The sequence below is a fragment of the Solanum lycopersicum genome, chromosome 12, assembly GCF_036512215.1.
Source record: "Solanum lycopersicum chromosome 12, SLM_r2.1".
Lineage (NCBI taxonomy): Eukaryota > Viridiplantae > Streptophyta > Magnoliopsida > Solanales > Solanaceae > Solanum > Solanum lycopersicum.
In genome coordinates, this window is record NC_090811.1 from 5888519 (window position 1) to 6032697 (window position 144179).

Sequence of the window (144179 nt, forward strand, 5' to 3'; positions counted from 1 at the left end):
ACCAGCAGTACAGTTGTCCACAAGTAGAGAAGATAATAGAGATGAAATGGTATAAGTTGGAGGGTCTTCAACCAAACACGCTTCCTCTTTCAGCAGCCAAACAACAACCACCACCACTGTTCAGACTCCAAGACACCACCATCCTCTCTTCTCCTCATCTCCATTTCTGACGAGCCACTACCCATCAACAACTAATAAAAAAAACAATCTGAAACAACCAGAACCCACTTTTTCTTCTTCTTCTAGATCCACATTGCGAACTGTGTCCACCCAACTCAGCGATATTCCAACTCCGAAAGATCGAAGGAAATCAGCAACGACAAATTAAAGCTCCAAGCTACAGTAATTTCGACAATTTTTAAGATCTGACTGGAAAATAATGCTCTGATTACTTATATTTAGTCATTGTTGTGTTCTTGGGGTTTTAGATTGTAGTCATTATTACATTTTTATATTGTTGGGTTCTATTGGATGATTTTGTTATTTTTGAAAATGATTAGGTGTTTAAAGATGAAGATGAACAAAAATGGATTTGTATATTCGGTTCGCGTGGTGGATAATTTAAATAAAATTGTAATTTTAATTAATTTGGGGCTTTCCACCAATTGAGGGGCATAAATGGTGAATTTAGTGACGATAGGGGGTAAATATAACTCAATTTTAACAGTAAGGGCATAGTCAAACAATAAAACAAAGTTGAGGTTATTTCTAACCCTTTTCTCTATTATTATTTGTTACATGTCATTTTATTATTGGATAAATTATATCATAATTTTTTTCCTACATACCCATTATAGTGAACATGATCCAAACCAATTAGAAGACCCAGTAAAAATTAAATTGATTGAATCTATCTCTCTAAGCCCAAACATCCAGTCTCCTAAATGAGGAGATCAAAAGGACAAAACCACAACATTTAGATAGGTAAATCACCCAAATGAGGAGATCATTAGTTCTTGCCACCTGAATCGACACCGTCTTTTTAACTATCACCTGTGTAACTTGATGATCCGACGAAGTTGAAAATTCTGATTTGTCCTCTTTGGAAGTACAATTGGCTTCAAAGATGGCGACATTAAGGTTACATGGGCTGATGGTACTATCTCATAAAGTACTTGGACTCATATTTGCAACTGAAATTGTGTGCTTTGATTGAATTTTATCATGAAAATTTTGAATAAGAAAAAAGGGAAGAAAGAGGTTTGAGGTTAAGGGAGAAAAACTAAATCAATTTAATTTTTAATGGATCTTCTAATTGGGTTTGAGTCATGTTCACTACAATGGATTGGTAGGAAAAAATTAAATGGGTTGAGGTTTAATTTATCCAATAAGAAATAACATGTAACAAATACTAATAATAATAACGGAAAAGGGCCTAAAATACCCTTGAAACATTTAAAATGGTACAAAATTACCATTCATCCACCTATTGACTCCAAAATATCCTTTTCATCCACCTGTTGACTCCAAATTACCCTTGTCATCCACCTTTGGGTTCAAAATTGACCACTTCTTTAATTGTTTTAAAATTAAACTCTTTAAATATTTTTTAAAATACTTGGCGTTCAACTATTGGTTATAATTTAATTTATTAATATAACTTATAAATCAACCCACAACCCACTCATTACTAACTAAACTCATCCAATTAATAATCCAATTATAATATCAAAGTCGTCATAAACACTACTAAAACACGATGAAATTATATATTCCTGAAAATGACATCCAAAATTATTCGAGTCCGAATAGAAGCCCCAATTAAACTTACGTTGAGAGCTCATTTAGGAGGATACTTTCAGTAGGATTCTCTTTCAAGATTGAAATAAAAATTTATGATTAAAGGTAAAGAAGCAATACATCCCGAATTAATTCATGCACTTTTTTAAAATATAATTTTATAAATATTTATGATTTGTTTTAAAACCTTTAGTATATTATTTTGAAAAAAATTACCTATGAAATAACATTACATAATTGAGACATAAGAATAATTATATAAGATGAACATAGTCAGACTTTTAAGTTTATCGGTTATTTTTATTTAGACACTTGGATGTATGATAATTTACTTCTATAGATATTTTCGCCTAAAAACACTCAATTGACAATTGCTTTTATGTAGTTGCATTAATAATGTGACGGATTTATTAATTTGGAGGGTTTTAATTAGTAATGGGTGGTAGTGAATTGATTTATAAATTATACTAATAAGTTAAATTATAATAAATAGTTGAGCGCCACATATTTAAAAAAATATTTAAATAGTTTAAATATAAAATCGTTAAATAAGTGGTCAATTTTGAACCAAAAGGTGGATGACAAGGGTATTTTGGACCCAATAGGTGGGTGAGAAGGGTATTTTGGAGCTAATAGGTGGATGGAAGGTAATCTTGTACCATTTCCAACACTTAGAGGGTATTTTAGGCCCTTTTCCGTGATAATAATATTTCTAAAAGTGGATGTTAGTTTTAAGGGTAGGGATGGACAAAAAAAAGTGGATAGAGGGGTATTTTTAGCCCAATAGATGGATGAGAGATATTTTTAGACCTTTTCAAATAGTCCAAGGTTATTTTTGGCCCTTTTCCGTTAATTGTAAGGGTAAATTAGGAACTAAACGTAAAATTATTAGTTGATTTCTTAAAGTAGACAACTATAGTTAGAAATCTCAAAATAGTATAATGGATAACTATTATTGAATAGAAGAAATATTAAGAAACATATTTTTACTAAAGATGACATGTAAATAGGAACAGAGGGATTGAATGACTATTAGAATATTCTTTTTTTTCAAAAAGAGTCAAAGGCTCGAGTTTTATAGCTCCTCAAATATGTATATAAACAAACTAAAAGGCTGATGGGCTAAGGCCCAAAAGCCCACCACATCAGCCTAAAAAAACAAAAAGACAACAAAGATTGAGCTGGTAATGCCAAAACACAACTTCTCGATCAACCACGCCGGAGTAAGACAAGTTCGCCGGTTTTGAAAATCGTGAAGGTAACTCTTCTTGAACTTCTCTTCGTTACAAGTCTAAAACTTCAATAGTTAGCTAGATCTAACTTGAATCTTAAATGCAAGATTGAGATGATTGTCTAGATCGATTCCAAGTTTAGCGGTCTCATAGCTCTTACCAGACGCTATGAAATCAAAATTCAAGATGAAGTTGAATTTAATCAGCTTTTCTATACAAAGTAAAAGATGACTCAAAAGGTATTTCTAACTTTTTCTCCTTAGAGCTGAAGACAGAAATCAACGGAATTTAATTAGCTTTTGTTCAAACAAAAATTTATAATAAAATGAGCCTAACACAATATTAATACTACCATTAGTAAATTTTTTATTTGTACACTGGTCTAATCAATCAAAAGGATAGCTCCATGTAGTTTGAAATTTTATTGTATTGAATCTTTGCTTCTGAATTTGTGTGACGCATTTGTCCGCCCGTTTGACAATTTGAATAATTAACATCAATCTAGCTCCCTATTTCTGAATGTGTTGAACTTTAGTTGTGGGATTTGTTGTTTGTTAATGTTGAGTAACCTTCTAGCTTGAAATGGTAACTCTTGGAAAAAATTATTTTAGATCTTCTATCCCTGCTAAAGAAAAAAACTTCATTACCTGAAAAATTGCCTAGTGCATTGCTTTGCCTTCCCTAAGGGTGAGGGTAAAATGCACTATCCCTTTACTCTTTCAATATTTAATTTCATCTTCATTCTAATCTTTCATGGAGTCTCCTATCTATCATCAATCATATTTTTCATAGGTAGTAAATCTAAGTCTATTAGTACTGGACTCCTTTGTTGTTCAATACAGAATCTAACACTTTCTTGAATAGTTGTAGTTTCTGCACATAAGTTGTTAGTTACCCCTAATCTTCTTGATTCAACATATATCAAATCCACATTAGCATCTCTCAAACAAAAAGTTGCAGAGCTCTCTCCTGGGTTACCTCTACTTGCCTTATCAGTGTTACATTTAAACCATCCAGCGTTAAATTTCACCCATCTCACCATACCTCTACTTGCCTCATCAGTGTTACATTTAAACCATCCAGCGTTAAATTTCACCCATCTCACCAAATGTGATCTAATAAAAGTTCTATATTGCTCAAGATAATGAATCAGTTGAGACAAATGATTTGGTGTTCTTTCATCCAAAGATATTTCAACTTCACTAGCTTCACCAGATTACTATTGATCTCTTGAATGACCCTTCCCCTTGTCATATTTCCTTCATGATGAATAACATTTCTTCTTTTCCACATCTTCCAGAAAACAAAGGCAAGGATTGCCTGTACAATAGGATAGAGCTTAGCACAACTTATTAGGTTTCACCATTTTTTAATGGACTGCTGAATCTGAATGAAAGGCCCAAGTAATCCCACTGCTCTAGCATAACAATTTCAAATTGAAGCAGCAAATTCTCCAGTAATAAATAAGTAAACAACAGTTTCCTCTTGAGCATTTTCACATCTACACTCGGAAACTAAATTGATCTTGTTTCATTTTAGCATCTCATCAACTAGATCTTATATTTCCGTACCCTCCATGATAAGAAAGCAATTTTATATGAAACTACTTTAGTGCAAATATAATCATTGTCTTCCGTTTGCTGTCATTTTTGTCTGATTTCCACTTAAGCATGCACTACTAATCGTAAATTTTCCAGAATTGGTTTTCATCCACCAAAGATTATCTGGAAGATATGATTTAGCATTATAGTTCATCATTCTAATAACATGCTCTACTATTGCTTCTGGTAGATATTCCTGAAGCTTGTCTCTATTCCAACCAGTAGGTTGCATGAAAAAACTCAAGTCTTCTGCAATGTTAGCTCTTACAACATTTGTATTAGTAACTTTAATAGCACCTAATCTTGGACAGTTATCTTCCCAAGAGTGCATCACCTCTCATTGCTTCCCATAGATGTATTCATCCAATTGATCTCTAACCTCTAACATTTTTTACAAATTTGAGTGCCATTTTTTCATATTACTTCAGTAGGCTTTAGCTTTTTGTAGTATTTATTTCATATGAAATTCGATCAAAGAGAAGCTACTGTTCTGAATCTCCACCATAATTTAGCAAAAAGAGTTTTAGATATGTCACCTAAAGCCCATCCCACCTTCTATTTTTAGTACAACAACTTTGATCAGGAAAAACAATTTCTACTTCTTCCTTCCTCCTTTGTGCTCCAAAAAAAATATAGCAAACATCTTGTGTATGTCATTGATAGTGTACTTAATTGGGAGCACTGCAGACAACAAGTATATAGGTATAATTTGAGGTACATTTTCAATAAACACAACTTTACCTCCCTCTATTTCATATTAAGTGCACATTTGAGCTTTTTTCATTATTTAAAATGATCGAATTGTTCAAAGTTCAAAATAAATATGTTTTTTCATATTTACCTTTCTTTTAATGAAATTTACATTTTTAGGCTATAAATTGCACTATTTTTTAGAATAACTTGAAAATAAATAAATGAAAAAAGGCCAAAGATACCCCTATATTGTAGAAAAAAGTAAAAAAAAATGCCGCCCATTTTGAGATAAAAATAAGGTAGGGCGGGGCAATATCATACCCGCATAAATCCAGAAAGACCTTAATTCGCCCCTTCCTGCCCCATATACACTAATTACTATTTTCAAACTGGCCCTCATAGAACTATCCCACTTAAGCTCTGTTATATTTTGTTTTGTTTCTACAAATCTCAAAATTTAGTTAAGCATGTTTTCAAATCATGTTATGATGCATAATTACCTAAATATACACATATAAAGACCAATAGAGATTGGATTATTATATACAATAATACTATGATTCATCATTACCTTGGTATTGTAAGTCTTAGAAATTTTAAATATACAAGCAATCAAAGGAGGCTCGTTTGTTGTATCCCTCTATAAAACATTCAATATTAAATTTGAATTATAACATGGTTTATCTAAAATTGGAGAAATGATCTGATAGATATTTATAATTGTATTAGTTTGTATTTTAAATCCTTTTACTCTATACATTATCAATCAGACCCTCAAACTAATTAAAACACAATATTTGATATCTCTTTGACCATTGACAAATCTATGTAACATAAATATTGTTGAGTTGAAAAAATGTGGATATATATACATGCTTCCAAGCGAATAAATACACTATATTTTATTTTGAAATATTATTTTTTATCAAAAGAAAAACTTAATTTTTCATCCACCCTCTCCCACCCCACCCCACTCACCCATGCACCTCCACTTTCTCTTCTCCAACACTTTTTTCATCTCTAACCCTGAACTTTCTTCTCTTCTTCTTCAATAAAATCACGCACCACACTTATTCTTTCGTTTTCCTTTGAAACCACCCGCCATACACTCTCTTTTTTTCTTCAATCCACTCTCTTATATGCAACAAATCAAAACCTTACCCCTCTAACATTTGACCGAACTTATGTGATATTTTTTTGCGACTCAGTATAAAGCGTGATATCCACATTCTAAAAGAGAATGAAGCAATAAATTTGCTTTAGAAAACTAACTAAATAATAAAGATATAAAGAAAAAAAATTGAACTTCTTTCCCCTCCTTCCGCCATTGTCATCGTACCCAACCCTTTCTTTTGTCATCGTCATCGTCCCAAACCCTCCTTCTGTCATCGTTACCATCCCTAACTATTCCCTTCACCATCGTCCCCAACCCCTCTTTCTTTTATCGTTATCGTTCCCAACCTTCCTTTTCGTCATTGTCATTGTCCCCAACCCTGCCTTCTGTCATCGTTATCGTCCCCAACCCCTCCTTTCATCATAGTCATCGTCCCTAACCCCCCCTTACGTCATCGTTCCCAAAACTCTAGCCATTGTCACAATCTTAAGCCCTAGTCCATCTTGGATCCGTGATGAAAGTTGAAGCTGATGTTGCGATTGATAGCCATGGAAGAGAATGATTAAGAAGTTCGGCTATAGAGGAGTAGATTTGGATTGATAAGTGTTATTTGTAGTTTTGATGATTTGACAAACTTAGGGACCTCATAAAGGTACCGGGTTTTCTACTTGAGTATTGCAGGTGTCTTGTTTGAAGTATTACAGATGAAACAGACTCAGGGACCTAGTAGAGGTACCAGGATCTCATGATGATGAGCCAGTCGACTGCCAGCTGGAGATGGTACAGAAAGTAGGTGCACACTTTCCGATGGCGTTAGAAAAGTGTGACCTTTCCAGCCAATGGCAAAGATGTTTAGGAAAGTGACTTGCCCATATAAAAGGAACTTTCCTAAACATTTGTGAGTAGTTTTTGACACTTGATAAAAAATTTTCAAGAACTCTTGCAAAGGCTACACAAAGCAAAGACAGAATTATTCCAAGGACAACAACAACATCTTGAGCTTTTCATCTAGTTGTTTAGAAATTTTTCTCTTGTTCTTAAATTGTAAACCACTCCTAAATCTATAAAGGAATTGGTGTGTTGTGTTAGAAGTCTAGGTTGTCCAGGTGGGATAGCTTAGTGGGTAGATTGTTTTTCTACTTAGGCTTGTTGTGCAATAGAGGACTATTACTTAACGGTAAGATTGATAACTCTTTCTTAGATTTGGTGTAATCGTGTTTCGCTTTTGCTTTTGAAGATTAGTGAAAACGATTGAAAATCCTGTGAGACAGGTTGTGGTTTTACTCCCTTAAGCAAGGAGGTTTCCACGTAAAATCATTGTGTTGATTTTACTACATTTAACTTTCTGGTATTTTTCTGAAGTGAAGTAAGGGACCTGGTCCATTACTTATTAAGTGAAGGCATACATTCTATCAAGTGGTATCAGAGCGGGCACTACCTATTTGGTTAACACCAAGGAAGTGATTTTGTTCTAGAATGGCAGCTCCACTTAACCTCGAAGAAGGTCAGTCATCACACAGACCTCCTCGTTTCAATGGACATTTCTAGAGTTGGTGGAAAGTTAGAATGCACGATTACCTCATGGCTGAAGATAGCGAGTTATGGGATATTATATTAGATGGACCCTTTGTTCCAATGATGGAATAAAAGGATGGAAAAAAGACCATTACTGTTCCAAAGCCCAGGCAGAAATATGATGATGCTGACAGGAAAAAGATTGAAAAGGGTTTCAAAGCTAAAACTCTTCTGGTCTGTGGGATAGGACCTGATGAGTACAACAGAGTGTCAGCCTGTGAGTCTGCTAAAGAAATTTGGGATTGCTTGTTGACTGCACATGAAGGAACTGAACAAGTCAAAGAATCTAAGATTGACATGCTCACCTCATGATATGAGAACTTCAAAATGAAGGAAGGAGAAACAATACATGACATGTTCACCAAGTTGTCTTCCATTACAAATGAGCTGCGAAGTCTGGGTGAACCTATAAGCATGACCAAACAAGTCAGGAAAGTGCTTCGAATTCTTCCAAAGACTTGGGAGAGCAAAGTTGATGCCATTACAGAAGTCAAGGACTTGAAGGTGCTGACCATGGATGCCTTGATTGGTAATCTTAAAACACATGAGATGAATCAAAACTATGATTTGTCAAAAAAGGAAGCCAAGAAGGACAAGTCATTGATGTTGAAGTATAAATCAGATGAAGATTCAAGTGATGATGATGATATGGCATATCTCATCAGTAGATTTCAAAAGGTTGTGAGAAAAAACAAAATTTATAAAAGAGGAACAAATGGGACTCGAAATGCTGCTCAAGGTGATACTTGCTACAAGTGTGGAAAATCTGGGCACTTCATCAGAGAGTGTCCTTTGCTCAAGAATGAAAACAAGGAACATAAAAAACACATGGGTGACAAAGAAAACAGAAGGGACCTGGTACCTGGTAACAGAGATCGTAAAGCTGCAGTTGATATGGTTGTCAAAAATGCTCTTACTGCATGGGGGGATTCCTCAAGTGATTCAGAAGATCCTGGTGATTTAGAAGATCCTGGTGAGCCAAAAGATGTGTCTATGGTTGCTGTGCATGAGGAGGAAACTGTCTTCAATGAAATGTTTGCTCTCATGGCACACACAGAAAATGAAGAAGAGGACAATCAGGTAACTGTTCTTGACATGAAAAATGACTTGGATAAATATTCTCTTAAAAAATTGAGAACCTTGGCAAAAGTCATGCTAGATTCTGTGATAGAGTTAACATCTGAAAGAGATACCATAAATGCTGAACTTGAAATTTTAACTGAAAACAAAGGTCAATTTGAGACACAATGTCAAGAATGGTGTCTCTAGAGTTAAATAACTCTGAACTTAAGAACCAGTTGTGTCAGATTACTGAAGAAGCTGAAAAGCTGAATGGAAAGTCAAATAGTCTGCAAGTTGAAATTCAAGAAAAATTGAAAAACTCTGAGAAAAATCTTAGTCTGTCACTTGAAAAGAGTAACAAATTAGAACAGGATATTGTGAAACTTAAGGAAGAGCTTGAAAATTCTCTTAAGTGGACCAAATCCTCAAAGTTGCTGTCAAATGTGACAAATCAGAGTAATTTCAATAAGAAAGGACTAGGAAGTCTGAACATAAGTCCTCCTTATAATCCTCACAGTAAGTATGTGTTTGTGTCTGACAATCTGTTGTGTCTTCATTGTGGTAAGAACGGACATTTGAAGAATGAGTGTGTTAGCTGGAGAAACTCGTGTGAAAGATACTCTAATTATGCTGAAAGACAAAATGTACCAAAAGAGAGACCTGGTCCTACAGAGCCTGTCTCAACTCACAGATTTTCAAAGAAAAAATCTGTTCCTGCTCCTATGTCTTTTGTTAGAAAGCTTCAAAGTCTACCATATTGGACCAAGTACAATCTGATCACTCCTTTGTCTGCCTACTAAGAACTCAAGCTGAAATGGGTTCCCAAGCTTAACAAGTGATTTTTGGTGCAGGTGAGTTAGAAGAGCAACAGTCAATGTTGGTATATGGATAGTGGCTGCTCTAAACATATGACTGGTGATGTACAGAACTTCCTCTCACTCAAGACCCTCCAAGGAGGAGGTGTCTCATTTGGTGATGGCAAGAAGGGGTACATTCTGGGAGTTGGCAAAGTAGGAAGATCTCTTGAAGATTCAATTGACAATGTTTACCATGTGGATGGGTTGAAGTACAACTTGCTAAGTGTGTCACAAATCTGTGACAAAGGAAATGAGGTCAAGTTTACTTCTGAGAAATGCACTGTGGTGAGTTTAACTACAAACAAGGTAATTCTCACTGCGCACAGAAGTAAAAATATGTATGTGGCAAACTTTGAAATCTCTCATGGAGATGACTTAACATGTCTCAGTGCTCAAAATGAAAATGCTGATCTCTGGCATCGTAGGCTGGGACATGTGAGTTCATCTTTATTGAATAAGTTAATTTCAAAGGACCTGGTTCGAGGGTTGCCCAAAATGAAGTTTGCTGAAAATAAAATATGTGAAGCTTGTGTTAAAGGAAAGCAAATCAAATCATTATTCAAGCCCAAAAATCGGGTAACATCATCAAAAACCTTAGAGCTGCTTCATATGGACCTTTGTGGACCCTTGAAGGTTCAAAGCAGAAATGGCAAGAAGTATATTTTGGTGATTGTTGATGACTATTCAAGATACACCTCGACGAGATTCTTGAGATCAAAGGCAGATACAGCTGATGAGCTGGTGGTATTCTTCAAAATGATTCAAACGAAATTGAATCAAGTGGTTTGCAGCATTAGATCTGATCATGGTACAGAGTTTGAAAACTCAACACTGGATAGATTCTGTATGGAAAATGGTACAAGCCACAACTTCTCTGCTCCAAGAACTCCTCAACAAAATGGAGTAGTTGAGAGAAAGAACAGAACCTTGGTGAACATTGCCAGAACTATGATTATTGAATCAAATCTTCCTCAAAGTTTCTGGGCTGAAGCTGTTAACACAGATTGTCATGTTACCAACAGGTGTCTAATAAGATCTGTGTTGAATAAGACTCTATACGAACTGCTCAACAACAGGAAGCCAATGCTGAACTATCTTAGAGCTTTTGGATGCAGATGTTTTGTGCTGAATAATGGGAAGGATGATCTGGGAAAATTTGATCCCAGAAGTGATGAAGGAGTATTTGTTGGATATTCTTCATCCAGCCAAGCCTACAGAATATTCAACAAAAGAACACAATGCATTGAAGAAATAATTCATGTTGTTTTTGATGAAAACGGAAGCTTAAAGAATGATGGATCAAATGATGATGATGATGTGCTCAAAATGCTAAAATCCAATGAGATTGAAGGTGCTGAAACTGATGCAGATCAACAACTGAAAAATGATTGTGATGATCAGAATCACAGTCTACCTGAAGAGGATGCTGAGGTTGAACAGGATGATAGGGTACCTGGTACTACTCAAAACTCCAGCCAGAGTACATCAGACTCCCCAGAAGATGATGCCACTCCTGATGAAAAGGATCATGATGATCTGCCAAATCAGTCTACTGCAAGGTCAGGATGAAAGCATAGTTCATCACATCCTCTTGATGATCTCATTTCTCCCTTGAATTCTGGAATTCAAACTAGATCAAAAACAAGAAATCTAGTTGCATTCTCAGCATTCATATCATCCATTGAGCCTAAGAATGTTAAAGAAGCATTAGGTGATGCAGACTGGATCAATTCTATGCAAGAAGAACTTCATCAGTTTGAAAGAAGTAAGGTATTGTACCTAGTTCCTCGACTTGAAGGCAGAACAATAATAGGAACCAGGTGGGTATTCCGAAACAAACTTGATGAAAATGGAGTTATTACTAGAAATAAATCCAGGTTGGTGGTGCAAGGATACAATCAAGAAGAAGGAATTGACAATGATGAGACTTTTGCACCTGTTGCTAGAATGGAAGCTATTAGAATTTTAATAGCTTTTGCTGCTTTTATGGGATTCAAGCTGTATCAAATGGATGTGAATAGTGCATTTCTGAATGGAGATCTCAAAGAGGAGGTGTATGTCAAGCAACCTCCTGGTTTTAAAGATACATTATGTTCCTGCTTTACGAATATGATTTTTTTTGGGAATTTCTAATAATATCCATCCTTGTTCCTATTTTGGCATTTTTCATTTCCGGAGTGTTAAGCAACCTCCTGGTTTTGAAGATACAGAGCTACCAAATCATGTGTTTAGATTGAATAAGGCACTATATGGTCTGAAACAAGCTCCAAGAGCATGGTATGAAAGGTTGTCAAAGTTTTTGCTGAAGAATGGTTTCAAAAGAGGCAAGATAGACAATACTTTGTTCTTGCTAAAAAGAGAACAAGAATTGCTTATCATTCAAGTTTATGTGGATGACATAATTTTTGGAGCTACTTCAGAACATCTCTGTGAAGAATTCTCATCACTGATGGGAAGGGAGTTTGAAATGAGTATGATGGGTGAGTTGACATTCTTCCTGGGGCTGCAAATCAAGCAATCATCAAATGGAATTTCAATATGCCAGGAGAAGTACATCAAAGAGCTGCTGAAGAAATTCAATATGTTTGCTTCCAAACCTATTGACACTCCTATGGGAACTAATTCCAAGATGATAGTAGAAGAATCTGATCCCCTTGTGAATCAGACAATGTACAGAGGAATCATTGGCTCCTTGCTATATCTGACTGCTAGCATACCTGATATTGTGTATAGAGTTGGAATGTGTGCCAGGTTTCAAGCATGTCCTCGTGGTTCACACCTGAAGGCTGCAAAACATATTTTTAGGTACTTGAAGAAAACAGGGGACCTGGTTCTCTTTTATCCTGCAGGTGATACTTTTGATCTGGTTGGTTTTGCAGATGCTAATTTTGCAGGTTATCAAGTTGTCAGGAAGAGCATCTCTGGAATGGATCATTTCCTTGGATCATCACTTATCTCTTGGGGCACCAAGAAGCAGAACTCTGTGGCTCTTTCAACTACTGAAGCTGAATATGTAGCTACTGCAGCCTGTTTTTCTCAATTGCTGTAGATCAGGCAACACTTCGAAGATTTTGGAATCCACATCAAAGCAATTCCTCTCATGTGTGACAACACTAGTACTGTGAGTATGGGAAAGAACCCAGTTCATCATAAGAGAACAAAGCACATTGATGTCAGACATCATTGTTTGAGAGATCATGTTGAGAAGGGTAATATTGTGCTCACATACTGTCCAACGGAGGAACAGATTGCAGACATCTTCACCAAGGCTCTCAGCAAGGATCAATTTGAGAGAAATCGATTAAAGTTGGGGATGTTGATCTCCAAGTGATGCTTTTAGCCTCCAACAGTAGAACTCCCTTGATGGTTAGAATTGCAGTGCAGGTATCCTTTGTGTGAATCTTAAATATTTGAACAAGATCACTTTTTGTATCTTTCGTAGGTATACTCTCAATAGGGACCTGCTCAGCAAAAGAAGAGACTAGAACAATTAAGGAATGAAGTTAAACTCTATCATGGTACCTGGTACCTGTCCAGGTTAGCATTTTTACATTAAATTTAAACTAAAAATTTTGACCGTTGAAAATGCCACGTGTCAGTCATCGGTTACTCTGACCGATCAGTCCAATCGTTTCTCCCTCAAACGATGCATCTAATCAAGGACCTGGCACCCTTTCACTTCTTTTAAAAAGGGGTCATTTCTTCTTGAAACTCTCATCCATCTCTTAACTTTATCTCTCTCATCTATCACAAGACTTCTCACATTCAAAGGCAAATCTGTCTTCCTCTTCTTTTTGTTCTTCAATGAACCCTTCTAGTATCACAAACATGTCTTCCTCTTCATCTTCTTCTAAGCAAATGTTGGATGCACTTAGTGAAATTGCGCCCCTTGCATTCTATTCTCCAACACCTGCTCAAGCCAGCCTTCCTCCCCCACCCATTCCTCAACATACTCCGGATAACCCTTTCTTCTCCATCGATCTAAACACTTCTACAGTACCTGGTCCATGTGAAGAAATGTTGCCTGACAACATGTTTGAGGGATATCTACCAAAACACAGGGCTTTCGAGTCTAATATCCTGGCAGCGAGTGAGGAACTCGTGATTGAGAGCCTGGCAATGATGAGAGAGGAGGCCAGAGCAGAACATACTGACGCCCTAGAAAGAGAAGAGGTAAGGCCTTCTCAACCCATTTTCGATAAAACCCTCGATTTAGGGCGGTACTCTTCTTCCTCTTCATCTGAATCTGCAAGTGAGGAAGAACCATTAAAATGGAAGGTGGAGAGTCGAAAAGGGAAGGAAAAGGTCGTGGAGGAGGCTCCTAAGAGACGACCTAATACAAGGTCTGTTGCACAAAAATTGATGGTAGATGCCTTGAAGGCAAGCGCACGCTCTGCTGCTGCAGTCAAAAGTGCACGAACCTTCAAGGTATCAAATTTTAGGATACCTAAAGAAAAATTGGTTGAGTTGTCGGGAGAAGATGTTGAAAAGAAAAATAACAAGAAGAAGTCAGAAAAGAAAAGGGAAAGGGTTACAAGGAAGGTTGAAAAGTCACAGTCAAAAGGAAAGAGATCTGAGAAAAAGAGAAAGCGGACACAGGGACCTGGTCCTCAAGCCAGGAAAGTTGAGAATGTCAACTTGCAGGAAGTAGTTGACAGTCTAAGGAAACAAGCAGTTCTCGCTGGAAAAGTGTTTGATATGGGGATTATTACTCTTCCGGGCATGGATTCTCTACATGACATGGTGGAGATCCAATCTTGGTTGCACCTATTAAACAAGAAATCCCCCATCCTCCATGAAGAAGAGGTTCATGAATTCTATTACAATATTCAATTCATGGAAGATGGGAGTCTCCTCACATGTGTGAACAATATTGCTATTTCTTTGAATGAGGTGGTGTTGGGCAGAATCCTCAGAGTGCCTACAGAGGGTACCCGGTCCGTGCTGAACAATACTTGCTCTTCAAAATTTGCCTCCATGATTTCTAAGACTCCCACAACTAAGGTTGCTGGGATCTATAAGAAAATTATGAAGAGTGATTATCAGCTGGTCTTCGAGTTCATCAACAAAGTGGTTCTTCCTCGCACAGAAAAGAGAACACTTGCTACTGCTGCTGACTTGTACGTAATGGAGATGCTGTGCAGCTTTGAGGCTCTAAGCCTTCCTAGTCTCATGATTGAACACATTCACAAAACAGTTATTGAGAGGAAAGGAGTACATGGAATGGGGTATGAATACTTTCTCACTGAAGTATTCAAGCACTTTCAGATTCCTCTTAGTGTTGGAAAGGTGGGGACAGTTAAACAAACTATCTCTGAGCATACCTTGTTTGAATGTGAATGTATTGAAGGCAGAGGCTTACCAAAAAGCAAGATGGCTCAACTTCTTGAGGACCTGGATCAGCTTAAACATGAGATTGAAGAACTCACTGTGCGGTTGAGTAGTAAAGAGGCTGAAATTGCTGTACTCAAAGCAAAGCTGCTTACTGCACAGAGTGAGGGACCTGGTTCTTCAGTTGTACAAGCTCTGGAGAAAGAGAACAATGAGTTGAAGGCGAAGATAACTGCCCTGCAAGAAAAAGCCATCAAGGATAATGATGTTGCCAATGCACGACTCACTCTTGTTATCCAGTCCCTATCTCAAACTCCCTCCTCTTCCTAAATTGTCAATCAATCCTTTCCTGTGTCATTTTTTTGTGTGGTTGATCATCGTGTTGATGGATTTTTAGTTTGTCTTTAATGTATTTATTTTATAATGGCATGTTGGTTACTTTATTCCTTTGCTGTTCTTTCTATGTTCTTTTGCGATTGCTCTTCCTCTACTGTTTGATTGCTTATTCGCTCTGATCTTGCTCAGTATTTATGTTGACTCAATGGTTTACTGCATATCTTTTTTATGATGCCAAAAGGGGGAAGTAAACTGTTAGTAGCTAAATAAGGGGGAAGTAATCTGTTAGTACCTAAATAAGGGGGAATATACAGTAAGGGAGAATACACTGTCAGGGGGAACAATTCCGGTGAAGATCTCAGATCATATCATTGTTTATCATCATCAAAAAGGGGGAGAATGTTATTTGTAGTTTTGATGATTTGACAAACTTAGGGACCTCATAAAGGTACCGGGTTTTCTACTTGAGTATTGCAGGTGTCTTGTTTGAAGTATTGCAGATGAAACAAACTCAGGGACCTAGTAGAGGTACCAGGCTCTCATGATGATGAGCTAGTCGACTGCCAGCTGGAGACGGTACAGAAAGTAGGTGCACACTTCCCGATGGCATCAGAAAAGTGTGACCTTTCCAGCCAATGGCAAAGATGTTTAGAAAAGTGACTTGCCCATATAAAAGGAACTTTCCTAAACATTTGTGAGTAGTTTTTGCAACTTGATATAAACTTTTCAAGAAATCTTGCAAAGGCTACACAAAGCAAAGGCAGAATTATTCCAAGGACAATAGCAACATCTTGAGCTTTTCGTCTAGTTGTTTAGGAATTTATTCTCTTGTTCTTAAATTGTAAACCACTCCTAACTCTATAAAGGAATTGGTGTGTTGTGTTAGAAGTCTAGGTTGTCCAGGTGGGATAGCTTAGTGGGTATATTGTTTTTCTACTTAGGCTTGTTGAGCAATAGAGGACTATTGCTTAACGGTAAGATTGATAACTCTTTCTTACGTTTGGTGTAATCGTGTTTCGCTTTTGCTTTTGAAGATTAGTTAAAACGATTGAAAATCCTGTGAGACAGGTCGTGGTTTTACTCCCTTAAGCAAGGAGGTTTCCACGTAAAATCATTGTGTTGATTTTACTGCATTTAACTTTCTGGTATTTTTCTGAAGTGAAGTAAGGGACCTGGTCCATTACTTATTAAGTGAAGGCATACATTCTATCAATAAGCGAATCCATGGCGAAAGTGGATACTTAAGTTGAATTGATTTTAGATTATTAATTTGTTGATATCAATTATCTTATTAGATTTTTATCACCCCATTTATTTATTATTTTGGCTTATATATGCATAGGTTAAACATAATAAGAATAGTATCACCAATTTGGTCGTTCTTTTCTTTCATGTTCTTTCTTTTTTCTTGTTCTATGGATACCCATCTTTTTCTTCTATAGATTAAGGATCTCCAATATCCATTTATGATTTTACTATAAGAATTATTATTATTATTATTAATTATTTCTTAGTTATAGCCCATGTTTACTTGTAACCCAAGTAATACCATAAATAATATTTAATAAGGAATAGATCTCGTCCATACACTGTTTACTTGATGAACGTACCTGATTAAATCATAACCTCTATAAATTGGTCCTCCCTCCACCCATTAGGGTTATCACAACAATAATTTCATCGCTGACGGTTGTGATAACATAAAGTAAGGGCAAAGAGGTAAAAGCTAATTTACAACTAACGCTTCCACTTTTCATTGTGATGATGTATTTGTAATCAGGTATATACTCTTAACGATCTCTATGTAAGATTATCGTGTTCAAGATCCTGATATTATGTTTTGAAGTATTTAATCTTACATTTACTGTCAAGTTATACACTTCTTGAGTTACTGCAAAAAATAGAGGTTCAATTCTCCCTTTTCTTTTAGAATGATATGGATTTCGGTGTCCCTTGCGACGTCATTTTCGTCTACATCTTCGCCTATTTTGTCTACTGAACCTCCGTTAGAGTGAGTTTTAGCGATGTCAATAAAAGTTTAGATGTTGAACAAAAAGATAGTCAAAGACGATTTTACTCTGGTCTGTGATAGATTTCCATAGTAATAAAGAATGGACGATGAAGAGAAGTGGAGAGGAGAGCAAGTAGATTTTTTTACGTTGCTCTATGGTTTTGATTTTGTATGTTCCTCTTCTTCGAGCCTCAAAAACCTGTCATAAGATCCAATGTTAAGAAAAAGTTGTTAATTCAAGTTAATTGGTTAAATGCTACCAATCAAGAAAACTTCATTGTCATTTTTTGAAGAACGAAAGGAATTAGAGAAATGAAGACGGTGATGAGATTTCTAATGGTGGTTGTGGAGGTGAAGGAAAGTCTTGAAGAACGAAAGGAATTAGAGAAATGAAGACGGTGATGAGATTTCTAATGGTGGTTGTGGAGGTGAAGGAAAGTTGAGAAATATATTTATTTTATATTTTAAATAGAAAATTTATTAGTTAACAATTTGGTCGATATTATCTGATGTGACATTATGACATGACGTTAATTTATATGGTGTGGATATGCTATGTCATTTTGTTAGAGAGAGTGACTTACACACATAATTGGAGGGGTCTGAAAGTCTTATTTTATTTGAATTTAAGAGTTCACTTGACAAAATATGAAGTAAGAGGGTTCATGATACAAACTTATATAACTATAAGGATCCATCAGACTATTTTGCTAAAATTTAATAAAATAAAACTTTTATTTCATCCAACGTAATAAATAAATTTTAAAAGGAAAATAAAAATAAAATTGTTATTTTCAAAGTTATAAGTAGCCAAATACTTTTTAGTAAAATAGATAAATAAATGTAATATTTAGACATTTTATATAGTTCTTTGGTTCTTTTCCATTAATAAAAGAAGAGAAAAGATATAAAATCACCATCGAAGTTGTCTCGAATTTTTAAAAAAACATCTTAGCTTTGCGGGTCTCCTATTACCCCATTGAATAATTTCACAATAGTATATATACCCCATTTTTCAGTCAATACCACTTGTGTACAAAGATTTGTAAGTCACACACTAATAGTCACTTAACACGTATTAAAAGTAATTTTTAATTATTTTTATTTAATTTCTTTGCTTTTCTTTTTCTTTTTCCTTTTTTTATCTGGTTCTCGTTCTTCTTCTTTGCCTCACTTCTGTATCTTTGTCAGTCCTTCTTCCAGAAGAACAATCGCGATACCCACTGTTGTGGGACGAAATTTTTCGGCAGCATTATTAATTATTTGTCAAACTATCACCTATTAAATTATTTATGAAAATAAATATTGTCAAATAATTAAAATTTAAATATTCAAAATATTACCAAGTCAAAATCTGATATTTAGATCACCTCCTTCTCCAACTTCTTACTCCCAAATTGAGTTTTCCATTGTTTCACTATTTCTTAATTTCAAACTTGATTTGTAGGAGGAATAAAATCACTACTACTTTGTATTTCAAAATAAAAAAGAATAAGAATGAACACAATAATATTAGTTTAGAAAAAAATAAAAAAAGACATAGATGCCCAAGAAACATGGGCAAGCTAATGATGGTAGAGAATATGAAAAAAAAATTAAAAATTAAAAACTATTCTTAATAAAGCTTTTAAAAAAATTAATACATGGGGTTTTGTATTTTTTTCTTAAAATAAGTCAAATTGGGAGTGCCACGTGACAATTTTACGTTTGTCTGAAGCAGTATGAACAATTCTTCACGCGCTCAAATTTCGTGACGATACGAGTGGTGTTAAAATTAATCAAAAAAGTATATTTATTGTGAATTTAAATAGTTTTATGAGGTAATAAGACATCCGCAAAATTAAGATATCTTTTTGAAAATTTGAAGCAACTTTAATAATGATTTTATGCCTTTTTCATAAAAGAATAATAATTTAACTTATGTCTTTAAATATTTTTTTAATGAATGTACACAACTTTACAAATTTACTTTATATGAATTTAGACAAAATTGGAAGAACAATAAATATGGTCAAAGATTTTTTTTCCAAATTTTAGTTATCAGATTTAAACTGTGTCCTATAAATTGAGACGAAAAAATACCCCAAAGTTACAATTCAATCAAACATTGGTCTTTCCCCCTAAAATCCTAAAAACCCTCTCCTTTTTACAATGCAGTTCATTCAAAGTACTGACAAATCACTTTTTCTGCACAATCATCATCAAAACAGAGTACCGCTGACCCACCGGATTATGATGGAGTCACCGGAATCTTGCGTCATTCTGACAAATCCAATCAATAAGAGCATCGCATTAATTCCCGACGATGACTATATCATCACAGATATGGCGGCATCCATAAGGGCAGTTGAGGAGATTTTAGACTACAATTTTAAGAATAAGAAACTTCTCGAACAAGCTCTTACGCACTCTTCCTGCACCGATTCTCCGTCGTATCAACGCCTTGAGTTCGTCGGCGATGCTGCTCTTGGCTTAGCTATATCGAATTTTGTTTATTTGACTTACCCTGAACTTGACCCTGGGCAACTCTCTCTCCTCCGCTCTGCTAATGTTAGCACTGAAAAGCTTGCGAGAGTCGCCGTTAAGCACTCTCTTTATAAATTTGTTCGCCACAACACTACTACCCTCGATGAAAAGGTACATTTTATATCTATGAATATTAAATTTAGAATTGATATGCCGGGATAGTTCTTTTTATTTTTTTTATGGTTAGGATTTGATTGTAGCAAGTATTTTTGTGTGAAATTATTAGTTTGGGTTGAATTGATTGTTTTAGGAATAATGAAATTGAGAGAGTTAAAAATTTGGATTTGGATATTAGGTGAAGGAATTCGTGATAGCAGTAGAACAGGAGGAGGAGGCGGAGGTACACGGAGGAGTAATGAAGGCCCCGAAGGTACTGGCTGATATTGTGGAGTCAGTGGTGGCAGCTGTATATGTGGATATGCACTTTGATCTGAAGCTTCTCTGGAAGGTTAGTTGTGTCTCCTTTGTCTGGATATATTTTCGAATTATTGTTGCATAATTTGCTGAATTATATATATATATATTTAGGTTTCCTTTCGTAGAATGTCATTTTAGATGTGTTTACAATGAAATATGTTCATGTCACCTAACTAATAAAGGTTTATTAAGTTATGTGTATGAGAGAGATATGTGTTTCAAATTTACTAATTGGGATTTGAAATTGTTATGTATCGAAAAAGAAAACGGTAAGTTCACATGAAAGGAATGTTTTTCCGTCTTTTCAGCTTTCATTATTAGAAAAAACCAATCCAGTTTTGTTTTTTTTCGACCTAGAAATTCGGGTATCTTGTCTTGCAGATTATCCCGTTGTTCTGATTAGTTTAGTTTCATTTTGTGTTAGAAAATTAATCGCCTCCTCGAGCCGATTATCACACTGGACTTGCTTGCACAACAACCACAGCCTGTAACTATGCTGTATGAGCTTTGCCAGAAGGACGGGAAACATGTTGATATAAAGCATTGGAGAAAAGAAGAGAAAGACATAGCTAGTGTTTATGTTGATGGTCAATTTGTTGTTTCCGCTACTTCTGAGAACAAGGAAAATGCTAAACTTCACGCTGCAAAGTCTGCAATCACAAAGTTGGCCTGTAATCATACTAGTAAGCTGGATCTTGAAGTCGAACCAAACACTGAGTTTGGAGGAGCAAAGCAGAAGCTGAATGAGCTATGTGGAAGAAAGAAATGGCCCGCTCCAACTTACAGGTTAAATTTTTTTTCTCCAACTGAGATGAAGTCGTTACTCTATACATTGCAAACTGAATCATTAGGTGCAAAACTGTACGCCCTCCTACCAGTTTATGTTGCAACATTTTCGTCGTATTCCATTCTAGAAAGAATGGTAACTTCTTAATTTGAAATAACTACTTTGATAGTTATAGTAAAAGTAGTCTTCATGATATGATTGTGTAGAATAGGTTGGTAGTAATCTGGATACAAGAGTATAAAGGATCAAGTATGATATAAATGGATGTTAGATGTACGTTAACGAGCCTCTAGGAGTTTTGTTTAACAGTGAAGGTAGTACAGCTGGGGATGTGTAATAGGCACATGTCACGAGTTTGAATTCTAGCTAATGAACCAACTCTTGTGTTTAAGTTTAGTAGGGAGACGGATGGGCTATTATCCATCAAGTGTTTGGCTATTAAGCTACAGACACCACTTAACTGAATACTTGGTAAACATGTTTGAACTGTGATTGAGTTTCCTCATTGTTTGCTTTACGATGTTTGCAGAATTGAGAAACAGGTAGGCCCTTCTCATGATAGGAGGTTTATTTGTTCAGTGCAAGTTGCAGTAGCTAAAGGCGTGGTTTTTGTGATGGGAGATGAGAAGACGCGTGTAAAAGATGCAGAGAATTCTGCTGCATCAGCCATGATTTGGGGTCTGCAAGGTTCCAATCTCAGTTAGACGCATATTATGGATTGTACTTATTTAATAATTGCGTATTTGAGCTAGGGAATGGTGTATAATATGTCTTGTTAGTGGTTTGTATGATTTGAAATTCATGACAGTGATGAAATATTATTGTAGTTCTCATCATATCAGGAAAGACAGATTGTCATAGCTGTAGTGATAAATTGATGCATAAGGGATGACACCTTTAAATTATGTAAAAGATGTTTGGATGGATCATTCAGTATAATTATATGATATTTTGGCCAATAATGTGAAGAAGATTTATATAGTTCTTGTGTGTTTTTTTCCATAGTAAAATAAAACCAATGGAGGAAGCAAAGCTTCTACTTCTTTTAATCTATTTTTCTCTGTTTGTCTGTATTCTGTATCCTTGAAAAATTAAGCTAGTTAGGAGTTTGGTCTCTAGTCATAGTCATGGTCAGGGTCAGGTTCAAGGTCGGGTCCCTATTGAAGTGCAAGAGGGTGGGGTGGGTGAATTGTCTATGGAGTGACATTCTTTAAATATATTTAGACTTAGCTTATCTGACACGTTCAAGAGATTTCATCTTTGAACAAAGAGATAAATTGATCCTTTTTCAAGAATAAGATTGAGATTATTAAGGTCCTTGATGTAGTCACTTCATTTGGTTAAATCTTTTTTTTTTATTTCTTACTAGGTGTTCATAACTCTCGTATTAGAGCTCTACAGAACTCTCTTGAATATAGTGCTCCCAACAATTTTTTTATCTAAATCAGAAATTCGAATATGAGACATTTGATTAAGAATGAAGCAATCCTACTACTACACTTTGTCTGTCTTTCCTATCTTTACTATTTTCTTTTCCTACATTTACAATGTCTAATTAATGAGGATTTCAAATTAAATATTGTCCAATTATTATTCCATTATTGAGGAATGAACAGATTCTTGGTACCTGTCCTTTAATTAAAAGATCTTGGTGTGTTTTAAAGAGAGCTGCTATATGACCACAATTATATATGACCACAAATATCAAAACGATTACATTAACCTTTTTCTTTCATAATAATAAAGTTAATCTTTTTAGTATTTTCTAAACTCTAAAAAGTGGAACCATTTTTTTCTTTTTGCTAAACGAATCAGAGCTTTTATTAGTGCTGTGAAGACATTATTTTCACTGACTTTATAATATGGGCCTGGGACCCATCACATCATTCACTTAGCTTTATATCTTTGTGCGATATGAAATGTCTAAAATAAATAAAATCAAGTTGATATGTCTAAGTGAAAGATGACGTTATTGAATATTTTGTAATATAAAGATATTTAATGAAGAAATACATTTGTTCGTGAAAGAACATAACTGCTACGAAAAGTCATTTGTTCATGAAAAAACATAACCTTTATGAATAGTAATTTGTTCATTCATGAAATAACATGATTCTTCTGAAAAGTCATATGTTCATGAAAGAACATGACTCATAAGAGTTTTCTTTTAGGTTCTATAAATAGAAAAACTCTCTAGAAGTAGCCTAAGAAAATCTGCATATCTGTGCAAGGGATTTTGTTGTACCCTTGAAGAGAATTGTTTGTATTTATCCTAAAAAGTGATTACAAACTTCAAAGCCCATCTTCTTTTTCAATTATATTTCCTACTATCTTTTCTAATAATTTCTCCCACGGCTTGAAATACTTAAGTTGGATTTCCTTCTTTTTCATTTCTCGAATGAAATAAACTGTGTCTTGAGAATTGTTAGATCACTATCCCTCCAAGAGATATTGTATGTAGGGTATACATGACCGGGTTGGTTCGCATTTTTCAAATATCAAATCAAATTATTTGTGTCGGATTGTTAGATTTATAAATCAAACCAAACCAATAAAACTCAAGTTTTTCAACTTCAGGTTTTTCAGTTTTTGTGATAAAGTTTTTATACAAATATATAATTTACTTGTACTTCAAACATTTTTTTAGTCCGACCAAAATTCAACTATCCAAGTTATTTCTCAAGAAAATAACAAAAAATATATGATATGATTAATGCACTAAAATATCCAACAAAAAATAATAAAATCGCATTAAAAAAATATTACAAATTAATAAGTCATAATGAAATTGATCATTATTTAAAGTACTAATCATGCTTAAATAAATTTAGTAAATATTAGTTACATGACTAAATATTAAAAGAAAGTAAAATTAGATCATGTATTTTAATTGTCTAAATCTATGTAAAACTAAAAAATAAATATTCAATATTATTGTCATTCTTAGTGTTGAATTGATTTTCTTTTTGCATTAGTATTAATTTGATTTTTATTTAAACTTTATTAGTTAACAACATCTATGGACTATAATTTTTATTAGATCATTAAGAATTCTAACTTCCAAACATGAAATAAATATATTAAAAGATAAAAACTAAGAAAAAGTATAAGAGATATTTAAAAGTTATATCAAAATAAGTATTTTTATATATAAAAAAATTTCAAAATTATATATATAATATTGGGTTGGTTTGGTCTCCGGTTGATTCTTTTTATTTGAAACGAAATAAACTCAAATATAGTCGGATTTTTTTTCCTAACACCAAACCAAGTCAAACCAAACCACTAGTCAGGTTTTTTTTCGGTTTGACTATTTGAGGTTTGGTTCGATTTATGGTTCGATTTTGTACACCCCTAATTGTATGTATATACTTTAAGGGACGACAAACAATTTACTATCCTGAACCGACAAAACTATTGATGCTCCCTTTCTGATCAAACAAAACTTTTGTTGCTCCCTTTCTGAACATACAAAACTTTTTGTCGTTCGCTTTCGTTGTAATGATAGCTTCCGCCCACAAGGTTTTTTCATAAACCTGAACTTATAAGTAAGGCATTCAACATTTCCTTCAAAGTTTGGTTTTCTCTTTCAACAATTTTATTAGATTGAGGTGAGTATAGGTAGTAGTTTGATGGATGATACTATTTTCTAAATATATTTATGCAAAATAAGATTCTTTTTTTTGTCACTCCCCAAGCCTACATCCTGGACGTAACTTATACTCGAAAACCATTGTTGGTTTCCAAACTAACCCTTGACCTGAATAATTACTCAGTGGAAGACTTACTCAACAATATATTTAAACTAATGATGCAAAACTAACTTTAAAAGATTTAATTTAAACTCAACTCCAATAATCATCTGAAAGTAATTTAACAAGTACTAGTTAAATGGCTCATAGATTCAAAACATTACAACAATAAAGGAAATAATGATAGACTATTGTCACGACCCAAAGCGGGCCGCGAGTGGCACCCGCACTTATCCTACTATATGAGCGAACCAACCAATCTAAGCCCCGACATTTCAACCATAAATAACATAATAATGCGGAAGACTTAAACTCATTAATGAAAATCGATTAAATAACTTCTAAAAACTCAATACTTAATATTCCCAAAATCTGGAAGTCATCATCACAAGAACATCTATCCTCAAATTACTAATTCTAAGAGTATCTAGAAAGCTAGAATAAATAAAAAGCTAGTCCATGCTGGAACTTCAAGGCATCAAGACATAAAAAAAGAAGATCCAGTCCAAGCTAGAAGCGTTAGCTCACCCTGAAATCCGGTGTAATGAAGACTGGCTAGAGTTGCGGTTGAGTTGAAGACGACGGTACGTTTGCTGTACTCCACAAATAACAAAGAAAGAAACATACAAGTAGGGGTCAGTACAAACACACGTACTGAGTAGATATCATCGGCCAACTCAAAATAGAAAACAGTATATATCAAATAATATCATAAAATCAACTACAATACTCAACATGCGGCATTTACAATTACCATAACCCTTGGTCACAACACCAAGCACATCAATGAGGACTCACGCCTCCCCATCATACTCATTTGGGAAAATAGGTTCATTAAATCTGAGTATATTACCATAATTCAAGATTCACTCTCTTTATTCCTCTTGTGTCGGAACGTGACACTCCGATCTCCTAATACTACGTGTTGGTTCATGACACCCGATCCCCCTAATACTACGCATCGGTTCGTGACACCCGATCCCCCTAATACTACGTGTCGGTTCGTGACACTCGATCCCCCTAATACTACGTGTCGGTTCGTGACACCCGCTCCCCCTATTACTACGTGTCGGTTCGTGACACCCGATCCCCTAACCTCATTCTTTTAGTTCATCAAGCCTTCTTTTATACCAAGGCATCATCATTAACAATAGGTTTTCAAGATTTAGGATTCAATAGCTTCATCCTGCTTATTTCATCACAATTATACCATAACATCATGCAAACACACAATTAAGCATATAGAAGGGTTTACAATACTACCCAATACATATCACTCGTTATTAAGAGTTTACTACGAATAGCATAAAAACCATAACCTACCTCCACCGAAGAATTGTGATCAAGCAAGCTAATCCTCAAAATCTTTGCTTTCTTCTTCGTTTCTCTCTCTCTCGATCGTTTCTCCCTCTTCTCTCTATTCTTTCTATCTTTCTTATTCAAACCCTTTTTCTTTTACCCTAATTAGCATATAATTAAGTATAAAAGATGACAAAAGTAACCCACTAATTAGTTTAAGGTTATCTCCTTTAACCCTCAAGAAATTGGATTATTAATATTCAACCACTAACTTTATAATTATAAGCAGGAATAGTCCAAAACGCCCCTTAAAATATTAAACAGACATCCGACCCAGCTTGGGATTACGCAGTCTGTGACGGCCTGTCGTGCCTGCGACGGTCCGTCCTGCTGCTTCTGTCACAAAGTTCAGAGACTAAATTTCACTAAAGGATCTGTGACGGCCCGTCACGCCTGTGACGGTCCGTCCTGCCATTCCGTCACGAAGTTCAGAGAGTAAATTTCACTAAAGGATCTGTGATGGCCCGTCACGCCTGCGACGGTCCGTCCTGCCATTCCGTCACGAAGTTCAGAGAGTCGATTTCAGTACCCAAATTTCAGAATTCTAAGTGTTTTGGAACGAGACCCCCTCGACGGTCCGTCGTACCCATGACGGTCCGTTGTGGGATCCGTCGTCTCAGCCAGTTTTTCCAAAAATAAAATCTGCTGCTCAAAACGACTAAACAGGTCATTACAATAAATACCAATTTACCCATCGTTCGTCCTCGAACGATCACAAGAAGAAAAACAAGGGCGAAAAGGAGTACCTGAATCTGTAAACAGGTGTGGGTATCTTTCTTGCATATCCGCCTCCTTCTCCCAAGTGGGCTGTTCAATTGGTCGATTCTTCCATTGAACCTTGATGGATGCAATCTCCCTTGATCTCAACTTGCGGACTTCTCTATCCAAAATGGTAACAGGCTCCTCCTCATAAGACAAATTCTCATCAAGAAGGACTGAATTCCAATGAATGATGTAGTTTTCATCCCTATGGTATCTTTTCAACATAGACACATGAAATACCGGATGCACTCCTGACAGTCCTGGGGGCAAGGCTAATTCATAAGCCACCTCCCCTACTCGCTTAAGTACTTCAAATGATCCAAAATACCTTGGGCTTAGCTTACCTTGCTTACCAGACCGCATCACCCCTTTCATGGGTGAAACCTTCAGCAAAACTTGCTCGCCCTCCATAAACTCCATGTCTCTAACCTTTCGATCTGCATATTCCTTCTGCCTACTTTGAGCAGCTAAAAGCTTTTCTTGAATGCATTTCACTTTATCTAACGATTCCCTCAGAAGATCTGTACCCCAAGGTCTAACCTCAAATGCATCAAACCACCCAATGGGAGACCTACATCTCCTCCCATACAATGCTTCGAAAGGAGCCATATCAATACTTGAGTGGTAGCTATTAATGTATGAAAACTCTGCTAAGGGTAAGAAGTTATCCCAATGACCCCCAAATTCTATCACACATGCACGAAGCATATCTTCCAACACCTGAATTGTTCACTCAGACTGACCATCGGTCTGAGGGTGAAATGTAGTACTAAGGTCCAACCTAGTACCTAATTCAGCATGCAATGTTCTCCAAAACTTAGAAGTAAACTGCGTACCTCTATCTGATATGATGGAAAGTGGAACTCCATGCAATCGAACAATTTCTGAGATGTAGAGTCTGGCTAACTTCTCTGCATGTAGGTCATCTTGACCGGGATAAAGTGAGCAGACTTAGTTAATCTGTCCACAATTACCCAAATAGAGTCAAACTTCTCCAATGTCTTTGGAAGACCAACCACGAAGTCCATTGCAATTCTCTCCCACTTCCATTCAGGAATGGGCATTCTCTGAAGTGTCCCTCCGGGCCTCTGGTGTTCATACTTTACTTGCTGACAATTTGGACATTTGGCAACAAAATCAACAATGTCACGCTTCATTCTACTCCACCAAAAGTGTTGCTTTAGGTCATTGTACATCTTGGTTGCACCAGGATGTATAGAATATCCGGAACTATGAGCCTCTGTAAGAATAGTGTGGATCAAATTATCAACACGGGGCACACATACCCTTCCCTTAATTCTCAAAACACCTTCCTCATCCATTATTGCTTATTTAGCCTCTCCTCGCAACACCATATCCCGAATTTGGCTTAGTTTCTCATCATCAAACTGTTTTCCCTTGATCTTGTCAAGAAAAGAAGATCTCGCCTCCATACTGGCCAAAAATCCTCCCTTCTCATTTACTTCTAACCTCATAAAGTCGTTAGCCAGAGTCTGAACCTCTCTAGCCAATGGGCGTCTAGAAACTTGTAAGTGGGCTAAACTACCCATGCTTCCTGCTTTTCTACTTAAGGCGTCTGCCACAACATTAGCCTTTCCTGGGTGATACAAGATGGTAACATCATAATCCTTCAGTAGTTCCATCCATCTCCTCTGTCTCAAGTTCAAATCTTTCTGAGTAAAGACATACTATAAATTACGATGATCTGTATAGACTTCACACTTCACCCCATATAGGTAATGTCTCCATTGCTTTAATGCAAACACTACCGCAGCCAACTCCAAATCATGGGTAGGATAATTACGTTCATGCACCTTTAATTGCCTCGAATCATAAGCAATTACACTTTTCTCTTGCATTAGCACTGCACCCAAACCAGAATAGGATGCATCACAATAAACAACGAAGTTCTTTCCTTCCACTGGCAAGGTGAGAATTGGTGCAGTAGTCAACAAAGTCTTGAGTTTCTGAAAACTTTCTTCACATTCGTCAGACCATACAAATGAAACATTCTGCTTAGTAAAGTTCGTCAATTGGAAAGCAACAGAAGAAAATCCCTTGACAAATCGACGGTAGTAGCTAGTTAAACCAACAAAGCTCCTTAGCTCCATAACATTAGTAGGCCTTACCCAATTCTTCACTGCTTCAATCTTGGAAGGATCTACCATCACTCCGTCCTTAGAAACTATGTGCCCCAAGAAGGACACTGAATCTAGCCAAAACTCACACTTAGAGAATTTGGCATAAAGCTTTTTCTCCCTCAACATTTCCAATACCATTCTCAAGTGCTCCTCATGTTCTTTCTTGCTCTTCGAGTATACCAGTATGTCATCAATGAATACAATGACGAAGAGATCCAAATATGGCTTAAAAATCTCGTTCATCAAGCTCATGAAAGCAGCAGGGGCATTCGTAAGCCCAAAAGACAATACTAAGAATTCATAATGCCCATATCTGGTCCGAAAAGTAGTCTTGGGCACATCCGTTGCCCGTATTCTCAATTGATGATAACCAGATCTCAAATCGATTTTTGAGAAGGTACAAGCACCTTGTAACTGATCGAACAAATCATCGATGCGAGGAAGAGGATACTTGTTATTAACAGTTACCTTATTCAGTTGTATGTAGTCAATGCACATCCAAAAACTTCCATGCTTCTTCTTCACAAACAAAACGGGAGCACCCCAAGGGGATGCACTTGGTCTAATAAAGCCCTTGCTTAACAACTCTTGAAGTTGGGCCTTTAACTCTCTTAACTCAGCGGGAGCCATCCTATAAGGGGGTATGGAAATGGGACGAGTATCCGGCTCCAGATCAATGCAAAAGACGATATCCCTATCCGGTGGCATACCAGAAAGGTCTGCAGGAAACACATCCAGAAACTCACGGACTATTGAAACCGACTCAATCGAAGGTATTTGGGTAGTATCATCCCTGAGGTGTGCCAAGAAAGCTAAACAACCTTTTCTAACCATTCTCTTAGCACGAAGGAAGGAGATGATATGAACTGGAGTGGAAGTGTAGTCACCCTCCCACACTAACGGATTTGTCCCAGGCTTGGCCAATGTCACAGTTTTGGCATTACAATCTAAGATTGCAAAGTTTGGAGAAAGCCAAGTCATACCCAAAATTACATCGAAATCAACCATTTCTAAGATAACCAAGTCTACATGAGTATTGCTCTCCATAAAAGTCACAGGACAAGACCTATACACCTTTTCAACTATCAGAGACTCACCCACCGGAGTAGAAACACGAATAGGCATGTCAAGCAATTCACAATGTAAATTAAGACTAGTAGCAAATGAGGAAGATACATATGAAAATGTGGATCCAGGGTCAAATAATACAAAAGCCATGCAATCACAAACCAAAAGATTACCTGTGATGACAACATCTGATGTCTCTGCTTCCGATCGCCTAGGGAAAGCATAACAATAGGCCTTATCACCGGTCTGTCCGTTGCCCCTACCATGTTGCGCTGTAGTATTTCCAGTTTGCCCGTCACCCCGCCGTTTTGGTGACCACCATTACCTCGGACACCACGTCCTCCAGAGTAGCAGCCTCTTCCATGACCACCTCTACCTCTGATTATTGGGGGTCTGTAACACGGTTTTGGACAATTCCTCCTAATATGTCCAATCTCTCCACATCCATAACATTCTCTGGATTCAAGCATAGGCCTCTATGAGAATGACGAAGTCTGGGGATAACCTCTAAACTCAGAGAAATGTTGACCGGTCTGCGGCGGATCCCCAACTACAGTCTGCAGTGAGGACTGAATAGGTCGGGCTGGATAACCTCCTGAACCCTGCCCTCTGGGGTAAGAACCATTAAACTCACCTCCCTTACGAAACCTTTTAAATGCCGATGCCATGGTGAAGTCATCTGGCTTCACTCCCTCTACCTCTATCACGAAGTCTACCACTTCCTGAAAGGATTTCGCTGTAGCCGCTACCTGTAAGGCTGAAATCCGCAAATCTGACCTCAACCCCTTCACAAAATGGCGAATCCGCTCTTGTGGACTGAAGCAAAGCTAGGTGGCACACTGGGATAATGCACGAAACTTAGACTTGTACGCAGTAACCGACATCCTACCTTGCTCTAGGCTCAAGAACTCATCTCTCCTCCTATCCCTCAAGGTCCGAGGGATATATTTCTCCATAAATAAGATAGAGAACGACGTCCAAGTCATAGGTGGTGCCTGTGCGGGTTGACACTCAACATGTGACCGCCACCACATTTTGGCATTTCCCTGAAACTGATAGGTTACAAACTCAACGCTAAATCGTTCTACTATGCCCATTTTATGTAGTAACTCATGACAATCAACCAGAAAATCATAGGCATCCTCAGATTCAGAACCCTTGAAGACTGGAGGTTTCAATTTCACGAACTTACTGAAGAGTTCATGCTGATCACTTGTCATTATAGTCCCTGTAGTCAAACGAGGAAACGTGCCTATTTCCAATGAGGCATCCATGCGGGGAGCCACAGCAGCTGCATGTTGTACTCCCTGAACCTGAGGCGCTGGAGTAGAAAACACTGGAGGTGTCTGACCCTGATCAGATAACCCACTAAGGTAAGCAAGAACCTGATTAATCATCTCTGGGGTAGGTTGGGGGTGGTAATTCCTCATTCTGCACTTGCTTAATTTCCCCTTCCTCACCCTCTCTTACTACTTCCTCAGTCGATGGAGGAGTCACCGCCCTAGTACTAGATGGGCCAAGTGTTTGTCCTCTTCCTCTAGAGGATGTCCTCCTACGACATCTACCACGGCCTCTTGCCACTGTTCCTCTTCGAGCTACAGTCTCAGTGGCTGGCTCAGACGCCTCTTGTCTTGCCGGTGCTGGTGTTGGCACGGTTGTTGCTCTAGTTCTAACCATCTGCGAAATAGAGTGAAGATGGTCAGATACCAATTTGTATCACCTAGATACCAATTGGATCCAAGTAATAGCACGAAAGAAAGAAAGAATGGAATTTTCCTAAAGTCTTATAGCCTCTCAAAGAAAAGTAAAGGCGTCCACCTACCGTTCCTTAAGACTCTACTAGACTCGTTCTTGTGTGATGAGACCAACGAACCTAATGCTCTGATACCAAGTTTGTCATGACCCAAAGCGGGCCGCGAGTGGCACCCACACTTATCGTACTATGTGAGCGAACCAACCAATCTAAACCCCGACATTTCAACCATAAATAACATAGTATAATGCGGAAGACTTAAAATCATTAATGAAAATCGATTAAATAACTTCTAAAAACTCAATACTTATTATTCCCAAAATCTGGAAGTCATCATCACAAGAACATCTATCCTCAAATTACTAATTCTAAGAGTATCAAGAAAGCTAGAATAAATAAAAAGCTAGTCCATGCCGGAACTTTAAAACATCAAGACATAAAGAAGAAGATCCAGTCCAAGCTAGAAGCGTTAACTCACCCTGAAATCCGGTGTAATGAAGACTGGCTAGAGCTGCGGTTGAGTTGAAGACGACGGTACGTTTGCTGTACTCCAAAATAACAAAGAAAGAAACATACAAGTAGGGGTCAGTACAAACACACGTACTGAGTAGATATCATCGGCCAACTCAAAATAGAACACAGTATATATCAGATAATATCATAAAATCAACTACAATACTCAACATGCAGCATTTACAATTACCATAACCCTTGGTCACAACACCAAGCACATCAATGAGGACGCACGCCTCCCCATCATACTCATTTGGGAAAATAGGTTCATTAAATCTGAGTATATTACCATAATTCAAGATTCACTCTCTTTATTCTTCTTGTGTCGGAACGTGACACTCCGATCCCCTAATACTACGTGTCGGTTCGTGACACCCGATCCCTCTAATACTACGTGTCGGTTCGTGACACCCGATCCCCCTAATACTACGTGTCGGTTCGTGACACCCGATCCCCCTATTACTACGTGTCGGTTCGTGACACCCGATCCCCTAACCTCATTCTTTTAGTTCATCAAGCCTTCTTTTATACCAAGGCATCATCATTAACAAGAGGTTTCAAAATTAAGGATTCAATAGCTTCATCATGCTTATTTCATCACAATTATATCATCACATCATGCAAACGCACAATTAAGCATATAGAAGGGTTTACAATACTACCCAATACATATCATTCGCTATTAAGAGTTTACTACGAATAGCATAAAAACCATAACCTACCTCCACCGAAGAATTGTGATCAAGAAAGCTAATCCTCAAAATCTTTGCTTTCTTCTTCGTTCTTCTCTCTCTCGATCGTTTCTCCCTCTTCTCTCTATTCTTTCTATCTTTCTTATTCAAACCCTTTTTCTTTTACCCTAATTAGCATATAATTAAGTATAAAAGATTACAAAAGTAACCCACTAATTAATTTAAGGTTATCTCCTTTAGCCCTCAAGAAATTGGATTATTAATATTCAACCACTAACTTTATAATTATAAGCAGGAATAGTCCAAAACGCCCTTTAAAATATTAAACAGATATCTGACCCAGCCTGGGATTATGCAGTCTGTGACGGCCCGTCGTGCCTGCGACGGTCCGTCCTGCTGCTTCCGTCACAAAGTTCAGAGACTAAATTTCACTAAAGGATCTGTGACGGCCCGTCACGCCTGTGACGGTCCGTCCTGCCATTCCGTCACGAAGTTCAGAGAGTAAATTTCACTAAAGGATCTGTGACGGCCCGTCACGCCTGTGACAGTCCGTCCTGCCATTCCGTCACGAAGTTCAGAGAGTCGTTTTCAGTACCCAAATTTCAGAATTCTAAGTGTTTTGGAACGAGACCCCCTCGACGGTCCGTCGTACCCATGACGGTCCGTCGTGGGATCCGTCGTCTCAGCCAGTTTTTCCAGAAATAAAATCTGCTGCTCAAAGCGACTAAACAGGTCGTTACAACTATTCGCCCTGTAAACTACCTATGAAGCTTCTACTATTACAAAAGGATTATCGGGACAAGACCCACGACATTCGAACAAGATAAAAGTAAAAGTGGAACCTCCGAAAGCAAGGAGGCTAGTGGTATCAACGGAGCATCTATTGATGACCATGAATACTTGTATCTACATTATAAAAAGATGCATGTCAAATGTAGTCAGTACATTAAATGTACGAGCATGTAAGGAGAATTCTAAAGCATAAAATAAGCTTGAACTGATAGAAAGGAAACATACTTGCCTCTTCTCAAACTCAATTCAACTCAATTTCCACTCAAAATAATTATTCAAAAGATCCTCTTAAAAAAGGTAATACTCTAAAACTCTTCTGAATTTGTAAACTCATTTAGAAATTGGTGCTTCTCTCTTTTATATGTTAAAGTAGTATATACTTGACAAAAGGTAATACTGTTAATATATATTCCTCCCTCACCACACAATTAATCTCCAACACTTTGCCCTAAATTTCCAGAAAACTCACTGCCCTCTTTTATCAAGCATACAATAATATATATACCTTAATTTTCCAACAAATATTTCTAATTGTTATCCATACATTAATTGTTGTTCAAACATAGTCACAAATTCCCCAGGGACCCACGCAACACAAATCATCATAGCCAAACTTTATTTTATTTTATTTTAAAAAGAAAACATTCATGAAAAGTTTTGTCTTTTTCTCCTTTCTATTATTCTAACAATACATATAAAATTAATACTAAGCAATCATCCAACCAATAATTACTTTGCATAAAAGAAAATTATAGAAAGAACTTTGAAAGGATTCATAATACCTGCAACTTTCGTATAGTCTTGCGGCGTCCTCTTTCCCTTATTTTATTTTCCTTAAATTGATAAATCAATTATGATCTAAAAGTTATAAAAAATTTCTAACTTATTTGATATATATATATATATATATATATATATATATATGGGTTAAGTGGTCTAAGATCTTAAATAAATTTAACATTTTAGCTCATTAACTATCGGTTAAGTCAATTGTCTACAATTACCCATTAATTAATTAACTCTAGTTAAATGAATATTTAAAATTTCTAAAATGACCTTCTGGATCATTACTATATATATATATATATATATATATATATATATATATACATACATACATACATACATATATATATATATATATATATATATATATATATATATATATATATGAAAGTTAAGTAATACTTGATTCTTCTTATTTTTTTCTATTGTTTTTGTGTCATTTGTAGGAGATTTTAAGCTTTGCAGATGGAGTCGAGCATGAAGCACAAGAGAACTATTATTGAAAAAGAAAAAAGGTTTGCTCCTTATAACAATTCGAGATAAAATGTTATTTCGCGTTTGATGGCAAGTATCAAGCCTTTCTTCGCACCTTTATTGTAGTAATGTTATCAGATTGTTATCCTGATTTTCTTATTATATTTGAGTTTTTCTTATCCTGAGTCCTGAAGACGGAGCCTAACATATGGGAAGGGTCAACTAATAGGGACACCTGACACCACAAACCACACTTCAAGTGCACCTATAATATAGAAAAATTAACATCACACACACATTTAAGAGGATAAATATCAAGTTGTAATCATACTCTTTAAAATTAAATTACTTATAGCATATTATTATCGTCTTATATCACATCAATTAATAATTTATTAATTAAGAAAATATTTAAAAATAAACTATTTATAGCATATTATTATCAAGTTATAGCATATTAACTAATAATATATTAATTAAAAAAATTATTTTATTATTTAACTAATAATTATTATGTTTAAATAATCAGTTTCATTTATTTACTTACCTTTTATCAACAAAACCTTTTAAATTATTACTGATTAATCAATTACCTTTTAAAGTTTTTAATATAAATAATAAATTATTAAATATTAATCAATTACCTTTTAATGTTTTAAATATAAATAATAAATTATTATTTATTAAATATTAATTAAACTTCATATTATATAGTTACCTTTTAAAAAACAAAATCTAAAAATTAGGAATTTGATTTTAATTAATTTCATATTATATGGTTACCCAATAACTATCCACCGCCATATCAACCAATACTCTTTTATCTTCCCTCAATACACTCAACCTTTCCCCTATTTACATGCTTCTCTTTTTACCATATTAATTTTGCACGCCTTTTTTCACGTTTCTCTCTCTATTAATCAATTAAAGGCACCACATGTTTCTCTCTCTATCAATTAATTAAAGATAGAAACCATTTCAAGCTTTAAACTTATTTCCCAAAATCAGATTAAGTTTAAAATCCTTATTCAACTACATCTCTATCAATCTTCCACAAAATTAGATTTTTTATTTTTCGACCATCAAATTCGCAATATTGCATGATTTTCGGAAAAAATCATGTTGTATAGATCATCAAACAGGTTTATTTCTTAAAGTTTTTATTTTTTCTCTAATTCTTTCCTAAAATTATTTAATTTTTATATGTTGTTGCTTGATTATAGGAGAAATTTACATTGTATAGATAATGCAGATTTCTTCAAGTTTTATATTTATTTATGTCAAATTCTTTAATATTTATTTGTCTATAAATTTTTAGGATCTGGGTTGTTGAATACAATGTATAAACCAAATACCCTAAGGAGATTCACAAGAGGTACAAGCTATATCGGTAACTTCATGGTTGAAATTCCATCTTTTGATCTATGTATAACTCAAATTCAATCGCAAATCTCAGGCTATACAGCTGCGATGGAATTAGAGAAGAAGTCGAATGATGAATTAGTAAGGTCTAGTCCTTCTAAAAATAAAGTAGTGTCAACGGTGAAAAAATCGAAAAAAAATATTACAAGAGGAGGAAAGTAAAAAATTCTGTCCCGGACATGATTGAAGAACCGGTTGTTAATGAAGAACAAGACAAAGTGAGTGAAGAATCACATAGTTCATCAATTTCTTCTTCTTCTTCTCTTCTTGGTGTGTGAAACCAAGAGATGATTTTGACTTGTCATAAAAATTCAGCAGTAGAGATCTTGTAACACTCATGTCTGCATGTTGTCTAAAATATATTAAACTATATATACCATAATATATTAACTGTTGTATTTAATGGTAGTATGCTTAAATGAATGTTTGCACTTTATTAAATGTGTATGATTTTTGTATAAATTTCGATTGCAATATGCAAAAATATATGAACATTGTATGAAAAATGTATAAATATTGTATAAATTATGAATGTCATATTGAACTTTGATATATGTAACAGAAACAAATGGTATATATATGAACAATGTATGAATACTATATGAACATTTTATGAATGACAGTAAAGTTCAATGTATATATAATGTATAAACATTGTATGAATTATGAATCTCATATTGAACTTGGATATATGTAACAGATTCAAATGGTACATATATGAACATTGTATGAATACTATATGAACATTTTATGAATCGCAGTATAGTTCAATGTATATATATAATGTATAAACATTGTATGAATTATGAATGTCATAATGAACTTTGAATATGTAACAGAAAAAAATGGTATATATATATATATATATATATATATATATATATATATATATATGACAATTTTTTAAGAAATCAAATTTTATGAATGTCAATGATAACAATTGCACTCAATAAAACAAAACGTGTTTCTAACATTCAAAACAACACAATAACAAATGTAACGTTACGAAATTATTGTTTTTGCACAGTATCATTTGAACATGTCTTTCTATTGTGTCCAACTTGATGGCATCTACGACAAGTCACTTTTGTCTTTTTAAATTTCACGTCAGCAAATCTCTTCCATCTTTTAAGTTTTGGTATACCCGCTGTACAAAATTAATACAAAACATATATTTTAATTTCATTAGAAACATATACTGTAATTTTGAAAAAAAAAATAAATGGACTTTCATACACAAATGATACATATTTCGTATAATCTTCATACACTATTAAAAAAAATTCAGACTTCAACGCTACACAAATTTTCATTCTAAACTAACTATATCATTCACTGTCATATACAATACTCAAATTAACAAACACAATACATTTTCAATACAAAATTAATATAAAAACATATATTATAATTTAAATAGAAACATATATTGTACGCCAAAATTTATCAGGTTACTAAAAAAAAGAAGTAGAATATAAAGAGGACTTATACGTTAAAAATATTCTTGAATTTTAAGAAAAAATGACTTATACGTTGAAAGCAATCTGAAAATAATCGTGAAATTTTAGAAAGAAGACTACTTGTAACGTTGATCCAAATATGTTTGAAAATGACAATCTGAAAGTATTCTAAAAATTTGAAAATATTTGTTATTATCTTGTTGAGTTTTTTAAGGAATTAATTCAAAAAAAATAATATTATTTTAACTAACTAGAGATATTTAAGGCAATGATGATAATTTAAAAATATTTAATATCCCTATAAATGTGCTAATCATATATTTAATTTTAATTAAACTCATTCATATTAAAAACGTGTTACCTGCATTAAATGTAGCAATTAATAAAGAAACAAAAGTAATGCTAATAATTTATCTACCTTTAATTTAACTAAATAAAATGTTAAACTCTTCAAATTCTCAGGTGTGCGACATTGAATAAATGCTGTAATTATGACTGACAAAAGCCACTTAATTTATATTGTCATAATTTCTTAATCATTAAAATTAATTACTCATTATCACTTTATCTACTTAATTTTTAATTAATTTTTAATAACAACTTTTTTTAATAAATTATAGTTAACAATATAATTACTAATAAAATGTTATAGAGTGAGATATTAAATGCTACAAAATGAAATTGAAACTCTGCCATAACTTGATAATAATACTACATATAATGCTATATACAAAATTTACTCTATAAATATATGTATCGACTGAATCATTCTTTTTGTCTAGTCGGTGAAACTAGTGAACACTGCTACAGTAAAAAAAATATTTTTTAGCAACAAAAAATATTGACATTAATACAGAGTGTTAAAATTTTTATCAGCGTTAGTTAAGTGTCATTAAAAGAAATGTCGCTAAAGGTTTTAGGGACAAACAAAAATATTAATAACAGCTAAAAAAATATATATTTAACAGCAATTATGAATTAATTACCGCTAATAATTATTTTTATTGCAGTGCATGCGAGCTGGTTAGATGTGTCGGTGTATAGACTATATCCCTTTTGATTGATCTACTAAAACAGAAAGGCTTTTGAGACTTACTAAGGCGGGTAGGTAAGGGAAGAAGGGGCCTAGGCACGGCAAATGTTGTACTATTGTGTGGCAGAGGATTTTGAACTTTGATAGGAAAGATACAATTGCATTGTATTTGACTTAAGCAAAACATAGACTTAGAATGTTTTCGTTTTGCTGGTGCTTATGATTTTTAACTTAGCACTGTTAAATACCGTTCTTGTTTTGTTTATCCTCTTGCAGATGACTATAGACGTGAAGGTCACTAAAACAGTTGAGGAATCAGATAGTATCGGACACGTGAAATCTTTAATACATGATCATGAGGGCATACCGGAATGTCTTCAACAGCTATTTTCAAAAGATGTTCGCCTAACAGATGATGAACAGAAGCTAATGGATTGTGGCATTATCGAAAACTGTTATTTGTAGTTTTGATGATTTGACAAACTTAGGGACCTCATAAAGGTACCGGGTTTTCTACTTGAGTATTGCAGGTGTCTTCTTTGAAGTGTTGCAGATGAAACAAACCCAGCGACCTAGTAGAGGTACCAGGCCCTCATGATAATAAGTCAGTCAACTGCCAGCTGGAGACGTACAGAAAGTAGGTGCACACTTCCCGATGGCGTCAAAAAAGTGTGACCTTTCCAACCAATGGCAAAGAAGTTTAGGAAAGTGACTTGCCCATATAAAAGGCACTTTCCTAAACATTTGTTTCTTAGTTTTTGCAACTTGATAAACACTTTTCAAGAACTCTTGCAAAGGCTAACACAAAGCATATGCAGAATCATTTCTAGGACAACAGCAACATCTGGAGCTTTTCGTCTAGTTGTTTAGGAATTTATTCTCTTGTTCTTAAATTGTAAACCACTCCTAAATCTATAAAGGAATTGGTGTGTTGTGTTAAAAGTCTAGGTTGTCCAGGTGGGATAGCTTAGTGGATAGATTGTTTTTCTACTTCGGCTTGTTGAGCAATAGAGGTCTATTGCTTAACGGTAAGATTGATAACTCTTTCTTACGTTTGGTGTAATCGTGTTTCGCTTTTGCTTTTGAAGATTAGTGAAAACGATTGAAAATCCTGTGAGACAGGTCGTGGTTTTACTCTCTTAAGCAAGGAGGTTTCCACGTAAAATCATTGTGTTGATTTTACTGCATTTAACTTTCTGGTAATTTTCTGAATTAAAATAAGGGACCTGGTCCATTACTCGTTAAGTGAAGGCATACATTCTATCAAGTGGTATCAGAGCAGGCACTATCTATTTGGTTAACACCAAGGAAGTGATTTTGTTCTAAGAATGGCAGCTCCACTTAACCTCGAAGAAGGTCAGTCGTCACACAGACCTCCTCGTTTCAATGGACACTTCTACAGTTGGTGGAAAGTTAGAATGCACGACTATCTCATGGCTGAAGATAGCGAGTTATGAGATATTATACTTGATGGACCCTTTGTTCCAATGATGGAAGTAAAGGATGGAGAAAGGACCATTACTGTTCCAAAGCCCAGGCAGAAATATGATGATGCTGACAGGAAAAAGATTGAAAAGGGTTTCAAAGCTAAAACTCTTCTGGTCTGTGGGATAGGACCTGATGAGTACAACAGAGTGTCAGCCTGTGAGTCTGCTAAAGAAATTTGGGATTGTTTGTTGGCTGCACATGAAGGAACTGAACAAGTCAAAGAATCCAAGATTGACATGCTCACCTCACGATATGAGAACTTCAAAATGAAGGAAGGAGAAACTATACATGACATGTTCACCAAGTTTTCTTCTATTACAAATGAGCTGCGAAGTTTGGGTGAACCTATAAGCATGACCAAACAAGTCAGGAAAGTGCTTCGAATTCTTCCAAAGTCTTGGGAGAGCAAAGTTGATGCCATTACTGAAGCTAAAGACTTGAAGGTGCTGACCATGGATGCCTTGATTGGCAATCTTAAAACACATGAGATGAATCGAAACTATGATTTGTCAAAAAAGGAAATCAAGAAGGACAAATCATTGATGTTAAAGTATAAATCAGATGAAGATTCAAGTGATGATGATGATATGGCATATCTCATCAGTAGATTTCAAAAGATTGTGAAAAAAAACAAAATGTATAAAAGAGGAACAAATGGGACTCGAAATGCTGCTCAAGGAGATACTTGCTACAAGTGTGAAAAATCTGGACACTTAATCAGAGAGTGTCCTTTGCTCAAGACTGAAAACAAGGAACATCAAAAACACAGGGGTGATAAAGAAAACAAAAGGGACCTGGTACTTGGAAACAGAGATCGTAAAGCTGCTGCTGATATGGTTGTCAAAAGAGCTCTTGCTGCATGGGGGGATTCTTCTAGTGACTCAGAAGATCCTGATGAGCCAAAAGATGTGTCGATGGTTGCTGTGCACGAGGAGGAAACCGTCTTCAATGAAATGTTTGCTCTCATGGCACACAAAGAAAATGAGGAAGAAGACAATCAGGTAACTCTTTTTGACATGAAAATTGACCTGGATAAATATTCTCTTAAAAAATTGAGAACCTTGGCAAAAGTCATGTTAGATTCTGTGATAGAGTTAACATCTGAAAGAGATACCATGATTGCTGAACTTGAAATTTTAACTGAAAACAAAGGTCAATTTGAAGACACAATGTCAAGAATGGTGTCTCTAGAGTTAAAAAACTCTGAACTTAAGAACCAGTTGTGTCAGATTACTGAAGAAGCTGAAAATCGAATGGAAAGCCAAATAGTCTGCAAGCTGAAATTCAAGAGAAATTGAAAAACTCTGAGAAAAATCTTAGTTTGTCACTTGAAAAGAAAAACAAATTAGAACAGGATGTTGTGAAACTTAAGAAAGAGCTTGAAAATTCTCTTAAGTGGACCAAATCCTCAAAGTTGCTGTCAAATGTGACAAATCAGAGTAATTTCAATAAGAAAGGACTAGGAAGTCTGAACATAAGTCCTCCTTATAATCCTCACAGTAAGTATGTGTTTGTGTCCGACAATCTGTTGTGTCTGCATTGTGGTAAGAATGGACATTTCAAGAATGAGTGTGTTAGCTGGAGAAACTCATGTGAAAGATATTCTAAGTATGCTGAAAAACAAAATGCACCAAATGAGAAACCTGGTCCTACATAGTCTGTCTCAACTCACAGATTTTCAAAGAAAAAATCTGTTCCTGCTCCTAGGTCCTTTGTTAGAAAGATTCAAAGTCTACCATATTGGGCCAAGTACAATTTGATCACTCCTTTGTCTGCCTACTGGGAACTCAAGCTGAAATGGGTTCCCAAGCTTAACAAGTGATTTTTGGTGCAGGTGAGTGAGAGGGGAAGCAGTCAATGTTGGTATATGGATAGTGGCTGCTCTAAACATATGACTGGTGATGTAAAGAACTTCCTCTCACTCAAGACCCTCCAAGGAGGAGGTGTCTCATTTGGTGATGGCAAGAAGGGGTACATTCTGGGAGTTGGCAAAGTAGGAAGATCTCTTGAAGATTCAATTGACAATGTTTACCATGTGGATGGGTTGAAGTATAGCTTACTAAGTGTGTCACAAATCTGTGACAAAGGGAATGAGGTCAAGTTTACTTCTGAAAAATGCTCTGTGGTGAGTTTAACTACAAACAAGGTAATTCTTACTGCACACAGAAGTAAAAATATGTATGTGGCAAACTTGGAAATCCCTCATGGAGATGACTTAACATGTCTCAGTGCTCAAAATGAAAGTGCTGATCTCTGGCATCGTAGGCTGGGACATGTGAGTTCATCTTTATTGAATAAGTTGATTTCAAAGGACCTGGTCCGAGGGTTGCCCAAAATGAAGTTTGCTGAAAATAAAATATGTGAAACTTGTGTTAAAGGAAAGCAAATTAGATCATCATTCAAGCCCAAGAATCAGGTAACATCATCAAGAATCTTAGAGCTGCTTCACATGGACCTTTGTGGACCCTTGAAAATTCAAAGAGAAAAATAGCAAGAAGTACATCTTGGTGATTGTTGATGACTATTCAAGATACACCTGGACGAGATTTTTGAGATCAAAGGCAGATACAGCTGATGAGCTGGTGGTGTTTTTTAAAATGATTCAAACCAAATTGAATCAAGTTGTTTGCAGCATTAGATCTGATCATGGGACAGAGTTTGAAAACTCAACTTTGGATAGATTCTGTATGGAAAATGGTACAACCCACAACTTCTCTGCTCCAAGAACTCCTCAACAAAATGGAGTAGTGGAGAGAAAGAACAGAACCTTGGTGAACATTGCCAGAACTATGATTATCGAATCAAATCTTCCTCAAAGTTTCTGGGCTGAAGCTGTTAACACAGCATGTCATGTTACCAACAGGTGTCTAATAAGAGCTGTGCTGAACAAAACTCCATACGAACTGCTCAACAACAAGAAGCCAATGTTGAATTACCTTAGAGCCTTTGGATGCAGATGCTTTGTGCTGAACAATGGGAAGGATGATCTGGGAAAATTTGATCCCAAAAGTGATGAAGGAGTATTCGTTGGATATTCTTCATCCAGCAAAGCCTATAGAATATTCAACAAGCGGACACAATGCATTGAAGAAAGCATTCATGTTGTTTTTGATGAAAATGGAAGCTTGAAGAATGATGGATCAAATGATGATGATGATGTGTTAAAAATGCTAACATCCAAGAAGATTGAAGGTGCTGAAACTGATGCAGATCAACAACTGAAAAATGATTGTGATGATCAGAATCACAGTCTACCTGAAGAGGACGCTGAGGTTGAACAGGATGATGGGGTACCTGGTACTACTCAAAACTCAAGCCAAAGTACATCAGACTCCCTTGAAGATGATGTCACTCCTGATGAAGAAGATCATAATGATCTTCCAAATCAGTCTGCTGCAAGGTCAGGATGGAAGCATAGTTCATCACATCCTCTTGATAATCTCATTTCTCCCTTGAATTCTGGAATTCAAACTAGATCAAAAACAAGAAATCTAGTTGCATTCTCAGCATTCATATCATCCATTGAGCCTAAGAATGTTAAAGAAGCATTAGGTGATGCAGACTGGATCAATTTTATGCAAGAAGAACTTCATCAGTTTGAAAGAAGTAAGTTATGGTACCTGGTTCCTCGACCTGAAGGCAGAACAATAATAGGAACCAGGTGGGTATTCAGAAACAAACTTGATGAAAATGGAGCTATCACTAGAAATAAATCCAGGCTAGTGGTGCAAGGATACAATCAAGAAGAAGGAATTGACTATGATGAGACTTTTGCACCTGTTGCCAGAATGGAAGCTATTAGAATCTTAATAGCTTTTGCTGCCTTTATGGGATTCAAGCTGTATCAAATGGATGTGAAGAGTGCATTTCTGAACGGAGATCTCAAAGAAGAGGTATATGTCAAGCAACCTCCTGGTTTTGAAGATGCACAGCTACCAAATCATGTATTCAGATTCAATAAGGCACTATATGGTCTGAAACAAGCTCCAAGAGCATGGTATGAAAGGTTGTCAAAGTTTCTGTTGAAGAATGGTTTCAAAAGAGGCAAGATAGACAATACTTTGTTCTTATTAAAAAGAGAACAAGAATTGCTTATCATTCAAGTTTATGTGGATGACATAATTTTTGGAGCTACTTCAGAACACCTCTGTGAAGAATTCTCATCACTGATGGGAAGGGAGTTTGAAATGAGCATGATGGGTGAGTTGACATTCTTCCTAGGGCTACAAATCAAGCAATCATCAAATGGAATTTCAATATGCCAGGAGAAGTACATCAAAGAGCTGCTGAAGAAATTCAATATGTTTGATTCAAAACCTATTGACACTCCTATGGGAACAAATTCCAAGATGATAGTAGAAGAATCTGATCCTTTTGTGAATAAGACAATCTACAGAGGAATCATTGGCTCCTTGCTATATTTGACTGCTAGCAGGCCTGATATTGTTTACAGTGTTGGAATGTGTGCTAGGTTTCAAGCATGTCCTCGTGATTCACATCTGAAGGCTGCAAAACGCATTCTTAGATACCTGAAGAAAACAGGGGACCTGGTTCTCTTTTATCCTGCAGGTGATACTTTTGATCTGGTTGGCTTTGCAGATGCTGATTTTGTAGGTTATCAAGTTGATAGGAAAAGCACCTCTGGAATGGCTCATTTCCTTGGATCATCACTTGTCTCTTGGGGCACTAGGAAGCAGAACTCTGTAGCTCTCTCAACTGCTGAAGCTGAATACGTAGCTGTTGCAGCTTGTTGTTCTCAATTGCTGTGGATCAGGCAATACTTAGAAGATTTTTAAATCCATATCAAAGCAATTCCTCTCATGTGTGACAACACTAGTGCTGTGAGTATGGGCAAGAATCCAGTTCAGCATAAAAGAACAAAGCACATTGATGTCAGACATCATTTTTTGAGAGATCATGTTGAGGAAGGTAATATTGTGCTTACATACTGTCCAACAGAGGAACAGATTGCAGACATCTTCACCAAGGCTCTGAGCAAGGATCAATTTGAGAAAAATAGATTAAAATTGGGAATGTTGATCCCCAAGTGATGCTTTTAGCTTCCAACAGTAGAACTCCCTTGATGGTTAGAATTGCAGTGCAGGTATCCTTTGTATGAATCTTAAATATTTGAACAAGATCAATCTTTGTATCTTTTGTAGGTATACTCTCAATAGGGACCTGCTCAGCAAAAGAAGAGGCTAGAACAATTAAGGAATGAAGTTAAACTCTATCATGGTACCTGGTGCCTGTCCAAGTTAGCATTTATACATTAAATTTAAACTAAAAATTTTGACCGTTGAAAAAGCCACGTGTCAGTCATCGGTTACTCTGACCGATAAGTCCAACCGTTTCTCCATCAAACGACGCATCTACTCAAGGATCTGGCACCTTTTCACGTCTTTTAAAAAGGGGTCTTTTCTTCTTGAAACTCTCATCCGTCTGTTAACTTTATCTCTCTCATTTATCACAAAGGCCTCTCACATTCAAAGACAAATCTGTCTTCATCTTCTTTTTGTTCTTCAACGACCCCTTCCAGTATCACAAATATGTCTTCTTCTTCATCTTCTTCTAAGAAAATGTTGGATGCCCTTAGTGAAATTGAGCCTCTAGCATTCTACTCTCCAATAACTGCTCAAGCCAGACTTCCTCCCCCACCCAGTTCTCCTCAAAATACTCCGGACAACCCTTTCTTCTCCATCGACCTAAACACTACTACAGTACCTGGTCCATGTGAAGACATGTTGCCTGACAACATGTTTGAGGGAGATATACCAGAACACAGGGCTTCAGGGTCTAATATCCTGGCAGCGAGTGAGGAACTCGTGATTGAGAGCCTGGCAATGATGAGAGAAGAGGCCAGAGCAGAACATACTAACTCCCTGGATGAAGAAGAGGTAAGGCCTTCTCGACCCATCTTCGATAAAACCCCTGATTTAGGGCGGTACTCTTCTTCCTCTTCATCTGAATCTGCAAGTGAGGAAGAACCATTTAAATGGAAGATGGAGATTCGCAAAGGAAAGGAGAAGGTCGTGGAGGAGCCTCCTAAGAGACGGCCTAATACAAGGTCTGCTGCACAAAAATTGATGGCTGATGCCTTGAAGGCAAGCGCACGATCTGCTGCTGCAGTCAGAAGTGCACGAACCTTCAAAGTATCAAAGTTTAAGATACCTAAAGAAAAACTGGTTGAGTTGTCTGGAGAAGAGGTTGAAAAGAAAAATAACAAGAAGAAGTCAGATAAGAAAAGGGAAAGGGTTGCAAAGAAGGTTGAAAAGTCACAGTCAAAAGGGAAGAAATCTGAAAGGAAGAGGAAGCGGACACAGGAACCTGGTCCTCAATCCAGGAAAGTTGAGAATGTCAACTTGCAGGAGGTAGTTGACAGTCTGAGGAAACAAGCAGTTCTCGCTGGAAGAGTGTTTGATATGGGGATTATTACTCTTCAGGGCATGGACTCTCTGCATGACATGGTAGAGATCCAGTCTTGGCTGCACCTGTTCAACAAAAAATCCCCCATCCTCCATGAAGAAGAGGTTCGTGAATTCTATTACAATGTTCAATTTCTGGAAGATGCGAGTCTCCTCACACGTATGAACAATGTTGCTATTTCTTTAAATGAGGAGGTGTTGGGCAAAATCCTTAGAGTGCCTACAGAGGGGACCCGGTCCGTGCAGGGAAAAACTTGCTCTTCAGAATTTGCATCTCTGATTTCTAAGACTCCCACAACCAAGGTTGCTGGGATCTATAAGAAAATTATGAAGAGTGACTATCAGCTGGTCTTCGAGTTTGTCAACAAAGTGATTCTCCCTCGCACTGAAAAGAGAACACTTGCTACTGCTGCTGACTTGTACGTCATGGAGATGCTATGCAGCTTTGAGGCTCTGTGCCTTCCTAGTCTCATGATTGAACACATTCACAAAATAGTGATTGAGAGGAAAGGAGTACATGGAATGGGGTATGGATACTTTCTCACTAAAGTATTCAAGCACTTTCAGATTCCTCTTGGTGTTGGCAAGGTGGGGACAGTTAAACAAACTATCTCTGAGCATACCTTGTTTGAATGTGAATGTATTGAAGGCAGAGGCTTACCAAAAAGCAAAATGGCTCAACTTCTTGAGGACCTGGATCAGCTTAAACATGAGACTGAAGAACTCACTGTGCGGTTGAGTAGTAAAGAGGCTGAAATTGTTATACTCAAAGCAGAGCTGCTTGCTGCACAAAGTGAGGGACCTGGTTCTTCAGTTGTACAAGCACTGGAGAAAGAGAACAATGAGTTGAAGGCGACGATAACTGCCCTGCAAGAAAAGGCCATCAAGGATAATGATGTTGTCAATGCACGACTCACTCTTGTTATTCAGTCTCTATCCAAAACTCCCCCCTCTTCCTAAACTGTGACTCTATCCTTCCTTGTGTCTCTTTTGTTGTGTGGTTAATCATCGTGTTAATGGATTTTAGCTTGTTTTTAATGTATTTATGTTATAATGGCATGTTGGTTTCTTTATTCCTTTGTTGTTCTTCCTATGTTCTTTTGTGAATGCGTTTCCTCTACTGTTTGATTGCTGTTTGCTCTGATCTTGTTCATTATTTGTGTTGACTCAATGGTTTACTGCATATCCTTTTTATGATGCCAAAAGGGGGAAGTAAACTGTAAGTAGCTAAATAAAGGAGAACATACATTAAGGGGGAACATACATTAAGGGGGAATATACAGAAAGGGGGAATACAAAGTCAGGGGGAACGATTCTGGTGAAGATTTCAGATCATATCATTGTTTGTCATATCATTGTTTGTCATCATCAAAAAGAGGGAAAATGTTATTTGTAGTTTTGATGATTTGACAAACTTAGGGACCTCATAAAGGTACCGGATTTTCTACTTGAGTATTGCAGGTGTCTTCTTTGAAGTATTGCAGATGAAACAAACCCAGGGACCTAGTAGAGGTACCAGACCCTCATGATAATAAGCCAGTCAACTGCCAGCTGGAGACGTACAGAAAGTAGGTGCACACTTCCCGATGGCATCAGAAAAGTGTGACCTTTCCAATCAATGGCAAAGAAGTTTAGGAAAGTGACTTGCCCATATAAAAGGCACTTTCCTAAACATTTGTTTCTTAGTTTTTGCAACTTGATAAACACTTTTCAAGAACTCTTGCAAAGTCTAACACAAAGCATATGCAGAATCATTCCTAGGACAATAGCAACATGTGGAGCTTTTCGTCTAGTTGTTTAGGAATTTATTCTCTTGTTCTTAAATTGTAAACCACTCCTAAATCTATAAAGGAATTGGTGTGTTGTGTTAAAAGTCTAGGTTGTCCAGGTGGGATAGCTTAGTGGGTAGATTGTTTTTCTACTTTGGCTTGTTGAGCAATAGAGGTCTATTGCTTAACGGTAAGATTGATAACTCTTTCTTACGTTTGGTGTAATCGTGTTTCGCTTTTGCTTTTGAAGATTAGTGAAAACGATTGAAAATCCTGTGAGACAGGTCGTGGTTTTACTCCCTTAAGCAAGGAGGTTTCCACGTAAAATCATTGTGTTGATTTTACTGCATTTAACTTTCTGGTAATTTTCTGAATTAAAGTAAGGGACCTGGTCCATTACTCGTTAAGTGAAGGCATACATTCTATCAAAAACTCCACCCTTCATGCTTATATCGACAATTTCAGTACCAAAGGTATTTTTGGTGAATAGACCCCATACTAATGTTACAATTACGGTTTTCGATACTATCCATGATGTCAAATGTAGGATTGGGGTCAAAGAAGGAATAAACTCAAAGAAATTTTCTCTTATTCGTGACGGGAAGTTTCTTGAAGATGACAAAACCTTAGCTTTTTACAAAATCAATGGTGGATCAACACTTCATATGGTTTACATTCAGCGAGACAAGTTGCTTATTTCCGTGGTAATGCCAACAAAGGAAACTGTTAAAATAGAAGTCAAGGTTGCATTAACTGTTCGCGACATTTTAAAGACAATTATAGAAAGCAGAGTTGGCTACTCGATAAGTTGTATGGATTTGTTTATTGGGAAACAGAAATTGGAAGATTCAAAGATATTATATCATAGTGATGTCAACGAAGAGTCTGTCTTAAAGGTGAAGAGATAAACAATACCAGTTCATCTGAAAAAACTTGTGTTCGAGGGAAAAAGACTAGCTGATTACTGGGATTTAGCAAGCTACAACATCAGAATGCACTCGAATATCATTTTTGATTTTCGTAGTCCTGTTTCTACGACAACGACCTGATAAATCGAGTTACCAACAGCATTGTGGATTCAAGTACTATACTCATTTGATAACGTTGATCAGGAACGAACTAAAACTACATCTTAACTGCTTTTTGGAAGGTGGTGAACTTGTTTTGTTTTTTCAAATATGTTTTAGTTGAATGGATGGTCTATTGAAAACAGTCTTTCGAACTTCTCAAGGAAGATATGGAGAAGTTTGATTACGTTTTTGATGTCAAATATAATTTTGTAAGCTTGATAGATCCTGGTATTTGACCTTTATTCTCAGTTTTTACGTGCATGTTAATTAGTAGAGATTTTTTAGGCTTAAATAGAATTTGTGAGGCAAGTAAGTAGATGCAGCGAGAATTTTCGATAAGAGGATTCAAAATTTGAAGAAATAGACATACGAAATAGCCGAAGGGGATTCGACCTCTACTATATATATATACCTAAAAAAATATTGTAACCATATAAAAATAATATAATTTTCCGCCAAAGGAGTTCGGGATGAACCCCTAAACATCTGGTTGTTCAAGCATGACCCTCTTGCTTGTAGTTTTTTTCTTTTTGAGTTTTGCTTTCATTATAGGAGACTTAAAAAGGCAAAATAAGTATAGCATTATGATATTACTTAATCTATTCTCATTTTACACAATGTCATGTTCAAGCAAAGCTTGAATTAAAACAAATTTAACATTTTCATAGATTTCAAAGAGGAATATCCTATGAAAAAGTACGTGATGGAAGCAAAGATTCAAAATCAAATAAATTTATGAATTTAATTATCATTGTAAAGAATAAACTAGCATGGAGAAATTCAAATATGTGCCACATGTAAAATCAATTACTTCTTTCCTAGCTGTTAAGGGAAGATAATCAGAAAATAAATGTTTCTCCCGTTGCTTCCAATTTATAGTTTGAATTTGCATATATTTTAGACAAAAATAAAGATTTTTGGCACGTTTGTCCTCTTAAATATAACATAGTGCACTCTTTGTCTAATTTTAATTGTCATGTTGCGTTTTTGATAAGTCATTTGATTAATTACATTAATTCAAAAACTATACGAAAAGTATTATAAATTTCAATATTTTGCATATCAATAGGATGAAAAATTAATCGTAAAATGTTAGTCAAAGTTATTATCATTTGACTCTAAAAAAGAAATTATGACAATTAAAAATGGATGAAAATAATATTTATATGGCTATAACCTTTAAAATATAAGAGCTTCTCAATGTTCTCATTAAGGGTATAAAATGAAAATTAACACTTACTTTTTTCTAAATTTAGAAATATCGTAGTTTTTAAAAAGCTAACTAAAAAAAGTATATCACACAAAATAGAAAGAAGATATATGTGTACATGTACAAACTAGGTGATTCCCTTTCTAGGTGCGGAAAAGAGGAAAATTATCTGCAAAATAAATACATGACATGTGTTTTTCATATACAGTTTTAGTTGTTAACTATTCTTAAATCACAAAAAGACACTGCGATGGAAATTGTTGCAATTGGCTTTTTGTCTTGATTAGTATTATCTTGAATTACTTAAAAATAGATAATCCCAATCTTATTCCGTATTTATAGAAAGAATTAATTCAATCCATTCAATACTTTCGTATTTTACTCTGTATAATTTTAAACTCGTATCATCTTATATAACCTTAAACCTACCCCACCTTGTATCCGCCCCACCCCCATTTGCTATCCTGTCTACAAAATCCATTTCCTCTGTATGAGGAATGTAGAAGGTCAACCACTTCAAATGAAGTCATCACTACAAAATTATAATTTTTTAAAAAAAAATCAATTTGGCCAAACAATTTTCAATATAATGCCAACAAGAAAAGGAAGAATGAATAAGTCATCAACCTTCTGACGTTTCTCATTTTTTTTCTTCAACTTCTCCCAACTACTCTTAAAGGTTCACGCGGAATTCGCAACCCTCAAAGTCAAGTTTATTTTACCTAGGTAAAGGTGTTAAATAGATAAATTAGATTGAATTCGAACGGATCAGATAAATATATATTTTAATCTTTACTTAGGTATAATAGACTTGACTTTAAGGGTTGCAAATTTAATGTCATTTAATATTCGTGCAATTTTTCTTGAATGTCATTAAGAATTTAAAAGTGTCTCATTAAGAATTGAGGATTGTCTTGAAGAAATAATGATTGTTCTTCAATTATGCAATTTTAATATCATGATGATAAATGAATATATTGTGATAGTGCCGGTGTCATTTATGTACCATCGAATGATATAGGAGAACTATTATGATACCATCACAGTATATATATATACTATGATGAAAACATACTCATTTTATGTTATGCTTGAGTCAAATACTAATAGTTTATAAATGCGCCCGGGGTGGTTCTCAAGTGAGGTCAATCTGGATAGACAATTATACGATTTAAAAGACAAAACATATATTACCAACTTTGTGATTCAACAATTCAATAGCTATCTTAATATGTTTAATAACAATAATCATATAAAATAAGAATACGAAAGCAACGTATCCCTAAACCTTAATTAATAATGTTAACAACTCTTAATATACTTATCATTTTAGTTGCATTATTTTTAGTTGACAAATCAGTAATATAAACAACATATTTCCATAAGATCAATCTTCCGAGACTTCGCATATACATTAAACCTTATTGACACATATTGTGTCACGCAATCTAGACAAGTTTTCTTGAATATAAGTTTATTTATTACTTCATACGCAAATTAGGTATATTTTTGTGTTCAGATTAAAGGTGTTAAAAGAGCGTGTTGGGTTAAATTTGAAGGAGTTAAATTAGGTTGAGTTAATAAATGAGTGGATTATTGATCCGCTTCAAAGCTACTTGAGCTGAACAAGCGAAAATGTGGGTCATAATCTACTCTATTCAATTTTTATTAAGCTTTAATAGTTTTATATATTGTTTTTTAGAATATTTTATCACCAAGTAAAATGATTTTATTATGATTATATATAACACATCAAAAATAAAAATTAAAAAATTGACAAGATTTCTCATGTGTCAAGTTATGTTGGACTACATATCAACCCATTATTTAATAGATTGGAATGGGTTAAGATATATTGGATTGAGCTGATAAATGAACAGGTTCAAACTTGAACGAGTTGGACGAATTAAGTTTGATTTTTCCATTCCTAGTTTGGACCCAATATGTCGTTATCGTGACTTGAAACACCTCATTTGTTTGCACTTAACGAGGGTGTTAATCTTAATTATACTGTTCTCACTCGTTAAAGTATCTCATTTTCAAGGTCTGGATGTTAATCATTTGAATCTTAATCATTAAACGTATTTGTTTTTCTTATTCTACAACCACTTAATGAATAAGTCTGAATGACTAAGATATGTAATGAAGCTTCATATATTTACCTAGCTACATATACAATGTACTTATTTGATAAATGAGTGTCGATTGACATCCCTCAAGTATATGGGGCTCCACCTATGATCCACAACCACCCTCAAGTATATGTGGCTCCAAGGTAACGATGATCCACGACCACCATTCTCAACTTAATCATAATCATCACTATCGTCAATCACCAAAATCAATCATCACCATTAATCATTATTTACCATCAATGACAATAATATTAGCTGTCATTAATAATGACCACCATTAATATATATATATATATCTTAATATTTAAATATGTATTCAGATTAATCAATGTTCTCGAAATAGTATGAAATTGGAAGCCGTTGTGTGAGTGACAAGATTTGAGAGTTCTATTACGCCAAATAAAGAATTGAGTGTGTCATGACATTGTTGGGTGCCGTTGCTTAACACACCGTACAAGTTTGTGGGGTTGGGAAGTTGTCACCTACTGCCTTAGATTCTTTATATTTTTATCTTATATTATCATTAACCATTATTAAACTACTACAGCTGGAAAAGTCCAACGTTCATATTGGGGTGAAAATAAACCACTTTTAAAATAAATAGAATTTGGACCTCTTTTCAATTTCATAATGATCATTACCCCTATTTGACATATAGAGGTAAATAGGAAAAGTTAGTGTTTGATATTTATATTTGAATTTAACTAAATTTGAATTCGTATCAGAAAGAAAGTTTCGAAATAAAACACTCTCTAATGTACAAAGGTAATTTTATACTATGAGAGATTGAATCGAAATTTTTAATTAAAAATAAAGAAATATTTAACACTCCGCTACAAGTCTGATAAGTAACGGGAAAAGAGTTATTTGCATCGTTGGTTGCTTCTCCGCATTTTCGGCGAGTATCATACATTACACCAATTCTTTTAAGGTATAAATTAATTCATACCCGGTATTTGTTTGTATTAAATTAATTTATATATGTTACGTATTTAAATATAAAGTTCTTTTACTTAAATATAATTATAATTAAATCAATATAGATATTTACTTCATCAAATCTCTTAATATGGCTTAGGTAAAAATATTTTTTTAGATATATTTACGACATACTGACATTCCTTTTTTTTTATATATGTTTTAACACTCTTTATTTTAATTTTGCTAGTGGATATAGTGTATTAATTTGGTACAAACACTCATGCAATAGGTTTTTACCGTAATTCAATATCAAATTAAAGAAAACAAAAAATAAATTGTTTAAATTGATATTTATTTTAACTTTTAATTATAACAATTGAAACTAATTTTTATTTGTCTAAACTGAATGCGTATAAGTATTTTTGCATGTCTTGCGCGCTCCTAACGTAATTCATTACATTCCCAAAAGACTCTTTCTTTCACTATATAACGAACGTTTTAAAAGGTATTTTCTTTGATTTTTATTATATGATATTTTTATTTTGGACATACGTTTAATTATGAAATAACTCATTCATAAAAAAATAAAAATATATTCACTAAATAATTCTAGGTCCATTTTTTGTAGAATTAATGAAGCAGCATTGAATATTTGGCAAGCCAACCAAAAGAAAATGTCAAAGTAGGCCACCAAAAAATAGGATCGAATTAAATATGTGTATCTATTTTTCTTTCGTCGACATAAATCATTTCATGCCAAGAGTGGAGCCACATTCAATCAAGAAGTTCATACTTTCATTAATGGATCGAATTTGTATGTAGACTTTATCTCTAATTTTTAGATATATAAATAATTTTTGATAATTTATCAGTTGAAAGAAATAAAAAAGTATAATAAATAACAAATAATAATAAAAATAACAATTAGTGAAAGTATTATAAATAACAAATAGTAATAAAATTAACAATTAGTGATTGAACAATAACTATAACAAAATAATATTATGATATTATGCCTACCATTATTAATTGCACTTCCAGTGTATAAACTATATATATATAGTAATTAGCTTATCTATAAAGTAATTGTAAGTAAATATTTTGGTATATATTAATTAGTAATAAAAATGGTAATTAACTATACATTATTAATATTCGGAGTATAACTAATTAGATCCTTAATAATGCCGCATTGATTGAACTTTACATTAGTAATATACGGAGTATAACAAAAAATCAAGGTTGAATTCTCAGTTTTATCTTTTATATTTTTATCATTTAATTCGCTAAGCAAAAATCTTGGATTCGCAACTGACATTATTATTTTTAGTTAATAATTTAATCCTTTCAAATTAAAGCCAATACTTTAACATTTTATTTCCACTGTTTTTCATGATTTTTAATTCATTAAGTAATTTCAAAATATACTCTTAATTCAAAGTATTTTTGCAAGCAAATATAATTTGTTTTTGAAATATAATATTGTGGCTATATGTCGTCAAAGCGGTGTACCAAATGCGAGAAATACTCCGAACTTTGAGCTTTTCTCAAAATAAGAAGATTATAATTTGTCACCAACTGATAATATATATTTTTATTTATTAGTTATGAAGATTTTTGTGTTACGCACCGATTCAATATTTGTTCACAAAATTATTTTTAAATGTTATTAATTAAACGATATTAAATTATCTTATTAAGAGGAAAAATGCATACTCAAAGATATATCTTGTGATTTTGCCTAAAATATGTAATATTCACAGTATAATTATTTTCACTAAGGATTGGATTGAGGTTTGAAATTGTACGGCAAATTTGGGAAAAGAGAAGGAATAAAAGAAATAATTATTTATTCTAAAGTAAAATGTATTAGAATATATTAGTATCAATTAATATTTATCAAGTGATTATTCTATAATCACCTAATAATTGTCGAGATTCTTTTATAATAGTAGTAAATTTTAACTTGTAATAATGTATTGCTTACAATTTTTTTTGTCAAAGATAGTAAAGTCTCATAATTTTTAAAAATATAACTACCCAATAATTGACTAGTTATATAAATATTTTCTATAGGTAGTGCACACAATATAAATTGCACGTACATGGGGAGATAATAGTTTAATTGATAAGGAATGTTTTCTTGAACAAAAATAATCTATATTTAAATACAAGATAATTTGTTATAATTGATACAACAACGTAATTATTTTTTTTATTTGTAAAAATAGAAAATTAAAAATATATTAAAATGTTTTTTCATATTATTTTAAAAATCATTTGATACATGATAAGATATAATAATTTCGAGAGAAAATATAAAAAATTATTTTACACTACATTTGTTAGGGATATTAATCCATTACGTAATTATTCATCTCACAATTTGAACTATAATAATGAAATAACTTATCGCATAAATATGCTTAAATACCTCAACGGTTAGAATAACTTCATTCTCATACCAAACCATATCATTTTACAAAATAACTACATAAAATAAAACTCTCTTGAATTAACAATAGTTATCTTGTCAGCTATATTATTTTAAAATGGTTATAATTCTCATCCACTTTAATTTTATAGTTTGTTTCTAGTATACTCTTTTATCATTAATTATAATCATTTAATAAAAATACATAGTATTCTCCATCTATTCCGTTATTAGAAAGTGGTAATAGGTGATATTTTTCATTTTATCGATAGGAATTTAAGTTAAGAATAAAAATCAACTTTTTTTTTAATCTAAGCTAAAATAAAATCCTTATTATCTTACAAAATAACTTTATTAAATACTTAATGCAAGATTAATGAAGTTGTATAGGTGACCCCACTTTCACCACATTTTGTTAATTTTTTCAAACCCACTCCCTTTATTTTTAACCACTAACATCCCCTCTACCCCATTAACAACATGCACGACTCTTTCTTCCTTACTGCCAATTATTTCACTTCTTTTTCTCTATATAAATAAACTCAACCATAATCACCAAATACACAAAAATCCTCTTCCTTCTCATTGCTCTGTTTTCTTTTTTCTCCTTACATACACACAGCAATGGCCGATTTTACTACATTAACTTCGCTTTTCCTTCTTCTCTCTTTGTTATCTATTGCGAATTCCGGTTCTATTGGTATAAATTATGGCCGAATTGCTAATAACCTTCCGACTCCATCAGAAGTTGTTCAGCTCCTCAAATCTCAAGGCATTCATCGCGTAAAGCTTTACGATACTGATTCCGCTGTTCTTACAGCTCTTTCTGGATCCAATATATCAGTTAGCGTTGCCTTACCTAACGAGCAGCTATCCGATGCAGCTTCGAAGCAGTCTTTTACGGATTCATGGGTTCAGTCGAATATTGTTCGTTATTATCCAAAAACAAATATAGAATCTATAGCGGTTGGAAATGAAGTTTTTGTAGATCCAAACAATACAACCAAATTTCTAGTACCAGCAATGAAGAATGTTTACGCATCGCTCGTTAAATACGGCGTCGCTTCGTCCATCAAAGTTTCATCCCCTGTTGCACTCAGTGCTCTGCAAAATTCATATCCTTCATCTGCTGGTTCATTCAAAACGGAGCTAATCGAACCTGTTATTAAACCGATGTTGAGTTTCCTCAAACAATCGGGTTCCTTTTTAGCTGTTAATATTTATCCATTTTTTGCTTATGTAGCGAATACGGATACGATTTCTTTGGATTATGCTTTGTTTAGAGATAACAAAGGTGTGACTGATCCTAACAATGGACTTGTTTATAAGAGCCTTTTCGAAGCTCAAATTGATGCTGTTTATGCTGCAATGAAAGCTTTGAATTTCGATGATGTAAAAATGGAGATTACTGAAACTGGATGGCCTTCAAAAGGCGATGAAAACGAGACTGGTGCAAGTACTGAAAATGCTGCAGCTTACAACGGTAATCTGGTAAAAAGAGTACTTACTGGAAGTGGGACCCCTTTAAAGCCCGATGAACCTCTTAACGTCTATTTATTCGCTTTGTTCAATGAAAATCAAAAGCCCGGGCCCGTTTCAGAACGGAACTACGGGCTTTTCTATCCTAGTAAAGAAAAGGTTTACGATATTACGCTTACTCTAGAAGGTTTAGAGGCTGGGGTTAATAACGGAAGTAAAAGCCAGGTGGTGAAGATTCCGGTACCGTCTCCGTCGTCGTCGCCGTCTCCAGCGCCGGTTGTTGGCGGCGGTGTGGAGGAGAGTAAGGTGGTGAACACGTGGTGTGTGGCGAATGAGAAAGCTGGGGCGGAGAAGCTGCAAGCGGCGCTGGATTATGCTTGTGGAGAAGGAGGAGCTGATTGTCGTCCGATTCAGCCGGGTGCCACGTGTCATAATCCTGATACACTTGAAGCACATGCTTCTTATGCGTTCAATAGTTATTATCAGAAGAAAGCACGTGGGACTGGCACCTGTGATTTCAAAGGAGCAGCTTATGTCGTCACTCAACATCCTAGTAAGTACTCATTATCGTTAGGCATAATAAGGGTATGAAAATTGCATTGATTTGGCGTAAATATTTAGTGAGGATAAATTTTTTTTAATATAACACATTAACATGAAGTTGATAACTATGCCTTCTAATTTTAAATATATAAATAGACACTTTAACTTGTACAAAATTGGATAAATAGACACAGAAGCGGAGCCAGAATTTTCAACAAGGATACATATAAATTTATTCTAATCATATATAAATAATTTGTATATACTTATATGAATGTAGCTCCACCCTTAAGAAGACACATGTATTCTACATGACATGATACATGTAGGATACAAAATTTCTATATAGGGTATCAGTAGGATGTAATTGGTTAAAGGTCATAGTTATCTATAAATACTAAATTAAAAATTATATTTATATATTTAATTAGGGGATTCCATAGAATAGGTGATTTTCATAAAAATATTTTGATTGAATAAACTAATATATGTTGTCTTGTAATTAACTAAATATTGATTCTTTTTTTCTTATCGCAGAATATGGCAGTTGCAAGTTTCCAACAGGATATTAAATTGAGGAAGATTGGTTAAGGAGTTTAGAATGAAAATGGTTTTAGTTACTTGATGTCCACATTCTTTTTTCCTTTTGTTATTATTTGTTAGTATATAATTCATAGGTGGTTATGATTATTTTTGAAGTTTTCTTTGTAATTATACCTACTTTTCGTTTTTTTAATTAAATGGAGGTGAATTATTTTAGAAGTTATTTCATTTTATTAGATGTCGGCAAAAAGGTGTTTACATTTTCATCTTGGATCCACTTGAGTAGGTAGGTTTCAAACAAAATATAAAAAGTATTAGGTAAAATAAAATTAACTAATTTACATTTTAGATAATATTAGTTGATGTATGTCGATAAGATTAAATAAATATGTATGTATTTGGAATTGTTCAGTGGATGTTAATTGATTAGGACACCTCTTCTTTTGTAAAAGAAAAGGATTTTACAACTAGAAGTGAAAATGATATTTCACGGTACAATATATACAAAGTGCTAAATCACGTGAAATTGAATAAAAATATCTTAAATTAATAATTTGATCTAAAATGTTATATTATTAATATTTTAATTTTAAAAAATGGCAATTGTTTCTTTATATAATTAAAGACACATTCTTCTTCTAATGCTAGGAAAACGTAACCTGTGCCAACACGGGTCCAACATAAAAAACATTATATCAAAATTTGATATCCAAGTAAAAGTTATATTGTTGTTCCGTATCATAAAGTTTTATTGTTTCGTATCATAAAGTGTAGAACGTATAGAAGATAAAACTTTGTACATATTACTTAATTGTTTGATGATATTGTTGACTAAGGAGCCAAGTTTACAAAATAGGTATGTACATTTCATTTACATGATTAAAAAAAATGAATGTTTTGTACGGGAGGATAACTAAAGTTTAGTCTTAGTTATGTGGTCTTTTGATCCTAACATTGAGATCTGTTACATTAGATTAGAGAAGAGAGATTAGTATTCATAAAAATATTAGATTGAAAAAATGATTGAATCACGATTAGTTATTACGCGTAAATATAAATACAAATTTATTACTTTGATTTTTTTAAGTTTATAAAAAAATATACATAAATCAATCATATCCTTGATAACGTAGCAAAAAGGTGTCTCAATCCATATTTCACGATGAAATTAAAATACAAAGAGTAAATTGTATCTGTAAGCAAAAAAGTGATTTGTAAACAAAATAGTTATAAGCTAAAAATTAAATATTCCAGCTCCATTTTAGAAAAAATTCGGTATCTAGCTTGAGAAGTACTTAACTATCTAGCTTTCACTTCGCCACCTAAATTTTACTTAGCTATATTGCAGTACTAAATACTAATGCAAAGAATTTACTCAACCTTTGATGAGTCATTTTTTACCAAATTGCCAATTCTTTTGGTGGTGTTTTATCTTCTAATGATGTTCTTCCTCAAGTCATTAAGGTACTAATTAATTATTTTCTTTGAGTTTGAGCTTAAAATATGAGAAGTATTTGAGATGATATAAAAGGACTAATGATCCAGTCTTCAATTATACTTTCCTCCTAAAACTGTGTTGTACCTTTTCTGAAGTCCTCAATCATTTTCCTTGCTTGAAGTTCTATTCAACTGAGCATAATTTGTTCGTGCTTCAACAAAGGAAATTTTTTCCTTATCGATTAGCTTGCATCGTATTATCGTTCACAGCGATTAGCTTGTTTCATCTTCACAGTCTTTTTGCAAGCTTTGATCTATTTGTTTTGTTTTATTACACATTTTTCAACACCACCTATTTATCACTGGTTAACATACAGAATTACAAACGTACTATATATGTACGAATCCAATTTTGATATGAAAATAGTACCTACTAATTGGAATATTATATAGTAACACGAACAGAGAATTAACTCGTAAAAACTGCAATAGCTAAAAGAAAAATCAAGGGTAAACAACAAAATATCAATAATCAACTTCACAAATTCAAAATTGCAACAATAAAATAATTATGAGATCAAATAAAAAAAACTTAGAAAAAAAATCATCATAGAGATGTAAATAATAAAATTCCGACATTATTCATTACAAAATTCGAGGGATTCTTGTTCTCTAATGTAAAAGAGGGAAAAATAATTCTGCAAATTTGTATCTCAATCAAGCTTAATTGGAGACACAATAATCAAATTGGGACTTCTTTCCTAAGAAATTATCAAAGACGAAGAGAATCCAAAGAAAATAAAAAAAATTATACAAAAGAGAGCAAATGGAGATGAGAGCATATTGAGACACAGACAGAATACAAAAATAATACGAATATGAAAAAAATGCTACTTGTCTATTGAAAGGATATAATACATGACACATAATACAAACTAACACATATTAATTATAGGTTAAATGACTAGAATATCCTTGATTTAAAAATAAATTGCATTAAGCATATCTGTTTTGAAACTTTGAAACTCTCTTCTTAATAAGAGAAAAAAGTATTGTATTTTTTTTAAAAAGCATATTTTTCTTCTAATAAAAAAAAGTTATTCTTAAATAATATTTTTTTGGTTATTATTAATTTTTAAAAATCTCTTTAACTAATAAGAAAGTATAAAATAATCTTTTTGTTAATGTATTTTATCAATTAAAATAAAATGATCACATGTATTAATCGATAATATAGGTTATATATATAAGAACACAATAGTTTATCATTAATATTTCATTTAGATTAACAATAACAAAAATTCTTTAAAATATTATTAGTTCTAAATGTGAGGCCTTTATATAATCAATTAAAAACTATATACAATTATTTTATTTTAATTGATAAGATAAGATTAAGCAGAGGAAAAAAATAATTTCCACTTTTTATTATTTAAAAAGACTTGGCAAGAAAAAAAAAGAAACAAAAAAATATTCTTTAAAATAATATTTTTATTTAAAAAAATGTGTTAAAAATAATGGTATGCTTATTAGAAAAAACAATACATTTTTTACCTAATTAAAGATAATAGGAACGTTTTAAGCTAAACTATTAACCATAGTTTGGACAAACTATCAATGAATTTTTTCCAATTGTTTTGATTTTTATTTAGGAAACAGGAGTTGTGGCGTGCAATCTACCGAATGTTTTTTATTTGATAAAAACTGTCTTTAAATATTTTGATTTAGGAAACAGGAGTTGTGGCGTACGCTAATCAATTTAGGCATTATTTATTTAGGAGAACTTTCACATATAGGCATTTAAAAATAACTTAATTATTATTTATAGCTATAGTTTGATAATTACAATTCGTAGCAACATGTTATAGGAAGGAGAGAGGCGCGCGAGACTGGGAGAGAGAGGAGAGAGGCGAGCGAGAGAGGGCAAAGAATTGGAGAGAGGTGAATCGTACATGTATATCGGTTAGATAATTATATATTATACAAATGTATTTGTATATATGGCAAGCGAGATTGGGAGAGGGAGGAGAGAGGCGAGCGAGATTGGGAGAGGGAGGAGAGCGGCAAGCGAGAGAGGACAGAGAGTGGGAGAGAGGTGAATTGTATATGTATATCGGTTAGACAATTGTATATTATACATACGTATTTGTATATATAGCAGCGAGATTGGGAGAGGGAGGAGAGAGAAGAGCGAGATTGGGAGAGGGAGTAGAGAGAAGAGCGAGGTTGGGAGATGGAGTGGAGAGGCAAGCGAGAGAGGGCAGAGTGAAGAAAGGTGAATTGTATATGTATGTCGGTTAGATAATTGTATATTATACATATGTATTTGTATATTCTAGCAAATTGTACATATACAAACATGGTCAGCCCATATAATTGATGTATAATCTTAGTCGTGAATGGTAATTATAGCAAGCTATAGATATGATGAGTAATTAAGTTGTATAAATTTGCTTAACCGCGTAATTTTATTTTATTTATTTGTATTAAAGGAATGAGTGAATTTAAATAAATTAAATTTTAGATTATTAAATGTATTCATTTATGTTTAAATTTTAATATTTTATTTGATTGGAATAAGTTTTACTGATTAAGATGTTGAATAAGTTTTGATATCATTAAAAGGTATTTTGTATAGATAATTTTTGGAGATATTTAGCTAACTAGTCAAAAAAAATTAACTTATTTAGTGATATATCCATACTTAAATAATATTAATGAACATGTCAAAAATGTCATCATTTTAAAAATAAATAATTATTTTGATATTATTAATATTTTCTCTTCCATTATTTATACCCTTTTTTTTCTCTCTCATAGATTACACATTTTCCTATATTTATGTAATTGGATAGATATTTAAGTTATTTTAATTTTTCTCTCTCTTTTCTTAAGCTTATCAATTTTTCTCTCTTACTTTCTTCCTAATCAAATCCCCAAATTTTTCTCTCTTTTCTTACTCTTCTTTTCAATTTCTCTCTAACATTCTTCCAAATCAATTCCACAGTTTTTCGATTCAATATATTAATATTTTCTATTATTCTCATTTAATTTCGTTGCAAGATTTGATTTGAAGATTAACATTGATTTGAGTATTATGTTTTTTAGATTCCTCATTTATTTACTTACTGATTTTAGTGTTTTTTTTTATTTTGTTGTTATTTTTAAAACATTTTTTAGGGTTTGAGACTACATAATTCTCTATTCAATGGACGTTTTCAAGAGAGTTACTAGAGGAATTGGACAAAATGATCAAAGTTCTTCCGATTTTCCATCATTTAATTTTTTTTCACTCAAGAATTAAACAATAATGTAGGTTCCGCTTCTAAATCTAAGCAGGATATACGATGGGAAAAAATGCATGAATTCGTTGCAAAATTCCACACAAATTCATAACTATGAAGTTGAAGAAGATCAATTTGTTGGAGAAGAGGTTTTGTTTTCTTTTGCATGTTCTGTGTCTTGCATGTTTAGTTTAATTTGTTTAGTAATTTTTAAGATTCAAAAAAATTCATGTTACAATGTGTTTGGAAGTGTAATTATGTTATAGTTAGTATTTCTTTTTGTATTTCATATATTTATTGTATTTTGTGTTCTATTTTTTTTTTGTGTGTGTTAGTTATGTCAATGTAACACATTATATGAGTTTGATTGTGTATATTTTATAGTTTTAATGTTTTTTGTATTCATAGATTTGAAAGTGTATAGTGAATTTTGTTGCTGTTTTAGTCCGTATGTATTTTTGTATTTCATTGTTTTATTGTATTTTGTATCCATAGATTTGAAGTTTGTATTTCATATATTTAATTCATTTTGTATTTTTTTTTGTGATAGTTATGTAATGTACCACAATTAGTATTTATTTTTGTATTTCATAATTTTATTATTTTTTGTATTCATTAATTTGGAAGTATATGAATGTTGATACTGTTTTAGTCAGTATGTATTTTTACAATTAATAGTTGTATTCATTCAAAAATTATGTTTCATTGTTTCTGAATTTGACATTTTTCTAATTTGTATTTATTCTAAAGGTATGTCAACTAGTTATGCATTTTATTTAAGAATGAGTACACCAAATATTCAATTATTTCTTTTCAATTTTATATTTCATTCACTTTTTCATTGTACTAATTTTTTATATTTTATATATTATTATACAAAATTCTAAATAAAAACTAGAATAAATAGAAATACAAATAAAATACATATTGAAATAAATACATACAAGATTTTTGAACAAACTATAAAGGGAAAAAAATATATGAATACAAATATATTTCTTAAATGACTATATAGATACATTCGGCATATCTATTGGAATGAATAAAAACTAATAAAAAAACTACAATAAATATAAATAGAATATATTGTGGAATGAATATAATTTTAAATAGGTAAAAATTCTGAAGAAAAAAAAGAACAAAGTTTAAATTTTATTTGAAAATGTAACTTATGAGAAAATTAAGTGATCCTTATCTTTTTTTGAAATACTCTTCATTGATTTTCTCTCTTTTGTTATTAAATAATTATATTTTTTAAATAAAAACAAATAATAAAAACATAATTAAGATACATAACAAATTAAAATTTGACATTTTTACTAAATATTAAAAGTATTGCTAATGAGCTCAAAATATTACATTTTAAAAAAAATTCTAATTTTTTTCACCATTACTATTATTGTCAACAACCATTACTGTTGTCAACCAACAACCACCATTACCATCACAATCACAATCACCACTAACAATCATCACTAATACTAATGTCGCTATCACACATATCACCTCCAACAATATAATTATATCTATTATCGTCAATTTGTTGTCATCTCAACAACCTCCACAATTACTCCTGCATGCAATTCTACTACCAATCATCTCCACTGTCATAACAAACCAACACCATCTATTAGTGATATTTCTTGATTCAATTGACTGATATTAGGATATAAATCTTCGATGTGTTAGTATCTTATTAGTGATTTGATTTCTATTATGATTAGGAGAAGATCACAATACTTTCTTAGTTGATTCTTTCCTTCTTTATTGTTTACTCTCTTATATAAATACACATACATATTATTAAAAAGGCATAAAACATATATTGAATTTTAAATTTGACTTTAAATTTTAACTTTTGCCTCCAACTTTCATAATACACAAACAGACACTTTAACTATCCAACTTTTAAATAAATAAACACATGAGTCCTACATGACACAATACACGTAGAACTCCACGTAGGAAAAAAATGGCATGTAGGACATGTGTGTTTATTTGTTCAACTTTATACAAGTTTAAGTGTCTATTTGTGCATATCCAAAATTGAAGGACATAAATGTGATTTAAAACCAAGTTAAAGGGTATTATGCCAATTAAAAAATAAACACTTCTCTCCAGCCATAAAGTTTATATGGTATCCCACATTTTTTCCTGAGCATTTGTGTTCTCTTGGTGCCAATAACAATTGTCTCAACCAATTCCTTTGCTGAGAACACCTCAACGACACCTTCTTCTGTTGTTGTACCAAATTCCCCCTCAATTCTCACCATGAATAATAATGAGCAGTTGAACAGTGTTGCTCAAAAACTCAACAATACAAACTCGAACACCCACATGAGTCGTTCTCGTGTTACTTGTCAGCTTTGTGATCAACCTCATCATTACGTGAACTAATTTTTGGAGTTGATTTAGATCTAGATACTGTATTTTGAAAAAAAATACTCGCATTTGCAAGTATATTATTTAACAGGTATGTAAGTATATCCTATCAAATACTCAATTTCCAAAAGTAATTTTACCTCACCGATGGTATGCATTTTGCACAGCGTTAGAGAAAGCACGGTTAAACTTAAACATGAGTGATCATAGTAAAAGCAATTCGATCTTTTACCAAAGTAAGTCATTATTTGAATCAGTTTACAAGAATATTAATTTGAGGTGTCCGCCAAGTTAGCCTCTTTTTCTATCATGTGTAACACAAGAACGAGTCTTATCATATATTCTTCATCATGTTTTCGAGGTTAAAGTTTATGCCCTCATCTTCTTTTTATTATCAACGGGCGCCCCACCCCACCAACATGGGGAATTTCAACTAAATTTGTTGACATTATCTTTTACAACTACGGGAATTTCAACTTACAAATAAGGAAAATGCAATGCAGAGCACCCCAGCAAGAACAGAGGAAGTAATGGCTATCTTCTTAGGCATCTTGCCATGATCAGATCTAAGTAACATTGCCTCGTAAATCGGCAAGCAATTGACAACTGCAAATCCAGCAATGAATAGTTGGATGAATAACTCGTCTAAACTTTCCATCCCAAAGATTACTGTCTCGATTCCTTTGACAAATGCTATTAGATTGATGATCGATACTGTTGCTAACGGCACAAACATAGGTGAAGGAATTCCAAATGAGAAGACGCTTTGATCATACATTTTCCTTTCATCCTGCCCTGCTACTTTGTTTGTAACGTTGAATCCTTTTGTCGTGATGCCTAACTTTTTCGTTAGGTACTCTATTGAGGCGAAAAGAAAAGGTGACAATGCCTTCACGTACCACATTCTCTGGTCGTTCCACCACCTTTTCGTTGTACCTTTGAACAATATGAACTGTACAAAATCATGTGCATAGGCTCCAAAGAATAGGAAGACATACAAGAAGAACCATGGATCAGAAACCTGTCACAAGTTCAAAAAAAGAGTTATAATCTCAATTGAATGAAATGAGCATATTGAGGTAACTAGGCTAGCGTGTATGGTCAAGCTTTTGCGAAGTTAAAAGTGCTTATATTTAGAAAGTTACGGTGCTTGTCCATGCTTTAAAGGGAAAATAAATACTTTTGAGTAGTAGCAAAAGTAGTTTTTGAGAAACTTGACGAAGTAGTTTTTTCTCAAAAGTACTTTTGGAACCTTGATCAGACACAACTTATTGTTTTACTACTGACAGAAGTATCTTTTGAAACTAATCAGTCAAACACAAACTGTTACTCACAAAAGCACTTCTTACTGAATAAGCAGATTTCAAAAGTTGGACCAAACAGGCTACACGAGAATTTCAGATTTTGTACCTTGGGAAAAATGGAGATATTGTTGAGGAGGCTTAGTTGTGGAACGCAAGCATATAGAGTGACGGGTATGCACCAAAATGGCCAGAAAACATAATGTATGTAGCAATTGGCCCTCAAAATTCCCAGGGCTTTGGTTCCAAATGTCAATGGACTGTGTTTACAGGATAAAACTTCAAGGTGTCCAAAAGCCCATCTTTTAACCTGGCTCAGTACATCATCTAAATTTATCGGTACTTCACCTAAAAATGCAGGCCTTTCAGGATCGCAAAATATTGAATCCCACCCTTCACAATGCATCATATAACCTGTGTATATGTCTTCTACAAGTGTTCCATACTTGATCCCCACCTGAAAATTCGATCATACGTGCAATTGTCATTAGATAAGGTCCAAAATAGTCCCTTACATTTGAATTTTTGAACTAAAATAGTTTTTTGTCGTAAGTTGAGTGACTATCTCAGAAATCAACTCAAACAAAATGATAAGCATATAAAGTAATTTTCGAATACAAGTTAGAGAACATACACAATGCTTTTTGATTATTATTTAGAAAGTTTACCTTGGTACCCCACTCGGTGTTGTTGTACTCGTAGTTGCAACTAGCAGCATGACTAGCCAGCTCAACGACTGACACACTGGAGATAGCCATACTTCGAGTATGGCTATCTCTAGAGTGTTCTAGTGATGTAACTGATGATGGGCTACCATAAAGAGCACGACGATTGAAAAAACAGCCAGTTCCACAGTTATCAGGGCCACCAAGACCATCCAAGCCTGAAGGTGAAATTCGGAATGTACGTACATTATCACCACCATATAAATCATCGTCGTTGAGTCCATGATATTGTTGAGGGAATTGAACATACCCTAATTTAGACCTAATTGAAGGATCACAAAAGTAACAAAGGACGCGCTGAGGTGTTTGAGGATCATTTGAGTACATGTCACAATCAAGAGTCAGAATTATTGGTGCATTTGTCATTGCTTCTGAGACTCTGAGCTGAAAGATTGAAGAAAAACAAAATCAAACATCATAGTATGTCAATTCATTATATGGTGATGTGAAATATAACAACTAATTTGAGACGGTGGAGACTAACAAGGCATGTTTTCTTTATTCCCTATAGTTCATATTAAGTGAATTGTTGGGGACAGTTGCGAAGTCAGAATATTCATTAAGAAGATTCAAAATCTGAAGAAATAAACACTTGAACTAGTCGAAAGGGGGTCCAATGTCTACTATATATACATGAAAACACTAAATCAAAAACAAAAAAACACTAAATCAAAAATGATCTTTAGTAGTGATTAATTAACGACAATAGCATAATTGTCACTAAATATGTACTTTTAGCGGCAATTAGTACTCTTTTTATATGTCCTTAAAGTCTTTAGCGACATTAGATTCACTGGCAATTGACTAATGTTAGTAAAAGGTTTAGCACTCTTTGTTAATCTGTATATTTAATGTAACTAAAGGAATTTTTGTTGTAGTGAAAAATAAGTTTAATCATATAAAAATAGTGTAATTTTCATCGAAGAAGGTTCGCATGAACCCCTGGTTTCAAGGTAGCTTCGCCCTTAGTTGGAGGTATGATACACTCCTTAAGAAGAATATTAAAGTACATAAATGAAAGGCTACTTTTCATTTTTATTGGTTTAATTATTTTCAAACTATTCTCGTTAAAAAATGTAAAGTAATTAAAAACCTCATGAAAAATATCTCAACCACTCAAGAACAAAGGGGAGTATCAATTATCACAATGCTACAAATAAAATAGGCTTTTCATTTGTTTCTTACCAAAGCATTGAGTGCCCCAGCCTTGAAATGATGAAGTGAGGTTGTGCTTTTCTCTCTAGATACATAAATGAGATTTGGAATTGAGTAACCTTTGATGTCTTTATCTTTGTCACTTTCCAATAATACCTGTTTAAAAGAGTAACAAAAGTCAAATACAAGTTTTTTCTTGTCCCTACTAAGAAAGGATTAGGCCCACCTCATTAAACACACCTCTACAAGTACATTATGTTGTGATCTTTACGAAGGATTGTAACCTTTACAAAAGATTGTATCTTTTCTAACACATTATTGTTATGTTAGCTTGTAAACTATGTGCCAAATTGATTATTAGCTTCCTAAGCACAAATTGCACCTTGTGTTGGTGCGTGGTTGAGTGCCAAATGATTTTGAAACTAAAAAGTTCAATTTTATGTGCATCAACAACAATATATTGTATCAAATCATCTGATACAACAACATATTCAGTGAAATCGTATAATATAAAATAGGGTTTGAAGAAAATAAAGTATACACAAGTGTTAACATTATTTCTTTGAGACGGACTAGATATTTCTGAAAAAACCTCGATTCAAGCGAATCAAAATAATAATTATAGGAGGAGTGGAGGGGATCTGATAATGAAAATGATTATGGAAAAAATATGACAATTAATAGCAAAGTAATATGAAATATATATGCAAGGAATCGTAATAATAACAATAATATGAGATCACCCAAACACAGTAAACCACATATGATATCAAATATGCATCAACAACATTATATAGTGCCACATAACCTGACACAACGATATACTCAGTAAAATCTCGTGATATAAAATAAGATTTAGAGAAGATAAAATGTAGACCTGGATTATAGCAGGATGATCTTTGGGAGTGAATCCTTTGGTCCATTTGCTAAAAGCTTGACGTTGTTGTGGGTCAATAATACACTCATCAACAACCTCACCTCTCTCAACAATATTCTCTATCCTCATCTTCATGTCCATGTACAAATTCTACATAATCACATCATGACATAAATTAAAAGTTAGAAAATACATAACATTAATGCATATTACTTAAATTTTTTATATTCACAAGTTACTTGATCCAATTCATTTGAATTCGTGTATAATATAATATGTAGTTTAATGATATTAGCATGAAATTTTTCTCGTTAAATTATTAAATTTTATCTTTCACTATTTCTTATTTTCTAATAATGAATTGCATAATAATTATTTCTTCATTAATGTTCGAAGCTTTTATTAAGAACATAATAATTGTTGCACTTTTCATTTAAAAGAAATCTTGCTTCTCTTTTAATCTAGTTTCTTCGAGTAGGTTGTTTGGTAGAGTACATTACGAAAAATAATAAATGTATTAGCTTTATATATTACTAGTATCTTGTTTGGTATCATTAGTTATACACTCTATTCACTATATCAAAAATAATCTTTAGCGGCAATTAATCAATTGTCGCTAAAATTTCTCTAAATATGTATTTCAACGGAAATTAACATTCTTTGTATATGTCTCTAAATCCTTTAGCGACATTGGATATAATGACATTTAACTAATGCCGATAAATACTTTAACACTGTTTATTAATGTGTCTTTCTATTGCCACTAAAAATTGTTTTTGTTATAGTGATTGTGTATTATAGGTGTGTATTACTTATATCATCAATATTATTTTGCAATGATTATAATGCATGTATTAACATGATTAAAAAACTAATTGCCTCTCAAAACCTTTTTCACATCTTCCCATCATAATAATGGAGGATATCTTTGTAAATATTTTTTTTGTGTAATGCATGTTATTTTTAATGCAGCAAACAAAACAATGCATAAAAATAATCTATGTACAATGAATACAAACATAACTAATACATTGTATCGCTAATACAAGTGTTGCTTACACGTTTTGATTTACACATTATCTTTTACACTCTATCAAATGATCCTATATTGTAAGATTAAAATATACATTAAGTTACAGATTATGACATAGGAATTGCTCTGATTTAATGTAACAATCCCTATTGAAAATTACTTCTACTAGGGTTTGTTCTAGTCCATACATATTCAGTCATGTTTTATTGTGAAATTTGAAATTTGATTTTTTCTTTAAATTTTCAAAATAAAAAGTGATATTAAAAATTGTAGTTATTTTTTATGTGAGTAATTTCAAATAAAAGAATATCTTTTTATTATTTTTCAAAATCTTTAAAAAATTGAAATTATGAAAAGATAGAGCTAAATGCCTCCAATTTTGTTTATATACCAAGGGCCCGTTTGGCCATACAATATGGTAATCATGATATAAAATTGAAGTTTTATTGGGACATGTGATATGAAATTTCGGTGTAGTATATTTTCTCATAAACATAAAAGTTCTATAAGTTCTAAAATTATTAAATAGCCCTAACTGTTTATTAAATCTTATCAAATAAAAAAAAATTATAAAATTGCATAATAAATTATTACAAAGGTATTTGTTCTCCACTTAAATAACTGTTTCAACCTAACTTTCACTTCTCATCAATATATTTGAGTAAAAACAAAACACTATTTTCAAAATTTTATTACTCAACAATGGTGAAGTGTGAGTAAAAGGTACAATATATTGGTGAAAATAATAAATTTTATGTCGGTGAGAATAATAAATCTTGACAAGTAATGATGTAATTATAAATTTTATTTACATGTGAAATAAATGGTTAGTAAACATAAATGTGGGTTGTTTTAACAAAATATAAACTTGTCGATCAATTTTTGTATTGAAATATCTCAAATCATGATATGGTATTTCCATATCATGGTTTTTGGAGAATATGAAATTACATCTCATGATTCTATATCATGAAATGGAATCCGCATAAAATTGCATGTCGAAATGCTTATACCATCTCACGATACCATATCGTGATATGATATAGCATGGCCAAATACCTACACTTAGCGCAATATATTTAGTTTTGATTTTTGTGTCCCTTGTGTATCCTAAAGTGTCGGTAGGTAAAAAATTATTTGAAAATTGATTTGGGCGTTTTCCTACTTTTCCTTGGCACGTCAAAACATTATATTATAAATCAAAAGAGAATCTAATACCATTTTCAATGATGACCTCTAATTGTTTGACTAGTGTGATTATAGTTGACATAGGATAGGAGATCCGTGAATCGTTTAATGGTAGGACTATTTTATCTTATATTTAATTAGACGTATTAAGTAATTTTAGGATTATTTATTACATTATTTATATTTTAATAATAAAATAAGTTATTATAATGTTATGATAAAATAACTTATTTTAGAATAATTAATTTTAAAATAAATTATTTCCAATCAGAAGATCCTAAATATATAGAATTGAGAAGAGAAATATAATATGAGAACTTGTAAATTCTTTGCTGACGATCTAACTGAAAGGGTCTCTTTGTATTCAATTTTTTCGATCTTTATTTATAAAGTTACATCAATACGTCCTTTTTATATTATTTTTTAATATTTTATTTATAAAATTACATTAAATATATTCGACCTACTATATCAACGTCAAAAAAACAAAAAAAGTTCAACCAAAACTAGCTGGTCCCAACCATCTGCCATTGCCAGTCGGCGCTATAGGCTCGTCATTTTTTTTCTTTTTTTCATTTTTCAATTTATTCTCCTTATATTAAATTTTTTATGTTAATTTATATGTATACATTTTAAGTCGATCAAAAATTAATATTTTTTGTCTCAATTTATATAATTACTTTTATTTTTTGAGATTCAAACAGCTTAAATTTGATCTATAATTTATTTATAAAATCTTCACATTGATTAAAGTGAATTTATATATGTGTTTACTATGTAAAAAGTATTATAACTCATAATAATTAATAATTTAAAATATTTAAAAAATATATAAAAGTTTTACGATAAAAAATAAACTTGTATAAATAATAATATTCAAAATATTTCATATAAATTAAGATATAGATAGAAAAAGTTAATTTAAATTTTAGTTTTACCTTTTATTTTCAATGAGACCATATATAGTTGCATAAAATATTCATAATTTGTTAAAATTAAGTTATCAATATTTCCATTCCATTATTAAATTGTGAAAAAGTCGAACACTTCACGTAAATTGTGACCTAATAGACATGTGTATGGTTATATTGTCCACTTTTAATTGTATTTATAAATTATTTTATTTAATTGTCCACTTTCATCATATTAATATACTTCAAGAAATTACAATTTACGATATCTTTTATGTACTTTTAAATATTTAAAAAAAATTATTTAAAATATAAAAATATAATAATTTAATTTAACTTTAAATTGATTTTCTGAAATTACAAAGAAAGCAACAAAGACACTTTTTCATTCATTTTTTATTGTTATGATTACTATTTTTAGAGTCTAATTATAAGAATTTAACAAATAGAAATACTGAGATAGTATATAAAAGAGTAAATTAATTAATCATAATGCTTTTAATTACCTCAATAATCTGAAATTGACAAGTTATAGTATGATTTCGCCGGAAATACTCCTCCGGGCATCTCTGCTCGATTTTATTTTCCCGGCAATAAGGCACCCAACTCCGAGCAAATCCCGCCGCTTTCATTAAAGCAAACAAAATAAGCTTCGATCCTCCGTCATCGGATACATAAACCGAAAGTTTCTCCGTCGGATAATCATAAGCCAAAACAGATAAAACAGTGTTAACAGTAGTCAACGGCGGTTCCTTAAACGGATCCGCCGTACATATAAATACATCAATCGCCGGGAAATCCTTATCATCCACCCATTGTTTGAGTTTTTCGGGGAACTGTTGACGAGTAACTGGGTTTATGAAGAATGACTGCGATGTGAACCACATGAATGCTAGAATAAAATCCGATACCAACATGAAAATTGACAGGCCGCGCAGGGGAAGTGCGGTTAATGTGAACAAGTGATGGTAGAACAAAGCTATAATGGCAAATCCGTATACGGATGAAAATATCCGATTGAGCAATTTGCGTCCGTACATCACTTTGAGAGAGTGAAGAGAAGATGAAGATTCCTCCATTTGAACAAACTAGAAAGTTCACACTCTGTAATTATTAGTTCAGAAGTTGGATAAACAGCATCCCTAATGGATGCAGGGCTAATTAGATTTGCAATGGAGAAAAACAGCAGACAGGCATGTATAAAGGGGGCATAACATTATTTTAAAATGAATTTATTTTTTAAATCCCATACAAAAGGATAACTTTATTGGACATGTGCGTGTTAGATTTTCTAATAATAATATTAATAAATATAATATTAAAAATAAAGAGTCTGCGCAACTTAATTTAGTAATACAATGAATTTGTATGTTCTTAGAGTTATAAGGTAAAATAAATACGAATGTAAAAAGGAGCATCAACACAAACGCATAAGAAAAAAATTGAAGGATTCAAAAATTTCATTGCATACATAAAATATAATTTTACTTATATATAAAAATATAACTTTTTATCAAGTTTAAGTAAAAATCTTTAGATCCTTACTAGTTCCGTACATGAGCACGACTATAGTAAGTCATGATGGGAGCACGACAAACGTACGTATGTCATAGATAATAATGTTTCTATTTTTACTCGTTCATCATTTTAAAAAAAAAAAATTGTTTGTGTTTTTTAATTTATTAAGAAAATGTAATTAATTTTATTTCATATTTTAGTCTTAATAATAATTATTTATTCTTTGATACCAAATATTAAATATCAACTAATAGGATACTATGTAAATAATCAGATCAATGTAGCGTGTATTTGTTAATGATTTTTTTTAGTCTATTTCAAAAAATAATGATTTTTTCTTTTTTGCAATTATTCACGTTGCATGTTAAAAGCTACAAGATTAGAAAGAAATTTTGTACATAACTTTAATTTAGGACGGCAAGATTCAAATTTTTTTATGTTTTTAAATTTTATGTTAAATCAAACTAAATCACTCTTTTTGAAACGGAGAAAGTAGTATCTTTTTTATCTTTCCAAAGCTGACATCTGATCAGTTTCCATTTTTCTAATGTATAATATATCGATTGTATATTTTACTTTTTTAAAATTGTGTGTATCAATTTTTTAAATATATGTTAAAACCATTCGATCATACCATATACCATAAGGGGTTGTTTGGTTAGTGGTTAGAGTTATGCAGGTATTAACTATGCACGGTTTAGTTATGTAGATATTAGTTATGTAGGATTTAGTTATGCAGGATTTAATTATGCAAGTTTAGTTATGTAGATATTAGTTATGTAGGATTTAGTTATGCAAGTTTAGTTATGTTGGGTTTAATTATGCAAATATTTGCTATGTGAATATTAGTTATGTAGATATTATTTAGTTACGTAGAGATTACAATACATGAATTATTAACTATTGAATATTAAACTTGTTGTAAATTATTAATATATGTAATTTACAAAATAATAGTACATGCTAATAAAATGTGAAATATATTGAATAATATATAATGTTAATGTTTTGATTAGCATATGCACCGTTAAAAAATATACAATCAATTTTTAATATTAAAAAAATATTTATATTTGCATAAATCAATTAAAATGGTAAGTATATAAAAAGAAAAAAAAATCTATATATAATAAGAAATAAAAACAACACATGTTGAAAGGAAACAATAAAGTTTCTAACTAAAAAAATAAAAAAAATTAAAAGAAATAAAAATGATCTAAATATAAAAAAGAAATATAAACAACAAATTTATATATAGGAAAACAATAAAGTTTCTAATTAAAAATAATAAAAATAAATTAATAAAAAATATATATAATTTATCACTTTAATACATGTATAACTAATACCCACATAACGTATTCCACCTTCTACCCTGCATAATTTTATACATAGATTCCCTCATAAATTATGTTGATATTAATTATGTAGGATTACAAAAATACAATCATACATGATAATAAATTATTTTGACTTTTATATTTAATATAAAACTTTTACCAAACATAATAAAGCTAATATAACGTTTTATACTTAAATAAGATATCTCTTACACTGTAACCAAACAACTCCTAAAAAAATGAATTATTATCAAGAATCTAAACAAAAACAAAATTCTAAAATATACCGACAGTTTCAAATATTTAACAATGACTACTGATATTAAAAGTAGTATATAAGTCAAACAAATAATTAAAAATAGTTCAAGCAGAATCACTTGCAAATTGCAATAAATAAACTTCATGACTATATTCCATTCCAAAACAAAATATCAAAAGACGTGAAAAGAATATTTTCAAATGCATATAGGAAAATCATTAAAAAATAAAAAATATATCAAAAGTTATTGGTTTAATTAATATTAACTACTTGAAACTATCTTTACAATTCTAGAAAAAAAAAAGTCATTGGTTTTATTGATAATTACTAGTAGAAAACAATTAAATGATCAAATGGCCGTTTGGTCAAGCCATCAGAAAAAGGGGTTTGTTTTGATATTTTCTTTTTGAAATAAATTGTCCATTTTAGTATTATTATTTTTCTTTAAAATGACTTTTTTAATTTCGAACTTTTGATTTAATTATCTTTGAATATATGATTATTTATATTGAAACATCAATTAATTTAAATTGCTATTATTTAAAAAAAAAAAAAACTTAAGCTCATTTAGAAAAAAAAATTCGAACTTAAAATTTCTAATTAATAGTGAAAAAATTTTATTTATCCTATTCTAACCTTAATTCATCAGTGAATAGGATTATCTGTTCAAGACACTCCTTTTTTCTTTTTCTTTTTTTTTTTTGCTTTGAAGAAGGTTTATTCCTTTAATGTGAAATGTTTTTAATTAGAAATAGAATATAAGATTTGTTTTTATAAAATTTATGACTTTAAATTTATCATGACATTCTAATTTTATATATATATATATATATATATATATATATATATATATATATATATATATATATATATGCTAACTAGTACAAACTTATCATTAAAAAGAAAAATAATTTTTAAAATAAAATAACTGTTAAAACATATATGAAAAAGGAAAAAATAATCATATCATAGAAAAATAGAAAATGGAACACACAAAGTATAGCAAGTAATTATTCTTCAAAACTTTATTAAACAATTATGAAACATCACAAAAATCCTGTCTGTGTGAGTAAATAAATTCTTGCACGTTTTTTTTGAAAAAAAAAATAAGAATGAGATATCTTTCAGCCCATCAAGGGATGTGGGCAATGGATGATGTTATTTGTCTTTAATTAAAGTTTTATATTTGATTTTTGAGTATACAATTTTTGTTAAAATAAAGAGCATGTCTTTTGGAATGAGTCCCTAGAAATATAAATTAAAATTAATCGAGTTTCAATATACGAATATCAAACATCAGATGAAACAATCAATGAACATAGAACAATAGATGAGTCTGTTTTTTTTTAACTAGAAGTTTCGTATTCGAGTTTAAATATGAAAAAAAATCTTGATAGGAAGCATTTCTTTTCAAATAAGGTTCTATGATATACTAACTCAAAATAATAAAACTTTAATACGAATACCAGATACTGAATAAAAAATTATCAAATGTTGTCATTTTTCATTGATGGCCACCAGCCATGAATTAACGTGGTAGGTGAACCTTGCGAGGTCCACATAAATGGCTAGAAGCTAAGGAAACATTAATTGACATTATTGACGGAGTTAAAATTTTAATTTAAAAATTAAAAGTTTAAGATAACTATTTCAAATATGATACTTAGGTCTCTAAATATGTTATTTGAGTAAATTTTATTAAGCTCTACATTATAGTATGTCGTTTATTCTTCATATATATATATATATATATATATATATATATATATATATATATATATTATTTTATTATTTTTTTGAAAAAAAGAAAAAATAAATAGTATGTTTTGTATTTAGAGTTGCTAGGGCTTTTGTTTTAAAATTTATTTCAATTTTGAATGAAGAAAAGGATTTTATAAAATATTATTCATAGATCGCTCAATCCCCGATCAGTCAACTATATCGTGGTTGAAGGGTTGCTAACAGCGGAATAGAGGTGCTGACTAAATACCAAACATACTAAATTTTTTCCTAAATTCAGTCAAGCATTATTTTTTTAATATATAATCTTTTATCTATTTATATTTGTTGCTTTACCTATATCTTATTTTATACAATACTGAATGCACCATGAATACTTTAATGCTTGTAGTGATTGTAACAATATCAAAATATCAATGTATATTTAATTAGAAATGAAAAAGCATATGAATAACATATCTAGTGAAATTTCACGAAAAATATATAATTTTATTAGTTTAATTTTAATAAACAATTTTTTACTAATCAATATTGAAATTCGACAATAAATAATGAGAATCGGTAAAGTAGTATTATTGAGTATTGCTGTCTATCTTGATTTTTAATAATATTAGTTGAAGATCTCAATATTTTGGGAATGAAGAACATGATTTTTTTTAAAAATGATTTTTTCAGAATTTGCATATTACAAGACAAGATCATATTACTTTTAATTTGGGCTAAAAAATTCTTTATTTCACATTATCTTTTTGCTTACAAGTTGGTAAGTTCTTTTATTCCCCTATTGAAAATACCATGTTTATTTTATAGTTTTTTAGTATTATTTTTTTTATGAGAGGTGTGATTCCCCATTAAAAATGTTATATTTTTGTGATTTTCCAATTGAATAATGTTAAATTTATTTCTTTGTTTTTATGAGGGGGTGATTCCTTCATTATATATTATTATTTCTTTTGTCTTATTATAGAAGGGTTGCATATTATTTTTGTTATTCTATGAGAGCAGGGGTGTGATTCCCCTATTGAAATTGTTGTGTTTATTTATTTATTTGTGAGGGGTGTGATTCCTCCATTACATTTTAATTTTTGTTTTGCTATGAAAAGAGGGATGTGATTCCCCTAATTGGCATAGATTTTCCAAAGTAAAATTTAAAAAAGAAAATTGACAAATAGTGTTTATTTATATAATTTGTTATTATTTGATAAATAACCCAAATTATCAATTAATAGAAAATATTAGTATTTGAACCAAATCTCATTATTTGGGAACTCTAAAGGATGATATGGTTGTTGATAAAATGATGAACAATCAACTTTATAGGGTAACAAAGTCATTTGTCGTAATACAAACATTTGTCTTGATAGTTTTTAAAATTTATGGGTATAAATCATATTTCTTAAAAAGGTTAAATATATTTTTCAAATAGTGTGGGTCTATGGCCTAACACAGTTGAACTTCACTCAAATTTTCACCCAAATAATATTAGCCTAAAATATTTGAAAATCTATGAGCAAACGCTAGCTAAAAATGTCACGTCTCGATCAAGATGAAGTGAGAAGACACTTAAATTTGATCCTGAAGAAAGAATACACATGGATAAATAAATATAGCCCCATGATATGAGATGAAGTGAGAAGACATATTCCCAAAGGTCTTGCTAAGCGGTTGTTTCTGAGTTTCCTTAAACTATACCATCAGTCATAGGTTTGCTACAAATAACTGATAAGGGAGAATTTCATAACACTAAAACATCTTTACACCACTCCAGGAGGAAATGATCAAAACCTTTTTCATTAACAGTCACTTAAACTTGGCCTAAGCAAACTAGCATAAGAAACTTAGATGTCTCTTCAATCAAAATCCAAAGCAAAATCATGGATAACTATCGATGATTTCAAGTAGCGTGAAGAACAAGCTAGTTCCCCCCTAAGGATAGTGTGAAGCGTGAACAACACAGTCCTTTTCCGTGGAAATGAAGGTACAACAGCAAACACAAAGAACAATCTCTTGCATGGACGATACTTAAAAACACACCTCTATTGGTTACATAGCTTATCACAGTCTACGTGATCATCCTCTGCTGAAGAGAACTAACTTCTAACTTAATATAAGGATCCCCTTCTTTATCTCTCATGTTGCTGTACTCCATTAGTTGGGTTGAAAGGCTACATGCTGCAGACAATTCAAAAGAAAGAGAAGGAATCATGCCTAAGTAGTCTACTAGTGCCATAACTTGGGCAATCGGAACAACCAAGTTAAAATAAGTTTCATACACGTCAATAGGTGAAAAATAGATAGTAATTAGTAGGTATTAAAACATATTATCATAAATAACCTAGCCAAGAAGTTCACCAAATTGTTACTTACCTTAATTTGTGTTCTGTTGTATGTATAAGTTATGTGAACTAATCCATCGCTAGCTTGGATAACAGCCGGATAAGAGAACTCGCCTACAGGTTCCTCAAGTGTGACAACATCATGCCACGAGTCTCCATCATCTTCTGAGAGTGCTACCTTGAGCACACCCCTAGAAATGGTATTGTATGCAAGCAAAAGACGTCCATCTTTCAGCTTAACCCCATCAATCCCTGCTTATGAAATATCATATAATTCATAACTATGTCGGAATGAATAACTGCTCCTCACATATTCCTGTAAAGTCATATTACTAATGTTCACATATATAGTTTCATAAAGGCAAAATACATAAACAGACACCCAAACTTGGCCTCAGTCGGCAAGTAAGAACTCCAACTTTGAGAGTGCACGTCTAGACACCCCAACTTCGTCTCAAACGGCAACTAAACACTCCAACTCATTCCCTCTATGTCTTGTGGATACCCCATGGTGACGTGACACAATATTTGGAGGTGTCTAGATGATCAATTTTATAAGTTGAAGTGTTCAACTGATAGTTGAGGTGTCTGCATGTGCATACTAAAATTTGAAGTGTTTAGTTGTCGGCTGAAGCTAAGTTAAAGTATCTATATATTATGCCTTTCAGCAAACATGTAAGTTTGGTCACCTATAAAAATGTCTTGTAGCTAAGGAGAGCAACAAACCGAGTTTGTAAGCATTGTAATAGGTATATATAATTTCAAACAACCTAAAGCTGAACTGTACTTTCTTAAATCGTTACCTGAGTTAGGATTGGGCAATTCAGTAGGCTTTGCATAACTCCAAGTATAACCACCATCACGGGACTCCGACATGCAGATTTTATTGATGCCAGCGAATGATCTTAGAAGAATACGCAATGTCCCATTTGCAGTCTGATAAGGAACGGGTTGAATCACACTAAGAGGGTTATTCTCGATATATATTGGACCATACTTTCTCCACGTCCTACCTGAATCAGTAGTCATCTGTAGTAAGGAAATGTATGCATATCTTAGTTCATTCCGAGCACACTATGATTGGATATTTTTAGCGTTTTACTCAACTATTTAGTACAACCTCCATCCATGCTCCCCAAGAGTTCCAACTCTCCACTGATGATCCACATAGCAAAGAGCCACTTTCCAGCATGATAGGCTAATGAAAATAAGTGAAAATCTTATTTTTAACTTATTAGTTATGTTACATCTAAGATAGCATGGAATTTGTAGTACTGAATTGTTCATATTCATGCCTTGTTTTTTATTGGCCCCAATATACCAGGAGGAAGTTGTTCTCTTTCTGTCCAAGTAACACCACCATCATAAGACCTCTTCAAGCACCCGCTCCATCTAATGTACAAAAACCATCAGCAAGTATCGGGAGCACGAAGTTATTGTCCTGATTATACTGCATAATTGTCTTTGTTTCTTGTCCTGATTAAGCTATCGTCTAAAACAAGATTTAAGAATTATAAAATATTGTAAGTTTGATCAACCATTTGATTTTAGAATTACATTTAAATGCTGGAAAGAATTTAGAAAAGTTCAGCCAAATAATTCGTTTGAATTCAGGAATGCTAACTAGGTCATCTAATTTGGCTGACAGAAAATGAAATTGGAAGTAGGCCTTGCTATTCAGCTTTTGAGAAATCGCACATTTAGGTAAGCTGACAAACTGGATAACGCTCTAAAGTTAGAGAACCTTGCATAAGTAATGAAGTGGGATCACTCAGAAAACAACATATTAGTGCATTAAGGGGTGGAATGACAGAAGTAACTAAATGATATCTGAAACTAATGAATGACAGAGTATACCTGTTCAACGAGATGTTGAGAAGTATTGATAGTATAGATGTCCGCGGTAAGAGGCAAGTTTGAACATAATCCCATGGACGTGGTAAATAACAATTGTATTCAACAAAGTAGTATTGATGTAAATTCAGCAATGAATTGTGATGTAACTCGATAGTATGCATAACCAAGGAATTATCATCTTCTGAGAATGAATCTAGCTTACCATTATTGCATGAAACGAGAAGTCAACACACTTGAAGATAATATTAAAATTTTCTCGATTATTATATGATTAATTTAATACATAGTTGAGACGTAAGGAAATTCAATTAAGACTTACAAAACTACTTATATTACTATTAGACTTTATGCGCAAAACACAGCTTTGTATGAAATGCAACACCTATGGCTTTATGCACAAAATAGAGCCTGGAAATGTGAATAACTTCATCTTGATATAGAATTTTAATTTGAGAATTTATGTCTACTAATTTGATTTTCCCCTAACACTCGTAATATTTCATGGCATCATAATATCAAAAAGTTATCTCAGTTCTTCAAGTTTCACTATAATGATGGAACGTAAGTACCATGACACATCCTTTTAATTTTCTACTGAGATGCTGAAAATGTTTGACAGATACAAGTCTATATATGCTTGTGAATGTACTCCCAAATTGTATCCTTCTTTTAATAAGTTCGTGTTGCGCACAATACCACGTCGCGTCATTCTATGAAATATTAAAAGCTTAAACAATCTTATGGATGTCTATGTCTGATCAGATATCTACATAATATGATTTAGCCACTAGATAAAAAAGAAGAAGGAAGCCTGAATATACTTACTTCTGTACCTCTTGCCCGATTTTATAGAATAAGAGTATTTCACTGGAAGGAAGCTTAAACAGTACAGGATTCCACATTGGAACATTAAATTGCTCATCGGCAATAACAGGAGCAGTCCAATGGCCATCCTGCTCAAAATGTTCCATGTTTTCAGTTTCATTTTCCCATAAAGATTAAAAAAGATAAGTCGTATGGAGCTTGGCGTATGAATAAGTTTGTAATGCTATTTAGGGAAGGTCAATTGTATGTTCTGAAAATGACTTAGCTGATATAAACGAATTATCAACTCAAAATCAGTAACTGGTTTGAAACTAAAAAAGCAAACAGTATCTGATACGAAGGAAACACAATAAACCACCAACAAGTTAGAGAACTCAAGCTATAAGTTGTACAGGATGTGATTACCTTACAAGTTTGTACCCAAATTTTCACATCAGGAGCTCCCTCTACTGTACCACCGAAATAAGCAACCAAGAAATGATCCTTATTCACCTTTATAAGAACCAAATCAATCGCAATCTCAATACATCAGTAAATGAAAAACTAAATCAGCTATATTCTGTCAATCTAGCTAATCACTGATCCACGACTAAAATTTATCACAACCTCAACAATAGTCGAAGCATGACAATTACTGAACGGAGCTGAATTTGCTGCAAAAGTGAACTCCTCAACCAATGGATCCCATGTCTGATTGCTACTCTTCATTTCGACAATCGTTGTGGTACTTGTTAGTACTCTCCTTTCCTCACTACATTAAATTGATCAAACAGAATTAAGGTAATTTCGAAGAAGCACATATATTTAAATTGAAGGGTGGAAAAAGAAAATAAATACTATAGAGACAATAGTAAAAAAACACAGCTTAAGTATCACTTTTTACTTATGTTTCCTACCTGAACTATCACCAACTATTTATCGAAACGAGTTAATTGTTTGCATTTTCTACCTCAAGAAAGTTATGCTTCAAGTGTGTGATTTTTTTTACCATTATCTCATAATTAAAGGAGCTAATTTTTCAAAAGATTAAAAAACTGAATTTAGCAAGGGACTGATTTTGTAGCTAAACAGCAAAATAAGTGACTAATCCTAGATTTCCATTAGCTACTACTGAAATAGCTATGTACTAATTCCAATTTTTTTAAGTACAAACCCAGAAAAAATCAAAATAAACAAAATTAATAGTGATAATTGAATGAGCTATGTTCAATTTCAAAAAGAATATACATATACCGTGCACGCAGGTACAAGCTAGAAATAACCAACTTATTTAGGGTCTTCAACACATTCTTAAGCCCAGATAAGTGAGAAAAATTGAAAAAGGAAACCCAAAAAATGAAAAGAAACAACAATGTAATCAACACAAAATTTGAAGATTTAGAGCAGTTCGCCATGAAATGGAACTCAAGTACATACAAAAATCTCAAATTCAGCATTTCAGCTCAACAAATGAGTACATATTAATAGCTAGAGAGCATAATTTTGCAGATGCGACAAGAAATTAGGTAGCAATCGGAGAAGAAAAGTACCTGCAGTCGAAAAATGGCGAGAGATGGTAGTGGGGTTCACCGTATAGTTCAAAAATTTGGACATTATTCTACTAATTTGTTTCTTTTTTCTTTTCTTTTTGAAACAACCTGATTTCACAAAATTTATCACTATGAAATAATTACAAATTGTTTAGTGATAAATAATTTTGTACCAACTTTCAAATTAGATATACTAGTAGGTACATTTTTTTTTTATATCAAATACATTTTTAAATAAAAATAAAGAGGAAGATAAGTGATCTAGAGAGGAGATCGAAAAAATAAATATAATACATATGAATCGAGCTTGATTGATAAATAAATGTGGTACAGAAAATATAGTTTGTATTAAGCTTGGATTTTTTGCAATACCTTAACCATTAGATTAATCTTGCAACACCTTAAACTCTTTTTATTTCACTTTCTGTGAGATAGTTTAACTCTTAAAGAAAGAAAGTCTTTTAAAATTGATAATCTAAAATGAATTATTAAACTTTATATGATTATAAACCGTCACTTAATATAAAAATATATTCTTTTTATCAAAACGGACTTAAAAATAATTACAACATATAACTTGACACCACTTGAATAAGGGTGGGTCCACCGCTAATTATTAGTGTTTTTCTTGTGAGAAGAAAAAATTGAATTATTAGGGATGATGCATGATTGTGTATCAATTGGGGGGAAATTTCACTATCCATGCATGGAGGATATGTTGACAAGGCCAAAAGGTAAATTACACGCAAAAAGAAAGTTAAAAGAGAGTATGTATACTTTATTTTAAAAATAATGGTTCAGTTTGACTTAATACGGAACTTAAGAAAATAAAAAAGATTTTTTGAATTTTGTGATCTTAAATTAAAGTTATGTCAATTGTACGAAATTATTCTTTAATTTTGTGGTCTTAAACATACCACGTGGAAAGGTGCAATTAAAATATTACTACAAAAAAATCATTCTTTTTTAAATTGACTAAAAGAATGAAAGTCATTCTTTCTTAAACTGAGGGAATAGGATTTTCAGTTCAAATCTCTTACCCACAAAGATTTGTCAAACTATTTCCTATATTAAACTAATGCTGATTATTTATTCAAATGATGAAATTCATGAAATATGTTATTTAATTTGGGTTTAATTCACATTTATATCTTCTATCTTTGGTTATAAACATGTATAAAGTTAAATAAATAGACATGCACATTATACGTTACATTTTACTTGACAATTTGCATCATACGTGATGTCCTACATGTATTATGCCACATATGACTCATTTGTCTACTTGTTACAATTTTATACAAAGTTAAATGTCTACTTATGATTGCAGGGTATAAATATAAAATAAAGTCAAAGTCTATTGACTGTATTATACCAAAACAAGTTTTTGGGCCAAATTCTATTTTTTTAGAATCTTTTAAAGTTTATTCCAATTTTTTATATTTACCCCATCATTTATATATTTTGTTTATGACCTGTTTGTTGTTATTAAAATCTCAAGTTTATAATGATATTATTCCATAGAACTTGTGAAAAGTAATGTGTGTGTATATATATATATAAAAATTGAATGTTTATTGGTTTTTCACTTAGTGTTTGTTATTCATATTGGAGCTTGATTAAATCCGCTCAGATTTGCGCTTAGAAGTTTCATAATGAGGTAAGACACTCCCTAACAAAGGTGACTTCGTACCCAAGGCGATTCGAACCTGAAATCTCTTGATTAAAGATAAAGGACTACTTACCACTCCACCACAAAATTATTGACTAAACCAGTGAAAATGAGCTGTTTGATCACGGAAGCTTAGATAAGCAAAAAGTGCACCTTGAATCACAAGCTCCATGGGTTCTTCTATCTATAAAAAATAATAATAACTCCATTGCAATCCCAACCTCTATTTATTGATCATACTATATGTAATGTCCATTGATTGGAAGAATCCACGAGGAATCCCTTAACCTTTCGATGATTCCAACTACTTTTTGTGGTTAAAGAAAAATTAAAATTTGAGGAATAGGAACTTGATTCATCCCTTATCCTCCTCTACTTTCCAATATAACCAACCATTTATTGCACCTTTTTTCTTCCTCTTGTAAAAAAAAATCAACTCATTATCATTTAATATTTTACAACATTTTGTTCTCTCTCCATGAACAAATTTTTGCGCTAACAAAGACGACTGTATAAGTTATATGCATTGACAGTATAAATATGGAGGACGAGGATGAAGCTTTGGAAGATAAGACGGTATTAGTTCGAAGTGGTTCACACATGTATGATGAGTTGAGGAGTTTTAGGACGTGGTTTAAGTGGATGTGTGTGGATCAATCGAACCCTTCGTCTGCTTGTTTGTCTTGGTTTGTATTTAGTTTGCTAACTTTTGTTGTGCCGTGGCTGTCTCATTATCTACTGGCTTGTAGCGAGTGCGATGCTGATCATAGTAGGACTTATGACTGTGTTACTCAGTTGTCGATGAGCAGCGTTGCTGGTCTGTCGTTCATCTGTCTTTCGAGGTTCAATAGGAAATATGGACTTCGGAGGTTCTTGTTCCTGGATAAACTTTGTGATGAGAGTGAGACTGTTAGAAACTGCTACACACAACAGCTCAATGTATGTATTTTTGTTCCCCTCTTCCTCTCAGCAATCTCTTCTCTCGTGCACGATTTCATAGTTTGTTTTTAAAGATGTTCTGTTCCTTTAACTCTGTTTCTTTCTGAGTTTTTCAATTTCATATGGTAAATGATGTGTTTAAAATGAATGACTTGGAGTTGATTTAGTTTGATAGTAAAAGACGAATGAGGCGTGCTCGGGTGGTTGAATACCTATTACAATCAACCGATTAGATTGAGGGTTCAAGTCATGCTGATAGATATGTAGATCCTCCTGATAGGTTCTATGGACAAAAGAAGAAGTTGGATATATAGTAGTAAAGGTTTTTCCTTTAATGATCAGATGGTCGAGGTTCCATTTTTCCTCTAGTATAACTTCATGCAGGGCCGTCTCGGTCATAAGGCCACTAAAGCAATAGCTTGTTTGGGGCCCCTACTTTCTCTCTGAGATGTGTGTTTGTATTGTTAAGACAATTTCATGTACTCAAAAGTTTGAAAATGATTTTTTTAATAAAAAATATAATTGAGAAATTGAATATTGTTTGGTTGATTGTAGTGTCTTTTCGAGATTCTTCTGTGGCTAGTTTATTGTCGTATCCTTTTTAATTTCGTATGTGGCTATCTATTTTGTTGTCTAGCTTATTTATATTTTGACTATTATCATGAACCAACAATATTGTGTTCTTATACTTACTTTTCTTTATTCTCCTCTTTACTATTTTTAATTCTTGGGAAAATGGTTTGATATACCCTTCAACTTTGTCATTTAGAGCTGATATATCCCTCGTTATAAAAGTGGCTCATATATGCCCTTACCGTTATACAAACGGGCTCGCATATACCCCTACCTTTACAAAATGGCTCACAATGTACCTTTCATTTAACAGAAGTTAAAAAAGTTAGTTTTAAATTTATATTTGTTACTTCTAATTTTTTTAAAAAAAATTATTTAGGGGTATATATGATTCTTCTATTAAAGTTCAAGGTATATTTTAATTTTTTTCATTCAAAAATTATTTTTTAACTTCTTTTATTATAATTATTTGAGTTTTTTATTCTTATTTTGTTTTTTTCTTTCGTTCCTTAGTTTAAAGAAAAAAATTTAAACTAATTTTTTTTGTATTGTAATTTAATTTCGTATTCGAAGAAAAAATTTGGTTATCTACAATAAGTTTTGCAAGAATATTAGTGAAAAATAAATAAATTTGATTATCAAAATAATAATATAAATTAGTCATAGAAACAAAAAAAAGTCAAAAAAAATATGTTTGACAGGGATTAAATTTACTCATTGGGATTATATTTTTTAGAAAAAAATAATAAAAATTTAGATTAAAATTATTATTTTTTTCATTTCCGTTAGAGGAAAAGGGTATATGTGTGTTTTTGTTTACAAGTAGGGGTATATATGTGCCACTTTTATAACGAGAGGTATATCAGCTCTAAATGACAAAGTTGAGGGGTGTATCAGATCTTTTTCCCTTAATTTTTTCATTATTGAATATTTTTAAGTCTCTCAAATGTTCAAACATTGTGCGTTATGTGATATCTATTGTTGTGTGTTATAAAAAGATCAATTTTGTTTTTGGTTTCTTATTCAAAGATCAAGCACTAAAATTAAACAACACTATTTTAATATTATTTATTAACTTATCAAACTCATTGCTACACTATTTTAATATCTATCATATTTTAAAACTTTTGAGTCCTGTTTTATTGTTCCAATTTTATATTATACCTCCTTTGCAGGATCACACTATATATATATATATATATTATAATTATTCAATTTATATTATCAACTAAAAAACATAGGGCCTCTTTATAATATTTGGCTTTAGGCCACCAAACATGTTGAGACAGCCCTGAAGAGTCGAGAGTTCCATTCATAAATGTAGATTGAATAGTTACTCCATGATTGATAAACTAAGAACAACTAATTAAATCTACACCACGTTTTGGAATTTCATTGGGTATGTCATTGTTGTATGTTCGGAGAGACCTGAATTTATGTTTGTTGAAACCAGTGGACGTGATATGTTGATTCTTGTTTTGTACTAGAAATAACTGCTATGCGCATTTCAACAACATGACGTAAAACTATATTCTCTCCTCTTATTAATATGCAGAGATCGACGAAGATCCTATTCATTTTTGTCCTTCCATGTTTTGTTGCTGAAAGCACATACAAGATTTGGTGGTACAGCTCAGGTGGAAGCGGAATCCCGTTCTTGGGCAATGTCATCGCCTGCATTCTGGAGCTGAGCTCGTGGTTCTACAGAACGGTCGTGTTCTTCTTAGTTTGTGTCCTTTTCCGCTTGATATGTTACCTTCAGATTCTCCGACTACAGGATTTCGCTCAAGTACTCTTCCATGTGGATTCTGATGTTGAATCTGTGTTAAGAGAACACCTCAGGATCAGGAGGCATTTGAGAATTATAAGCCATAGGTTCCGCGTATTCATCTTGTGGGCATTGATATTTATCACAGCAAGTCTATTTGCCTCCCTTCTACTGACTACACGCCCAAATGCAGATCTACGTGTCTATAAGAGTGGTGAACTTGCGGTAATGCATTCTCGTGATGTCATTAACTAGTGTTACTTATTTGTTATTGCTTCTAAGTTATGACAGTCTTTTTATTTGGTCTAAAATTTTACAAGTTATTACAAACGTACGTTGGATAGAAGTCTAATATTTATCTATAAGTTGGTTGGGAAAATATATGAGCAAATATTAGACGATAATTTGCGGTCCTTGGATCAAGCTCTTCCAAGATATCAGCAAATAAATGAAAATGCATACACATAATCACACTTCCTTTGAACTCTAAATTATGAATTCGCCTGTGTCTATTAGTGGAACTAAATATTTTGGTCCTTAATATATGCAGCTGTGTTCCATCAGCCTTCTTGCTGGACTGATGATACTGTTGCGGAGTGCAACAAGAATTACTCACAAGGCACAATCAGTAACATGCCTCGCTGCAAAATGGCATGCCTGCGCGACAATAGACTCGTATTATTGGGCTGAGACTGAGTCTCCTCCAGCAGCTCATCAAGTAGATTGCAACAATGGTTATAACGGATCATCTGATGCAGAGGATGTTGGAGATGAAGAGGATGAACTGGATAATACGAAGTTTGTCCCCTCGTATGCCTATAGTACAATTTCGTTCCAAAAAAGACAGGCTCTAGGTATGCTCGTATCACTTAGCCCTCCGTTTTAAATGACATTTTGGTACATACATATCTTTAGCTTAAGACCAGAAGATTCCAAAATCTATTTTACTTTCTTAAACTTTGTATCAAATCAAACTTAACAAACAAACTGAAACTGAAGTAGTACTATATGAATAATTTATGCACTCAAAATATAAAGATTTAGGTGTACTTCAAAACAATTACTTCTTGTGATTGTAGGTCACTATGATATGAGAATTCTAAACTAAAAAATCTTTACAATATCGATGCATATAAGTTAAACTCGTATATTAATGCATAATTGGTTTGAACAGACTAATGATCACTTATATTGATATATGCATGGTGTTGCAGTAACATATTTTGAGAATAATCGAGCAGGAGTTACGATATATGGTTTCATGTTAGACAGAACTTCTCTTCACACCATTTTCGGAATAGAGCTGACACTGATGCTCTGGTTGCTTGGTAAAACCGTTGGCGTTTCTTGAATTATTAATTTGCTGTGTATTTATGTCGTTGCTCATTGAAATTGTATAGTATAAGACATGAAATGTGGATCCATGATATGGTTGTACTTGTATGGTTCCTTGGACACTGTTAAACAGATGAAAATTTTCTTCTTGCTTATGATAAATTTCCATGAATAATTTTATGGATTTATTTGTTAGTTTTCTTTTTTGCTTTTGTTTATGCTCTCTTGTCTTACAACATTTGGAAAAAGCTTTTAGAATTCACTACTATAAGCATCTATATGTGAGGAACAAAATTTGATGGACAACCATATTTATTATTAGAAATTTTCACGTATTGCCACTAAAAAATAGCCTAATTACTCTCCATAGCTATAATTTGATAATTATAATTTGTAGTTACATGTTATAGGGAGGAGAGAGGTGAGCGAGACTGGGAGAGAGAGGAGAGAGGCGAGAGAGGGCAAAAAGTTTGAGAGAGGTGAATTGTATATGTATATTGGTTAGATACTTGTATATTATACATATATATTTGTATATATGACAAGCGAGATTGGGAGAGAGAGGAGAGACGCGAGCGAGATTGGGAGAGAAGAGAGAGGCGAGCGAGAGAAGCTAGAGAGTGGGAGACAGGTGAATTGTATATGTATATTGGTTAGATAATTGTATATTATACATATGCATTTGTATACAAAGCAAGTAAGATTGAGAGAGAGAGAGGAGAGAGGCGAGCGAGAGCAGGAGAGAGGGTAGAGAGTGGGAGAGAGGTGAATTGTCTATGAATTGATTAGATAATTGTGCATTATACATATGTACTTGTCTATTCTGGCGAATTATACTTATACAAATGTGGCTAATTATACAAACTCTGAGTCAGCTCACATAATTAATGTATAATGTTAGTCGTGAATGATAATTATAGCAAATTATAGCTATGATGAGTAATTAACTAGTATAAATTTACTTAACTGCATAATTTTTCCTTTATTATTGTCGCTAAATATAATATAGTTGTAATCATATTATTGATGCAAAATAATTGCTCCAAAATCCTTTATTTCGTTTAGTGACATTCAACACTATAAGGAGACATCTCACTTGAGCCTAGTAAGGCAGAAGGATTTTGCAAAAACTTGTAGTTTGTATATTACATCAATCATCTTTAAATACACAAGGAGAAACAAAAATTGCTTAACCGTAAAAAAAAACTAAATAATAAGAATTAGAAGATTACATGTAATAAGGGATATTAACAAGATACGAAAGATCTAAACGATTGCAAAATCTGAAAGAAGTAAAGATGTCCCCAACCTTATATCAGAGGCGACTTTGATATGTCGGTGACGTAAAGTTAAATCGTAATGGAGGCCTAATATATATATATATATATATATATATATATTTTTATGAAGTTTATTATAACAAATTATTTATCTTTCTTGAGACATAGTATTCATAATTTGTCAAACTTCTATTACTTTTTTTTTATATATAAAAAGTTTTTATTTTCTACAAATAATATTTCAATATTTTTTTAATTTACTTATAAATTATTTTTAACAAGAGCTTGATGAATCGAAAAAGTCAAAAATTTATCTTGAAAATAACAAGACAATAATAGTCTATAAAAAAGGCATAATCACTCTAAAAACTTCTCATGGTAATATCAAAATTTTATTATTAATTTAATATGTGACTTAACTTTAATACTGATTAACATTCTAATATGACTTGTTTACTCTTCCTAGTTGACTTAATTTTAATACTTAAAAATTTAATTCGTCTTGTTTACTCTTCCGGTTTAATATTGCGATTTAACTTAAATGTTAATAAGCAATTTAATATGACTAATTTTTTACTTAGCAATTTAATATGGCTTGTTAACTCTTCCTAGTTTGACTTAACTTTAGTACTTAACCGTTTAATTTGACTTGTTAACTCTTTTAGTTTATTATGTGACTTAACTTAAATACATAAAAGTTTAATATAACTTATTTTCTACTTAATTTCATTACTTAACAATTTAATATCACTTATTTTTTATTTCATTTTATACTTAACAGTTTAATAGGTGCTGTTTTTACTTTAATAGTTCAATATGATTGGTTAATTTTTTCTAATTTGACTTAATTGTAACACTAAACAATTTGATTTAAATACTGTTGACCTAACTTTACTGTTTAACAATTTAATTTTATGTACTTAATGTACCACTGTCAATTTTTCCTCTTTTCCGTAATGTGAATACTAACTTTATATTTTAATACTTAACTATTTCACTAAGCTAATGTCTTATCTAGTATTGTATAATTACTTTGTTTAAATCTTTGTTGATTATTAAAATAGTTAATGTCCCTGATAGAATATATGTCTTCACTTAACAGAATAATGGACCAGGTCCCTTACTACACTAATAAATATAACCAGAAAGTTAAATGCAGTAAAATCGACACAATGATTTTACGTGGAAACCTCCTTGCTTAAGGGAGTAAAATCACGACCTGTCTCACAGAATTTTCAATCGTTTTCACTAATCTTCAAAAGCAAAAGTAAAACACGATTACAACAAATGTGAGAAGAAGTTTTTAATCTCACGTTTAAGCAATAGTCTCTATTGCTTAACAAGCCTAAGTAGAAAACAATCTACCCACTAAGCTATCCCACTTGGACAACCTAGACTTTTAACACTACCCATTGATTCCTTTATAGTTTCAGGAATAGTTTACAATATAAGAACAAGAGAATATATTCCTAAACAGCTACACTAAATATAAGAACAAGAGAATATATTCCTAAACAGCTACACTAAAAGCTCCAGAGATTTCTGTTGTTCTTGGAATAATTCTGTCTTTGCTTGGTAGTAGCTTTTGCAAGAGTTCTTGAAAAGTTTCTTATCAAGTTGCAAAAACTACCAAAGATGTTTAGGAAAGTGCCTTTTATATGGACAAGTCACTTTCCCTAAACTCTTTGCCATTGGTTGGAGAAGTCTCACTTTCTGGCGCCATCGGGAAGTGTGCACCTACTTTCTGTACCGTCTCCAGCTGGCAGTCAACAGGCTCATCACCATGAGAGCCTGGTACCTCTAAAAGGTCCCTGAGTTTGTTTCATCTTCAACACTCAAGTAAGAAATTTGGTACCTTTACAAGGTCCCTAAGTTTGTCAAATCATCAAAACTACGAATAACATTTTTCCCCTTTTTGATGATGACAAACAATGATCTAAGATCTTCTCCAACTTTGTTCCCCCTTGCTATATTCCCCCTCACTGTATTTCCCCATGAATAATACCCTTGCTATATTCCCCCTCACTGTATTTCCCCATGAATAATCATTTAGTTACTTACAGTTTTACTTCCCCCTTTTGGCATCATAAAAAAGATATGCAGTAAACCAATGATGTCAACAAAAATACTGAACAAGATCAAAGCTAAAGAGCAATCAATCAGTAAGGGAAAAGCATTCACAAAAGAGGATAATCAGAACAACAGAGGAATAAGTTAACCAGCATGCCATCATAACATTAATACATTAAAATCAAACTGAATATCCATCAACACAAAGATAAGCCACACAAAAAAAAATCGACACAGGGGAGGGTTGTTTAACAGGCTAGGAAGAGGGGGAAGGGTGAGACAGGGACTGAATGATGAGAGTGAGTCGTGCATTGGCAACATCATTATCTCTAATAGCCTTTTCCTGCAATGCAGTGATCTTTGCCTTCAACTCTGCATTCTCTCTCTCCAGAGCTTGTACCACTGAAGAACCAGGTCCTTCATTATGTGCAGTAAGCAGTTCTACTTTGAGTATAGCAATCTCGGCCTCTTTACCACTCAAACGCACAGTGAGCTCCTCAACCTCGTCCTTAAGCTGATCCTGATCTTCAATAAGTTGAGCCATCTTGCTCTTTGGATAGCCTCTTCCTTCAATGCACTCGCACTCAACCAAGGTACTCTCGGAGATAGTCTGTTTAACCATCCCAACCTTTCCAACACTAAGAGGAATTTGAAAATGTTTGAATACTTCCGTGAGAAAGTATTCGTATCCCATTCCATGAACACCTTTCCTCTCGATGATGGTTTTGTATATATGCTCAAGCATTAGACCTGGGAGATTCAAGGTTTCGAAGCTACACAACATCTCCATCACAAATAAGTCAGCAACAGTTGCTACTGTCCTCTTTTCAGTGTGAGGAAGGAGAACTTTGTTGATGAACTCAAAGACCAACTGGTACTCGCTCTTCATGATTTTCTTATAAATCCCAGCAACCTTGGTTGTGGATGTCTTAGAAATCACAGAAGCAAACTCAGAAGAGCAAGTTCTGCCCAGTACAGACCGGGTCCCCTCTCTAGGCACCCTGAGAATTTTGCTCAACACACCCTCATCTAGATGTACAGCAATGTCATTGACCCGTGTGAGGATGCTCCCATATTCCTTGAATTGAACATTATAGTAAAATTCGCGCACTACTTCTTCATAGAGAATGGGGGATTTTCTGTTGAACAAGTGTAGCCAAGATTGGATCTCTACCATATCGTGAAGAGAGTTCATGCTGGGAAGAGTTGTGATTCCCATATCAAAAACTCATCCTGCCAAGACGGATTGCTTTCTCAAGCTGTCAACAACTTCCTGCATGTTGACACTCTCATCTCTCCTGGCTTGGGAACCAGGTCCCTGTGACCTCTTCCTTTTTCCCTCAAAACTCTTCTTTTCGACTTTGTGTTTTCAACCTTCTTTGAAACCTTTCCCTTTTTCTTCTCTGACCTTTTCTTCTTAGTTTTCTTTTCCACTTCTTCACTAGACAACTCAACAACATTAGTCTAAGGCATTTTGAAATTTGATACCTTGAAGGTTCTGGCACTTCTAACTGCAGCAGTAGAACGTGCACTGGCCTTCAAGGCATCGGCCATCATCTTTTGAGCAGCAGACCTAGTGGCAGGTCTTCTCCTATGGGCCTCTTCTACAACCTTCTCCTTCCCTTTTCTAGATATCTCACCTTCTCTTCGCTCAAACTTCCATTTTAAAGGTTCCTTCTCACTTTTAGAGTCAGAGGAGGAAGAAGAAGAGTACCTTCCTATATCAGGAGTTTTATCAAAAATGGGTTAAGTGTTTCTTACCTCTTCCCTCTGTAAAACTTCAGTTTGCTCCGCCATTGCTTCTTCCCTCATCATAGCTAAACTCTCAATCACCAACTCTTCACTTGCTGCCAATATATTGGACTCAGATGCCTTATGCTTGGGTAGATCTCCTTCAAAGAGATTGTCAGGCAGCATATCTTGAAACGGACCAGGTCCAGTAGGCAAGCATGAACTGTTTAGATCTATGGCATAGAAAGGGTTCTCGGGTGTCTTGTTGAGAACTAGAAGGGGATTGGGTCTGGCCTGTACAGTAGATGGAGAATAGAAGGCAAGTGGCTCTATTTTGCTAAGAGCATCTAGCATCTGTTTGGAGGAAGAGGGAGGAGAAGACATGTTTGACACACAAGAGAATTGCTTTTCGAATAGAGAGAAGAAGAAGAAGAAACAAAGTTTGCCATTATTAACTTTTGCTTAAACCCTTCGTGAAACAAGAAGAATGTTAAAGGACAGATGTGGATTTCAAAAAGAAGTAAATAGGGTTTTTAAAAGGCGTGAAAAGGTGACAGGTCCGTGATTGGATGTGTCATCTGAGAGAGAAACGATGGGACTAACGGTCAGAGTGACCGATGACTGGCACGTGGCATTATCAACGGTCAAAATTTTCAGTTTCAAATTAATGTATAAATGCTAACCTGGACAGGCACCAGGTACCATAGCACAGTTACGACTTCATTCCCCAGTTGTTCTAGTCATTTCTTTTGCTGAGCAGGTCCTTCCTGAAAGTATACCTATAAGAGGTACAAAAAGGATCTTTGTTCAGATATTTAAATATTCACACAAAGGATACCTGCACTACAATTTTAGCCATCAAGGGAGTTCAACTATTGGAAGCTAATAACATCACTTAGAGATTAACATGCCCAACTTCAACCGATTTCCCTCAAATTGATCTTTGCTGAGAGCCTTGGTGAAGATATCTGCAATTTGCTCCTCCGTTGGACAATATGTGAGTACAATATTTCCCTTCTCAACATTATCTCTCAAGAAGTGATGTCTAACATCAATATGTTTTGTTCTCTTATGATGAACTGGATTCTTTCCCATACTAACAGCACTAGTATTGTCACACATAAGAGGAATTGCTTTGATGTGAATTTCGAAATCTTCCAAGTGTTGTCTGATCCACAGCAATTGAGAACAGCAGGCTGCAGCAGCTACATACTCAGCTTCAGTAGTTGAAAGACCCACAGAGTTCTGCTTCTTGGTTCCCCAAGAGATGGGTGATGATCCAAGGAAATGAGCCATTCCAGAGGTACCCTTCCTATCAACTTGATAACCAGCAAAATCAGCATCTGCAAAACCAACCATATCAAAAGTGTCACCTGCTGGATAAAAGAGAACCAGGTCCCCTGTTTTCTTCAAGTATCTGAGAATACGTTTTGCAGCTTTCAAGTGTGAATCACGAGGACATGCTTAAAACCTAGCACACATTCCAACACTATAAACAATATCAGGCCTGCTAGTAGTCAGATATAACAAGGATCCAATGATTCCCCTGTACATTGTTTGATTCACAAGAGGATCAGATTCCTCTACTACAAGCTTGGAATTTGTTCCCATTCAAACATATTGAATTTCTTCAGCAGCTCCTTAATGTACTTCTCCTGACAAATTGAAATCCCATTTGATGATTGCTTGATTTGCAGACCAAGGAAGAATGTCAGTTCACCCATCATGCTCATTTCAAATTCCTTTCCCATTAATGCTGAGAATTCTTCACACAAATGTTCTGAAGTAGCTCCAAAAATTATGTCATCCACATAAACTTGAATGATTAGCAATTCTTGTTCTCTTTTTAATAAGAACAAAGTATTGTCTATCTTGCCTCTTTTGAAACCATTCTTCAGCAGAAACTTTGACAGTCTTTCATACCATGCTCTTGGAGCCTGCTTCAGACCATACATGGCCTTGTTCAATCTGAACACATGATCTGGTAGCTCAGCATCTTCAAAACCAGGAGGTTGTTTGACAAATACTTCCTCTTTGAGATCTCCATTCAGAAATGCACTCTTCACATCCATTTGATACAGCTTGAACCCCATGAATGCATCAAAATCTATTAAAATTCTAATAGCCTCCATTCTGGCACAGGTGCAAAAGTCTCATCATAGTCTATTCCCTCTTCTTGATTGTATCCTTGAACCACCAACCTGGATTTATTTCTAGTAAACACTCCATTTTCATCAAGCTTGTTTCTGAAAACCCATCTGGTTCCTATTACTGTTCTGCCTTCAGGTTGAGGAACCAGGTACCATACCTTGCTTGTTTCAAACTGATGAAGTTCTTCTTGCATAGAGTTGATCCAATCTGCATCACCTAATACTTATTTCACATTATTGGGCTCAAAGATGATATGAATGCTGAGAATGCAACTAGATTTCTTGTTTTTGATCTAGTATGAATTCCAGATTCAAAGGAGAAATAAGATTATCAAGAGGATGTGATGAGCTATGCTTCCATCCTGATCTTGGAGCATATTGGTTGATCTGATCAGCATGTTCTTCTTCATCAATAGAGACATCATTTTCTGGGGAGTTTGATGTACTCTGGCTGGAATTTTGAGTAGTACCAGCTACCTCATCACCCTTTTCAACCTCAACAGCCTCTTCAGGTAGACTATGATTCTGATCATCACAGTCATTTTTCAGTTGTTGTTCTGCATCAGCTTCACTTCCTTCAATTTTCTTCGAATTGAGCAGTTTCATCACATCATCTTCATCGTTTGATCCATTATTCTTCAAGCTTCCATCTTCATCAAATACAACATGAATGCTTTCTTCAATGCATTGAGTTTGTTTGTTGAATATTATGTAAGTCTTGCTAGATGAAGAATATCCAACAAACACTCCTTCATCACTCCTAGGATCAAATTTACCCAGATCATTCTTTCCATTGTTCAGCACAAACACCTGCATCCAAATGCTCTAAGATAGCTCAGCATAGGCTTTCTGTTGTTGAGCAGCTCATAGGGGGTCTTATTCAAAACAGCTCTTATCAGACACCTATTGGTAACATGACATGGTGTGTTAATAGCTTCAGCCCAGAAATTTTGAGGAAGATTTGATTCAATAATCATAGTTCTGTCAATATTCACCAAGGTTCTGTTTTTCCTTTCCACTACTCCATTTTGTTGAGGAGTTCTCGGAGCAGAAAAATTATGACTCGTACCATTCTCCATGCAGAATTTATCCATTTTTGAGTTCTCAAACTCAGTACCATGATCAGATCGAATGCTGCAAATGACTTGATTCAATTTGGTTTGAATCATTTTGAAAAAACACCACCAACTCTTCAGTTGTGTTTGCCTTTGATTTCAACAATCTTGTCCATGTATATCTAGAGTAGTCATCAACAATCACCAAGATGTACTTCTTGCCATTTCTGCTTTGAACCTTCAAGGGTCCACACAAGTCCATGTGAAGCAGCTCTGTTACTTGCTTTTTAGGCTTAAAGGATGATCTGATTTGTTTTCCTTTAACACAAGCTTCACAGATTTTATTTTCAAGAAACTTCAGCTTTGGCAGACCTCGAACCAGGTCCTCAGAAATCAATTTGTTCAATAAAGATGAGCTCACATGCCCCAGCCTACGATGCCAAAGATCAGCATTCTCATTCTGAGCACTAAGACATGTCAGGTCATCTCCATGAGAAGTTTCTAAGTTGGACACATATATATTTTTACTTCTTTGAGCAGTGAGAATTACCTTTTTTGTAGTTAAACTCACCACAGTGCACTTCTCAGAAGTAAATTTGACTTTATTTCCTTTGTCACAAACTTGAGACACGCTCAACAAACTGTTTTTCAACCCATCCACATGATACACATTGTCAATTGACTCTTCAAGAGATTTTCCTACTTTGCCAACTCCCAAAATGTACCCCTTCTTACCATCACCAAAAGAGACACCTCCTCCTTGAAGTGTCTTGTGTGAGAGGAAATTTTTTACATCACCAGTCATATGTTTAGAGCATCCACTGTCCATATACCAACATTGATTGTTGCTCCTCTCACTCACCTGCACCAAGAATCACTTGTTTAGCTTGGGAACCCATTTCAATTTGAGTTCCCAGAAGGCAGACAAAGGAGTGATCAGATTGTATTTAGTCCAATAGGGTAGATTTTGAAGCTTTCTAACAAAGGACATTGGGGCAGTAACAGATTTTTTCTTTGAAAATCTGTGAGTTGAAACATGCTTTGGAGGACCAGGTCTCTCTTTTGATAAATTTTGCCTTTCAACATAATTAGAGAGTCTTTCATAGGAGTTTCTCCAGCTGATACACTCTCCCTTTAAATGCCCATTCTTACCACAATGAAGACATAGCAGATTGTCAGACACAAACACATTCTTACTGTGAGGATTATAAGGAGGAGTGATGTTCAAACTTCCTAGTCCTTTCTTATTGAAATTACTTTGATTTGTTGCATTTGACAATAACTTTGAGGATTTTGTCCACTTAAGAGAATTTTCAAGTTCTTCCTTAAGTTTGACAATATCCTTTTCTATTTTGTTGCTCTTTTCCAATGACTGTCACGACCCAAATCGAGCCGTGAGTGGCACCCACATTTATCCTCCTATGTGAGAGAACCAACCAATCTAACCCCATCATTTCAAACATAATGAACTAAAACATTGCGGAAGACTTAAAAACTCATTAACAAAATAAATCAAATAACTTCTAAAACTCAAACATTTATTATTATCCCCAAAATCTGGAAGTCATCATCACAAGAACATCTATCCTCAAATTACTAATCTAAGAGTATGTAAGAAGCTAAAATACATAAAAAGCTAGTCCATGCCGGAACTTCAAGGCATCAAGACATGAAGAGGAAGATCCAGTCCAAGCTAGAAGCATTAGCTCACCCTGAAATCCGGTGTAATGAAGACTGGCTAGAGTTGCGGTTGAGTTGAAGATGACGGCACGTTTGCTGCACTCCACAAATAACAAGGAAAGAAATATACAAGTAGGGGCCAGTACAAAACATGGGTACTGAGTAGATATCATCGGCCAACTCAAAATAGAAAGCAATATGCATAAAATAATATCATAAATCAACTACAATACTCAATCTGTAGCAACACCATGTACAAGAATCTTTGATAAATAACATCAAGTACACTCATGAGGACTCAAGCCTCCATATCATACTCATTTGGGAATTAGGTTCATTAGATTGAGTATATTAACATCTTTCAAGATTCATCACCTTTATTCTTGTGTCGGTACGTGACACTCCGCTCCCTTACTACTATGTGTCGGAACGTGACACTCCGATCCCCTAGTTCTACGTGTCGGTTCGTGACACCCGATCCCCTAATTCTACGTATCGGTTCGTGACACCCGATCCCCTAATTCTACGTGTCGGTTCGTGACACCCGATCCCCTAATTCTACGTGTCGGTTCGTGACACCCGATCCCCTAATTCTACGTGTCGGTTCGTGACACCCGATCCCCTAATTCTACGTGTCGGTTCGTGACACCCGCTCCACTAATCTCACTGTATTAATTCATCAAGCCTTCTTTTATACCAAGGCATCATCAATCTCATTACTTTACTTCATCAAGCCTTCTTTTATACCAAGGCATCATCAATCTCATTACTTTACTTCATCAAGCCTTCTTTTATACCAAGGCATCATCAATCTCATTACTTTAGTTCATCAAGCCTTCTTTTATACCAAGGCATCATCATTAACAAGGGGTTTTCAAGATTTGGGATTTAATAGCTTCATCATGCTTATTTCATCACAATTATATAATCACATTCATGCAAGCATACAATTAAGCATATAGAAGACTTTACAATACAACCCAACACATATCATTCGCTATTAAGAGTTAACTACGAATAGTATAAAAATCATAACCTACCTCCACCGAAGATTAGAAATCAAGCAAGCAAGTTCCCAAAGCTTTGTTCTTCTTCTCGTTTCTCCTCTTTCTCGTTCGATCCCCTCTCTCTCTCTCTCTCTATCGTTTCTCCCTCTCTTTCTGTTCTTTTCTTTTTCTTTTATTCAAACCCTCTTTCTTTTACCCTAATTAGCATATAATTAAGAATAAAAGATGGCAATAATAACCCACTAAATTATTCAAGGTTACCTCTTTTATCCCCCAAGTAATTAGACTTATTAACATTAACCCACTAAATTTATAATTATAGCAGGAATAGTCCAAAACGTCCCTTAAAACATTTAAAGAAATCCGACCTCGCTTGGGATTACGCAGCCTGTGACGGGCCGTTGTGCCTGCGACAATCCGTCCTGCTGCTCCGTCACAGAGTTCAGAGACTCAATTCTCTGAAGAGTCTGTGATGGTCCGTCACGCCTGTGACGGTCCGTCCTGCTATTCCGTCACGAAGTTCAAAGAGTTGATTTCAGTACCCATTTTTCAGAATTTCTAAGTGTTTTGAAACGAGACCCCTCGACGGTCCGTCATGCTCATGACGGTCCGTCGTGGGTTCCGTCGTCTCAGCCTAATTTTTTTTTCCAGAAATAAAACCTGCTGCTCAAAACGACTAAACCGGTCGTTACAATGACAGACCAAGGTTTTTCTCAGAGTTTTTCAATTTTTCTTGAACTTTATCTTGTAGACCATTTGACATTCCATTTAGCTTTTCAGCTTCTTCAGTTATCTGATTCAACTGGTTCTTAAGTTCAGAATTATCAGACTCTAGAGACATCATCCTTGACATTTTCTCTTCAAGTTTAACTTTGTTTTTAGTTAAACTGTCAAGTTCAGCATTTATGGTGTCTCTTTTAGATGTTAACTCAATTACAGAATCAATTATGACTTTTGCAAAAGTTCTCAATTTTTTAAGAGAATATTTATCCAAGTCATTTTTCATATCAAGAAGAGTTACCTGGTTGTCCTCTTCTTCATTTTCTGTATGAGCCATGAGAGCAAACATTTCATTGAAAACGGTTTCCTCCTCATGTACAGCCACCATAGACACATCATTTGGTTCATCAGGGTCTTCTGAATCACTTGAAGAATCACCCCATGCAGCAAGAGCCTTTTTGACCACCAAATCTGCAGCAGCTCTTCGATCTCTCTTACCGAGTACCAGGTCCCTTCTATTTTCTTTGTCACTTCTTGGTTTTTGATGTTCCTTGTTTTCATTCTTGAGCAGAGGACACTCTCTGATAAAGTGTCCAGCTTTTCCACACTTGTAGCATGTATCACCTTGAGTAGCATTTCGAGTACCATTTGTTCCTTTTTTAAAAACTTTGTTTTTTCTCACAATTTTTTAAATCTGCTGATGAGATATGTCATATCATCATCACTTGAATCTTCATCTGATTTGTACTTCAGCATCAATGACTTATCCTTTTTGTCTTAAATCTTTGATAAATCGTAATTTTGATTCATCTCATGTGTCTTCAGATTTCCAATCAAAGCATCCATAGTCAGCACCTTTAAATCTTTGGCTTCTATAATGACATCAACCTTGCTTTTCCAAGATTTTGGAAGAATTCGAAGCACTTTTCTGACTTGTTTGGTCATGCTTATAGGTTCACCAAGACTTCGCAGCTCATTTGTAATGGAAGACAATTTTGTGAACATGTCATGAATTGTTTCTCCTTCCTTCGTTTTGAAGTTTTCATACCGTGAGGTAAGCATGTCAATCTTTGATTCCTTGACTTGTTCAGTTTTTTCATGAGCAGTCTTTAAACAATCCCAAATTTCCTTAGCAGACTCACAAGCTGAAACTCTGTTGAACTCATCAGGTCCTATCCCACAGACAAGAAGAGTTTTTGGTTTGTAGCCCTTTTCAATCTTTTTTCTATCAGCTTCGTCGTATTTTTGTCTAAGCTTTGGAACAAGATTAGTTTTATCTACATCCTTTTCTTCCATCATCGGAATAAACGGTCCATCAAGTACAATATCTCATAACTTGCTGTCTTCAGCCATGAGGTAATCATGCATTCTAACTTTCCACCAACTGTAAAAATGTCCATTGAAACGGGGAGGTCTTGTTGACGACTGACCTTCTTCAAGATTAAGTGGAGCAGTCATTCTAGAACAAATATCACTTCCTTGGTGTTAACCAAATAGGAAGTGTCGGCTCTGATACCACTTGATAGAATATATGCCTTCACTTAACAGAATAATGGACCAGGTCCCTTACTACACTAATGAATATAACCAGAAAGTTAAATGCAGTAAAATCGACACAATGATTTTACGTGGAAACCTCCTTGCTTAAGGGAGTAAAACCACAACATGTAGGATTTTCAATCGTTTTCACTAATCTTCAAAAGCAAAAGTAAAATACAATTACAACAAATGTGAGAAGAAGTTTTTAATCTCACGTTTAAGCAATAGTCTCTATTGTTTAACAAGCCTAAGTAGAAAACAATCTACCCACTAAGCTATCTCACTTGGACAACCTAGACTTTTAACACTACCCACTGATTCCTTTATAGTTTCAGGAATAGTTTACAATATAAGAACAAGAGAATATATTCCTAAACAACTACACTAAAAGCTCCAGAGATTTCTGTTGTTCTTGGAATAATTCTGCCTTTGCTTGGTAGTAGCCTTTGCAAGAGTTCTTGAAAAGTTTCTTATCAAGTTGCAAAAACTACCAAAGATGTTTAGGAAAGTGTCTTTTATATGGACAAGTCACTTTCCCTAAACTCTTTGTCATTGGTTGGAGAAGTCTCACTTTCTGACGCCATCGGGAAGTGTGCACCTACTTTCTGTACTGTCTCCAGCTGGCAGTCAACAGGCTCGTCACCATGAGAGTCTGGTACCTCTACAAGGTCCCTGGGTTTGTTTCATCTTCAACACTCAAGTAAGAAACCTGGTACCTTTACAAGGTCCCTAAGTTTGTCAAATCATCAAAACTATAAATAACAGTCCCATATATTTTTATCATGGTGGTGAGTGACTTAACAATTCAGAACCATATTATAAGAAGAGATTAGTTCATTATTGAAAACGGTATAATATAATCGTGATCATATTTTTCTTTTAATTTTTCACACAAAGAGGGTTTAGCTTTAAGCAATTAAAACCTAAGAAAATTCATTGCTAAGGTGCAAGGTAAATTTCTTTTTCAATTCATGATTTCTCTTTTTAATAAACAAAAGTAACAAAATTGAAAATTATAAAATACATGACTTTTATTTTAGAATTTTTATTAAAAAGGGGGAAAAGCTCAAATATGCCATTAAATTTTCAGAAAATGCTTATTTGTGCCATCAATTAAAAGTTTGACTCATTTATGCCATTACCGTTCAAGAGAAGACTCGTTTATGCCATTATTTTTTAACAATGATTTTGCAAAACCATTTTTGACACGTGGCCAATTATAATTCGGCCACGTAATCAATTTTTTAAATTAAAAAAATTTAATTCAAGTTCAGAATTATGATTTTTTTAATTTAAAAAATTAATGACGTGGACGAATTATAATTGATCACGTGTCAAAAATGGTTTTGCAAAGCCACTGTTAAAAATAATGACATGAATGAGTCTTTTCTTGAACGGTAATGACATAAAAGAGCTAAACTTTTAGCGAATTACATAAATAAGCCATTTCTGAAAGTTCGCTAACATATTTGCCTTTCTCCTTAAAAATAATTTAAATATTTAAGAGAGTAATCACTTTGGAAAATATTTGGCTTCTCTTATCTTTGTTTTAACTCCCATAAAGGTCAGCTATTGATAATATTTGCTAGCGCCTTGCGCGCTGAAAAGTTTAAATTTTAGTATAACATGATTATTAAAAATATTTTGAACAGTTTTTTCAATTATATTTATCTAATTTTTGGCCTACCAAAATATAAAATTAATCTATTAGAACATTATGAGCATAACTTCAGTTGGGTTCCATTAATTTAAAAAGAAAACTTCACTTAATTGAGATTTTGTAACTAACCTCAAACCTAAGGGGAAATCAGATAAGCTATTGTGCTATTATGTAACGTGCAATAATTTATATATGTTCTATAATATGTTACGAAAAATTATAAAAATTCTTATATTGTCAACATCCACGCTCTAAACAATAAAAAGTTAGCTTATTAACCAACACCTTTTTAGCTCTACCCAAACATGGTGCCAAATATTAGGCCATTTACTATTCATCATGCCAACTTGATACTTTCGTCCAATGTTTTAAAAAGGTGGGGCGTGAGCGGGGCGTTTTATACCGTATAGAGCGAGGCGTAAGCCCCGAGACATGTGGCATAAGTGCCATGGATCTACAAACGTAGTCTCATTTATATTCAATTTTATAGTTTCATTATTTATAAAATAAGTAAAAGTAAACCTTTTAATGATTTAATTTTTATTTGAGATAAGTATTAATAATCAATAATGAAGAAAAAAATATTATAACTATTATTTGAGAAATATTATCATTACACTAATTGTGAAAATATGATTTAAAGCAAAATAAAAATTTAAAAATAAATTAAAAGCGCTTTGACGTATGTTTTTACGCACAGAACTTACGTTTTTATGCTTTGGGCTTAAGCCTCAAATTTTAGGACTTATATCTTATAGATCTATGTCTTTCATTTAAGTTCGGTAGCGTTTTTAATATGCCCTACCCTGAGACTCGCCCCAAAAACGTTTTTTTAAAACACTGCTTTCATCTATTAGCTCACACAAATACATGCCCACCATTTGATTTTTTTCACTATGTTCGAAGACTACATTGAAGCTCTGTCTAAATCTGAATTCATTCGGGGTGGTGCTTTTAATAGGTTTTTCTCCATACCTAAAATTTAAATTCAAATTTTTTTATTAACAATGAAACACTGTCACGAGCACACCACAACTCATAGTTGTGACCACCATTTGATTTACTTGATATAATTAGTTCACTTTTGCTACGTTCCTCAACGTTAACTTTGCATATGCGTGGTAAAAGTAGTATCCAAACAACTATATTTTTGCAAATAGTCAACAAAATCACTAACCTTTTTTGCTAATGTACGTAACTGACCAATCACAATTTATGTTGCTAATGCTAGTATCAATATTTATACAAATGTAAATGTTGTTCTGCAAAGATATTAACATCTACATTATTTGACAATCAACTGAGCTATTATAATTTCTGTATTAGATTATTTAATATCATATTAATTTGCATAGAAAAAAAAAGAGAAGAAGGGATTAAGTTTTACCGTTTGGAAACAACTTATTTTCACCATTCTTTTTAATTAATTAATTATTAGGGAAACTTAACAAATACATGATTAACGAGGGGAAAATGTGATTTATACACCTTAATTCTGTAGGAAGAGTCAACTTGATTAACCATAAAACAAGAGTTCGTTAATAACAAAAATAAATATATATAATTCAATATTCAATATGATATTATTAGGTATGATGCATAACACTAAATCATTCTTACTAGTAGGATTCTAAAAAATTCTTCAAACAACACATTTATTATTATAGTTTCAAAATAACCACTTTAATATTAGTATGATATATATAAACTAATAATATATTCCCTCTATTTCAAGAAGAATGAATTTATTTCTTTTTAAGTATTTTTAAAAAAGAATGATCTCTTTTTTTTTGACAACACGTTAACTTTAACTTTTCACGTGACATGTTTCAAGTCAAAAAGTTAAAAAATATTTTGATATATTTGACATAACTTTAATTTAAAATCACAAAATTTAAAAATCTCTTTCTTTTATTAAAATTAGTTTCAAATTAAACTAGATCAATTTTTTAAAAAGGCGGGAGTAAAATATAAGTAAATAAATTTAGAAACTTGGAAGTACATAATTTGTTAAATATAAAATTGTTTACAAACAGTGAAGGAAAATGGAAACATAAATATCGTTCCCCTAAAAGCAAGGCACTCAAATAGGTGAAAAAGGCAATAGAACAATGGAGTTTGATACATCTCCGATTAATCGGTGCTCTAAAGATCATGAAAAAATCTATCAACAATGGTTTAGTTTAGCCGACTCAGGTATACTCATTTACTATTCTCTTCGTGTGTAAGCTTGTATGTTTGTATGCTCCATTTTGATTTCACAAATTTATGCTGAAAAATGAATTTGGGTATTTTTTTTATCAGATGGAGATGGGCGTCTCACCGGCGGTGATGCTATCAAGTTCTTTGCCATGTCCAATTTGCCTCGGCAGGACCTCAAGCAGGTTTTTTTTATTTCCTCTGTGTAGGAGAACGGCTTAGAGTGATAGTTTTTGCTACCGAGTATGGTTTATTGGTTGTAGTCACTTCAAAAGTTGTATTTTTCAGTTGTTGTAAGATTAAGTGTTTGGTATGAAAGGAAAAATATTTTCCTAGAAAATGTTTGTTAGAAAATAAGTGGGTTTCTGGCTTATTTTCTAGTGTTTGGTGAGTAAGCAAAAATAATAATTTATCTCAGGAGTATTTATACGTAATCTAGCAAAATACTATGCGGTTGGAGTGGGGTGGGGAGTGGTGGTTCGAGGGTGGGAAGGGTTGGGATGGTCAAGGAAAGGGTGTGGAAGGGGGTGTTGGGTGGGTTGGAAAGAGATGATGAACTTGCAATGACACTTATGTAACTTGTATTCTGTACTTTGATTAAGGAAGTCATTTTCTTGGAGAAAATATTTTGAAATCATGTATGTTGGACCATTTCTAGCCATTTACATTTCATTTTAACGTTTTTCAGCGATTAGTGAACAGAACTAAATCACTGGATAAAGTGGGTGTATTTTGACAAGCTCAGTGTTAGAACTAAGTTTTGATGGTGACGAAACGCTAAAGAATTGGATGGCAAAGTTTATCCTCTTCCCTTCTCTTACACCCGAAATTGAACAGATGCTTATACATTACTTTTGGTAGTGCTACATAGGTCATGCCCAGGATCAACTGACTATCTGCAATAATATTGTATTTTTGACTTTCATACTGTCTTCTATTATTGTCACTTCTCCACCCTATGCTCGTATGCTTTATTATGAGTCAGTTTCCGCCTAGTTCTACTGAATCAGATTGATCCCTTCTTTTCTGCCAGTTCTCTTCTTCTTAACTCACTAATTTTATTTCAATGAATTGTTTTTCTTTTCTTCTGTCCCCAGGTGTGGGCAATTGCAGATTCCAAACGGCAAGGCTTTCTCGGTTTTAGAGAGTTTATTGCTGCAATGCAGGTACTAGTTCATTGCAGACTTGCATTTCAACCTGGTATTTAATATTGATCCAGATAAGACTCTGATCCTTTCTTTTTTCCAAACATTTAGTTAGTCTCTCTGGCACAAGCTGGCCACCCAGTAAGCAGTGATCTCTTAAATGCCGAAGGTAACTAGCAAGCTTTAAATTTTTAAAATTTTAGACTTTAATTTAGCAACGAGAGTAGTCTCTAAAATGTGATCGCTGGCAAACTAGTTGGTTCATTACAGCGCGCTGTTTTCTATTTTAGCTGTAGGATTGTTGTCATATAGTGTTAGTGTTCTTACAATTAAAACAATTATAATTATGGCAGTTGACTTTGAAAATTTGCAACCCCCTAGCTTGGAAGGTCTGGATTTACTTCAAACTGTAAGTATGCCTGCTGTACTTTCTGCATTAGTTTTCATTTATTGTGGTGCAACTGACTTGTATGTTCTATAATACAGAAGAAAAAGCGTATGCCTAAAAGTGAACCTGAGCAGAATGGTAATTTTACCTCAACACATGCAACATCTTTCTTATATCTTCTTTCTTAGTGATTCTTGGGGATTTGAGAAGGGAGTTAGATGGATCATCTATGTCTAACTAATTGGATCCGGAAGCAGGCAGTTCTACAATGCAATCTTCTGCTACAGCTAATTGGTTTTCATCATCTGCATCTGTTAAGAAGGTTAGTGTGGTCAGTCTTGTTCTTAATTTGTAAGCTCACAGACCACTGGACTTTTGTTCACCTAGTTGATGGCATTTTTTACTAGTCAGTTGTATAATTTATTTATTTTTGAATGGCATGTTTTCCAATTTTTGTCATGTTAAGCTGATATCCTTTCTCCTAAATGGAATATCTTCCACCGGTCCACCCACTTTCACCCTCCCTAGTTATATGATAGATGTCCTTATTTCGATTCCTTAAAATATTGACACACTTCTGTTAAAAATTGTATATTTCACAAGTTACAAACATAAATTCATTTAGTTATCTCAAATTGAAATCAAATCAGATGTTTTTCCTGTGAAGTCAATTTGTAAATAAGCGTCTTTTGTCCTTATCTATCAACGAGAATGTTGTTTAATTTTATGTTATAAGCCTTTTTGTTGAAATTGTTGCATTGAAATGTACTCTCCCTTAATTCTCCCTATACATCCTATAGCATTGCATAGCATGTTAAATGCTAAATTTTTTATTTTGCTCTTAAAATGAGGCTTGGTTCGGTTAATCTACCCTCAGGTCTCTTTAAGCTCCGTCACATCGATAGTTGATGGACTGAAGAAGTTGTACCTCCAGAAACTAAAGCCACTGGAAGCAACATATCACTTTAATGATTTCGTCTCTCCATTACTGGTAGGCAGTTTATTTGTGCTTATTTTTAAGATATAGGAGAGGAAACTTTTGCTTATACTTTTCCATTTAACTATAGTTTGTTTTGTACTAATCCATGGAAAAGTAATACAGAAGCCACTGACTGCTTTCTTCATATGCTCTGTGTTGGTAGACAAATAGTGATTTTGATGCCAAACCAATGGTAATGCTTTTGGGTCAATACTCAACAGGAAAAACTACATTTATTAAGCATTTACTTGGAACCAGTTATCCAGGTCATCTAACACTCTTTTTTTGTTGTCCATGTCTCTTGGTTGATCATAGCTTCCTGTTGACACTCGTGCTCCTTATTTGTCTATAGGTGCTCACATTGGACCAGAGCCTACAACAGACAGATTTGTGGTTGTCATGGTACTTTGCTTATCTTTATTTCTTTTAACCATTGTGGTCACTTGCTTTCTGTCCTTTTTTGGATTATGTTGCTGAACAAAAGAGAAGTTATTCTTGTTTTCACCTCGAGTTGAATGTCTTTCATTCCATTTGAAGTTTTGTCAAAATAGTGTGCACTACATTGACAAAGATGGATTTTAATTTCATTGTACCATCTTTTTGTGGATTTATATATTCTCCCTTTTGTTCTAACACAGTTCTAAATATATCACATCAAAGAGTTCATGGTGAATACTCTGCAACAGTTTTGCTAGTTAAACCAGACTTTTAGTTAGAAAGGAGAAGGCTATACCTATGCAATGCATGTTTGGTAATAGTTTTCTCAACAGTGATTGTTATGCTAATTTTTTTGTTTGACTGGTGTTCTTTTTTACTGTCATTATACAGAATGGACCTGACGAAAGGAGTATTCCAGGGAACACAATTGCAGTTCAAGCAAATATGCCATTTAGCGGTTTGACAACTTTTGGATCTGCATTTTTATCAAAGTTTGAGTGTTCTCAAATGCCACATCCTGTGAGTTATGCTACTCGATTGTACTTGTACATTAAATGATCAGAACTTTCTCATGAACTCACCAGACTCTGAATACCTTTTCCCATCTTTTCCCTCTCACATGTTAGCTGTTGGAGCACATCACATTTGTTGATACTCCTGGAGTTCTATCGGGAGAAAAACAACGAACACAAAGGAGCTATGATTTTACGGGAGTGACGTCTTGGTTTGCTTCCAAGTGTGATCTCATTCTTCTTTTGTTTGATCCTCACAAACTTGATATAAGTGATGAATTCAAACGTGTGATTGCGTCTCTTCGAGGCCATGATGATAAGATACGGGTGGTTTTGAACAAGGCTGACCAAGTTGATACCCAACAAGTAGGCTCAACTTTTTTTTTTTGGGTCTATTAAGGTTTTCCTCCTATTTCTGGACTACCATTTGGTTTTATTGTTGGTGTCAACTGCAGCTTATGAGGGTTTATGGAGCATTGATGTGGTCTCTAGGGAAGGTTCTAAATACCCCTGAAGTTGCACGTGTCTACATAGGGTATGATCTCTATATTCTTACAAGTAGTTCAGGTATTCTGCCCAACAAAGTAAGAGTATTATTTTGGGATTTCAAATATCTATTTTTCTACATAGGGTATGATCTCTATATTCTTACAAGTAGTTCAGGTATTCTGCCCAACAAAGTAAGAGTATTATTTTGGGAATTCAAATATCTATGATTTTCTGGATGTCTTCAAGATGTATCAAGCCTGCAATTATGTTAAGACTATAGCCGGTGGAATGAGATCTTGATTGCACCTTATGAGACTTGACATCTGATTCGGGAGTTAGACCTTGATTTTTTTGAGACATGGTTACAATAATGGAGGGTCAGGAGGGATAGCCTAGTGGTAAGAACACTCCGCCTCCAATCATTAGGTTGGGTTTCGAGTCACTAGGGAGCGAAGTGGAAAAGAGCCACTGGTTGCGATTGGCTCCTGGTAGGTGGTGGTGGTGGTGGGGGTTACTCTGTCCAAAAACCTACCTCATGTTTGAGATACTGGCCCACCATACACTGTTTCCTCTCATGCTTGAGTGTAGGTATAATATGCATTCTCTAGAAGCAGATACGTTTATTTTCATTTCCTATTTGTGTGTATAGAGCATAATGTTGAGTCCTTTTGAATTGTATTCTTCTAGATATCAAAATATTAAATAACTTCATCACTTTTTGGAGTTCCGCAATAATGTGGTGTTTTCTCTTTCACAGATCATTTAATGACAAACCAATAAATGATGCTGCTATAGGGCCAATTGGAAAAGAACTTTTTGAGAAGGAACAAGATGATCTCCTTACAGACTTGAAAAACATACCAAAGAAGGCTTGTGATCGTCGTGTAAGTTCATAATCTTCACTATGGCATCACATTTTACTATTGCTCATATACTATGCATCTAATTTTCTTGAAATGGGGATGTTAAACATTCTATATGTTGTGCAGATAAATGAATTCGTAAAACGTGCTAGAGCTGCCAAGATACATTCTTACATTATCAGTCACCTGAAAAAGGAGATGCCTGCGATGATAGGCAAAGCCAAGACCCAGCAAAAACTTATCGATAACTTGGAAGATCAATTTATGAAGGTCCCTCCCTCCCCCCCTCTCTATTTTCTGTCTCAAATCTACATACATATGATATGCGGTCAACGTGCATGCATGTTTAGCACCAAAGAGCAATTTCATGGACTTGTGACATGATTCTTGTATGGAGCTTTAGTGTATTGTGTCTTATTTTCCGACTTATCAAAACAGGTTCAAAAGGAACACCATCTACCAGCTGGGGATTTTCCTAACATCGAACACTTCAGGGAAGTTCTGAGTGGTTATAACATTGATAAGTTTGAGAAGTTGAAGCCCAAGTTGATACAATCCGTCGATGACATGCTGGGTTATGACATCCCTGAACTTCTCAAGAATTTCAGAAATCCTTACGATTAACGAGGTACAGAGCTGATATAGCATAGAGTAATTGCTGGCACCGGACGTGATGTTTAGTATTTTATGGATCTTGTATTCTTATTCTTACACCCACATTGAGACTTGGGCTTAATAGTGAGTACTGAAGTAATATTATCATATGGTAAATAAGACTGCATGTAAATATGCATATTATGAATTATACATCCGGGAAGATCTTTTACTTTTGTGCTGTTTTTATATTTTTATTCACGAGGCAGTGGTAAGTTTTGCATACACCTTACCTTCTTCAGAGACTACACTAAGTGAACCACGAAGTTTTTATGATGTCTCTAATGAGTTTTTGATATCTTTAATTTCATGATTGTATTTTGAGTTGAACACAACACAATATCCTTATGAACATTTTATGTCTTCCATTAACGGATTAGGCTTGATGTTTAAGTGTGTTGTTTCAAGTTAACAAGTCAAACATCCAAAATTAGTGCACAAGTTTATTAATTATGTGGGATTCTTGATCTTTTTGCTATTAATATAGTAGAAAAAAGAATATCAAAAACTAAGATTTATATCTATAATAAAAAAATAGATGGGAAAAAAATATTGGTCAAGTAAACAAAAAGTGAGCGGCTTTTTGGGGTTTCCGAGGGCCGTTGCTCTATTTTCCATTACTTTCTAGATGGTTCCATGATTAACTGAAGTATATTCTAAAAATGACAAATATAACCCTGGCATCCTCTTATTACTTTCACAATTAATCACAATACTCTTTTCGTTTAAAAAAGTGTTTTAGTTTGACTTAACACAAAATTTTAAAAAATAAAGAACATATTTGAATCTTGTGATTCTGATTAAAATTTTGCAAATATACAAAAATTTAATTTAATTTATAATCTTAAACACGCTAAGTAAAAAATTAAAATATTTTAAAAAATAGAAGAGAAGTCATTCTTTTTAGACGAATTAAAAACGAAAATATACAGGGGTTTTCTCGACAATTCGCAATTTTCTTTCTCACAAGCGATGAACTGAACACTACTATTCACCTCTTTCTCCATATCTCTCACTTCTCCGTTTCTCCAAATCTGAGCTCAAACTGTGAATTTGGAAATGTTGGTTGGTAGAATTTCATCTCGTTTCCCAAAATCCATCGTAGCTCAGTGCCGGAGCTCGTTGCTCCTCTATTCCCGAGAACAGCAACAGCAACAATACGTTCCCATTTTTGCATCTGAGTTCCACTCCTTTCGTGAATTCAAAGAGAAGGTTTGATGTTATGCCTTAATACTTATGAAGTCGTTCATTTTTCATCGATTTTTTATGTGTAGGGTTTTGCTAGGGTTTAAGCAATACTCGTAACTTACCTGTATCATATTCATAGGCATCTATTTGAATCGTTGATATTGGTGTATCAACAGAATATTGTAAAATATCAGACTGTTCAAAACAATCATTTGAAACCTTTTTTGAAACTTTGAGCTTCTAATGGTGCCAGATGTTGGAGTACCTTAATTGACTGCTGCTAGCTTACTTAGTTTTAGAAACAACTATTTTGAGATAATTTGCAATATTTTGAGCTTGTTCCTGGATGATTGGTATGTAGTTGGTTATGGAGTTGTAAGATGTTTATCAGTTGGATTGGCTCTGTCAGGTTTCAAAGGGACATCTAGACCTACATAATTTGAAAACAGTTACCTGGCTAACTTGTTAATTTTGCTGTAATCAAAATACTGTATAGTGCCAGATAACTTATAGATCTTTTAAGTTGCTCGAACTGTAAAATCAACGTTCCACTAAGTTTGATGCCTTGAGATTTTATGTATGAGTTACTCTGTACTTGTCAAAAGAAGAAATGTTCATTTTCCATATGCACCTAAATATTGTTGGTTCTGCTAATGGTGAATCAGGTTACTCTATTCCGTGAATCTCTATTGCAACAGTTTAGAATTTCATCCTCTGCATCCCCTCAGCATAATGAAAAAGAAGCATCTCAGTCCCAAAGCAAACCGGGAAGCACAAAAGAAAATGGAGAAGTGAGTGAAAAATGCGAAGCTTCAGTTTCTGCTGATTCTCAGGGTCAAGATGAAAATGATGAATCAGGTCCTGATTTGGCATCCAATGATAACACAAATGAAAATGTCAAACGAAGAAGAAGACGTACTAAACAAGTTGTATCTTCTGATTCTGATTCTGATTTAGATACGGAGGATCTTTCTAGGGATGACTTGGTGAAACTAGTGGCTGAGAAGGAAGAACTCCTAAAGATAAAAGATGATGAGTTTCAGAAAATGAAGGAAAAAGCTCTTAGATCTTATGCGGAGATGGAGAATCTCATGAACAGAACCAAACGAGAAGCAGAAAATTCCAAGAAGTTTGCCATTCAAGTTAGTTTTTCTCGACACATGCTTTGCCAGATAGTCCTGCATTTACTTGTTAGTATATTGCGTTGTGCTTGTGATTGTTTCTTATCTTTTGCGTAAATGTTGTTACAGAATTTTGTGAAAGCACTTCTAGATGTTGCTGATAATATGGGACGGGCTTCTTCTGTTGTAAAAGAGAGCTTCTCCAAAATTGATGAATCTAAGGATACTGTTGGTGCTGTGCCACTTCTGAATACACTTCTTGAAGGTGTTGAAATGACTGATAAACAGCTTGCCGAGGTACACTTTTTCTCCTAAATATAGTCCATGGCTTATGTTCCTCTTTTACTGCTTTGGTAGACTGAATTCATCTATGGAAGTAACACTTGAACCTTTTTTTGTACAAACATAATCTACAGTATAAACAACTTTAGGTCTTTTAAGGGCAAGTTCTGGATGACATTATAATTATAAATTTCAACATGATAGTTCCAAAAACTACCCCTTAAAATCCTACCAATTTTGGCCATAGAACCCATTGCTGCTCATTCACTTCTGCTAAATGCCACAACCAGCTTCTGAAATGAAAAAGAAGCAAAGAAGGTTTGCAGTTTGCTATATATATATATATATACATGCAGCTGGAAGAGGAGAGCCAAACATTTTTCTTTGATATTGGAAAAATCCCAGTAGAAGGCTTATTGTTGCTCCAATTGAAATGTAAGGTTCAATAACTATAAGGGGTTGAATTTGTAATCCTTCCTATTTCATTCTGGTCTATGTTATTTATTCTTGCTTCTTCGGCTTAAATGTCTTGAAAGACCTTCGCTTACATGTCATTACTTTTCAGGTTTTTAAAAAATTTGGAGTGGGAAAATATGATCCTACAAATGAAGAATTTGATCCAAATAAGCATAATGCAGTGTTTCAAGTACCAGATCCTAAAAGGAATCCTGGCATGGTCGCTGTGTGCCTCAAGGTATCTGTTAGGAATTTTATTTTATTTGGTATTTCAATATTCATGCACTTATCCTTATTGATCAATGCAAATCTAGAATGTACTTTTAGACATCCCTTTTCATTGAAGTCGAATGACTTGACAGATATGACTTCCCTTCTTGTTGCAGTCGGGGTACACCTTGCATGACCGAATCATTCGGCCAGCTGAAGTTGGTGTAACAGTAGCCATGGTTAAACAGGTGGGTTAGAACCCAAGATTTTGGAGCTCGAAAATCTCCAACTAGGTGGAACCGGCTCATGTTCGAAAAGGAATTCAGTTCCAGAGCCTCCAATGGAGCTGTCAGCTCACGGGGTCGTTATAGTTTACAATTTTTTATATACTTTTTTGTTTTTACAGTGTTAAACAATGACTGTTAATAAATGACGGATGCCTGAATCAAAATAGGGGAGGGAATTATCATAGCAAGTCTTCAAAAGAGACGAGAGGGATTACATTTACAATCATTTATACATTAGAGTGTAAGTTGGCACAGAAACTAGAGGGGAATTATATTTACAATCATTTATACATTTGAATCCAAGTTGGCACACAATCTAGAGCTTTATTTACAACTATTCAGACCTAAATACAACTACCATCTATGTTAATATATAAACAACCCATCTTTTCCATTCCTCCGGGCCTCAATCACAGCCTTCCAAGTACAAGTCATAATCCACCTCACTTTCAGTCTGATCTGTCCTCAGTTCCTGTAGTACACGAAAAAACTTTCATTAACTTAGGTTAATAGTGGAGCAACACCTGCAAAGCACGATTCGAATTTAGTTGGTGCTCCCATGTAGGAATAGGAAACCAAAAAATAATAATATTTCAAAAGTAGGCACAAAAAGTGAAATCACATGGATGTGGGTCAACAAGATTAGAAATGACCACAATTCAGCTTAAGGTGCACCTAAGACATAAAATGCCTCGAAGAGTCAACGGGAGATCAGAACTTACAGAGATCCTTAGTCCGTCCATGTGATTGTACGATGATCATGCTAAAACAAAATGTAAGGAGTTATTCCAGCAAACTTAAAATCCCTCGGAGAGTCTAACCAGAAGATCAGAACTTTTTCCCACACTCAAAATAGGAACTTGCGATCAATAGGAATAATTAGCTAGAACAGTTAACAATGTCAACAAATAAATCATATATTGGACAAATAAGTGTGAGATTTTGATAACTCCTAATTTGTCTCGAGGTAAATTATTTACTACCGGAATGAAATGAACCTGACTAGCGCGAAGTCAATATGGAGAATTCATCTAATCAATCAACCCTAGTTGATTTAGGATTTAGATATCAATTAATTTGATTATTGAGGACTTATAGAGTCCTAGTTTTTACACATAATAACGAGCTGGCGTATTAAAAAGGACAAACCATGAGTTGGAAGAGTTTATTGGAATTTCACCACATATCGAGTAGGATATTTCTTATCGTTCAAGAATCAAAACTTATTTAAGTTTTGATGAACGGTAAGTAGAAGATTGAGCAGAGGAGAGCAGACATAAACTTGTAGAAAAGAAAATATAAAACAACATAGACAACAGAAATGCAACTGTTTTTCCAAAAAGGGAACAAAGATCAAAATATTACCTCAAAATCGTCATCAAAGATATCATTCATGCTTTGTTTCGTCAAGATATTATCGTTTGGTGTTGCACATGTGATAGCTTGATTCAGCTTCCTCAACTTAGCTTTGTTGTCAGGAACTTCATTTTTCTTTTCTTCCAAGTCAACAATCTGCATATTCAAGAGGTCAACAACACAGAAAATGGCATTGGGGAGGCAGAGTGTACAAAACCATACCCCTATAGAGAGGTTGTTTTTGATAAACCATCAGCTCAATGAAAAACAATAAATAGTAGTGAAAGTACAAGAACCATCAGATAGTAACAAAACTACCATGATCGTCAAGGAACAATACCACAATAAAATAATATGACAATTGAAGTACAAGAAACAATAGATAGTAATAGAGACAGAAGAACAAGAAACTGCATAAGATACTATGGCTACTAGTATGGACGAACAATCCGCTCCTTTCTACTAACCTTCTACCCTAATAAGTGTCCTTCACAACCTCCTACCTAAGGTCATTGTCCTCGGTAAAGCTAAAATTGGGTCATGTCATACCTAATTACCTCTCCGCAATACTTCTTCAGCCTACCTCTATCTCCTGAAACCATCCACAGTCAACTTCTCACACCTCCGCACTGGGAGCATCCGAGCATCTTCTCATCACACTATCGAACCATCTCAACCTCGCTTCCCGCCTCTTGCCTTCCACTGAAGCCACTCCAACCTTGTCTCAGATATCCTTGTCTCTAATCCTATCGCATTTTCAAGAGGTCATAAGAGAAAAGAGATCATTTTTTGAAATGGTAACAGATTTTATATATTGCGCAAAAATATGCAGTAATCATGCGTACAAGAGATTAAAAAAACTGACAGAACAGGCTAAAACTCTACTTACAAAGATTCCAACATAGATAGAGTGTCTGATGAGTATTCTTCTATACACCAAAAAATTGAAATACAGAAGTGATTTCACCTTAATCTTCTCGATTGAGCTACCGGTATGTTCATAGCATCTCAGATTTCTTTCTCCAAACATTACATCCATATGCTTTTCTACCTAGGCAAACCTTCTCCCTACTTCAACATTTTAGTAGATCCAGTGACAGGGCTGTCCCTATTTTTTTAAGTAGATAAATACAAATTGAATAATTATAACACACTAGTGTAATTCTGCAAATGAGGCCTGGAGAGGCGGATATATGTAGACATTATGGAGTAAGAAAGCAAATAATGTAAATTTTCAATGAAAATTATATTAATATAAAGTTGTCATAATAAAACATGACTCAAAATTTTAAAAATATAATGATATTAAAATAGTGTAGCGATGAATTTGATAAGTTGACAAATAATACTCCATTAAAATAGTGTTGATTAGTTTTAGTGCTTGAAATTCGAACAAGACACCAAAACAAATTTAGTCTTTTTATAAACATGCAATAATAGAATAGATATCACATAATGTAGAATGTTTGAACGTTTGACCAACTTAAAATTCAACAATGAAAAGTATAAGAACACAATATTGTTGGTTCATGATAATTGTCAAAATACAAATGAGCTAGAGAAGAAAATAGATGGCCACATGATACTACAATTAACTAGCCACATGAAAATCTAGAAAAGACACTACAATTAAACAATATTCAATTTCTCATTTCTATTTTTTATAAAAAAAATTAGTTTCAAAGTTATCAGTACATGAATTTTCTTTTAACTATATATATGTGTGTGTGTGTGTGTGTGTATATATATATATAGAGAGAGAGAGAGAGACATCATTGAGAAAAAATAGGGACAAGCGATTGCTTTAGTGGCCTTATGATCGAGATGGCCTTATCCAGTGAGTGATTTGGCATTACCCATGAAATCCTCTCATACATAGACCGATACCTCAAATTGTGCAGTCACGTTCCAGTGTAGGAATATATGAGAATCAGTCTAAGGTTCCTGCCACAAAGATGGCATTTGGAACACAACTGAATACCTCTCTTCATCAGATTTTCTTCTTTTAAACAAGCCCCCTTCTTCCTTACCCTGGCAAGTCTTTGTCAAATAACTCCGATGCGAATAAAAAAGAAGGTGTTAAGAGACCCTCCTGGTCAAACTCTAGACACTTAAGATTCTTTTTCAAACCTGCTCCCATTTCGATTTTGAGTCAAGAAAAAAAGAGCTCGAATGGTACAATCCCTCCATCACCCCAGAATGAAAGTGGTGATCTCGTAGTTCTTGGTCTGTAAAGATGTGTTGTTAGGTGCTCCATTTTATTTTCCCATTGAGGCCGAACCTAAACCAGTGCTCGAGAGATAGCTATCCATACACGGATAAGGGATGTATAAATTCTCGAGAAGTGAGGAACTGTAATTAATTTGTTGAATAGACGAGTAGATTGAAAAAATCATGACTATGCTTAACAATAAAATACTATGGAAAACGCACATACGGCGAAAACTTTTTCTTTAACCACCAATCGAACATGTGATGAAGAGATGCTGGGATGACATACCTCTATCGTATTGGGAGCTCTTATCAGCAACACATAAGAATCTTTGGCTATGTAGATCCCTTTAGCATTTTTCAGTCACCACAACCTATCTTCACTCAACTCCAAACACTTGAACTGTTCAAGCACCGTGAAAAATGTGTACTTAAGCCCTAAAGCAAGGCTCAAAAACCATTGAGCACTTTGTCTCGTTTTATGTGCGCTTCAGTATCGTCATCAAGGTTCTAAGACATACTTATCAATGTGAGCCTCTGCTGAAGAGATGACACTAAGCAATTGATATTTCACGATATCATAATTTTCTTTCAATTTCTTTGTTCATATAATTTTCTGCCAATGAGCCACTGCCGCCCCTGCAAGCAACCCCGCTTAAGGAATTTCGCCACCTTAGAACCGTTAAAGTTACGTCTGTCGTTTACTGGGGCTTTGGTCTCCCATATGAGCAACCCCGCTAAGGATTTTCACCACCTTAGAACCGTTAAAGTTACGTCTGCCGTTCACCGGGTCTTTGGTCTCCCCTATCATCAGGTCACCAACTTCCTTGACCTTCCGGCACTGGACAGGCTTCAGCCCCCATACATGATTTTACGACTTTGTGGAGAACAGGGCCGTACTAACAACTCCCATACATAATACATAGAGCATCTCAAACATCCCAAACAACAAAATTATTTTCCAGGAGAGGTGGAAATCCAAAACTTTGAAGCTAAATCCTAAACAGCAAAGAGAAACATCCTTCACGAAAAAAAGTTAATGTGTGCTTACTTTTTCTTTTAACCCCTCGTTAAGAGCTCCCGCCCTTTTTGCTACCTTATTGAAGGTGGGGGAGCTTTACATACGAGCAACACCGATTGTCAATGTGTGCTTACTAACAACACCAATAGATAGAGCATCTCAAACATCCAAACAACAAATGAAAAAAAAAATCCAGGAAAGATGGAAATCCAAAATTTCGAATAGAAAAATGAAAGTAAAATGGTAGCTAAACCCTAATAGTACGAAAAAGTTAACTTACAGGTGCATATCGGAACTTCCGTTTAGGAGTTTTTTCCGGCATAGTAGAATCTCCAGAATGAACGGAAGCAAGAGGCGTCCAACGGCAAAGCATGAGTTTAGGTCCGGTAACGTTGTTAGTGTTGCCGGTGCCACGAAGATTGTTGTTGGGCTGAGTAGTAACCCACTGCTTCTTCCATTTTCTAACTGGACCACTAAAAATTGGAGCTGTGCCGCCATACCTCGACGAGGCCCGACCGATTCTAGAACTTACTCCTTCCATATTCTTCTGAGCCGCAGACAGAGAAATTTTGTGTGCGAAAAAAAGTAGAAGGTGATGAGTATAAGCAGAGACTGGGAAAAAGCTTCCAGTCTGCTTCACTGCTGTGTGGCGCGATTACAAAAAGCCTGCAACAAGCTTTCACGACGTCGTTTTGAACAAGTTTATTGGCGGTCCCACATTATTTATTTGGTAGTGTACACAAATTTTGTAGTGTTAAAAAGACTTCCACTTCTACGACGTCGTTGTTACCCTTTTCTAAATTACAAAAGTTTTTTAAATTTGGTGGAATTCGAATATATTTCAAAAGATGTGCTGATACATCACGTCTCGATTTCAGATATATTCTTCAACGTTGTGAATAAATTTGTCTCTTTTGGATACATCAAGCAATGTCCTGGTACATCTCATATGTCTCGATACATTGCCTAAATGAATATATTTGACTAATACACTATGTAAAGTAATGTACTCGAGAATAAAAAAATAGTATTTTTTTAACTTTTTCGAATGATAGAGAATTTTAGAGAATATCATAAAATAAGTTGTATGTTTGGATATTTCTTTCTTATTTTTCACTATCTTTGATTACTTTCCTCCACTTTTTATACCAAAAACACCTTGCAATCTTATATCCTTACCTTAAACATGCAGTAATAGGTGATTGGATGTGTTCAATTCGCCACTCTATTTTGTTTTTTGGTTGTTGAGGGGAGGGGGGATCCCTACCAAGAATTTTTTAATAAATCTGTTTAAATTTAGTATAAAATGACTAAAATAATCAAAATAACCATCTTTATTATATAATAAGAATCATTTCAATCAAGTAAATTATATGAAAGTATCAAAATAAAACATTACCTACAAGAAAATAATATGGTAAATAGGATTCGGGTCCAGTCCCCTTACACCTCAAAGGTGTGCAACATTTAAATCAGTGCACCCAAATAATTTTAATGTCTTGCCTAGTAAAATACTTCATTAGTTCATATTTATATGTCAACATTTTTAATTTCAGGTGTATCCTTATTTATTGTTTTTTTTAAAGTCAAGTGTCCAGAACATAAGTTAATAAATCTTGATTTATTAAATTGACCAACAAATATTAATTAATATTTTAGTTTTTCTATATTGATTAAATTTACATTTTCAAGACTAATAACTCTCAAGAATTGAATAGAAAAAATATATCATTTATATATTAATTTTGTGAAAAGATAAATATTAAAAATTATCTATTTTTACTAAGAAAGATATAGGCTTAAGTCATATACCGCCCCTCAAAGTTGTTCGCATAATTCACTTAGAAACCTCAAATGAGACTTGTACCTATTGAACATCTAAATTATTCAAAACATGTACATATTAGACACAAAATGCTGATATGACAAAAATGTGTGTTGCATTTCCCTGAAGCGCATGAAAACACTTAAAATAGTGTCTTTTTTATTTATTCTTTTTACATGTTTTCTTCTTTTATTGACACTTGGTATTATAATTAACTTAAAATATTTTCTTCTTTATTTACATTTTTTTTCAAAAAAGAAAACACCCACTCTCTATCTACCATCTTCTTCATAATTTAGTTTACAAAACTTTCTTCATTTTAGCTCCAACATAATTTTTTTCTTTTTTTTATATACAAAAAATTTATATCTTCCAAATATGAAGATAAATGAAAATCAACTATAAAAGATTCAGATTTGAAAGAAAGTCTCTGTATGATTTATTTCAAATCTCATAAAAACAAGGAACAAGTATGAAGAAGATGAAAAAAGATAAATGACTTTTACGTTAAAAATAGTTAGCCAATATTTATTTATCACAATTTTCGAACAAAGATTTTTACTTAAATTCATATATGGTCATTAAATTTATCAAAAATGATATAAAAAAATTGAAAGAAATAATTTTGGGGTTATCAATTTCATTTTGTCATCGATGTAGAATTGAATAACCGCCAACAAAATTTTCTTTCTTCTTCACTCTTAGTAAAAATTAATCTTGAAATTATTTGAAAAGAATAAGGTTTTGTAATTTGAAAAAGAATGTGTTTTAGGGAAGAAGATGAAGATAAAAGGGGGTTGGGGTAGGGTGGGGTAAGGTGGGGTAGAATAGGTTGACATTTTTATTATTCTTTTTCTTTTTAAAAAATTTAAATATTAAATGTGTGTGTTTTTTTTTTTATAATTTTTGGATCCAATGCCAAATGTTATTTTTTTAATTAGTATGTTGCCACGTCACCGCAAGTATATTACACACTTTTCATATTTTTTTGTTGATTATTAAAAAATATCTAATAAAAATGATTATTATATAAATAAAAGTGTTTAATTGGTACTAATATCAATTGAAATGTCTAAGTGAATTATAGAGAAAACTTTAAGAAACAACCGATGACTTACGAAAATATATATACACATAATTTTTTTAAGTTAACAAAAACACGTACGTCCTCAATGAGACACGTGGACCCGCATGTTGAATCTATAATGCTGAATTTACACAACTAGGTCTCCAAAGTTAGCATTAAGTCATTAAGATCATTGATTCGTGATGACACCTAGAAGTGTTCACCATCACTTTTGCCCGTCATCAACGCAAGCTGATTTCAATTATTTTATGATGCATTTTTTTACTCATATACCCTTTTTATCTACATTAATTACGTAGTTGCACACCCCTTTCACATCACAAACCTTGGTTACAAATTTGAATTTTTGATTGGTAATCATTTCACATGTTCAACAATTTTGGAGTTTATTGTAACTCTACAATTTTTATCTTTTATGAATTATAAATAAAAGTAATTTTACTATAACTAATATAATATCTTGCAAAATATAATAAGAAAATAAATATACTTAATGATAAAGTAAATTATAAATATAGTATAAAATAATTTCTTAATTTCACAAAATAAATTAATATTTTAAAAAATTTAAAATAATATAGTGAACAACTATTATTGAACGGAGAAAGTTATAAAACATATTTATTTTTAATACATAAGAAACAAGAAATGATATTTTTCTTGTATTTACTATGTAAGTGATAAATAAATCTTATTCTTCCTTTTTTTTTTTTCTTTTTAGTACTTAATGCCTTTTCTAATTTGACACTAATTTAATTTAATTTTCTTGTTACGACATATATAAGATATTAATTTAAAATATTTTATAGGCACACAAAGATTATTTGCATATTTAAGACGATAAATTTGAAATAATTTCTATCTATCTAAAATTCCATGAAGATCAATCAAATAAATTTTTAAAGTAAAATGGAGAGAATAATATTTTTATTATTAATTAAGCTAACACCATCACTTTCTAGAGCTCCACCCCAACTATAATAAAAAATTATTTTCCCTAATAAAAATCTATAGCCGTATGGAATAATACAATTATATAGTAGTGGCTTAATTTTGCCTGGTTATAGGACCATAAATTTTAATTATAGGATAATAATATAACATAACTAATTAGTATCTTAAGTTGTTCAATCAATCATAAGCTCATGCAGCCAATGTGTCATTAGTTTTATTTTTTAGTAGTAAGGACACTAAAATTTTTAAGAATCACTTGATCTGTGGATAGCATTATTTCAAAATTATTTTTTGATATCAATTTATTTTATCTGAGAGTGAGATAAAATATTAGAATTCAAAATTGAGATTAAAATTATATTTTATTTAATTAAAATATAAAAGAATAATTTAAATTTTAAATATCTCATTTTTTCGTTAATGAAATAATATTGGAGACGGTATATATGAGTCCTTTGATAGCTAGTAAGAGGTAGTTTATCGGTGTAGTATAAGTTATACAATATTTAATAGTTAGTTAAAAAATAAGTTATTCATTTATAAAATTGATGAATGTTTGATTTGCAATTCAGAAACCTTATAATTAATACATATATGATAGTTGATTATAATTAAAAAAAATTAAAACTTGTATAATTAATATTCAAATTACTAATACTTTAAAGTGATTTTAACGAGTTATCAAACGATATTGAAGTGTCTTATGTAAGAGAGTTCGAAGTCAAAAATCAGAAAGATGAAAATGTTATGTGATACGTTGTGAACGACATTAATTAAAGAGGAAAATGACGGAACTAGGCCATTTTAAACAAAGTAAAATGACAGTGTCATGTTGGTAAATAAATCCATAAGAAGTGGCAAAAGATTATCTCTGAGTCATTTACATTTCCGTCTTCCAATATATCCTTTTCACTGTCACTCACTCACACTTGTTTCTGCTCGATGATTTTACACAAATTCTGATAACAGTTGTGATAGTCAAGCAGATCTGTCCGCCATATTCTCCCAGCTAAACCCTACTTTCTCTGTAAGCATTTCTGTTTTTTTTTCGACTAGTAATGGAGGCATTTGTACTATTTTGCTCTTATTTTTTCTGTATATAATATAACGGATCATGTTGGAATTTCGTCACTGCATTTTTTAATACATGTCAAATCTGGTTAACGAATTGTTATGTTCAATCACTTCGTTTGTGCGCATAAGGAGAAGATTCAATTGTAGTAGCACTTTTTCTGCTTTTCAATTTCGTCAATTATTCACACAGGAAAATGATTATTATTATTATTATGTTGTAGTGCGAGTTTCATTGTTTATTTGAAACGATATATGGTTTGTGTTTTGAAATTTAGCTTGGTTTTGTATGTATAAGTTAATGTCTGTTTCAGGTTTGATCGGAGTAACTGAAGATGGCAGCAGTGGATGCTGATCAAAATGGAGAAACAAGTTGTAGTTTTCTACTACAGCAGTTGCAGGCAATTTCTATTATTGTTCATGTTGAATTTATAGTTTAACAAAAAAAATCATGTATTAGTTGTAAGAGCAATGCCGTATTATTAATCTAGTTTGCTCGGGTTATTCCAAAATGTTGACCGGAAGTACTATCTATTTTGCTCGGATTATTCCAAAATTTTGACCGGAAGTGGTATCTATTTTGCTCGTATTATTTCAAAATGTTGACCGGAAGTAGTGCAGCGACATTTTTGGAGAGTTGGAGCAGTATTGTTGTTAATAGTATAATGAGTGATGGTTAAATAGGTTTTATTTTTTTTTCTGAAAATGCAGCAAATTTGGGATGAGGTTGGTGAAACTGATGAAGATCGAGATAAGATGCTTCTTCAGATAGACCAGGAGTGCTTGGATGTTTACAATAGAAAAGTTGACCAAGCAGTGAAATCGCGGGATCACCTTCTTCAGGCTTTAGCAGATGCCAAAGTTGAATTCTCCAGGCTGCTATCAGCTCTTGGACAGAAAACATATGATGGAATTGTGAGTGACGGAATTTCAGATTGGCTATGGATAGGCGGAACTATTTAACATTATTTGCTGAAAGTCATTAGACTGTTACCTTTTCTAATATTTGAATTTTTTTGGGGGGGGTTGTTTGCAGCCTGAGAAGAAATTAGGATCAATCAAGGAACAACTTGCAGCTATAGCACCGGCACTGGAAAAACTGTGGAAACAGAAAGATGAAAGGGTAATAAAGTTCTTGGATGTACAATCACAAATCAAGAAGATTAGCAGCGAGATTGCAGGGAGTAGTGAGCAAGTAGAGACTCCTAAAGTAGATGAGTCTGATTTGTCTCTTAAAAAGCTGGATGAGTTTCATGCACAGCTTCAAGATCTTCAAAAAGAAAAGGTTTAGCCATCTTTTAGTCGATTTATTCCTTTACAACTGTTAAACTAGTTTCGCCTCCAATGAGCTACTCATCGTACATCCTTGTTTAACATCGCAGAGTGAGAGACTGCACAAAGTCCTTAAATTCGTGAGCGCAATACATGATCTATGTGCTGTTCTCGGCATTGACTTCTTTAGTACTGCCACTGAAGTTCACCCAAGCCTGAACGATTCTACTGGTGTACAATCGAAAAGTATAAGCAATGACACACTATCAAGTCTGGCTAGAACTGTCTTAGCACTAGAGGAAGATAAGAAGCAAAGATTGCAGAAGGTAAAAGTCCTTGTTGTTTTAAGTTGGTCCTTTCACTTAGCCCAACACTTCATACCAAGTGAGGATGTACAGTCAATAATGGAGATATGTTGAAATACCTACAAGTCATGTCAATTTTTTTTCGACTGTAGGTGGATCCTTAAGTACCTTGCTGTATATGGAATCTCTTGTCCATCCTCTGTACATGAAAGGAAATTTTCTCCTCTGAATTGTTTAATCATTATTAGCTTCTCATAGTTCAGTTAACTTTTGACATTGGAATTGCTTGCGATTGCTAATTTGCTTCTCTGTATTGTTTTCACTATAATTTGGAAAATCACATCAAGATGGAATTTAACTAAGGCCTTCGGCTGTGTGTAATTAGTATTCTCTTGCGTCTAGATATAAGTGTTTTGGCCAGTCCTCCATTTCTTTGAAACACTCTCTCTAACTTTAACCCCCCCCCCCCCCCCCCCCGGTGCAGCTCCAAGAACTTGCAACTCAACTGATTGATTTATGGAATTTGATGGATACAACCGAAGAAGAACAGAGCTTGTTTGACCATGTCACCTGCAATAAATCGGCTTCAGTTGATGAAGTGTCCATTCCTGGAGCTCTTGCTCTTGATCTGATTGAACAGGTATTAGGAGATTATATGCGTTTTGAAATTTATTTTTGAGCATTTATGGTAGCTTGTCGGCAATTGACTTAGCTTGCTCTCTTTCAGGCTGAAGTTGAAGTTGAAAGACTTGATCAGCTAAAAGCTAGCAGGATGAAGGAGATTGCTTTCAAAAAGCAGGCAGTGCTTGAAGAGATTTTCGTTTGTTCCCACATAGAGATTGACTCTGAGGCTTCTCAACACAAAATTATGGCACTTATTGATTCTGGGAATATTCAGCCTGCGGAGTTACTTGCGGACATGGATAACCAGATCGTAAAAGCAAAAGAGGAGGCTGAAAGCAGGAAAGAAATATTGGATAAAGTTGAGAAATGGATGGCAGCTTGTGAAGAAGAGAGCTGGCTTGAAGACTACAACAGGGTAAATATATCTCGTCTTGTTCATGCCATCTGTTTATGCAATATGAGATGAATTAAACTTGATTATAGTAATTGCAAGTTTCATAGAAAATTTAGTTCTTGTGGGAGCAATAGTGAAAATAGGCTTATTATGCACTCATATAGATAACCAATCATCCGCCTGAAATCGATGCGTCTATTTCTGGCTTCATCTGTACAATCTTTAAAATTTAAAAGTGATAATGCGAGTTGCTATAATAATCTGATTCAGGCTGGTATGATTTTGGAATTTTGTTAAAATGTGGTTTGCATGCTCCCCGTTCATCAAAACACGTTAGAGGTGTCCCTCCCGATATTATGATATTAACAAGTCATCATTTATGGTGAAACAGGATCAGAACCGGTATAATGCAAGCAGAGGTGCACACTTAAATTTGAAGAGGGCTGAAAAGGCTCGGATATTGGTTGGCAAAATTCCAGGTAATGCCAAATGGTGATACATATCCTTGTGTAGTGGTGTGCATTATTTGGACTATACCGAAAAGCCAAACCAATTTAAGTTTACATAATTATTCATACAAATTGCTGAGTCCGAAAATATTACCCATTAATTTGTAATGTTGATCATTGCTGGCAGAAGATTTCCCTGTTAATTGCCCCTGTTAATTGCCTAGTGACATGAACCTTAGCCCCGGGATTATAATACTAATTGACAATGTTGACTACGTAGCTCTTGTGGATTCCTTGACTACCAAAACAAGAGCATGGGAACAAGATTGCGACACCACATTCACATATGATGGTGTTCCACTTCTTTCCATGCTAGATGAATATATGATGCTCAGGCACGATAGAGAAGAAGAGAAACGAAGGTTGAGGGTAAGCAAATCATATTATAGGCGTATGATCAAATTTTTACTATATAAGGGGCTTGTTATTACGAGAATTCTATTGGTGTCGTGCAGGACCAGAAAAAGTTCCATGAGCAGATCAAAGAACAAGAAACACCATTTGGATCAACACCAATCCCTTCTCGACCCCTCGGTACAAAGAAGGTGGTGGGTCCACGAGCAAACGGGTCAGGTAACAGAAGGCTGTCTCTTAACTCACATCAAAATGGTTCCAGGCCGTCAACAACTAAAGACGGGAGGAGAGACCACTCGAGAACGGTTGCTCCTGTAAACTATGTAGCTATTTCAAAAGATGAACATATTCCCAGCACACCATAGTAACTACTGAATTAGGGACATATGTGCAGTATCCTCTGTTGTGATTAGTATCACGGATCATGTAGCAGATAAATATTTCTCTGAGCGTAGAGACCGATTAGCTGTTTGTGTTATATAGTGGTAATATTAGAAATTCCTTTGAATCATTTGCATTTGTCTGAGTTCTGCATCGACATTGTTTCACCACTTGTAGCAAATGTGATTAGCTATTGCCACTGGAACAAACAAACTAAAACATTCATTGTCAAAATTAGAAGTGTATCTAGGTCCATCCAACTTAGATAAGGAAATTAGATTATTTTTTTTGAAACAATAGGTACATAATATATTTTATACAAGTGTAAGCAGAAGTGTATCCAGGTTCATTTGAAAAGTAGGTTTATACTTCAACATTTTTTCACACGCTTTAAAAATTCTTTATAAGTTTTAATTTTGAGAAGAGTATTCATTCGCATAAACATTAGACTTCATCTTTTAGACGGATTCCAGTACTTCTAATAGGAATTTACCTCATACCTAGTTTAGTAATAGTAGTTGGTTTCTCAGTAAATATTTCAACGTCAAGATTTAGGTCTGTTTACATTAATATGAGAAGTTGAATCTATTAAAAATCATACTAGATGCAAAGTGCTAGTGAAAAACAAGTATTGATGATAATTCAGTAATGCTTTGAATTATAAACTTAAACATACTTTACATTCAGAAATAGTGTATGTACTCTTAATTAAATGCATGATGGTAAGCCTCTTTTGGGAGAGACATCAAATACAACATTAAACACAATCATATTTAAGAAAGAACATTATTTGATAATCATTCATGTGTCAATAAATAATATATTTAATTCTTTGAATATATAAATAAAACTAATAACACATCTAAATTATCAATTCAATGTTCAATAATTATTAAAAATACGTAATCAAACTTTGGCCTATCCAAATATGTCTTACAATCACGAACTTCAATTTACCTATAGATTCATTTACAAGCATAAGAATTATGGATAATTGAATACAAACATATTCATCATAAAAATTAATTATTCATATAGATTCAATCACTTTGGTCATGATTAGCAAATTACTTATTCTATAGATTAAATCACTTTAATGATTAACAAATCACTTATAGAATGTAAAACATAAACTATCTAATTGAAAAATATTAGAATCACGAAACTTAATGATCTTCACAAACAATTAATAACATTACTTTGATCAAGAAAAAGTTGAGTTATCATTACGTAGAAATAGATTGATGTGTAGTAATGAAGTCATAGTGAATTATTTGAGTTAATAACTTTGATGATGGTTACTCAACTATCAATTGTTTACACAGAAAGTCTTTTAACTTTCATTTTCAATTCAAAAGTCACTTAACTATGGTTTTTTTACACAGAAAGTCACTCGACTTTCATTTTCATCAAAAGTCACTTAACTATGACTTCTTTGCACAGAAAGTCACTCAACATATTTAATTGTTTTTCATTAAAATTTAGTGACATGAAATTTAATTATTAACCAAAAAAAAATCAAATATATATCCATTTAATGACCCTTTCCATTTAACCCGACCCGCTAAAAAAATATAATATTGATGGTTTAAATGGAGCGGGTCATTAAATGGATATATACTTGATTCTTAAAATTTTGGTTAATAATTAAAATTTCATGTCCACTAAATTTTATTGAAAAAACAATTAAATAGGTTGAATAACTTTCTGTGCAAAGAAGTCATAGTTGAGTGACTTTTGAGATGAAAATGAAAGTTGAGCGACTTTCTGTGCAAAAAAATTATAGTCGAGTGACTTTTGAGTTGAAAATGAAAGTTAAGTGACATTCTGTGAAAACAATTGATAGTTGAGTGATCATCAAAGCTATTAACTCTGAATTATTTATAGTAACAATATAATTTCACAAATGTAAACACAACATGATAGAAGGAGAACTGGCGTCCATATGAGTCCGTTTAACTCCAGAGATGCATAATTTTATATGAGATATCGACCGATATAAGTTCAAACTACAATCATTTTCGGATTGATCAACTCACAGCTTGAATCCATTTCAGTTCTCTAAAGTTGACATCAATTTTCACTTATATACCTAAGTATACTTTGTTTATTTTAAACATCTTTCACTTAGACACCTTAAGTATACTTTGTTTATTTTAAATATTTCAAGTAGAGGTCCACGATGTGTAATACACTTACGAATGACATGACATGATGACTAATTAAAAGTTGACATGTGACGTTTGAGTATAAAAAATAATAATTTAAAAAGAAATGATTAAAAATCAACTAATTTTTCAACAAAAATAAATAAAATTACCTATTTTCTACTTCCCACCCTACCCCTACCCCATCTGCCTCCCCAACCCTACAACTATTTTTTGGTTGTTCTTCCAATTTTTTTTTTTAAATCATTAGAATTTTTTTTATGTGAATTTGATTTTGGAAATCATATGACATTTTTCTTCTATTTTTTTGATTTTTTTTTTGTTCTAAAATAACTTTTTAGGATTAGTGTGAAGATTTTTAAAAAATTGTTCGTATAAACGTTTTTAGAATTAGTGTGATCATTCTTTTATTTTATTTTTTCATATTTTTGTAAGGTTTTTTTATCATGATTTTTTGTGGTAGAGGGTGAAATAAGTGGTAGGGCTAAAAAGTAAAGAAGAAGAAGAATTTTTTTTTAAGAATCCAAAAAAAGAAAATCCCTCACGCGCTCAAGATAAGTGCAACACACACAGTATGTCAAGTCAACAATATATATCAAAATAACATAATAAAATTTAACATGAGATATCTAAAATAAACAAAAGTTAATTAAAATATATAAATAATAATTGATATCAACTTTAGAATACTATACCGATCAATTCCGCGTAACTCACAAGGACTCTCAACCACATGAATGACAATTGAATCATGTAAATAGGGGTCATCGAGTGGGGTCATACGATGGAGAAGACGTTCATTTAGGGATAGGCTATAAAAAAACATTTCATTTCACACGTTATTTTGAATCATAAAAGCTACTCCCTCTTCCCGATTAATATTATTTACTTTTTTTTTAGTCTGCTTCCGTTCCCGTCTGTTAAAAAAAGAATGTGTGTATATATATATATAACAATTTAACTTTTAAATATTTATTTTATTCTTGATTATATGATTTATAACTATACAAATTTCTATCATTTTAGATCACATTTTTCAACTTTTTTTTCTTAAACTCTGTATTAAGTCAAATGATCTCACGTAAATTAGAACGCAATGAGTATTTTTTTTTGTGTCCTTGAACAATGCAACAACTTTAATGGTTACCAATTTAGGGGTGAACATATGGAGTACTCATACAAAAGGAAAGAAAAAAATTAGACATGACAAAAAGGTTAGGTACAAAGAGTATATACCCTACAAATTACAATTATCCATAGACATCTATACTCCGACAAAATTATATTCGACCAATAAAGTAATTGAGATGAAGTTAAATTAACTAAATAACTTTATTTTACTATATGCTTGGACCAAGGGGACATAAAAAATTCAAAATCATCATTTAACAACCAAACTAACAGTAGTAATAATGTCATACTAAAAAAAGGGAAATCAGACAAGAATAACAAACATATATAGAATTGACTTCTCTTTCTTGCTTCTCCACTTTTGACCCTACACCCTTTTGCCTTTTTTTTTTCTTCACCTTTTGTTTTTGGTTGAGGTCCAAGAAGGAATGACCATTATACCCTTTGTTTATTAGCTCTGGTTTAGTTATGTGATGTTGTTTGATTTGATATGAAATTTAAGAAAGAAAGAATGATGTTTGAAATCTGAAATAAGTCGCAGATGTTTACGTAGCATTTGGGATGCAATTGAAACTTTTTTTTTCTTCACCTTTTGTTTTTGGTTGAGGTTGAAGAGGAAAGACGATTATACCCTTTGCTCATAAATATATATATCTTATGTTTCAATATATGTGATATAGTTTGATTAGTTATGGAGTTTAAGAAATAACGATTTGTAAAACTTATGATCTATAAGTGGTAATTAAATGTTTAAGCAACATTTGGGATATTGAAATATTGAGTTGAGGAGTAATTTGTCAAGTCTAAACACAAGTTCAACTTTCACAAACTTCATTTCAAGTACTTCAACTAAATATTGTCCAAAACACAAAACTACACAAGAGAAAGGGAAGCAACTATATGAAAAAACTGAAGTTTTTCAATGAGCTCTTTTGCATGGCGTGCAGCTCGGCGCTCAACTCTGGTGAACAGCTCGTCCCCGAGTTGTTCACCTATGTGGGCGTCGACAAGGACGCCACTAACACTTCTGCAGCTGATGGCTAAGGCTCGTCCGACTTCAGCTGCATCGTCGGGGTGGTTGACAACTAGAGGACTCCCTCCCCTAAAAACTTGAAGGTTGTTGATAGTGAATGAGCCATTGGCTTCAACCACTTCCTTAAAATCTTGTATACTTGGTGCATACACTGGGATGTTAAAGTTGTCCCTCTTTTCACTTGTAATTAGACCCTATCATTCAAAACAAATGTTCAATAAACCTTTGAGAAATGAATAACATATTCAATATATCTTTCTCCATTCATGTGATATAGTATGACTAGTATGAAATTTAAGACAAAAAGAAAATTTTTTAAATTTGTGGTCTAAAATAAGTTATAAATATTTGTATGACAATAAGTCTTCACTAAGGGATAAAAATGAACATCTTATAACCAAAACATTACAAAATATATAAATGTATTATTCTTTTTTGACTGATAAAAAGAAAAGTGAACCGTATAAATTGGGATAAAGAGAGCATACATAATAAAGATTGTTTGTTACTACTACTCTCTTTATTTCAATTTATACAAATCATTCTCCTTTTTGATCAGTCTTTAAAAGAATACTACATTTTTATATTTAATATTAAATTTGATTTTAAAATATATTTTATCCTTAGTGAAATAATTTATAGCCACATAAATATCAATAACTTATTCTAGATCACAAGTTTCTAAAAATCTTTTCTTCTCTTTCTTAAATTTTGTACTAAATCAAACTATATTTCATAAATTAAATTGAAAAAAATATTATTTATTTGATGTAAGAATTACAAGAAGTTAATACTCCACTAGGCCTAAAAAACAATGATAAGAAAAATAAATCATGAGTTTACAACTATTCATTGAAATGGCTACATGCTTAGTCACAATCCAACTTTGTTTGTTTTGTCAACAAGATGCACTTACTCTAGATGGATGTTGACCCTTGAATTTTATTGCTCAAGGTGCTTGCTAAAGAATCAATTGGCAGATACTCTGATTGTGACTCTCAAGAGTACTAGTCTAAAATTGTCCCAAAAATACCAACTTTTTCCACAAAAAGTAAAAAGACAAGAAGGCAATAACAAAATGTACTATTTCCTCGTTTCCAATTTATATAATGTAATTTGACTAGATACAAAATTTTAAGAAAAAAAAATTGTTGATACTTAATGCTATAATCTATAGTCGTAGTTTTTTGTGTGACTACAAATAATCTGTTAAGGATAAAATAATCATTTAACTACATGATCATTTTATGAGACTGACTAAAATGAAAGTATGTCATATAAATGAAACAAAGAAAGTATACGTTATATGCTTGATACGTATAAACTACTCATATCGAATCCTCTAAAACTGAATTAAGTGTTAGAGGTCTCGATACATAAATAACTGTTAAAAGGTTCCAAGCAACATACCTCTTGGACAAGATCATCCCAAGCATCTTGAAAATGAGTCCCAAAAAGAAGTCCAGCCCCACCTTGGTCTATTGGATCCATAGAGGTCCTTCCTAAGCAAACTAAAAACATGGAACCACCTCTCTTCATTTCTTTAGACCTTGCACAAAGGAAATTTGCCAAATCACTTTGAAATTGCTTTTTGTAGGCCTTGGTTGTGCTCTCATTTGCACCATGGATGTATATCCTTCCTTTGTTGTATGCAACATTTTGCTTATCCAACACTACATCCGGCACCTATCAAATTTCAAACACAACTTATATTATTTCTTGAAGATATACTTATAACTTACTATTCTCTTCGTCCCATTTTATAGAAAGGTGTTACAATATTTCAAGAGACAATTTGAAGATCAAAATCAAAAACTGAAAGTCAAAAGTCAAAAGTCAAAAGCACAAATCTATCCGTTTTTGACTTTTGACCAATTTTTTTTATACTTCTTGTGTCCATTTTTATTTGTTATGTTACTCATTTTAAAAGTTAATTAGATTGCATTCATTCTATATTTTTAACAAAAAATTTAAATATTTAAAAATTATACAAAAAGTATTATATATTTCTATTTTTTGCATATCAATATATGATGAAAAAAATTACATCTGAAATGTTAGTCAAATTATTATCGTTTGACCTTAAAAAAAAGAAACTATGACAATTAAAAATGGACGAACTGTCCACTTTAAATTGAGTTAGTTTCTTTTTAGAGTTAAATTACAAGAACTTTGACTAACTTTTTACGATATATTTTTTTATTGATAGACAAAAAACTGCAATTTATAATAATGTTTTTCGCATAATTTTTGAATATCTAATTTTTTATTTAAAATATCAAATTAATATAACCTAAATTAATTTAAAAAATTAATATCTTTTAAGCCTAAAACCAGACACTTTTCAAATTAAAAAGTACTTAAAAAATATACATAAAATAAAGTCAATTTAAACACTTTTTTTAGCCAGTAGTGGTTTTGACAAAACTAGGGGCCATAAATTTTTGTTTTTTGACCTTATCAAATAAAATAAAGTAGTTAGATATTTATATAAACCATATAAAATTCATTAATTTGTTTTCCTTTTAACGGTAAATCATCCTCGGGATTAGCAAATATCACCATTATTTCCGCATTTCTCTATATCTATTTTTCCATGCTACGTAACTATACACTTATAATAAAATATTATTTTTATAACTGACCATCACTTTAATGACATACTACTTTTTGACTTCTGTTTAGGAAAATATTATATGTTGTCTCAAATATTAGTTTTAATAATACACACAAAATAAGAAATTATTTATTATGTCTTCTTTTTTCCTTTTGAGAGTTTTACCAAAATACAAAACCAATTTAAATTATGTACACTATCAAGTTAGTTACCTTTTTTTTCTACCAAACATAACAACCACTACTTATCAAAGAGATTTACGTGAAGTTAGTTACTATTTTATATACGTTAAATATTTAATTAAGAAATTTAATCATTGATCATTAAAGAACAAAAAAGAAAGAATTTCAAATTTACAAGATTTAATTAATAAATTCAATTATTGATAATTAAAGAACACAAAAGAAAGAATTTTAAATTTTCAAAATACGCTATTTATTTTTGTTACGATACTTTTTCATGTTCCCTTATCTTGCTGACTAAATGTGAATATACTATTATCCCGGTATCATAAACTACATCGTGAGGCAAAAATTAAATTTACACTAACAAGTTGAAATACACAAAATTATTACAGAAAATTTGACTAGAAAATTAAAAAAATCATAGGTTTTTTTTTTTTTTTAAAATAAATTGATATTTTTTCATTTTTTTAAAACTAAAATGTACTAAAGTTAAAAATGTCTAAAAAGGTAAAATAACTTCATTCTCGTGACCTAATTTTCTGGCCAAAAAGATTTTTTCAAATATTATTGAAGGCATACTAAAGTGAGTTTCATAATTTCAAAAAAATTATATGATATTAAAATAAAAGAAATTGTGTGTTTTTTGTTTGAAGCAGAAAAACTAACCTGAGAAAGCCAGTGCAATGAAAAAGCTGAGTAGAAAACGTCAATGGATCTCGCCGGGAATAGTCGCCGGTAAAATGAACCTGGAACTCCGGCAGCAAAATACGAGCGGTGGCTATTGGAAGCTAAACATTCCTCCATCCCATTATTAGCCAGCGGAGGCAACAGCTGAAACAGTGTGTTGAAATCATTTGACGGAAGGTCACAGAAAAACGCGGAAAATTCTGGAATTTGTTGATCTGCCTTTTCGAATCTCTTCCTCATGTGTTCAACAATCACGTCGATGATGTAAACAGTGTTGCTTCCACAAGAACATCCTAAATCCACTATCACGAAGGGGATGTCGTCGTTATCAGATGAACGAATCAGCTGCACTCCGTCAAGGGTTTCTTTCAATAAATGCAGCATTGATCGAGCATGTTGTCCCTGTATAAGAATCGCCAAAATAATGTTATTTTTAAATAATTATTGTGTTATTTCTGAAATTCAAACAGTGTTATATAAATCGATCGATTAATAAACCTGGGCTTGAGAATTGTTGACATAGCTAGCTTCACCTTTGCCTCCTTTCATGCTAAGCATTCTCTCAAGCTTCAAATTGGATACCACAACATTGTCTTTGTTATCACCTAATGTAGCCATATTTGCATACAAAATATACTTTTTTTTTATTGTTAGTACTACAACAAGAGGAAGTAATAATAATACTATGGTATGGTTATATATGTTTGAGAATTATAAAAATGAACAAATGCAAGTAGGCTATATATAGAGTTTAGAAAAGCTAAAGAAGGGATTTTATCATTTTTCTAGTGGTTAGGATACATACTCATGAAAGATATATGCTTTTGACAGAATCTAAACCATAAAAGTAGAAAAAAAATAAAAATTTAAAGATGAATAATAAATTTATTATTTTAATTAAGGGGGGTGGGTAGAGAGCATAGAAAGAGGATATGGGCTTCACATGTAAATAAAAATAAAAATAAAACCAAACAAGGCCCAAGATTGACGCCGTAATTACATAATTATATTGAATATCTACGCAAAAATTCTGTTAATTAAAGAGTCAAAGAGATCTAAAGGGATTAGGAAATGATCATTCAACTTTTTGTCCCTTCATTTATTCGATTATTATGCTTAATCTCAACAATAAACTCCTAAATCTCATTTCCACCAATTATTATTATATCTGTTTGACTTCAGTTAGAGGTGAATTTAAAATTTAAAATTTTTGAGTGAAAAGAAAATATTATTCAACTTTCAAATAGAAGTGTATGGATCCGCTTCACCTAGGTATTGTTATTTTTCAGGGGTGGAGTTAGAAATTACGGTACAAATTCAGTTGAAATAAGTAATTTTTGTTTAAATAATGTATTCGTATAAAGAAGTTTGTTAAATATGTACACATATATTAAGGGGTCGTTTGGTAGCTAGAAAAGAAATAAGTTATCCATGTATTGATTTTTGTTTAACTTATACGACGTTCGCTAGATAGATTGGAAATAAATTATTAATGTATAAAATTACTATGACAATTTAGTTAAAGATTTTAGAAACATGCATAACTAATACATGTACTCTTATAAGTTATGAGGGAATCTAAGTATTATTTACGTAGGACAAGAAGTTGAATAACTAATATATGCACAAAATATTGATACATAGGTTCACTCATAACAAATCCCTACATTATTATTATCTTCATAAACCTAATCAGCTACCAAATGATCAGAGGCGGACACACCTTCGTGGGGTGCACGTAAATCCGTTAGCTTCTAAAAAAAGCATCTATATATATGTATATCTGTCTCAAAAAATAGGATATAATTAACAATAAACTCATAAAAAGCATAAGAGTATTATTGTGTTGCTGGTACAAGCTAGAAGATTCACTCACAAGACCTAGGTTTGAATTCAGCTAGCTAGATTGTTTATTTCACTATTTTTATTTTAAGTTTAGATCATATTTGAGCTAAAGTAATATTGGTGCACCAAAGTCTTCAAACTCTAGATTCACCTTTATTAATTCTAATGTACATGACATAATCAGACAATGGAAGTAATTAGTAAAATCAATTTAGCTACAGAAACCCTCTAATCACATTTGACTATAACCGTTTATCCGTTAACATAATCATTAGAGAAATGAAAAGTTATATAATAATACTTTATTATAAAATAAATAAAGCCCCTTTGAAAATCATATAAAGCAGCAGACTAGAATATATGTCGATTAGGGTAAACCTAACACAAAAAATATTTTTGTATTTGTCTATAAGCAACTACCAAAATGAGGCGAACTAGAAGACTTTGGGTGCACCAATATTATGTTAGCTTAAATATGAAATTTAAAATTAAAATAATATAAATAAACACTTTAACTGAATTCAGACTTAAGTTTCACGGATGGATCCTCTAGTTTGTACCGATAGAATAATGACATCCTATGCTTTTTATGAATGCACTACTAATGATATCCTAATTTCTGACAGTTTCTTAACATAGATATGCATATATATAAATGATATTTTTCGAAGTCACCGAATGTACGTGCACCCCACCTAAGAGCGGTGGGTCCCCTCTGCCAAAATGTAGTGTATATACACTAAATCATTAAGGTATATAACAATTTAAAATTCCTAAATAGTATAGATTATGTGTGTTTGTTACTAGTTAAGTATAAACTTTTAGTTCCTATTGATAATGGCAAATCATGAACTAGTAATATTTGTAATTAATACACCTAAACCGTGATTTGATATTCCAAATACGATTTAATTTTCTAATTTATGTGTGTTTGTCGTATCTAATTTGGATGTTGACATTTAGTCTACTAGAGGAACTAAGATTAACTGAAAATTAAGTGATAATTAATAGTGTTTCACCTAATTAAGTGTCATCTTTCCAAAAGTCATGGTCCATTTTGTCCCAAGCTATAGGGTCTTATAACTCTAGGTGGCTAAAAAATCTTGTTATATCTTATTAGGTCAAAAGAAATACTAAAAATTAAATTATATGTCTGTGTTGTTGAGACTTTACTAGAAGGGGGAAAAAGTTGACACTGAAAAAATCGATTATTATTGATTTATTTTGATAAGGTGAAAAATCAAATCAAATCGATCTATGTAAACTTCTAATCCTTGGAATTAAATTTTATAATGGGGACCACTTTCCTTTATAGTAGATTAATTAAGACTATGTAATGAATTTCACATACCGTCAGATTAGGTTTTGGCCATAGCTAAATGCTAATCCACACTCTAAAAGGGATTAGATGTAAAAGTTAGCTCAAATAAAGAGGAATTATCTAAGTCATATATATAAGGAGTGTTGAGATTTTTTTTCTGATCTGACGTGGGACATTCTTATCCTTCCACCATACACCGTCAATGAACCTGACTTTCATACTATAAAAAAAATTACGACCTAAATCACTTAAAAAAAAGAACTAGTTAAAAAGGATATTGATTGCTGGAGTCATGAGATCTTGTCCCAAACTAATGTGGGACATTCTAACCCCTCCCCCCCGCCCACACCAACCATACACCGTTTGGACTACTGAATCTAACTCTAATACTATAAGTTTAAATTTTAAGTCAAATTAAACTATTTAAAAAATAAAAATCGATCGAATCATGTGATCTTAATTATTCCGATTTAATGTGGGACATTCTCATCACATACAAGATGGTTAACTAAAAACAATGATGCATACATAACAATATAATTTAATTTTCATGGAAGATTTTATGAAAGAGAGTATATTCTTACTTGTTGATTGTGGAGAATTAACTCCTCCTCCTGCCATCATAGTAGTTTTTTCACTCTGTGTTTGGACTTCCATCAATACTAGATAAAACCAAATATGCACTAGACCTTACTTTGAGCTAAACTCATTTTTTAAAATAAAATAAAAATAAGTGGACCTAATACTATGAAAATTTAATTTTAAACCAAACTCACTTAAACAAAAAACTGCCTCAAAAAGGGGTAGATTGACCGAATCATGAGATCTTATCCTAATTCATTGTAATACAATATTCTCATCACATACAATATGGTTATACAAAAATAACGATGTACATATAGCAATAAATCTAAAAAAAAAAAGATTGACCGAGTTATGAGATCTTATCCCGATTTAATGTGAGACATATCATCAGATATAAGATAGTTATACAAAAATAATGATGTACACATAGTAATACAATTTAATTTCAAGGATGATTTTACTAAAGAGAGTATTAACTTACATGTTAATTGTTGAGAAAATGACTCCTCCTTCCGATACAAGCGCCATCATAGTAGTTTCTTCACTTTTCGTTTGAACTTCCATTAGTACTAGATTAAAGTAAATATTTACTAGACCTTATTTCAAGAAAAAAAAAATGTAGAATGTGTATAAATGAATGATAACACACCCTTATTTATACCCAAAAAAAATAAAAATTGGCAAGTTATAATTGGTCAAATTTGATTAATTGTCCATGTACCATTCATTTTTGTTAATAATATAAATGTAAAAATTTGGTCATTTACTTACACTAGATATATAGACCATGTTGCAAGAGCTTAATTAAGGAATATAATTTAATTTGGCCAGATCATTACACATTTTGTTTTACTAATAATATAAATGTAAATTTGGTCATTTACTTATACTAGATATATAGACCATGTTGCAAGAGCTTAATTAAGGAATATAATTTAATTTGGCCATATCATTAGACATTTTTTTTAATAATATAAATGTAAAATTTGGTGATTTACTTAATTAGATATATAGAACATGTTGCAAGAGCTTAATTAAGGAATATAATTTAATTTGGCCAGATCATAACACATTTTGTTTTACTAATAATAAAAATGTAAATTTGGTCATTTACTTATACTAGATGACCATGTTGCAAGAGCTTAATTAAGGAATATAATTTATTTTGGCCAGATCATTAAACATTTTGTTTTACTAATAATATAAATGTAAAATTTGGTCATTTACTTATACTAGATATATAGACCATGTTGCAAGAGCTTAATTAAGAAATATAATTTAATTTGGCCATGTTGCAAGACCATGTTCATAATGAATTATAAGAGCAATAAAAGATCTATTCCTTAATTTTCTCTCCATTTTTAGACAAAGAAAATTTGAGAGTTTAAATTACATTCCAAAACAAATTTTATAAGGCGATCAAAATTTTAATTATATCTCGCATTTGAATTTTTTTTTCACTACTAGGAAGTCAAACACCACTTATAGTAGGCTCAATTGAGAAAAAACAAATTTCAGTCAATATTTTTTTAATAGTAAATTACATGAAAAATTAATTAGAAAAATACATGCTAATTAACTTTTTAAAAATAATTCTAAATTCCATTATCAAAAAAATTCAGGATATATGCTTAATATATAGGACGGGTCATGTAAGAACATCCTCAACATTTCAAATAGAATAAAATCATAACATCATCTTAATTATTCTTTGACCTCATATTTATCAAAAAAATTCAGGATATGCTTGAAATGTAGGACGGGTCATGTCAGAACATCTTCAACATATTAAATGAACTAAAATATGATCAGAACAACATCTTGATTATTTTTTGACCTCATATTTATTG

The 144179-nt window shown here is 33.0% G+C and overlaps 11 protein-coding genes and 1 long non-coding RNA gene across 20 annotated transcripts; 8 read left to right on the forward strand and 4 right to left on the reverse strand.

Moving 5' to 3' along the window:
• The first annotated feature begins 19534 nt into the window (after nt 1–19534).
• Nucleotides 19535–22263, forward strand: LOC101267583 (ribonuclease 3-like protein 2). Its single transcript, XM_004251869.5, has 4 exons — nt 19535–20189; nt 20374–20526; nt 20920–21281; nt 21812–22263. Exons 1-4 carry the CDS (start codon nt 19704–19706, stop codon nt 21984–21986), a joined length of 1176 nt encoding a protein of 391 aa, XP_004251917.1. The 5' UTR covers nt 19535–19703; the 3' UTR covers nt 21987–22263.
• Nucleotides 22264–36331: 14068 nt separating this feature from the next.
• Nucleotides 36332–37315, forward strand: LOC104644855 (uncharacterized). Its single transcript, XR_738732.4, has 3 exons — nt 36332–36516; nt 36693–36749; nt 36831–37315. It is a non-coding gene; the product is annotated as an uncharacterized lncRNA (long non-coding RNA).
• Nucleotides 37316–40779: 3464 nt separating this feature from the next.
• On the forward strand, nt 40780–42075 carry LOC138340702 (uncharacterized). Its single transcript, XM_069292636.1, has one exon. It carries the CDS (start codon nt 40780–40782, stop codon nt 42073–42075), a length of 1296 nt encoding a protein of 431 aa, XP_069148737.1.
• A 15137-nt stretch (nt 42076–57212) lies between these two features.
• LOC101265618 (glucan endo-1,3-beta-glucosidase 13-like) lies at nt 57213–59525 on the forward strand. Its single transcript, XM_004251863.5, has 2 exons — nt 57213–58773; nt 59301–59525. Exons 1-2 carry the CDS (start codon nt 57366–57368, stop codon nt 59333–59335), a joined length of 1443 nt encoding a protein of 480 aa, XP_004251911.1. The 5' UTR covers nt 57213–57365; the 3' UTR covers nt 59336–59525.
• Nucleotides 59526–66762: 7237 nt separating this feature from the next.
• LOC101264405 (cellulose synthase-like protein G3) lies at nt 66763–76409 on the reverse strand. Its single transcript, XM_004251859.5, has 6 exons — nt 74106–76409; nt 70468–70617; nt 69621–69746; nt 68379–68819; nt 67820–68167; nt 66763–67430 (listed from the first exon to the last, which is right to left on the reverse strand). Exons 1-6 carry the CDS (start codon nt 74676–74678, stop codon nt 66882–66884), a joined length of 2187 nt encoding a protein of 728 aa, XP_004251907.2. The 5' UTR covers nt 74679–76409; the 3' UTR covers nt 66763–66881.
• Nucleotides 76410–80172: 3763 nt separating this feature from the next.
• On the reverse strand, nt 80173–85384 carry LOC101266909 (uncharacterized). 6 transcript variants are annotated; one of them, XR_011213107.1, is made up of 9 exons: nt 84708–84964; nt 84081–84225; nt 83880–83966; nt 83475–83602; nt 82088–82184; nt 81913–81990; nt 81596–81821; nt 80824–81108; nt 80173–80628 (listed from the first exon to the last, which is right to left on the reverse strand). XR_011213107.1 is itself a non-coding variant. In XM_010315624.4 (9 exons), the coding sequence occupies exons 2-9, from the start codon at nt 84180–84182 to the stop codon at nt 80605–80607; spliced, it is 963 nt and encodes a 320-aa protein (XP_010313926.1). In that variant the 5' UTR covers nt 84183–84225; nt 85004–85384; the 3' UTR covers nt 80173–80604. The 6 variants fall into 6 exon arrangements, 5 of the variants coding, with proteins under 5 accessions (XP_010313926.1, XP_069148443.1, XP_010313924.1 ...); XM_010315624.4 differs by lacking the exon at nt 84708–84964 and adding an exon at nt 85004–85384 and having other exon boundaries at nt 80824–81044; XM_069292342.1 differs by lacking the exon at nt 84708–84964 and adding an exon at nt 85004–85159 and having other exon boundaries at nt 80824–81044; nt 81596–81805; nt 81900–81990.
• Nucleotides 85385–86799: 1415 nt separating this feature from the next.
• Nucleotides 86800–91485, forward strand: LOC101243767 (uncharacterized). Its single transcript, XM_004251874.5, has 4 exons — nt 86800–87614; nt 89743–90180; nt 90506–90809; nt 91170–91485. The coding sequence occupies exons 1-4, from the start codon at nt 87216–87218 to the stop codon at nt 91304–91306; spliced, it is 1278 nt and encodes a 425-aa protein (XP_004251922.1). The 5' UTR covers nt 86800–87215; the 3' UTR covers nt 91307–91485.
• A 16702-nt stretch (nt 91486–108187) lies between these two features.
• Nucleotides 108188–114025, forward strand: LOC101262894 (EH domain-containing protein 1-like). Its single transcript, XM_010315626.4, has 16 exons — nt 108188–108378; nt 108487–108566; nt 109479–109547; nt 109638–109695; nt 109880–109935; nt 110013–110052; nt 110172–110236; nt 110792–110905; nt 111057–111159; nt 111246–111295; nt 111722–111850; nt 111958–112209; nt 112299–112378; nt 113090–113216; nt 113322–113465; nt 113634–114025. The coding sequence occupies exons 1-16, from the start codon at nt 108294–108296 to the stop codon at nt 113817–113819; spliced, it is 1638 nt and encodes a 545-aa protein (XP_010313928.1). The 5' UTR covers nt 108188–108293; the 3' UTR covers nt 113820–114025.
• A 712-nt stretch (nt 114026–114737) lies between these two features.
• On the forward strand, nt 114738–117708 carry LOC101266394 (grpE protein homolog 2, mitochondrial). Its single transcript, XM_004251865.5, has 5 exons — nt 114738–115061; nt 115703–116179; nt 116288–116455; nt 117006–117134; nt 117283–117708. Exons 1-5 carry the CDS (start codon nt 114909–114911, stop codon nt 117361–117363), a joined length of 1008 nt encoding a protein of 335 aa, XP_004251913.1. The 5' UTR covers nt 114738–114908; the 3' UTR covers nt 117364–117708.
• On the reverse strand, nt 117548–122710 carry LOC101246405 (uncharacterized). Of its 2 annotated transcripts, none has more exons than XM_004251885.5 (3): nt 122262–122710; nt 118759–118905; nt 117548–117865 (listed from the first exon to the last, which is right to left on the reverse strand). In XM_004251885.5, exons 1-3 carry the CDS (start codon nt 122520–122522, stop codon nt 117800–117802), a joined length of 474 nt encoding a protein of 157 aa, XP_004251933.1. In that variant the 5' UTR covers nt 122523–122710; the 3' UTR covers nt 117548–117799. The 2 variants fall into 2 exon arrangements, with proteins under 2 accessions (XP_004251933.1, XP_019067169.1); XM_019211624.3 differs by lacking the exon at nt 117548–117865 and adding an exon at nt 118006–118156 and having other exon boundaries at nt 122262–122704.
• A 4010-nt stretch (nt 122711–126720) lies between these two features.
• Nucleotides 126721–130887, forward strand: LOC101263791 (65-kDa microtubule-associated protein 1-like). Its single transcript, XM_004251857.5, has 10 exons — nt 126721–126874; nt 127233–127319; nt 127630–127833; nt 127955–128203; nt 128301–128516; nt 128980–129135; nt 129223–129534; nt 129905–129992; nt 130243–130391; nt 130478–130887. The coding sequence occupies exons 2-10, from the start codon at nt 127254–127256 to the stop codon at nt 130739–130741; spliced, it is 1704 nt and encodes a 567-aa protein (XP_004251905.1). The 5' UTR covers nt 126721–126874; nt 127233–127253; the 3' UTR covers nt 130742–130887.
• A 3979-nt stretch (nt 130888–134866) lies between these two features.
• Nucleotides 134867–142825, reverse strand: LOC101268451 (indole-3-acetate O-methyltransferase 1-like). Of its 3 annotated transcripts, XM_069292471.1 has the most exons (6): nt 142811–142825; nt 142329–142383; nt 139077–139183; nt 138558–138980; nt 136500–136775; nt 134867–135283 (listed from the first exon to the last, which is right to left on the reverse strand). In XM_069292471.1, the coding sequence occupies exons 2-6, from the start codon at nt 142366–142368 to the stop codon at nt 134930–134932; spliced, it is 1200 nt and encodes a 399-aa protein (XP_069148572.1). In that variant the 5' UTR covers nt 142369–142383; nt 142811–142825; the 3' UTR covers nt 134867–134929. The 3 variants fall into 3 exon arrangements, with proteins under 3 accessions (XP_069148572.1, XP_004251920.2, XP_069148573.1); XM_004251872.5 differs by lacking the exon at nt 142811–142825 and having other exon boundaries at nt 142329–142570; XM_069292472.1 differs by lacking the exon at nt 142811–142825 and having other exon boundaries at nt 139077–139145; nt 142329–142568.
• Nucleotides 142826–144179: the final 1354 nt, after the last annotated feature.

Bases quoted from the DNA above. Each gene is read 5' to 3' on its own strand.
- LOC101267583 (XM_004251869.5), top strand. From the start codon at position 19,704: ATGCAGTTCATTCAAAGTACTGACAAATCACTTTTTCTGCACAATCAT. The intron at 20,190-20,373 runs GTACATTTTATA...TTTGGATATTAG, and splicing joins CTACTACCCTCGATGAAAAG to GTGAAGGAATTCGTGATAGC. The intron at 21,282-21,811 runs GTTAAATTTTTT...CGATGTTTGCAG, and splicing joins TGGCCCGCTCCAACTTACAG to AATTGAGAAACAGGTAGGCC.
- LOC138340702 (XM_069292636.1), top strand. From the start codon at position 40,780: ATGGAAGTAAAGGATGGAGAAAGGACCATTACTGTTCCAAAGCCCAGG.
- LOC101265618 (XM_004251863.5), top strand. From the start codon at position 57,366: ATGGCCGATTTTACTACATTAACTTCGCTTTTCCTTCTTCTCTCTTTG. The intron at 58,774-59,300 runs GTAAGTACTCAT...TTCTTATCGCAG, and splicing joins TGTCGTCACTCAACATCCTA to AATATGGCAGTTGCAAGTTT.
- LOC101264405 (XM_004251859.5), bottom strand. From the start codon at position 74,678: ATGGAGGAATCTTCATCTTCTCTTCACTCTCTCAAAGTGATGTACGGA. The intron at 69,747-70,467 runs GTCTACATTTTA...TCTTTTAAACAG, and splicing joins ATCATCCTGCTATAATCCAG to GTATTATTGGAAAGTGACAA. The intron at 68,820-69,620 runs GTAAGAAACAAA...TCAATCTTTCAG, and splicing joins CTGGGGCACTCAATGCTTTG to CTCAGAGTCTCAGAAGCAAT.
- LOC101266909 (XM_004251867.4), bottom strand. From the start codon at position 84,910: ATGCTGAATTTGAGATTTTTGTATGTACTTGAGTTCCATTTCATGGCG. The intron at 83,967-84,080 runs GTTGTGATAAAT...GTTCTTATAAAG, and splicing joins ATGCTTCGACTATTGTTGAG to GTGAATAAGGATCATTTCTT. The intron at 81,045-81,595 runs GTAACGATTTAA...TTTCATAAGCAG, and splicing joins ATTGCCCAATCCTAACTCAG to GGATTGATGGGGTTAAGCTG.
- LOC101243767 (XM_004251874.5), top strand. From the start codon at position 87,216: ATGGAGGACGAGGATGAAGCTTTGGAAGATAAGACGGTATTAGTTCGA. The intron at 90,181-90,505 runs GTAATGCATTCT...TAATATATGCAG, and splicing joins ATAAGAGTGGTGAACTTGCG to CTGTGTTCCATCAGCCTTCT. The intron at 90,810-91,169 runs GTATGCTCGTAT...ATGGTGTTGCAG, and splicing joins CCAAAAAAGACAGGCTCTAG to TAACATATTTTGAGAATAAT.
- LOC101262894 (XM_010315626.4), top strand. From the start codon at position 108,294: ATGGAGTTTGATACATCTCCGATTAATCGGTGCTCTAAAGATCATGAA. The intron at 111,160-111,245 runs GTCATCTAACAC...ATTTGTCTATAG, and splicing joins ACTTGGAACCAGTTATCCAG to GTGCTCACATTGGACCAGAG. The intron at 113,217-113,321 runs GTAAGTTCATAA...TATGTTGTGCAG, and splicing joins AGAAGGCTTGTGATCGTCGT to ATAAATGAATTCGTAAAACG.
- LOC101266394 (XM_004251865.5), top strand. From the start codon at position 114,909: ATGTTGGTTGGTAGAATTTCATCTCGTTTCCCAAAATCCATCGTAGCT. The intron at 116,180-116,287 runs GTTAGTTTTTCT...ATGTTGTTACAG, and splicing joins CCAAGAAGTTTGCCATTCAA to AATTTTGTGAAAGCACTTCT. The intron at 117,135-117,282 runs GTATCTGTTAGG...TTCTTGTTGCAG, and splicing joins TGGTCGCTGTGTGCCTCAAG to TCGGGGTACACCTTGCATGA.
- LOC101246405 (XM_004251885.5), bottom strand. From the start codon at position 122,522: ATGGAAGGAGTAAGTTCTAGAATCGGTCGGGCCTCGTCGAGGTATGGC. The intron at 118,906-122,261 runs GTAAGTTAACTT...TTGAATATGCAG, and splicing joins GGAAGTTCCGATATGCACCT to ATTGTTGACTTGGAAGAAAA. The intron at 117,866-118,758 runs GTAATATTTTGA...CGTGTACTACAG, and splicing joins TCTTTGATGACGATTTTGAG to GAACTGAGGACAGATCAGAC.
- LOC101263791 (XM_004251857.5), top strand. From the start codon at position 127,254: ATGGCAGCAGTGGATGCTGATCAAAATGGAGAAACAAGTTGTAGTTTT. The intron at 129,136-129,222 runs GTATTAGGAGAT...GCTCTCTTTCAG, and splicing joins CTCTTGATCTGATTGAACAG to GCTGAAGTTGAAGTTGAAAG. The intron at 129,993-130,242 runs GTAATGCCAAAT...TTGACTACGTAG, and splicing joins ATTGGTTGGCAAAATTCCAG to CTCTTGTGGATTCCTTGACT.
- LOC101268451 (XM_004251872.5), bottom strand. From the start codon at position 142,401: ATGGAAGTCCAAACACAGAGTGAAAAAACTACTATGATGGCAGGAGGA. The intron at 138,981-139,076 runs GTTTATTAATCG...ATTCTTATACAG, and splicing joins TCAACAATTCTCAAGCCCAG to GGACAACATGCTCGATCAAT. The intron at 135,284-136,499 runs GTATGTTGCTTG...TTTGAATGATAG, and splicing joins GGGATGATCTTGTCCAAGAG to GGTCTAATTACAAGTGAAAA.